This window comes from Parus major, chromosome 7 (assembly GCF_001522545.3).
Source record: "Parus major isolate Abel chromosome 7, Parus_major1.1, whole genome shotgun sequence".
Lineage (NCBI taxonomy): Eukaryota > Metazoa > Chordata > Aves > Passeriformes > Paridae > Parus > Parus major.
Window position 1 is genome coordinate 9,207,291 of NC_031776.1, and position 144,179 is coordinate 9,351,469.

A 144,179-nucleotide genomic window follows, 5' to 3' on the forward strand; every position below is an offset into this window, starting at 1 on the left:
TTAAGAGTAAGGTTCTTTTTCCAGTGAACACTTCATCCTCATGAAATTTTTGCTTGGTGTTCTTCAGTAGCCTTATGAATATTTTAAAGTGTCTTCTACCAGCAGTACTCTGCTCCCATATAATCTCCCCTATGATCTGTTCTCAATTTGGTAACTATCTTGCTCCAAACAACCATGCACTCTGTAATTCAGATAAAAACAGCAAGGGAGAACAGATCTGGCCTGTGCACATGTAGGTTTTTCTCCATGCTTTCTATATTGCCTATGTTCTGAACATGTTTTGTGCTGGGTTGCAAGAGCAGAATAGCACAGGACTTCCTGTGGTGTGAATTTTGTAAGAGTTAGCTACTCCCTGGTGAATGTCAATGTGTGACAATATTATAGATATTCCATTAAGCAAAGGAGTTGTGTGCTGGCTTTTTACTTTCCACCAGAACTCTGTCTCACTCAGTACAGTCAATTCTCATTGTCTATTAACAGTAGTTGTCTCTAACATGTCTTATCAGACCATCTTTCATTGGGGAATCTTATAAGCTGGTTACACTATACAGCAACCAAAAGAGTAGATTCTCACAGGAATCTCCTCAACCATCAAAGAGAAATATTTTCTCTAGGAGAGACACTTCCCAACTACACAAATCAAGGCACAGCAGTATGTATAATGATTTTCCAGCAACATGAAAAGCAAAAATTATATGGTATTGAAGCTGTTACTCTTAAACAAATTTTTTCCAGGTGAATCTCTGAGAATTTTTATGCATTACTTTAAACGTAATAAATTACATCATGTTGTCATTAGACTCATTTTTAACATAGAAACAAGATATTTGAGAACTAAAATCATTAAAAAATTTGTGAAGCCTCCATTTGAATTGAATTTCAACACAGTCCCACATTCATTGTCTGACCCACAGAGGTGGTTATTTTATTACTGTTTGTGTTCTATGCATTTCTGCTATTCGATGCACTTTGTGTACATTTAGACCCATTTTTTAGCTGTGAAAGCACACAATTTCATTTAACCTGTAGGTAGGAAAGAAATTTACCTTTTTTTTCCAGTTCTATGTAGAAACAGCAGCATTAAATTTTTTTTTAAAATAGGGTGAAAGATAGAGGGAGCCTTCAGGCTGGGAGTAGAGGTGGTTTTGTATTTAATGTTAATTTTAATTAAAACATCTGTCAGCTGTAGCTTGCAAGTGAAACACCTGTAACTTGTCACTAATCCTGGACTGGTCATTAATTCCCTTAGGTTTTGATTAACCTGCTCCCTATTTACCATACATATATATGGATATACATATTCATTGCTTATAATTCAGAAATAAATAATTAGGAATCCTTAGTCATTAAAACAAACATTTTGTTAATGTTTTCTTACTCATTGTTTCAGTCCACGATATAAAAATGCGGTTAAAATGCTAGAACTAGCATTTTAAAACAGTTTCATGTTTTGATTTTTTATTTCCAGTGGGGGATTTCTAGTCTTTCTGTAAAGTGTTAAATCTGGGAGGCAGGCAGAAGGTTTTGTTGCTCTGACTTAGTGTCAGGAGAGGCAGTTAGTGATGCCAGCTCAATGCATCCCTTTCCACTGTGAGTGGCAGAAACAAAATGTTCCAATTTCTGCACTGTGTTCATTCAGATAAGGGCTCTGATAGAGAGGGGCTGCTCCCCAGGCCCTGGTCAGTCAGTAAAACCCTCAGGCTCTGATGATTTCAGGTTACTAATTCATGACACAGATACTGAGGGAATGCAGCTGGGAAAGATCAGAGGTGGGAAAAATATCCCTGCCACACTTTGGAGGACAAACAGGATATGGAGCCCTGATCTTTGCTTGGAAGGAACAGCAAAATTTATTTCCATAGATGGGATAATAATGGAGGAGTGGACAGCTGGCCTTAAAGAAGTCTAATGGGGAACTGGAAAAGCACTGGGACTACAGACTGGGAGATAACTGGGAGTAGAGGATAAGTGGGAATCAAGCCTTCTTTCTCTGAGTTCATTTCAATACAGAGTAAAAATAGGATAGAGTCATTTAAATGCATCTTGTGACAGACATTTTAATCCCTAGTGCATTATTTGTTGAACAGCGAGTAGAAGAGTATCTGAGATTTCTGAATGTGTTACAGAAATAAAAAACCTCGAGAAAATATAAAAATAAGTAATATTTTGTAATTCTGATTCACTAGTATTTTGAACTTGGTGCTGTGATCCCTAAGTGGATCCTTAACATTTCCTGAGTAAGCCAATGATAAATTCTATGGACAGAACTCAAGATTACAAGATTCTTTTTAAGCTAGTGAACTGATGCAACTTGCAAATATTTTGGGAAGTATGTTTCATATAGACATAGATCTAAGTTTACTCACATCCTTTAGTCCTAAAATATTTATGCCATGAAGAAACTCATCTGAGAAAAAATGTCATCAAAATCTGATACATTCAAATGACGGCTTCTTAACCAAGTGTTATTTCTGTAAAGAACTACACCAAAACTCAGGCCTAAACATATCTAGTCTTAGTTTAGACCCAGATCTAAATTTCACATTCCTATTCATAGTATATTCTATCCTTAGTGGATGGATGATATTTTAAAGTAAATATTAACCACATACAGTACCCAGTGCTGTTGATTTTGAGAGCCTTTCTTTAAATTTGAATTAAGAAGTCCAATTTTGAAATTCTGTCCTGTGGTCAAACTGCTTCTCTGAGCAATTGTGCTGAAATAATCAATCCATATTCCATTTTTTGAGTTATAAATCATGGCTTTCAAAAGTAATTTTTCCTCAAAAATTACGTAAATCCTTGTACAGTAAATCCAAATCAACTGGAATTTGGTTATATTTGCTTCTCAAATATCTCTTCTTTGTTCTTTGCAGCTAAAATATGAAATACTTATATTTTCTAGTCTGCCAGAATCATCTGGATTTTGTGTCCCATAAGAAGGAACCTGTTTCCAGCACAGGAACCTCTCTCTGGGCATGCAAACAGGAAGATGTGCAATGCTCAGCTCAAGTTACCAGTTCAGCTCGAGGCAGTGGGAGCTGGAATGTCACAGTAGCTGCAAACTCATCTGCTCCATCCCCATTTCCAGCCTGCCTCTCCTGCCAGCCTGGCTTCTCTGTCCCTGGTCCTTGTTCGGATCTCATCCAAGTTCATGACCAGTTCTGTGCTCCTGCAGGACCCTGAGACCAGAGTGCTTCTGCTCCCTTCCACATTGGCTTTGTTGTTTGTCTCTTGGCTCATTGTAGCCCTGGACATCGCAGGCTGAAGCAGGGTCACATCATTTATTTAGAGATGATGTGGCCCTGCAGGTCGCTGCCCCTCAGCACCAGTGCAAGACTCACTCACAGAAAATAGAGCCAAGCTGCCCCAGCCCTTTGCTGAAGGTCAAACCAGCACTTCTCCTGGAAATATCCTGGAAAAGTTCCTGGGTCAGTCATAGGAAGTGCAGCTCAGGATTGGAAATACAGTTCCTTGACATTCAGCTGTTGGAAAGCACTGTGGAATTCTGCCAGAAAGCTATGAAAAGAAATAGTAGGTTTCTCTTGTTAAACCAGGTTATGAAAAGTAGAGAAGATTATTCCAGCTATACAGCAGTGCCTGGATTTAAATTAAACAGCGACAAGCTGCATATATTTCTTAAACTCATTACAATTATTTAACAACATTTGTGCTCTGGTTGGATAAATCATGGAAAGCAATGCTCTGTCACAAAGGTACTCCATTATTAACATTGAATAACTGCTTTACTAAGCACCTCTTGCTACTCCCGATAACAGAAGTAGCTGCTTACTCTCCATTATACAATTATCAGGCTCTAATCCTTTTATAGACTATAATCTAGCTTTCGGCCTTTCCCCATTCATAGCTATGCCTTTAATTGAGTTTACTTAGGAAGTGAATTATGCAGTTGTCAGTAACAAAACTGACAGCCTCATTTTTCTACTTCTCAAACAGCTAGCCATGCAAATAGACGTAGTATCTGGCAGGATCTTGCTATTTGTCAGCTCCACATTTAATCTTCATTGTTTGTCTAAAATACCTTCTCTCTCTAAAATAATTTACAGGTTCCTTGACTTCCTGAAAGCTGTGAGACTAAAAATGCTGTCAATGTGGTGTCCAACCACAGTAACTGATCAGGTTGTTGTATTAGTCTATTTTTTTTTTAAAAAAAAAAGGAAATTTATTACCTAAAGTAGTTTATCCAGAGTCTAATAGAGTTGCTGTTCCACCCAGAAAAGTGGCATACGCCAATGAGAAGACAAGTACTCCTCCCTTTGAAACAATCTTGGACCTGAAAATGGCAATAGAAAACATGATTTTGTCACTGCCTCAGGTTGAAGTAATGCAGAGCTAAAAGGTAGTTCCTGGTCTCAAAGAAGTTTTGAAAGAAATAGTAAGAGGGAAATTTGTTGTTCTACAAAGGGGAGAACTGGGAAAATTCAACCAGCATAGGCTAGCAGAGATTGCTGTGTTTAGTCTGTTCTGGATGGACAGAGAGCTGCACCACAAAGGGATGTGTTCAAAAAGCAGCCATTACAAGAAATTTGGGGGATATTTAAAAATATCCCCCAAATCTTACTTTTAAGATCAGACATAGCAAAAGTCACCTTTCAGATGCAGATACCCCAGTGCATCATCAATGGCATTCTCCAGAACTAAGGATGATTCCACAGTGAAGAAAATCTTTAACAATTCCAAAGGTGACAGACAGGCATGATGTGACATGCAGAATGAGAGGAAGTAGAGGTGATCAGTTTTCCATGTTCTCTCTGAACAAGGTTGCACTCCTGCAGATATGTTTGTCACTATGAAAGGCATTGCTCTTCTTCAGAGTGGAAAGATGTTTTAATTTTCCAGCATTGCCATTTTGGCTTGGTACTACCCAGGTTAAATCACTTGTGTGCCCCAGATGAAAGTTTACAAATAAAGCCCAGTGAAAGCAGGAGTAGGCCCAATTTCCTAGAAAATGCATATGTAATAGACAGGAAATCAGTCTCTGATGTCTTCAAATCCTGAAGTGCTCTCTGTTGCTCTCTGTGTTGCAGTAAAGCTGAGGAGGGAGGATGAGAAGTGCTCAAAGTGGCTGTGTATCACTGGTGCTGGGATGGGAACGTTGTTCCTGAACAGGGGAGCAGCCAAGGTTTCAGTCAGAGCACCTCATGCACTGAGACCAAATAAAGAGTTTGACCCTCATGCTCATGAAAGACAAAAACTTCCTGACAGTGAAAACTTACTTATTGCACTACAGCCTCTGCTCAGCAAAAATCATGTTTCAGCTTGCATCAGCTTCCAGCAGATGTTTATATTTTTTTACTTGTATGGTTTCCAAAAATACAAAGACAATATTAGTTCTGATACTTACTTTCCTGAACAGCACTACAATGCCATTAAATAAACCTATTTTCACCAGTGCTTTATCTTCTCTGAAATTAGTTTCACAATGTTTGATAATTGAGTTTAAAAGCACTTCCAGAAATACAGTATAACACAAAACCTTCATATAATCTCCTGATTTTTTTGTGTGACAGACACTCTTAACACTCACCAGAATAGCAATAACCTCTGTTTTTCAGGACACTTCTAGTCTAAAATGAGAAATCTCAGCTGCTGAAGAGTTTTAGAAACATTTTATTTTCTTAAAACTATTAGAAACAACACATTAAAAAGAGCTAATATTTTCTTATATTGTGTGTGTGTATTTCTGAGTGCTAGTGGCAGTTTATCCAGCTAGCCATGAATGGTAATTAATCACACAGGTATGCTCATCACCATGTCACCTTCTTTCCCCTCTAATTCCAAGCAGCTTTCCCAAGCAAGGAAAATTTACAAATATAAAAATCCCAGAAATTTCAAAGCATAATTGCTCCAGACACTGATTTTTCCAAATTGACTTATTCCTATGACTGTAAATAATAGTAATAGATACAGTGCCATTGAAGTATATTATTTCCTAAATAAAGGTCAGTATATTCTGAAATATTATTTCTGAAATATTATTTCAGAATCAGTACATGAAGTGCTGATTTAATCAGTCAGAGAGTAGCAAAATATTGTGGTTCATTTTACTCAAACAATGCCTCAGCTCATAATTAACATGCATTTGATTTAGACAGCTAAATAGGATTGCCTTCATATGGCTAAAAACAGAATGCAGGCACATACAAAACCAGAAAAAAAGTAAAAGTTTGTTACCTAGGGTATTCCTTGTTTTTTCTTCATGCCACTGAACTATGCAGGCATCCAATACCACTCAAGTGTGACCATTGAATAGTATTGAATATCAGTAACTTAGGAGAATCAGAGAGAAATATGACCTTCAGGGATATAGAAAATTTGCATAAACCAATAGTTTGTACAAGATTTTTTTGTGTTACAGAACACCACCAAGCAGCAAATCTGGGTATGTTTTTACTATGTAACGATCAACATTAAAAATTCCATTATCAGAGCTAATAGCTTTGTGGTGGCTAAGTCATGATCAGAATATGCTGTCTTTATTGTCTGTATTAATGTCATCTTTTCATTTGCTGATAAGACTAAAACCTTCTTTTATTATGAGATTAGGCAGATTTGACTTGGAAGATAAACACACACAGATACATATGACATTGTTGAAGGTGCTTTTTCCTCCTCAAGTTTAAAATGTGTTTTTCCCCAGTAAATTGCCTGTGGTATATATGTTTTTGTTTAAAGCATGTCCCTGCTTTTCTTCTCAGAGGCAAAATTGCTGGGCTTTTTATTTTAATTTCCTTTTGGATAAAACTTTAATCTATATCTCCTAGAGGCACAAGAAGCTCTGAAGTGGGATTACTGGTAAAAACTCTTTTGGAATTACCTTCTTTCCAGAATAAAATTAAAGTTTGAGCATTTTATATGAGAGGAGGCGCCCTGCTGCAGCATATCTTCCTCTTGCTGCTTTACACAAGCATGTCAAAGTAATATTCCTTTAAATTTGTTTACTATATATATAGACTTTCAAGACACACAAAAAGTCAACATAATTTTAAGCTCAGTTTTTCAGCAAGAACAAATACTGCATCATTTTTATTTTGATGTGTCTTGTATCCAACACTATTCACCAGCAGATGAACCACAGACCTTTGTAAGCCAGAGGAAAAAATAAATAGCTCAAATCTTTCATCTTTGATCAGAAATCACTGAGAAATCCAGGTGTTGCCCCCAGCCCTTCACAAAGGAGGTCCAGAGAGATTCAGTTCTTTTCCTTTCTCTAAATCACCTGCATGAAGCTGTTGTTGGAAATGATGCTCTGTAAATGGCAACAGTGCAGGGGCAACAAAGCACAAGGATAGAGTATCATTTCGAAATGCTACTGGCAAACTGAAATTTATTAGAACCCCTTTGAAGAATATGACTGAATGTGAAAAGAAAAAGAAAGCTGGTGGTAGAAAATTAACATAAACTCAGTTAAGTCACTATACCAGAGGCAGTAGCCTCTGTTCACATAAGAAATATGCTCTCTGGAGGTTTTTGCTACATCTTAATATCCTTAGTGGTGGCTGCTAAAATGTCACCTTCTCCCTGCAGCACCAGAAAACTGTCCTTTCTTATCAGACTCTAATTTGGCACCAGCAATGAACACACACGACTTTTAGGCTTGATTATTGCAATCCATTAGAGCCAGGAATGAAGCCATCTGCCTTGAGACAGATCCAGTTGTATCCACCCACTGGCTCAGGAGCCAGAGCTGCCAGTTCCCTGCATCAACTTTGCCCCTATTCTCTGCCCTGGATCCCTGCAGAATCCACAGTCCAATTCCAGGCTCTCATCTTCCCAGTGTGAGTGGGCTCTGTAATCAGAGCCATCCCTGAGGCTGGCACTGACTGGTGCCTGTGCTGGCACCAGCTGCTGGCCACTGGGAAGGAGCTGACCACTCCCTCACAGATGGGCTCTCCCCAGCAGTTTTCCAAGCCAGCTCCTGGACTCTTTGTCTACTCAAATCACCCACTGAAATGAGGGTGATTTGCATGCACTCAGGATGAGCAGATTCCCAACCTCGCTCTTCTGGAGAATAATATTTAGTTAATTAAGGTGCTGAAATAGAATTGAGGCCTTTATAGTTATTATCTAAATTATTATTATATGTCAATAATTTTATCTGAAAAGAGTGTCTTATGATATTTGGGTTCTTAAAAGACTGTGAAAGTGTAGCTTGCCACTGTTACTATACAAACACAGACGCTGTGATCAGAGACTCCTTAGATTGAACTCCTGACAATGGACTAAAAGTCTGATAATAGCTAAAGGCAGATGTCCAGGCAAGAACATTGAAACCAGGTAGGAATACAGGGACTATTTCTGTGATATTTTTTCCCAGTTTGCTTTTCCTTAGGAACTTCCTGAAGGGATTGTCCCTACTTTTGCACTTAGTAGGCTTTTCTTATATACAATTATTTTAGACTAAATGGTTATGAACAAGTAGCCATTCTCCTTGCTCAGCAAACACAGGAGGAGAATAGGTGTAAGCATGGGCCTACATTAGTACTGTAAAACTAACACTGAGGGGTCTCCTGGTCTGCAGCAAGCCAAACAGATCGAAACTGCAATTTATTTTCTTCATGCTGTAGTCTCAGACAGGTTACCTTTCTTAAGGAGTGGGAGCTCTCTGACAATTCTCAAATTCCTTCTTAGGAAAGGACAGCAGTGAATATCTTGATCCTGGTTACACACACAGTTCAGCCAGGCTGATGCCAGAGCAAGAGTCAGGTAAGCATTGGGTACAGACACTCTGAACTCCTATTTTTTAGTAACTAAGCAAGCATTTCCATCATAGTTCTATTACTGTTTTTTATATTACCCATACATAAATATCATCTCTCAATGTGTTGCTTAAAGCAGGAATTCAGCACAGCTGCACTGGATCACGCCAAAGGTACTTTCTCTTCCACCTGTGATGCCAAGGGAAGAATGTAGGAACAGGCAGTTTATGTATATGTACAACTACTATTTCCCAGCATGCAGTCATCTGCACTCCTGGGGCATTTTGAGATTTTTGTTTTGGCAAGCATTTCCCACTTGTAGAGTTCTCTGTTTTGAGATGAAGGCACAAGAAGGTTGCTTCATTCCATTTACCTTTCTGACTGTCACCGAGCAACAAGCTGTCTTTTTCACACAACTGTCACAACACCAAGATTTCTGACTCATGATGTTCAGCTCGGAACTCATCATTCCATGCATGATTGCTGTGCATCGTTTATTTAATTAATTTCTATTCAATTTCACCTGCCATTTTTTATTCTCCCAGTTGCTCCATATTGTAAGTTTTCTGCAATTCTGGCTGTGGTTTTGCAAACAATGCATCTCAGGACAGATAGGAAGTATACATGGAAAGAGAAAATAGGGGGAGAAAGCCACAGTAGAAATGCAATACAATGAAAACATGTGTTTAATTTCATTAAATAAATGGAGATCATGCAAGAACACAAAAAAAAACAAAAAAAACCCCAAAAAACAAAAAAAAACCACAAAACCAGCAACAGATTCTGACTGATTTTGACTATTTATTGATGAATACAGAAGACAATTTATGTAGCATTACAAGAGGAGTAAGTATAAATCCCTGTTTGGCTCAACTTCTTTTTTAAGAAATCGCACTAATAGTTAAGCAAGAATCTGGTAAGAAACACCATATTCTGATCATATTATATGAAGAAACACTGGAAATTTGGTGAATGTCCTGTCCCATTTTACCCACTACACAGCTACTGAGCTTTAAATTGTTTATCCCCAAGCCTTTGGAAATTCTTCTAATTTTTATACCGGTTGTAGAAGAAATAAGCTTTAATATTTTAAACTCAGCCTTTTTATTATTGCAAACAATTGTAGAAAACAAGAAAAGTGTATAAAATGGGATCTTTAGAAAAGATATTACTGATTTTTTACAGGTAGAAGCACACTGTAAATAACTCCTTGGAACTGCAGCCATTAAAGGGAACTCCCTATCACAAAGCTTGGACAGAGTTCCAGGAATATTGCCTGCTTTTCACTGTACAATTGGCATTTCTTGGAGCAAAGATTTTGAATCAGTAATCAAGTAGAAATACTACTTTGACCCAAGCCTCCTCAACTACTTAAATGTAAGTACAGATGCTCAAGTGAAACATGAGCTATCTCTCTTCTTCAGCAGGACAGGAATTACCATACATAAGTAGGTTAAAAGCCTCTTTGGTGTTTGGCCCAATTCTAGGAATTGCTGGGCCAGATCTAGTGCAGCATCCTGGAAAAGTCTTGTGCAGTTTATTCCCAAACCATCCTGTATTGAGGCAGTAATAACACAAGGCTAGGTTAGGCTTCAGCTTGAAGGACAAGACTGCAGCTGTAGAACAACAGCTGTTTCATCGATATCTTCCTCAGTTGCTGACACTAAGAGGGAAAAGGGCATGTGATGCTGAATGCAGAGACATCACTTGAAAACAAAGCTGAAAAGTACCAAGTGTTACCTTGAGCCACTAGAGAAAATCAAAATGCATTTCAAAACATGCACACTTACCTGGTCAGCAGGATTTCCTGCTGAATGCTCTCTAGAGATGCCTGGCCAAAAAATTCCCTGCTTCATTGTAATACCTGGGGTAATTCATTAGGTTTGCCACCTATGTTGTTAATCTGAAAGCAGTGTTTCTTTAAATCCATAAAAGAAATCACAATCCAGAAGGCTTTTCAAGGCTAGAATATGATGTACTTGTAAAGCAAACAGAGCAGCAGCAGCATGAATGACAGCTTTACTAAAACATTAGGCTTCACCTAAGGCCAAAATCATGTGTAAGTGGAATAAAATTGCCACTAATGATCTTGGTCATTAATATTTAATTATGCATTTCATTATGTAAAGTTATTATTGTAAAGGATTTTATTAGTAACAATTAGAATGCCTCACTTCTAATTTATATGCACCTGTTCTTAATTACCATGGTATTGAAATCAATACTGAAAAATGCTTAGATACTTCTTATTCAACATACCGTGCTGTATATAACTAGGATTACAATGCCTTCCATGTTATTAGCTGACAATCAAGGTAACATCTAAAATATGTTCTTTTTGTTCTAAAATGAGGTCAAATCATACTGTCTGTAAAATTCAAGTTCCTTAGCAAAGTTATCAGAATGTGTATGTAATTGATATTTACAACCCATTTAAAAATAATCTTTTTTTGGTTTCTGTTGTTTTTAACTTCTTCATTCAAGTGTGTCACTATTATACACCACAGCTACACATAGTATACATAATGTAACTGCTAAGTCAGCTTTCTCAGCACGTGTTACCATGAGCTATCCTGACAGAAAGAGCTGCTGAGGATAATAACTCTGTGCCAACAGGAGGATTGCAAACCCCAGATGTTTCATGTGAGGTGACACTCTAGAAGCCCATCATCAATTCACTTCTCACACATACTGGTTCAGCTTCCAAATCAATTCTTATTCTTGAAATTTTTCATACATAGCTAGACATTCCAAATGGAAAGCCCAGTTTCTAAAATATTGAAAGGTGTAATGGTGTTTTCTCATGCAATTTATGAAAGTGTTTCTTGATATGTATCAGTAAATATACATAACAAGCAATCCTTCAACAAGTAAACAATACCTCAGCAAAGTATCAGTGAGGTTTTAGAGCTGAGACCTAAAATTCTCAGACACAGCAACAAGCACAGGAGTAGAAGGAGCACTCTCCCACTTTCTCTCTTTCCTCTGGCATTTTGGTTTTGAAACCCTACAGCCCACTGAGATTTCAAACACGTTGTTATTTAAAGCCATTAAAGCTAAAAACAGTTTGTGGTAAATGGAACCCCAAGCACACTGGACACCTGTAGGAGGCCTGGTGTGGCTTTTTAGATTGTATCTGGTTCCTCAGCTGCCTGGCATGCTCCAGGCAAAACCTGGACTAATGTGTCCTCCCAGGTACCAGACTTTCATTTAACCTCAGGTGTACTTGAGTCAGATCAACCATAGCGCCTTTCTTTTCCTCTCTTCCCTGGCCATCCTCCCACTTATTTGAACTGCAGCACTATCAGAACAGCTCTAAGTGATGAATGGTCTTTAAACCACCTAAATCTGATCAGATCCATGTGGTCACTTGTGCTCTAAGCCAAAGCATTTTGACATATGCTCTCTTGCACGTGTCCCATAATTCACAGTATGCTCTTCCCCTCTAAAAGGAAAAACAGGGAAAGTGAGGAAATATCATTGCACCAATGTGGCTGCAGGAAATAGTTTATACAGCCTTTTCAGCACTTACAGGACCCATGATACAGTAATACACAGAATTAACAGAATCAACCTATTTTTCACAGGAACAAAAGTAATAGTCTATTACCTGTTATGACTTACAGGTATGGCATGTCTATAATAAACCATAGTATCTTTTTTACATGAGAATGGACATCTCCAGCACATTCTCTTACCAAAGATTTTCTTCCATGCCTTAAACAATTGCTGGCATTTCAAGACCATGCTAAAAATTTTGCCTGTGAGATTCACAGGGTGATAGAGGGCAAAACTGTCTTCACAGGATGAGTTTAGCAGGAGGAAACTTCAAAGAAAAGCTGACTGATGTGGCAAATACATGAAAAGCACAAGAACAAAGCAATACTCGCAATTGTGGGGAAATTAGGATTTTGATCTGACTACTTCAGACTTAAGTAAACACCAACAAACCAAATTAGCACACAGGCAAACAACAGCTAAGGCTTGCTTCTAGTGCAAATTAAAGGCTCTTTAGCTTTTTTTTCTGAAATATTACTTATAGATGCTCCATTTGCAAGCCATATCTTAATTGCATTACTCTGATGTTCTGGCTTTAATGCATATTTTTAAACATGAAGCTGACAACCCAATGGCATTCCTGTCAAATGTGTATTTAAATTATTGTTTTGCATTCATTTCTTTAATTATTTTATTTAAAATAGACATTCAAATGAACAGTCCTGAAAGATCACTTTGTTCAGAAGGACAATATCAACACTGCAGAAATATCTGCAATATAATTACATTATCAATGTATTTTAAATTTTGCAGGCAATTGCAATTTATCTTCACAGAAAAATAGTCTAGATAAAAATAATTGTCAGATATTATCAGAGAATCTACTTAAGTATCTTGCTCAAATGTGGTAAATGTTTGTTTAGGGCTTGGTTTAGTGCTTGTGAAAGACTAAGGAAGTGAAGCAAGTAAGATCCTTGCACTGGATAAGCATTCCAGCTTTTATCCTCCAGTTCACCAGAGACTGGTTATTTCTATTTCTGGGACTTTCCTGCATAAACTGCAACTTATATTGGATGTGTAGCTCTTTTGTGACATACACAAATTACGTATCCTTCTCCCTTTCCCTTTGTACAGAATCCCAGCTTTGTGATGCAGGTCCAGGCTTTTGTCTGGTTTGGGATCAATCACTGAGACTCTTTTGCTATGAAGTGATTGGAATTATTCATTAATCTTCCAAACCAATAATTTTATCTTTCATGAAGTAAAATTGATTTCCTTATGTGAGCTTGAGAAGAAGTGGGATGTGCACCTTTCTTGATTTATAGCTCAGGATGGACAGTAATGGAGAAGCCTTGAAAGCAGTAGCTTTTAGGACCCCAGAAATGGCAGGTCTTGGTGCAACAGCCTGATATTTACTCGTGGGTGGGCTGCATAATGCACTAGATAGCACTGTGAAAAGAGGATATTTAAATTTGAAGAGAATAAATCCTTCTGGGGCACTAGCTTTTCTACAGATTTGCTTTATTCATTCTCTTCTGGAGAGCTTCACGACAGTTTATAGTGCACAACAAATCTCTTTGGTTGCAAGAGGGGTAGATTTATTCTACCATGTTTGAATCGCCTGGGAGAAATAGAAGCAACTTTGACTTGAATTACTGAGTAATCTATAGCTTCTTTTTCAAGGACCAGCAGACCCAGGAATACCTATTTTCTGGCCAGATGGTAGCAACGAGCATTGGAAATCTGATTAATATCCTGTGGTGGTTTTTACCAGCTCCCTGGTTACTGGCCTTTCAAACACTCCAGACATTTTGAGAGTCTTCTGTTCATAATATTAATACAGTTTTCCTTCATATCCCTTTGAGCACCTACAAAAAGGGGCTAAATCATGGTTCTCCTCTTTGATTTCACTGAACATCTGTGACATGTTCCTATCTAGAAGCTAACATTCCAGGGGCTATATTGTTTCCCATTCCTTTCCAATGCAGTCTGGGAATGACTATGCAGTCCCTACACAGCTACAAACACAGATTCTTGAATCAAAGCCTGAAAAAGAGGGTCTGTGTTACTTTGGATTTAGTCTAGACTTTAACCTTTTATCCACAATCTACACAATCTACTTTGCAGTAAAAATGCAAATCATTTAAGCCTAGAGTATAATTAGAGTTCCAGACCTAGATACCAGTTCCCTATGGCTGCTCTTTGACTAATTTCTAATTTTGTCCATTTTTCTTTCCACTGAGAAGACACTAAAAGTACTGTACTAATGTGCTGCAGACAGAAAAGAAACAGAGATAAACCAGCTTCTTATACCACAGTTATTCCGTGGTCTGCAAAATAATTGCCTTGAAAGCCATTTTTCTTATTGTTTGCTTGTACATTCAGAACTGTCTGCATTAATAACAAGGCTTTGCATTTCAATATTACTATAGCAGGGCATAATCTCTGCTACAGTAAAGTTTACCAGTCACTGTTTGTGCAAAGATCCTTTTTGCAGCTTCGACCCACGTGGTTAGTTAGAAGAAGCCTTAGGGAGTGTAAATGTATGTCTATTGCACCAATAAATAGAGCAGGGAATATGTGCCACTAATGAAAAAGTATCAAACCCTCAAAAGACCAAAAACTTAACACAGACCTTTGATGGTTCTAAATTCTATTCCTCATTTAAATTACGTTGTCCTTTATCCCTTAAAACACTTGTGATTACAGTGAGATAAGCATTTCACAGAGGTCTTGCCCAGCAGGTGGTGTCACAGGCTATACCCAGCAGGTGGTGTCACAGGCTATGAGTGTTTCCAGCAGCTGGAACAAATGTCTGAAATACAAGTCAGACACTGGAAAACTAAAAGCTTCAGAAGTGGGTCCTAACACCGCTTGGAATCGCAGCTCTGGGATCTCTGACCCACAGACATTGCAATTTAGGATCTCCTGACACATGGTTCTTCTGTAATTTCTGGTAGCATCAGCAGGACTTGGCTAAGCATGCAAGGAAGGAGTCTGAAATAAATACCCTCTGTGCTCAGCACAGCTGGAATATGAAGTTCACCTCAAGTAAAGGGAAATCAATGTATGCCAAGAACAAAGGGCATACAACACACAATATAAAATAGTATTATCCCAACCAACAGAGCTGTACACGGTTTACAGTCAACAAATGCTCAGAGAAACAAGAGCAATGGAGTGAAATCCCTCTTATCACAGCTGTTTGGAAAGAAAAGCAACTGGAAACAACTGCACTGTACCAGGGAGAAATCTCAATCTCCTACAAAATGGCTGACAACTGAGTTGTCTTAGACTAGGGCACAGGAGGAGAACCATAAATAGATTAAACTTTTTACAGTCCGTATTTACCTATTTCTTTGATAATTGTTATTTTTCTCAATCTTCTTATTATCATGAAATCTTCTATGTTTAGTTTTTAAAGTTATAAGCTGGTGGCGTGCTAGATGGAGTTTGAAGGATTTGTTAAAACCCCAGTAAATGAAGAAGTCCTGAACAGTATGAGGTTATAATCAGTAGTGCCTTTTTCTGGATTACGTTTTATTTTCATTTATCACATTCTTAACTGACTTCTAAATCGTGGTAGGACTGGCTGCAGACTTGGTCCCTGCAGGACACACAGGGTACACAGTGTATGAGGCATGAACTCATTCAGCTCTGCAGATAGAAGAAGGCTGAAACAACTGTGCCATCCAAAAGGCATTACCCAAATTCCTCTTGGGGGAGAACTGCATGGCTAATGAACCACACTAAGATTTCAGAGTGCTAACTGATTAACTTTACTTTGCTTAAATGCTTCAAAAAATCATGACTTGGTCATCAGTTCTGCAGGATGAGTGAGAAGGGTGCTTTTGGCAGTATTTCTGAACAAAAGAACAAATCAGCTGAGGAAAATACAACTTTGGTACCTCTCAATTGCTTTGTCAGCCTAATGAAATCAAGATAAAATGAAGTATTAAGTATCATTTCTATGGGGCTAAAGTGGAAGGCCTTTGTTGTCCAAATGCCAGCCTTGAAAGTGAAGGGAAATCCAACTAAGAATGCAAGGTAAATTTCTGCACAGAAAACAATCAATGAGCTATGGCAGTTGTCTGAAAACTTTATTAGTTCAATGAATCACATTTATATAGACACTAATAATTATAATGTAAATAAGGCAGTCAGAGTAAAGTAAAATAGCCCATCATATAATACTCAGTATGTTAATGTTATTACCACAGTGTTACAATTACTGAAGTTTAATAGAGAAATATAAGACACACACAGAAAGTAATTGAGATAAAAGAGCACAGTAAATTCGTATAGTACTGCAGAGAGTGATGAGCCACACTTATTAATTTCAGCAATTACGAACCTACAGAGCAAGTTCTACTTCTCTTATTCCAATGAAAGATTGTGTTAAGGTAAATAGTCCACACTCCTAATGGAATTCCCCTGCTTCATAAAACTGGAAGGTTTGTTAAACATGCCACCTGATTTTCTGCAATGCTGTGCTGCTTGTACTTGAGTGTTTCTTCTGCAGCATTATTTGCAGAGCAGGAAATTCCTTGAAGTGCTGTAGAATGTCTCTGCACTTTGAAGTGTCTGTCATGAGTGTGGCAGACATGCCATCAGCCTGCCTCAAAGCTAAGGACCTCCACAGTTTTTTACAGTAAATAAACCAGTTCTTTTTTTGTGTTCCCCTTACTCTAAAAATACCTCTCCTTTTTCATCCCTGAAGTTAGCTCATGTGCTCCTGCCCTTTTGAGTAGCTTCTTCAAAGGGAGGTAAAAAAATTGACTGGCTGTCAAAACAGCATTAAAAAAAGAAGAAAAGAGAAAGAAACAAAAAGAAGGAGAAAATAATCCAGTAAGATACAATAGTGTTCAGACTTCTACATGGCAAGGAGAAAAGGTAGGACAGAGGTTTTGCATAGCCAAAATAATTTTTATTATAAGGAATAAGTCAAATCCAGAGAAATACTAAAATTCTAGCAAGAAATTCAGACTGATGGCACCTTGGCATGATTTACATCAAACATTTCCTGCAGAATTTCCATTGGAGAGGGACAGGGAGAGGCTCTGTGGCTACGGAACAGAGGACTACTTGATCCAGTTGGCTTTGGAAGTCAGCTGGGTGAGATTTTATGATTAGTCAGAAAATGCACAAAATGAAGGGTTATATGGTACGGTATCAAGCAAAAACCTTGCTGAGCTCCTCTTCGCTGAGCTCACACATCCTGGGAGCTCTCCTATTTGTACAGGTGTCTGCAACTTGTCTAACAGCCCCATAAAAACTCTCTGACCCTATTACACTACTGGTTTGTGATTAGTTACCTGGTCCTAAAATAGTATGAAAAATTAGGATGACCTAATTTTCCACACAACCACAACATCCAGCAATTAATTCTTCTTTTCCCAAAACAATATTTCCTCCTGATAGTTGCACAGGTGTTCCTTCTGCAGCTTCTTTTTCACGCCATCTTCTTTAACCCCAAAAGACTGCAGAGAAATCTCAACCTGACTGTTCCACAGAGCAGCAAAAACTCTGAAAATAAAGCATAAGATTTAGTGTCTCAGCTGGAGGCCAAAGGAAAAAATAAATATGCAGATGATTTAAACTGAGATGCTTCAGTGCTTTTGATGAATGAAATTGTGCTGTGAATGAAATGCTTTCAAAGAGAGAAGGAAACCATTTTTTAAATGTTTGCAAGTTCAATTTAGTAATTAATACTTTGCATACATATTACTAAGGGAACAGTTAAAGCTGGGTGAGGCCAAAAATACCTGTTCTGAATTTGAATTTTCACAAGCAATTGGAAGGACAATTAAAAAGGATTATGTGCAAGTGATAACAGCCTGAAAATTCATTAAAGGAGAACCTCAAATCTTTTGATTCTCAGAACCTCTTCAGTATTGCATTTAATGACTTTTGCAGCATTCTTAGGATTAACAGTTTGAAACCTTTAGACTCTGAGAAAGATCAAAGTCTTGTGCCTGTTTAACAGTATCACCTATGAGTCTGAATAGGAGGAAAAAATATGTAAAGCTGGGAGTGGGAATTACTGCTGGGACATATGCATGCATTTTCCTGCCGTTGTAGGAATGTACGGATTATCAGTCTGGGTCACTTTGTCTCTGGAAGAAATTCAAGAATTCACCTAGACACCTTGTTTTTCCAGCTGCTTTTCTTCAAAGGTATCCAAGTGAGCTCTGCCAGCATAAATCTTTCCATGAAAGAGCAGCATCTGCATCCTGGCCCATAATACTCACAGACTTTTACAGGCTGCTTTGTGGGAGATGAGGCACCCTGTCTGACGAGGTGAAAGAGCAGTGTCGGATGTTGTATGGCTCCTCTAAAAATTGTATACAGGATGAGATATTTCAGGAGCACCAGAAGAACTTCTTGCTCTTATGAGAGGTGTCTTTATGTTTCTCTGTGTCAGCTTAACTAGAATGTGATAGCACAAGCTGCTACTGAGAAAGCCAGATCTTCACATGAAAAACTATAAAGCACTACTTCAAATGTATGTTTATATCTCTTTTGATATAGACCAGTTCCTAGGATTTAATAGAGTAAAATAAAAAGTTGAAATATACTTCATACTAAAGCAGAGTCAAAATAAAAAAAAAGGCATTCAAGTTTCTTAAATGAGCTATTTCAAGCTTGAGAGCATTTTCCGAATTGCATTTCACATATTGAAAATCCAAATTTTTTCACACTGGTTCATATCTAAAAGGGATGCAGAAACCTTGAAATGTTTCATATAATGGAAATCCCATTCCCCCACTAGTAATACTTTTCTCTTTTATTCTTCCCCTTGCCCCACCCCACTCCAAAAGAACCAAAAACAATAAAAGGAATCCATTACGTGGGTCATTGAGGTATTCATATAAAAAATTAAAAGGAATCTCAGCTTTTTATAATATAATTATGTATTAATTCCTTTTAAAGTCTGATCCAGTATCTGCTGACTTCAAAGAACAGACCTTTTGGATGAGACTAGTCACTGAAGAGCTTGGATGATATTAGTCACTGAAGTGCAGATTCTGTGTTACCAGACTCTCTGCCTATATTATGAATCTTAGGTGAAGATGCGATTATTATCTTGAGCCCACAACAAGCTTTACAAATTACCACATTATAATGAAGTAACAGTGGTATATTAAGTGTTCAAATCTCTTCAAAATTCTCTCTCTGCTATTATGAATTATATATAAAAATACTGCTAGTTCATAATCAGGCTGCAAAATTTATACAAAAAAGAGCATTTCTCTTTTGAGGAACCTTACCCTAAGTTAAAAAAAAAAAAACACAACAAAAATCTGTCTACCCATAAAATTAACTCATCAAACCTTCAGATTTAAAAGAAAATGTCATAAATGCAGAAACTTATAACATTTACATAGCTCTGACAAGAAATTTCCTGTAATCTATTGCCAGTTTTATCACTATTATGTTAAATGATTCCTTCCTGTATTTGCTTCATTGAGTCCTAATAACATTTGTCTTTCTTTCTGAATTGAAATTATGTTAGCATGACAAACACTAGAAGAGAAATCTGCTAGGAATTATTTCTGAGGAGCTTGGCAGAGCAGCTTTTAACAATATCTAACCCTGGAACCTTAGCCATGATCTTCATTAACCAGAGAAACATTCCCAATTACTAAAAAAGATGAACTTCAAGTGTCAAGTTTTACCTAAAAGCGTGAAAAACAAAAGAAAACAAACACCAAAACTAAAGAAAAGCAGAGCAGAAAAGGAGAGAGGAAATCTATAGGGGAGAAAAACACAAGTTTCGAAACCCAAATAATTCTTGAAGGCCAAATTCAGGACAAAACCCCCAGATGCGACGTGGCGGGCTGTTCCCCAGAGGTCACAGCAGGGACAGTGCTGCTGGTCAGCTGGGTGCCAGCTCAGGAGGCACTCAGTGCCCAGGGATTCTGTCCTGATGGGCAGCTCCAGCGCCCTGTGGAGCACAGGCTCCGAGCTCCCTCATGATGCCTGATGATCCCCTACTGGCCTGTGCTTCCCTGAGGATGTTGGACAGGATGTGCACGGCTGCAATTCCCAAGCAGGCCCTCTCCCTCTCCTTTTGGAGGAGGCTCAGAACAGATGAGGCCAGGGCTGTGTTTCCTTGCCTGTGACAGATTTGCACAGTATCATAAGCTTGCTGTGCTTGGTTGTTTTCCTCCTATCAAAAGAAAGATGTTGCAAAACTGTTTAGAGTACAAATGAATCCATACCCCATATGTTGCTATTTATATTTATATCCACTTAGGACACCCAGCAGACCTGGTTATGGAGCAGGTCCTTGTTTCCAGTTCCTCCTCTGCTCATAAACATTTAAGTGCGAACAACTGGATATCGCCACGTCGGCACTTAAATTGCTCATTGTAATTTCACATCAGCTTCTATTCCATATCAATTTTCTAGGCAGCATGTTAGAGTATCTGCTCATGTTTTTTGTGCAGACTGTGTAGGAAGAAGCTTAATCTAAAACATCTGCGGCAAGATGAGATGATCACATAAACATTATTTCTTGCAGAGGTTTCTGTCTATAAACTGCAATGAAGTATGTTTCCACAGCATCAGCACAATCCTACCTTTGCATTTACCTTTTATCATCAAAATGGAGAATAAAGGAAAATAAAACACAAGAGGAAAAGTCAAATTCCCAGGCACATAAACACTATATTCAGACAGAAAGTGACAAAGCTCTGAAAATTATGTGCCTAATCTGAAACCTGTTCAATAAACTACATTAATTATCACTGCTGAGTATTTGTTTATGTGCCTAAATTCCCAGTAAGCCATATGGAAAATTACTTTCTAACATGGAATCGCCAGAGCTTTTTGATAGTGAAAGCTCCACACACAGACTAAACTGTTGCAGAGTAAGTCAATAATCAGTGAGCTGCAATTTTCAGAGCCTAATGGATTCAATAGACACCTAAGAGATATCTCAGCTTCAGCAGCAGCATTGTGCTCCATCACATTACCCTGCAATAGAAATGACTCACAACACAGACTCTTAAAAGAGGGTATAAATTATCCTCGTAGTTGAGATTTACCCTTGAAGGTCGTTATCCATACCCAAGCAATTTCTCTCAATCCTGTCCTTCAGGCACTTTACCAAAAGATAGGAAAGGTGTTTGGTATCAGGCATGTTTCAGCTCTGAAGGTACCTGCATGCAGTTTCATCTGCACATAAAATACAGTACGGAAGCAGCTTGCCATCAGCACACAAATAGCTTTTGTCAGCAAACATGTTAATTACAAAAATTTGTGTTCCAAGACTTTTCATGTTAGTTCCTTTAAAAAAAAACCTAAGCACATTAGCTGTTTTCTCATTACATCATTTTGAATATGAGAATGAATGCAAGTTCCAACAGCAGTTTCAGGCACTAGAGAAGGGCATATTATGGATTCACCTAATAGCTGAAAAATTTCACAAACAAAAGAATCCTTTTTACACAAGAAAGTGCTTCGAATGGAATATCTGCTTAACACTTAATGCATGTCCCTAGAAGTCAGTGGAGTGTTTGGATCCCCTCTTAGCTTGTAAGATTTTATAAACAAAAATCTAGTAAGTTCCTGGGTTTTGTAGCCTCCTATTTGATCCTTTCAGTCCTTAGTGTTCTTCACCATCCTCATTGTAACATGAGCAGAAGAATTATATATTTGTATTTCTAAATGCAGATGATTGTTTTTCCCTTTATTATGATCCACCAAGCTGGAGTAATATTCAATATATAAACTACTCTTAACTCCAACTGAAGTATGATATTGTAAGTCAGAATACCAGAGTCTGGTATAAATGCAAATGTGTCAAAAGTTGAATGCCTGGTGACAAACAATCCATTGGCTTCTATAATTTTAAGCTATATAAATAAGTTTTTGGGGGGCAATATCGTAATTCCAAGAAGACAATAGGAAGTAAACTACTCTGGCTTCTGCAGCTGAAGTAGCAAAAGGAATAAGAGCAACAGGAAGTAAACTTGGGAGAAGAAGGCTCATTTTCAAACCTCAAAACCTAGTTCTATGTCTCAAAGTAAACTGAGGACACAGTGCTGTCACCCTCTATGAATTCTCTTCTTCCAACTTTAGGAAGCCTGGGGGTTAAATAATGATAAAAGTCCATGGATGATGGGAGCACCTTTGTTCCAGGTGGTTATGCAGGAGGAGGAACACCACCCTGCCATTCTGGGTTCAGTCTCAGCTCAGTGTGATCAACACTCCTGTGCTGGGTGCCCAGGCAGAGCCTCCCTGGCAAGGAGAGGTTCCTGCACACACAGGCACCAACACGTCAGATCAGCACAGGCATAATCACTGCCTCTGCACTGGGGGGAGAAGAAACTGTGAGAACAAAACTTGAGGCCAAAAACTGCCTAGAGCCTAAACACTGGCAATGATTTCACTTTTCTATTTAGGATAGAAAGGAAGGTAGGAAGTCCTAATATGTTCAGGGAAGGAACAAAGTCCTTAAGGCTCATTGGTGAAATCTCTGTATTGAATAGTACTAATTTAACACAAGGGTAGTAAGTGGAATGATGGCATCTCTTCAAATGAATTCATAAATTAAAAGGTATTTTACATTTTTAAGGGAACATTTTTGTTGGTTATAAAGAAATTAAGAAAACCAAAAACCTCTGAGTAAGACATTGTAATTGGATTCACAGGTTATCACTGAATGCTTGTGTTAAACGAGGAGAATAACAGCTACTACAAAGGTTGTGAGCCCAAACCGAAAACTGTAGCAAGTCAGTCTTAGTTTAGCTCTTGGCAACTCTTCTAAGGACATGTTGACTGATCTCTTCCCACATGAAAGAAGAACCTATACTTAGTGCCTTCAATAAATTGAAGCTTTGAATATTCCAAGAAGGTGCAGAGAATATGGGAGAAATGTAGATTCTTAAAAAATGCCAGGTATTTCCTTTTGCACTGGTATTTTCCTTTTACACTGTGCTCCACAGAGTGAACGCTGGATGAGATGCATACTGTATGTGGAAGACAGACTACAAGAGCTCTTCTGACCTTAAAATGGAGATATAACTTAACTACATTTTACAGGACTCAGGAGTACAGGCATCTGGACAAAACAAGTTTTGTGAGAGTATTCTTTTGCATTATAGTTGTGTATTTAATAAGATTTCATGCTTACTCTTACTCTAAATTGCTATCTATATCAAAGTACCAGGCTCTTTCTCATCTGCTTCTTGTTCCTTTTTACTTCATAGTTCTCTTCCTTCATATTCTTTTCTCCAATTGCTTGTCCTTTCCCACTGTAGTATCTCCAGTGACGTTCTTGCAGTCTTTACTTGCATATCACAGTTCATTTTGTTTCCTGTTTCTTTTCACCATCACCATAAAATAGATACCAGTAATGTGGCATTTTGCTGCTCTGCCTGCACTACTAAACTTATTTTATAGCTGATAGAATGGCACAGGTAATAAATAATTTGCTGGTTTACTTGTGCACTTTTAAAGTTTGTCATTAAACCAGAAAAGAGATCTCCTGCCTTACTGAATAAAGCCCTAATTTGAATGATTTTTTCTCTTTTACAAAACTGAAAGGGTATTACAATTGTAAATATAGCATACTCTTGCAGAAATAAACATACCACTTCCTCAGTGAGAGATGTGAGGAACAGTTTTGGGAGGCCTTTCTCTCATTCCCCATCACCAGGTAGAGCTGTCAGATTCTATGCCATGGTTCAAGTTAGTCAGTGAGCACGCTGGCACCACTGCCCCTAAATGGAAGTTCTTTTACAAAACTACACTCCTAAATACACCCCCACCTTTTTCATACAACAGTTGAGTTTAATTTCTGTGGTTTTCTTGTCTGCATTAATTTTTCATGCTATGCCCCAAATTAGACATTGACCTGGCTTCCAGTGCACTCTCTACAGAGGATGCAGAAGACACAGAAGTGTCTCACAGAACTCACTGATCACGCTGTGATTTATTAAGAAATAATGAAGAAACTGATTGGCATTAGTTTCAAAGCTTTGAATCGAGCCCTTTGAGAATGGATGTAATTGGATTGCATGATATTATAAGCTAGCAGATTTAAAGAATTCTTTAACTCTGACTTATATTACAAAATATGCTGAAGATATTTATTAAAAAAAAATAAATCAAGCAGCCATTTCTCCATTTGTGAAGGCAAGAAGAGCAAGTTAACCACTTTACAAAGCTGAACTATGACACCCCTAGCCAGCTTCATCGTTTATTTTGTGAATTAAACTATTGTTTATATATGTGACATATCACTACAAGTTTAAAATCATGTTTATTAATTGTACAGCAATTCAAAGTAGAACCACTGACTGAAAATATGGAGGCCCTAATCAAATCTATATATAGACAATTGGTACTAAAGTAACTTTATCAAGAGTTTTCATCAGTGGGAAAAGGAAATTATCTGAATTATTTATACCACCACATTTTACCAGTTAATCAAATAATAATTAATTTTTTTTTATCTGAAACTTTTATTGCTGAGAATTTAAGTGTGTGGGTCTTGTTTCATAGCAGTCACAGGTTTTGTAGTGCACAAGGAATTGTCATGACTTTAAGCTTTCATGGAATCTAACTTTTCACTTTAGCCAGAAAAGGGTCTTTATTTTTTTTTAATACCTCTATGAAATCACAAAAAGAAAATAATTTAATTTTGTAAATGAGCATTTATTCCTCCTAAAGCAAATGGTTGAGGCTACACCTTGTTCATTACCACAATTACTGACCTAGCCAGAATTAAAAGAACTCTGCATTTAAACTAATATTCTGTAAACAGCAATTAATAAGGGCACCTAAACAGCAACTCAAATGCATCCATTTTGGTGGAATGAGTATTATAAAAGGAAGACTTCATATTAGAAATAATTTCCTGTCCAACTCAGCATTTTTGTATTATCTCCTGCACTTATTTACTTTTCATATCATTACCACCGTGGCTTTGCCAGATCTTTTTTTAAAATGATAACATCAGTTTCTCTCAGCCAAGAATCTTACTTGACATAATTGCTTCTCATATCAGAACTTTTTGGAAATTACCGTCGATTTGGCACATTCCTGAGGTGATGCTGAGGACTTTCTAGACATCCAGAACTAAAAATACACTTCAAGAAGAGGCACTGGTAAGCAGTTCCACCACCAAATGAAGGTTCCTAATTCAGCTGGTGACACTGGCCAACACTAAGTCAGCAAATCCATCCTGGGGACTTCTGAATTCAATGGAGATAGTCAGGTTCTGTTAAACTGGAGACTGGGAATGCTGAGGGTTTCTGCAATAAAAGATGGGGAAAAAGGTTCAGCAAGCATTTAGAAGCCCTCAGAAACAACACCTACTGAATAAAAATATTATTATATTACAGTATTGATATTAAGGGACACCAGAGGGATGTGCACTGATTCATTTTCATGTTCCCTGAACCCACATAGTTCCTCTATAATCATGGCCAAATGTATCCTGTAGGCAAGCCTGAGTATCTGTTGCTGAAACCTACTTGTTTCAGCACAGTTTGAGGGGCACACTGCTCATTGTATAGCCCATATATTCTGTTTTATAACAGCCACTGGCCAGAATCAGGAAATCAAAACATCCCTTCCTGCATTTGCCGCAGGGCAGCTGCAGTTCAGGCTGCTGTTGTACCAATGTGTAGTTAAGGTCGTGAAAAACAGCTGCTCTGCATTAGTATCAAGGCAGGCTCCTGTTTGGGCACTGTAATCAATGAAAATGCATCCTGGGTAGTTCTGAAAATAGCCATGGATGTGTGGGAGTACAGAGACATTAAACCACCCTTCTTAAATTGATGTGTAAATTAGCTAAGATAAATTCAATCAAAATCTGACCTAGAGATTCTCTCTGGGAAGACTTTGCCTATGAATGCATTTCATGTTTAGGTCTGCTGAATCCACTACAGAAATTGCAAAACTTTATTTTGGGAACTTATCATGTGGTCCAAACTTCCTTACAGCTCAGTTGTTGATTCTATAAAGTTATTCATATACTTTAGGCATCTTGATGAGAAGCCCAGAGGTAAAAGTTAATGTTCTTAGGCTTTCTATAAACATTAACAGAGACTGGCGACAGTTATAAGACATGGTTCAGTTGTGACTCTCAAAATTTTATTTAGATGGCACAGTTCAATACTTAGGAAAGACAGAGGCCTTATGTTATCCCTGAACTTTCAGAGATACTCACTCAAAATACAGTAGCACAGGCCTAGAGCCTTTTATAACCAACTGGCTTATGTTGCTTTTGCACAGGTAGAATCCTGACCTGGCCCCTTCAATCTTGACATCTTCCTGAAATTCTTCTGGAGTTGGTGATCTGAAGAGTCCTGAAATATTGCAACATCTTGAGAGTGGTTTGCAGCAGGAACCCCCAGGAGCACAGAGAACCTGGTAGGGAATTTCCAGAGGCCACAAATGATCCTTACTCCCTCAACTAACAAACATTAAGATCCAACCAACTCAGCCACAGAGCAGGTCTGCTGTTCATAATTCAGGGAGCAGGAAAATGCTCCACTGACAGCACTTTATGACCTTTGGAAAGACAAATGTCTATTGGTCCCAGACCTTCTCTGGTCTATTATATAATAGATTCCTTGACAGATTGCTCTGGAAATTTGGTGCTTGGAAAACCAGGGCTCTTGTTTTGGAGAAACCTTTGGGGTATGACAGTGACAATGCTTTTGTAAGCCTCTCATGTCATTTTATCCAGCATTAAGAAAGGGTCTAATATATTTCATGGCACTGTGTGGCATAATTGCGGGTGCCTTTTTTTTCCCTCTGATTCTTTCAAAATGAAGAATGTTTCTCCCATACATCCTCACAGGCTGTGTGCATCATTAATGACCATCCAGGCCACAGCTGCATATTTATTTCCATGCATGGTTTCACCCTGTCTCTCTGAAGTCTTTGCTTTCTAAAGTCATTCAGTCTTCTCTTGAAAATGTGAACAAGAGACCAGGTGATTTGTTCCCAAAAATAATCACATTCTGCAAGAAGTCTCCATGCTGTTTTTTTATACATGACTCTTACCTCTAAGGACAGAAGTACTTTTTAAATTCAAGTGTTAAAGCAAGTCAAAGACAGGAAGGTGAATCAACCACGCACTCACATTAGGATGAGATAACTCAATGCTTTCATACTGCAGGATAGCTATTTCATTATCTTTTGCTTGCAAAGGGAAGCAGCAGTTCTGATTAAACACTATTTTATCTGTGCTCTTTGTAAGCATAACTCAGTGAAGATGATGGTATGATACGGCTGAGTTTTGAAGGCTTGTGTTTAAAAGCCATATATCTTTAAGGCTTGTACCTTACGTGGATTCTCTCCTAATTAAGAACACCTGTAGAGGCCTGACCAGACCCTGTGGTTTGCAGCAAAACTGCCGAAGGGCTCTGAAAAGGCAGAAACTTTGTGTTGTCTTTTAACCTAAATTATAACAGGGTTCAAGCCTGTGCCAAGCAGAGTAAAACTATATAATTTATGAGCTATGAGGGCAGCTCTGGGCCCCTCTGAGGTGATTTTTATCAGTGCAGTAGCATAAACAGTTCTCCTTTACTTGAACATTGGGAACAGGGAGCAGTGGAAGGCCTGCTGTATAAAGGGGATGCAGGCTGTGCCAGGACCTCTGTAGCCCAGGACAGCCAGGTAAGTGTGTTTGCACTGCTCTGCTCTTGGAGCAAAGGCTGAGGAAAAGGTGTGCAGTGTGCTGAGCCTGAGCATGGGCTGTGCTCTGTGGGGCTGCAGGAGCTGCACTCCATGGCCAATGATTTGCTTTTTGCTTGTAGAATTTTAAGCTTGTTACAGAGAATCTACTTTGATTCATTGTCTGCCTCTGTCTTGGAAGGCTCAGTTGTGCCAAACCTCACCAGTGGTGTAATATAACTACCCACAGCATTACAAACTGCGCTGAGCTGTAATGATGGGTCTGGGCCCTTGCTCTCTCTGGGTTTTGAAGTTGTATTCCTATGAACAAGCAGATGTTACTTAAGGACCGGTCCTTGAGTCAGGTGGAAAACTATTAGATATAAGCAGAACATGTAAAGAATTTCTTTTTTTGCTATGTATTAATAATGTAATTATGTATAAAACATAAAAGTTAGTTTGTAACTCAAAATAACAGTATAAAACGGAAGTCAATCTATTCATTTTTTTCTGTCAGGGTTTGAGGGGCTATAGGAGACTTAGCTAATGAGATATCACTGCAGATTCGTGTTCTTTTCAGCAAATAGTACACATTAAGCTAAAAATAACAGTTCACTGGAAACAGAACTAAGGCAATGTCCAGCTGACCCACCTTCAGAAACAACACACAGGCTCCAGGGACTTCTGGCTTCTGGCTTTTGTTTCTGTCTCAGAACATTTGGGTTTTGTGGTGTTGGAGGGGGGTGGGGTGTGTTGTTTGGTTTAAACTGACATTTTGAGTCTAATCTTTAGAGGAAAAGGGACACCTTGAAAATCTTAGTGCTATGTTTCTTTATTGCATATCTCCAGCAAGAATAAAGCCTTTGTTGGTATTGGTTCCTGATGATTAAAACAGCTACAATTGTTGGTGACTTCATTTTATTTTAAAAAAAAAAACAACAACTCTTTGAAGTTGCTCTAATTTTTATTTTCTCTGTAATGTTACATGCAGAGTGCTGCAGAAGGAGAGCTGGGGAAGCAAGTTTCAGTCTCAGCTTGCCAGCTGCAGGAGAAGGGGACTTGTTATTGAAAAGTTTTTTCTTGATGAAAAGCTAGAGCTCTGCCCTCATTAGACATTGTCAGCTGGCACAGCTTTCCTGTGCTGCCCAGTTATGCCCCATAACGTTGGGATAAGAAGCACTTCTTGCTAAAAGATTAAGAGGGACACTTTTAGAAATGTTTTACAACGTTATGTAAGAACTGATTCTGGCTGAGTAGGTTGTCCTTGGACTTGAAAGAACCAGGGTCATAGTTCCAGCCTGAACATGAGCTCAGTGCTCTCATCTTGAAGTTGTTCTAAATTTTAAGCCATTATGGTCTATGACTAACTCTGTAGTTTAGATTGGCACAGTCTCAAAGGAAGGTATTTCCCTGCATCTGAAAAAAAAAGTGGACACAGCCAATGGCCTTTTAAAGCATACTGCAAGAAAACTGCAACAGCTTGAGGCATCATGTGTAGGTTGTTTAATTTCTTCAGCATAATTATCCTTTTAATAGGTACGTGCTAGTATCATAATCCTCCTTACAGGATTCCACTAGAAAACTAAATGCTTGGCTAGTTCAGGCCAATGATTTCTATGGATCCATACTGTTCTTTTTGCAAATTTAATGTCATGGGTTTTTTTCTGTAAACAGAAGATCAAGGTCACTTGTATCTTCATTACAGGAAGATTATTCACTTGTATGACTGAGCATCAAAAAAAGTTAGTAATTTTTGATTAAAAAATTTGCATTATATGAAGTATTTTATGTGATGCTGATAGCATTGCTCATAGTGTGATTGAATAATACTATATCTTTATACAAACAACGTCTTCAATATATACATTATAGACAGAGCCCAGAAGTTTGTGTGTAGGGATTTTGTATAGGTTCTTTGTATAGGTTGCTTTGTATAGGTCTTCATTAACCAGGCAAATCTGCTGGTCAGTTCCCAAGGCTGGTGTGGCTCAGGAATATTTCCTACTCATCCAGTTGTCTAATGTCTTCCTAGACACTGCCTATTTCAGGATTACTGGTATTTTATTCACATCATTTTTGCCCAACGGTTGTGGTGGTCCTAATGTTGAGAAATCTATAAAGGTCTCTAAATAACTTCTTCCCAGCTTATTTTCTGTATTATTTGCATTTAAGACTCAGTGGTGCTCAGAGAATTGAGTTGGAGCTGATCCTAACTCAGATCACTATCTACTGATCTCTACCAAGCTGTTCTGAGGATTTTACACTTCAACAAAGCCTCTTTAAAAGGCTCTTTGTGCCTAAAGTCAGATCACTGTGTGGAGCAGTTCTTGTCATGGGACTGGACACTGGAAGCCAGCTAAAATCGTTCACTTCCTTCAAAAGCTTCTGTTGGGTGTCCTCTGTCTTGACTTGGTGCTGGGGACACTGTGTGTATCTTATTGCTGTGACAACTCTCCAGATCAAACAGAATTAGCAGCTCATCAAACTGAGCAAACAAGCTCTGAAAGCCTATAGGAGACCCCCCACCAGGATATGTGCTATGGAGAACATGCATTCCGTAATGTGAACAGGCTGCACTCAAATGAGAAGATAATGTCTCTCTCAGGTAAGTGCCGTGCGCTGCTGAGGACAGAGATAAGCCCACTCTGGAGCAAAGCAGTGCACGGTGAGGCAGTTGCTGAAAGGCTGCTGGGAGCAGACATCAGGCAGGTATCTTCACACAAGCAAGATCCATGCAAGCAAAAGTAGTGCCATGACCTAAAAGGCCAAGAAGATGTGCTGAAAATAGATGGTCTGTGAATCATCAGTCTGAACCAGCCTACACTCTGAGGCAGGAAGGGCAGCGGGAAACCTGAGAGCTGGGTGCTTTGCACTTTGTCTATAAGGCCTTCAGGGGAGGGGATAACTTTCTGTGATGATGGAAGATCACTCAGTAATAATCACACAGGAAGATTAACAATCCGTTTGAACGCTTCCAGTTGTTGTCCAGCCAGATTCCGGTGGGTTCTAGTGGCATGGCAGGTGGGAACAGTACAGCAGGGAGTTTGGGGAGATCCATGATGAAAGGTCTGATTTACTGAAAGAGAAGCACAGCAAAAATTGTAATCCTTATCTTCACTAACATCACCACCAGCTGCACTCTAGAAAACACCTGGAAAAGGAAAATTGCTCACCCTATAACTTCTGGTGGACTTGGCAGCGTTAGGTTCGTGGCTGAATTCAATCTTAAATGTCTTTTCCAACCTAAGTGATTCTAGAAGATGATCTGGATACTTCTATAAAGATGTTATTCTTATCTAGCCATGCAACTGTCCACAATCACAGCAGATAAGAGTCTGGAACACCAGGAAATGGCAGCATGGTTACCAGAGAAGGCTCAGTGCATCTTCTGTTGGATTTTTGTACCCTGTTTAATCCTTAAAAAATAAGATTAATTACAGCAGTGGTTTATAGCTAAGAGAATTTCTTGGATGGCAGAAGGAAAAGCAGCATTAGGAAGGTGCATGAAATCAGGACAGGCTGCTAGAACAGAGTAATGTCTGCTGTTGATGCTGCTGCTCTCTGAGCCTCTGTAAGGCAAAGTAAAATCTGTAAAATATCAGTGGATGACTGGGATTACATATGTTCCTAGCCTCAAAAGCTGAGGAAAGAAGGCAGAAAATATTTGGGGTTATGGAGGGAGGCAACCCTGTTTTGTACAGGAATGTCATGTTTGAAAAACAAGCCAAAAATGGGTGTTATTAGGTGTGGAATACACAGCACCAGGAGGCATAGATTCATATAGCTTTGCACAGCTTTGGGTTTTCTTCAAAAGAAAACAATAGATAGCTGTCTCCTGGGTAACAGGAGAAGGGAGAATGGTGCCACAAGGGCTAAAAATAATCAAATCTAAAGTATGAATTCTGGCCGGGCCCCTAAATTCTCAATAAGTCAGAAATAAAATACGGCTTAGGTGACAATCTTGTTTAGGGGACCAGGTTTGCTCTCAGAACTGACTTCAAATGCAGCTGGGTGATTGCACTGAAAGGACTAGGAAAACTGAGAAAAGATAATTGTATTCTCTGTAATACTTTTCTGTATTCTTTTCTTACTCTTTCTGTCATAGTCAAGACAAACATTTAAATTTTGAAAAAATCCTACAGATTTTTTTTTCCCCTTCTTTACTTGGGCACTTCTTATATAAAGCTGCTTGAACCCTGTCTCTTTATCAAAGTAGAAGTTTAACCCTGCAAACTTTCTTTACTCACTTTCCCTTTCAGCATAAAATTCCACATGTATGATGTAGCTAGTGTGTTTTATGGGATCAGAGCCCCACCATGCTAATAACTTTAATCTCTCAAACTCTTTGGAACTGTCTTTGGAACACTGGTCTGTGTTCCTTGGATGTTTCCATTAGTGAACGTTGCTTGTTCACACTCAGCTTCAGCACAGTTCAGCTGGAGCTGCTGTCGTTTTTTACCCATTACGCAGCAGAAATATCAGTATGCTTCACTAAATGTTAGTACGGTTTATTATTTCTTTTTATCTGTGCTTCTTTGGGGGATACTTGGCATTAATACATAGCTTGAAAAAGAGTATTAGTGACTCAAATATTGTTGCCAGGTTTCTGTGGTTTACTTCTACTCATACCAAGCATTAAGCAATTAATCTCAAGGTCTTATGTACAGCAAAACAAAACAACCTCTCAGATGTGGCTTACATTTGTTTGAGAAAAACTTTCATTGGAAATGAGGAATTTGAAAGAAAGAACACAACAGTTATAAACAGTAACTATAGTGTAAGAAGAGGCTAAACTTAGCATTTGTAAGACTTTTACCTGTGTTCTGAGTATTATCAAGCACAGGTAAACCATTTAAGAAGTGAAACACAAGATCTCATACAACTTGTCTACAGTCCTTACATGTGTGTTTTTGTAACATCTTTCTGAGAACTTTTTTTTTTTTTTCCATTAAGATACTTTTCTCCATTTGAGAACATTTGATAGACATGCCTCAGGTGAAGAGTTGTCTTTGAAACTGGTGCCAGATATTGTACAGATGAATTGCCTCCAGCAAATGCTGAGCTAACAGGGGCTCTGCAGCCTATGGCTATCCACACTGAAAGTGTCCCTTCAGTGGGTATAGAAAGCCACAGAGCATCTGCAGAGCTGGGAACATTTGATGGGCCATAGCAGTGTGCAGAGCTAAAGCACTGGAATGCTGGGGGTTTTTGTCATGCTGCAAAATGGAACAAACTCACTGGAAAACAATAGAGAAAGAAAATAAGATCATTTGTTGTTGTTGTGGGGTTTGTTTTTTTAGCTCTGTGCCATCTAAATATGTTGTGTATTTATAATTATGTAAGCCAGAATAAACCAGCTACAGAAAAATGTCCAAAATTTTGGATTACTGATTTGCATACCTGGGCCAGGTATCATATCTTACCATGTCTTGGGCTTCCTCCCTTTCTTTGGTGAAATCCCCAAACTTTGCCTGAGACCATGCTGACAGATGAAGTGTGAGTTCTGCAAATCTTCCTGAACCAAATCACATCAACCTCAAGTGGGTTTTTCTAATAGGTCAAGATGACCAAGTGCCCTGTCGAAATGCAGATAGATTGGTCAATGACGAGTGCAAAAAGCCAAGGCTGGGTGCCCACACTGGCAGCTCTGGAAAAGTTTTCCTCTCTGCTTGATGCCATTCCTTGCAGAAAACCAGGATGAACTCTGTGTAACAACATATAGAACAACAGATCACCAAATTACTTGAAGCAAACAAAGGTTTTGGTGATACAGGTTGCTTTAAAAATATATTTGTGCTTTCAATGCAAGTACAGTTCTCACATACCCTCTTTCCATCTGTCTAGGGACATAGTCCAAACTCATAAGGGATTGAATCATTACTCTTTTAGGGGATCAGGTTTCTCTCTGAGAAATTGGTGGGAATTAAGACAGAAAATGCTTGAACAATACCCTTGTTATTACTGGAACATTTCTTAACTGTGATAGTTCAGAGAAATCTTAGCAGAGTGTTATCAGAAGTGTAAAATGAATCCAGGTAAAACAGCTTTTGCAGAGAAGGTACCAAATGTTTTTGGATTTCCTGTCATGGCGCATGCTTTCAAATTTTGTAGGGGAAATGAAAGAGACTGGGAGGAAAGAACCGTCAGCCAAATACTTCTGGTGTTTATAACAGGTGTACAGGAGGTACATAATTTGCTACAGCCTTTGCAAGCTTCATTAGTATACAAAGACAATGACCTAAAATAAGCAATGTTTTTAGAATTATATTGCCTCATTTTTCAAAGCTATGGCGATGTTTAGCGCTTTTAACCAATTTGGCAGGAGAGCTTTTAAATTTAGTAAGTTCCCTGAAGTTTTATGAGAGCCATTGTATGGGCAGGGAAGAGAGTTCCTAGAGTGAGTGATGGAGAAGTTGCCCATGGATATGTTTGGTGTTTCCTGGGCTGATCCTGATGAGGTTTGAGAAAAGCTGCAGGGGCTTTTCCCAAGAAGCACACTGTGCCACAAGAAACATGGGAAAGTAGAGTCGGAGTAGCTAAGGATGTGAGTCTGAGGGCAAGAATATGGCTTCTCTCCTTCCAACAATTGTTCTATGCTGCTAATGAAGTAATCTTTAAACCAGCTTTTTGCAACAGCTCACTAAAGAGCTGTTCTCCTCTCCTAACTACTATTTAACAAAGTGGAAATCTCAATTTTCTTCTTCTGTATGAAGTAATGGACCTGTCTTTCTGTCTGCACCACAGCTTTCTTCTTTAATACACATCACCCAAAGCTCATCTGTGTGGTTCCTCAAAACCCCTTGCCTACCTTCATGCTACCTCTTATCATAATCTCACTTGTTTGAAATGGTTGGTCTCTGTAATTAAATCTTATCTTTATCCCCTTAGGGATTTTATCTGTCCTACACTTGTGGCCCCACTTCCTCTTCTGGTGAGCCCCTGGAGGGCTTTATGCCTTTCCATGGAACTGTTTACAAACTGCTTTTGAGGGCACAGCTGTCACTATAAGACTAAAATTGAGTCCAAAATCAACTAAATATAGCTGCTCCACAGGGAACCATCTTTACTGATAAGGCCAATAAATTACAGGAAAAAATAGAGATCTAGAACATAAGTCCTGTACAGCCAAAACCTGAACAATGGCTAAAAAAAAAAAAAGGTTCAATACAGCCAGGGAAAAAACCCAACAATGTGACAAGCAAAGCAGTGCAGTTCAGGCAGACTTGCCTTTCCTCCTATCTAGGTGAGATGCAGCCTTGGCTTTTCCCTGCAGGAAGGCAGGGTTACTGCTGTGTGCACACTGAGGGTCACAAGGAAGTCAAGGCTAGAGTGAATAATATGCCACACCAAATTCACCACTAGCTGTGCCAATAACAGGCAGACAACAGAGGAAACGCACAACTCCTCTCCTTAATTCTTGATTTAAAACTGAGATCCTGTGATGAAGTAAACTCTACAGTTTCCCCCTGTTTAATGGGATTTGATAGGGGGCATGACAACTGTAAATGAAGAGCCAGCTTTATTTCTATAGCTGCCATTTTCAAACAGTATGGAAATTACAGCCCTGCAATGACTTTGGTGAGTTGTGGAAGGCCAAAGATCAGAAAAGGGATCGTAATAAAGGTTCCAGATAAGCACAACAAGATACAAGTTAACATTAAGCCAACAATTCAAATACTGACTTGGGATAAGAAAAATTGAATTACTATGTTTAACTTTAAAAGTAGGCACTCATTTGCATATTGTTAATATTAGTGTAAGATTTAGAAGATAAAAACCCATTGTGCTGTTCTCTCTTTGTTAACCTGCAGAGTGAGAAGGATGCTGGGGTTGAAAGGTAGATATTATTTTGCATTCATCTTGATGATGGAGAGGTCACACATATATCTTTAAGTCATTAACATCAGGGAAATAAGATTTTACACCCAAAAAAAGGAAAAAAAAATCAAAATAGAAGCAGGGGAGCTTGCAGACTCATTTTATACACAGTTTTGCATGGGACCTAGCTAGTACAAATGTTGTTCCCAAAATCAGAAGTCAAGTACCTTGACTTTCATTTCACTTTATTCCTCTTCAAAATACTTTCTGACCTTCTGTTTTAAAAATCTTTTTCCTCCTCTTCCTGAATGACATAGAATGTTACATAATCATTAGGGCTGGAAAGAACCTTTAAGATCATCAAGTCCAACTATCATAGAAAAATAATATTCCAGAATTTAGGGAAAATGGACAGGCTGCTCCCACATTCAGTGCCTGCCCTGATCCAAAATTAGATCCACTGGGAATGTCCATCTTTTCCACTTTCTAATTTGAAGATCTGTCAATAGAGTCAATAAGTGCAAGGAGCTCTAAGGAAGCTAGGCACAATAAGGAAGTGTAAATCTATACTACAGTCATAAACTTAGATCTTACTTAGGGCTGGAGGTCCAAATAGCATTTATGAGCTTCTATCAAAAGCTTTTAACTTGGGAAAACTTGGATGGATTTTATTTTTTCTCTTGAAATAGCACAGGATTCCTCCTTGACATGTGCTCCTCCCATTCTCTCATTTTGTTTTATACATAAGGTCTGCTCTGTGAGACACAGAAAATTGCTACCATAATTCTTGGTAAATAGCTAGAATTAGCAGAGCTTTAAACACATACTCACACTCATAAAAAAAAAAATCCAAATTCAGCCATGCACTGGGCATGGAATATTTAAGTCCAAATGATAAACAATGATGTGCCTTGTGAGAAAGGAGTGATGAGCAAGTAGATTAATACATTTTAATATTGCAAGCTTTGACATGAACCATTTCAGATTATGCTTCATCTGTTGTGTTCCCTTATCTGTTATGAGACTGGTTAAGTGAGAAAGACAAATGACATTTTATTCTAGGAGGCTTTACATCTTAACATCTGAAATGCAAGATGCTTTTGAAGAGTGTTTAGTACATACTGGAAAACAGTATAAAACACTGTATCTGTTTCTCTGTAACTTCATATCAAATATTATTAATATTGTGAAATAGTAATAATAAGGTTTTCTTTCCTTCATTTTGGTTCATCCTCATTAATAAAATGTATGTAGGTCAAACTAGATTTTCTTTGCCAATTGCATAACCTTACAGACTTGCTAGTGGCTAAAAATAAGTAATTATTCTCCCACACTTTGTTGGGGTTTTTTTGTTGTTTTTTTTAATGAAGACCTAGGAAAAAGCAAGTTTTCAGCTTATTCTTGGCTGGACTTTTAGAGATGAAAAGATAAAACCAGCAAAAACTCCTGTATTAGTAAAGGAAGCTATTCATCTACCAGGCCACAGAATTGATCAAATGAATGAGCTGAATATAAAGGTGAAAGAAAGATGGGTATTTCAGATAGTCTGAAATGTGGTATTGCTATTGATTGGTGCTGCTGGAAACAGCTGCACCAAATGGTGCAAAGGCAGTGGAGATGGTGAATAATTAGACATTACTAAGTTTAATTTCTTTGTGTTTTAGAAGTGATAGCACAGAGGCAAAGGGTAGGAATCAGCTGGAAGTACTTTACTGGGTATATATTTCTGTGTAGGTTAATCAAGAATTGTTTTTCCTAATAAAGTCTCTGGAGGTAATCTTGCTGATCTGCACAACACTCTGTGCATGATAACAGTGAGTCTCAAGAGGGCCAACGCACCCTGTGCCGCTTTCAAGCCTCCAGGTTTTTGTGTTACTCAGAGAACATGGCTTCTTATATAGCCTGGCCAATCATGAGATTACAGAAACTCTCACCATTACTGTTTAGGAAGTGAATTTTCTGCAGAAATGAAAACAGGATGTAAACTAGCACATGTTCTGCAGCACAAAATGTGCTTCCCCTGAAGATCCCCGGTGGGAGTGTACACAGCTTTGGGCCAGAGGGAAGCCTCCTGATAGATGGAGTAGTTAGTTCCCCTTTCTCTTCCCAGTTTCTCTGTAGGAGGGAAAAGATTTGAGGGGTTATCTATCATGGTAAATGCAGTGGGGAGGAAAGAAGATGTGGAAAAGGTGTTTATTGTAAGAACTGAGTGAACATACATATTATCTCTAGCAGTACAGCATCCCATTTCCATGTATTCAAATATTTATTAACATTACAACAGAGCCACAGATGTTCAGTTTAATGTTTGTGTAAGGAAATTAGAAGGCTGGATTCACAATTCACAAGTTTTAGGGAAATAAGGATAGTGGAGAATGAAGACAACATTAGGCTAGTACAAAAGAGAGTATGAAAGTGCACACAAGCAACATTCCAGGAATCTCATGCAGAGCAAGAAATTACCTTGAAGTTCTTGGGGCTCTTTCTGTTCCACTGAAGTAATTGAAACGGACATGGAGAAGTATCTGACCCCCTTGACCTACAGGTGGCTTGAACCTTGCTATTACTTCAGCTAGTGGTGATCTACTGACATGAAGCTCATGAGAGGTGCGGTAACATGGTCATGGTTCAGAAAGAAAAGAGATTTCTGCAATAAGGAAGGGAATTGAGATCTTCAGGGGTGGCACTGATGGTCAAGGGAAGGACAAAGAGCAAATCACGACAGAAAAAGTAGAGAGCACATGTGTAAGTGACCTGATGAAGGTAAAAGCAGGATTCTAGGTTCACATTAGTCTACATAAGTAAACAAGCAGTGAAAGAAAACTTACCAGTGCTCCACAGAAGGAGCAAAAGTCTTAAACAGAGCCTGAAACAACTACAAAAAATGAAACAGTTGAAAGTGATGGGTTGGTGTGTGTGAAATCTTGAATTGTTCCTTCATTTTCCACGCTCATCAGTCAGATTCCGTTCCTTCTGTTTTTGCTTGGGCTCTCTCCCCTTCCCAATAGAATTCCTCTGTGGTCACAAATGATTAGTAAAGTTTCCTTAGTATCAATTCTCTCATGATCTGGTCTTCTTTAGATATTGAAGCTGAGAAATGATAACGTGGTAGGATATCATATGTGTTTCTTTTCATTGTTTGGGGTTTTTTATGGGCTTGGGTTTTTTAGGCAAGGCACATGCAGATTATAATATCTCACATTAGTTCTGCTCGTTCCAAACCAAAATATTCAGTACTAGATAGTGGCCTGAACACTGATGCATACAACTGGCTTTTGATTCAGTGTCAGTGTAACCGAGGAGAACAAACTCCTCTCCAGAGATGTATATTTACATCATTAGCATCTAGACAAGCCAGCTGAGATCAGCTCACTCTTTCCCTAAATATATGCTCTATACACAGCAAGACCATAAAACCTTTGCAATATGAAGATTAAAGACAATCAGCCCTTAATTAACAGTGTGTTAGGGAGCATGCTGCAAGTCGAAAATCTGAAATACAAGAAAGTCTTTATTCACAGAGACTGAACTGTGGTTTCAGCACACAGTAAAATTACAGTCTTTTACAAATAGCTGTCTGCCAAATGAGTCACAGTAATATCTACATTTATACTCTTTATCTGGCTGTGTAGTCAGGTAATGCAGCTTAGACAGAATCTGTGTGAAAAAAACAACATAATGTGTCCTGGAAGAAATCTGCTTCCATGTAGAAACACTGATAGCATCAAGGAAACTGAATTGACAAATCATTTTATTGACTCTTCAATGTAAAACTCAAATGAGAACAGAAAGTCTTAGAGCATTAGGGAAACAAATTCTGGTGTTTTCTCTACTGAAACATGGGACATATTTTGGCAGCACCTCAAGCACAGGCTCTGAAGCTTCCTGAGATACAATATGAATTTTGGGATCAGAAGATGTGTACAGGGAGAACTGAAAGTCATCTTCTAAGCTGAAAACTCCTAACTAGGTGAAGTTCATTTCACTGTTTCTCTGTCCAGTGAACAAGGCACACATCATTTTACACTCCACATTACAAATTTGGGGCCTTTAGAGAAGTGGAGCGTGCAAGGGACTGGGTGGTAAAAATCCGACATGTTTAGCTGGGGAACAGGTGGGCAGAAGCTTGAGTCCAGTCTTTGAAGACTTCCATGCCTGTTTATTTTATGCAGATAAATAATCTTGTTTGCTTCACTGAGTACCTGATATGTTAAACTCTGTAAATCTGTGTGTGCAAGTAAAATGCCTTCTGCTGATCCTGCAGGGACTGTCTGCCCCTGTTGTAGAGCAAAGCTGCCTGCAAGCTTGTGTCACTGCCTTTAATCCTCTGTGTGTATGTGCATTGTTATGTGACAGCACTGCATCCCTGTGAGCATTCCAAAGCATTTATCCACTTTTGAGAACACCTTATTGCTGACCTAATGGTAAGCACAGAGAAATGTGGGAAAATGAGCTGCTGATCTACAGGTTATAAGATTTAATAAATGGGAATTTTCACAGTCAAGTTGCAATAAATATTGTGGATCTTCAGCAACGGCAGATTGATCTCACTCTGGTGTGAAACCTAACTGTAATGTATTTTAAAATATCATGAGGTACTATCAGCAGTAATTCTTGCTAAAGTTGCACTGGAAGAGGTGAATAAAGTTTAGTAATTGGGCCTTTACTCAAAATGTAAACATATGATTTAACAGATTGCTGGAACAGATTATATACATAAATAAACCTGGATTGTGTTACTTCTTTAGAATGTTAGCTGAGGTTAACAAATGCTGCATGGAGGAAAAGAAATTGCCTGGGATTTCACTGTCAGCAGTTTAAAATGCATTCACTGCTAATCTCGTGACAAGCCTACAACCAAGCCCAGCTGGACCTGGGGTTCTCAATTGTGCTGGCATTGTGATTGTTTGAAACTGAATTCCAGGCCCATCTCCCTGCTGCTGCCATGCCATAAAAGGACAATTTTTATATCAAACTTATAAAGCATTTGTCATCCTCTAGATTTTAAAGAATTTTAGCAAGTGACATGTGAGTTTAGAATATCAGGAAAGAAATAAACTTTAGAAATGCCTTCTAGCTTTTTGACTCCAAAGGACTTGAAGCAAGGAAACAACAACAATCACATCCTCTTTTGTCAGTTAGTCATGTGCCAGTGGCCACTACCATTCCTTCAGCCTTTCTGTCCATAATCCCAGCTGTTCTCATCATTAATTAACCCAAACATACTGGCTCTATTTAGAACCTCTGTAGCTATAATTCAGCTCTTAATACCGATAATTAATCATACCTTCTTGAAATTCATCTCTCCACTGGAAACGGCACTGGTAACCAGACCTTGCTTTTCCTTTTTGCTCTTGTCTTTTTCTGTACCTATTATATTTAAATTGTTTTAACTTTTTTTACAAGTAGAAATACTCTATGGATATAGGCTGAAAAGTAAAAGTAAGAGGCAGGCAGAAAAATTTTATTCAAGGAACTGAATTTTCAAACTAAATGAGTGGGGATTGGAAGGGTTTTATGGGGTTTTTGTTGTTCTAAGTATTAAAATTGTCTATAATATTTGGTTCATTTCTCTGTTTCTCAGAAAATGTTTTATCAAGGAAAGTTAAGAGATCAAATAGTTTACAAAAGTTTAATAACCAACTGTGTTTAGAATCACTCATTATCTGTACAAAGTGGGAAACTCAGAAGGGCTAGTTTTTAAATTAACTACCTGAGTCATGTGATCTAGCAAAGCCTCCAAAAAATGAAAAGTATGTTTAATCTGGTAATGACTTTTTTGATCTTTTACTACCAAAGCAACATAATTAGTGGGGTTTTCTGAAAAGTTTCTCTCTGAAATCCACTTAACTTTACTCTCAATAACATACAAAAATTCTCCCTTAGACCTCTACAGCAAAAATTTAAGGCTGAGATTTTTAAATTCAGTAATGCCCAGGTGCCCAATGCCTACTGAAATCTAGTTACAACAAATGGACTTTCCCAAAAGGCCAAGCCCAACATGTTGTTTTCCAGTACTTTGAATTAAAGACACATTTTCAATTTACTGTGGCTGTAACTGCAATGACAGGAAGCTGTGATGTTTAAAACAGAACTCAATAATTTATTTTCAGCATTGAATCTTCCTGATACCTTGATGTTCCTCTTCTCCCCCACCCCTCATCTGCTTCAGCTCTTGAAAAGAGCCAGAAGGATCAATGCAGAGAGTGGCACCTTCAGCCTTTGGCCCATCTCCCAGAAACTGATATATATATATATATAAAATATGGCAGGGAGCAGCTTTCCATATGCAACATCAGAATATCTCCTGTTGTACCACACTTCTATCCAGGCCTGCCGAGGGTTGGGGTTTTTGGGTTGGGATGGGGTTTTTGTACTCAGCTTGGGGGCCAGGGCGTGTTATTGGTACTGCAGAGAATGGATAACCATGGTTAGTCAGTGCTTGAACACCTCAGTCATATCATTAACTCACATCATTAACTTACTTTCCTAGCTGGTGTGGGGCAAAGGTTTCCTTTGTACTCTTAATCCAGTGTCTGTTTTGGAGTTACTGTGTGATGCTGGTGCTGTGATATTGATGTCTTTTACAGCATAACTTATTCTGCCATTCCTAGTTATCCTATGGTGGTGTTTTTTGGGGTTGGTTTCCTTGTTTGTTTTTTTTTATCTTAGTGGAGCTGGCTTGCTCTCAGCTTCATTTATGGCCTGTAATTAGCTGTAGGTTTTCAGTAGCTTTATATGGACCTATAGTTAGCTTGGAGTCTTAGCATCATAATTCAAAGTATTCTATCCTTAGCTCTCCTAATAGCTTCTCATAAATGAGTTCATATATATGTCACTTAATAATTATACATAATATATATTGAGAAAACCTGGCAATATAGCCACTCAGCTTCTCCTAGGCTCTCCAATGAAAAGAGTTTTATTCTCTATAATTTTGGGGGCGTGGTCTGGAGGTTTTGAGTTGGGTTTTTGGTTTCGGTTGTGTTTCAGTTTTGTTTATTTGGATTTTTTTAATGATCCTGCTAATCTGTTGTTGTTAAATCCAGATGATGCTGGTACACGTGACAACCACTGAATGTTAGTGAAGTTATTTCTGTGCTCTTACTTTACTTCATTTCAGTTCAGCATCACTATGAGCTGGTAGTTTTCCCACTTGCAATCACTGCTGCAGAGAGTTAATGCAATACCTCCATATTTTCAATACTGCACTTGGATCCAACTGCCAGGTACTTTCAACACTGGTGGAAATTGCTGCCCAGTTCTAATCTGAATGCTTACCTTCAACTCATCATTTGGGGCAACTGTTTTGAATGGTAAAGCTTCCTGCATCAAAAGAAATCCTGTGCATGTTTGTGTGTGGCCCTCACTTCTTTGCTGTCGAGAAAACACATACATGTGCCATATTACATCAGTTTTTATGTTTAAACAGTCCACATAAAACTCTCACCTAATAATGGTTATGAGCTGCAGAGCTCCAATCCATACCTAAGATCAGCATATCTCATAGCTGAAGGGTTATTCAGATTTTGTTTGGTCCCTTCTCAGAAAAGTCCATGCTAAGGGAAATTTTCCACCTTTTTTCTGCTGCCACTCTCCCAGAGCATTTACAATGTTTGCTTACCTTGGGAGTCAGGAGGGAAGCAGTCTTTCCAGCCAAGCTGCTGTCTTAGCCTTTAATCAGTTGTTGGGAGGAGCCATAGTTAAAACTCTAACTTTTTTCCTAGATTGATGACTTCCTGGCTTTCCTTCATTCTTTGTTTCTTGCTTACAATCCAAAACACGTGCTTTTGGATCCACTGAAAGGTAGACGGCTTTAGCGGCCTATGCAGCAAAGACTAAGGACGCTTCAGCAGACTTCAACTTAGGAGCTAAAGAGAACAGCAAAGGCTAATCAGAAGACTGCTTTTATCAAAATTTTTCTAGCCTGTAGTGGTGAAAGACTAAAACATATAAACTGATCAATAACTTTAAAAGCCTAATGGATTCTCTTTCTTTGAAGCTTTTTCCAAAACAGTCCTTTCCAAAGGCATAGGATAACTTTGGAAACTGCAGACAAACGTCCTAAAGCTCCATCTACTCTGCAGCAGAGCTAGTACTTATTCTGTCTTCTTTCTGTTTTGGGCTAGAAGGAGATTGAGAGCCTAAAGAAGTGGCATTTCTGCAGAACAGTCAGCATAATTTTCTATGCTCCACCAAGGCACTTTTACTGCCTCTGAAACTACCCTCTGGGACCAGGACACTGCTCTAGCATGACAGGCAAGACCTTCTTATTGGCAGATATTTGGCTTAACATAAGAAAATACATATTCCATCAGATAAAGGTGATAATCATAAACTTGGGGAAATATAGCTGGGGGGGGGGGGGATAATAAAAGGTTTCTAAGTAAGTAGAAGAAAATGTCTTTTCCACTGAAAGATATTTTCACTTTTTACCAGAAATTACCTAACTCTTCCCAGTCTTTAACCAGAGTAGCCACAACTCAAATCCATTGCCTGCACCATTGTCTCTGTCCCTTAATCCAGGCACAGCCAAAGGCAATGAGGAACAGCTACTATAATCAGTCCTACAGAGCCACATTTGCTCAGCTGCTCTGCCTTCAGTTCCAGTACTGCCCTCAGGATCTCTGCACCATGTTCCAGTACATAACATAGATAGGCAGAAAATCATCACACTGCCTCAACCTAAAGGGGAGGCTTTTCCAATTTAGGATCATTGACTGCTTCTTGTCCCAAATGTTTGTTTCCCTTGTCCCTTTTTCCCCAACTCAAAAGTTGGAAACATTGTCAGGAATACATTCCTTCAGAAAAGGACAAGATAAGGTCCTTATCTGTAAATCTGTAATCTGTAACTATACAATGCCACTAAATCTAGTGACCTCCATAAACTTAAGAACACAGGCAGCTCACAGGGATGCTTTTTAATTCAGCTGATTAAAGGGCATGTAAACAGTCACATAATGCTTAAACCATGTGTACACATGGGTGTAGATTTTAAGGATGGAAGAGAACCTAAAAAATTCTTAAATTATACAAGTATTTTAACCAGGTTTTACAAACTACTTTCACTTTGGACTTGGGCCCAGTGTAACCATATTATGATTTCTTGGCATGAAACTACAGCTCTGATGGTCTAATTCTTCTGTAAATGACTAACACTTTACCAAAAATTTTTGTTTAAGCACAGAAGAATGGGTGACCTTCAAACAAATCATTTTTCAGTACCTGAGAACCTGGCTAGGAACAGCACAGGAAGCACATGGAGCTGGGCATTGTACCATGAACACCATCCCTTCCTTTTAGCCTGCTCCTCATGCCATCCTCAGCCCCTCTCTGATTGGTGTCACTGCAGGGAAGTATCTCCACCTTATTCTTTGTGAGAACAAAGGGCTTTGCTACGTGTTTGCAAACCAGTTTACTTCTTTCAGCTTTTCAAAGTGGTTCACCAGGTGGTGCTTTTCTTGCCAAAAGGGACTCTAAACTCAGCTCTTGGGTTCCTGTTGACTTCCAGACTCACTGGGAACTGGATGCTGGATGCCCTCAGAGTTCTGAGTAAAGCAAAAAGATGCATCCTTGGTTACTAAATATTTGTTATCTACTATCACCCCTTAGTTGCTCATTGGTAGAATAGGTAAGTAATAGGCAAATGCTTAGGGGAATGCCAAACAGGAAAACAAACATTTCCACATTTATGTGAGTTGTTTCCTTGCTCACAAAAGCCTAGGTTTCAAATACTCTGTTAGCATGGAGTTTTGCTATTCATGCTGGTACTTTCTCAATAGGAGTGAAATAGGCTTTGCACTATAGTGGGGAAGTGTGTCGGTCAGGAGAGGGAGGCAAATATATTGGAATTAACACATACACAATTCAGAAAACACATTTCCTCCAAACCATCAATAGCCTTGCACATTGGCAGCTTCTCTCTCAAAAAATTGACTGATATAGGGACAGCTACTGACTGCCAGTCAGCTCAAACCTATCATGAGCTGCTGGATGAGAGGAGGTGGCATTCTCCACTCCCTGAGAATCTGCTGAAGCTCCAGATTTCAGTGTAGTGCTGCTTCTGCTGGGCATCAGCAGTCTGCTTTGACTCCTCCATATGCAATGAGTTCCTCAGTTACCTTCCTTCAATGCTAATTAGCCAAATTCATATGCAGTGCTGCTGAGTGAAGCAGCTCCAGGTACAGGCTCTGTGGAGATGACTTCGCCCTCAGAAAATAGTCCAGATTTCAATCAGACTGTGTGAGTTAGAGCAACTGTGTGGCTTAGGTGGCCATTGATAGTGACCTTGGTGGGAGACTGTCCTAACAGCTTGGGATCTTGCTCAATGTCACTTCACCTGTTGGGCATCCACATGAAAAAAACGGGATACTTACACAATTGTGTGATCCTTCAATACCAGGCTACCTGGCTGTGAAATGCAGAGGATAGCAAAAGCTGCACTTAGATAATAAGTATATTAACTATTAAATGCATCCCCTGCAGCATGATGTTCTTTCCAATAAAACAGGCGGCAACAAAACCATATTGCTCTGGATAGGGAGTGTTCAACATCCCAAACTGGATTTTGGCAGGATGAACATCACAAACAGCAACAGGCCCCCTCTTGTAAAAAAAAAAAAAAAAAAAAAAGAAAAGGCATTAAATTGTTAATGCCACCATACATATAATCAGAGCTTTGATCTTGATTCCAAGAAAAGAAACCTCAAGCCAGTAGTTGAAATCACTACAGCCAACACAGGCGTTGGTTTAATAAATGCACAGAATAAGCCTCATGGTGCTGTCTGCTGCTAGCTCTCCCACTCTGCTTGGCCTAAGCCTACCTACTCTGATTGACAAGATCTAAAAGCCTTGGACTTTATTGATCATCAAAGACCCTTAGGGATTTTAAATGCATTCTAAAAACAGATGAGAACTTTCCATTCTCCAAGAAAGGATGTCCCATGGCAGACCCTAGCCATCACTCCCCTTGCTTCCCAAGCAAATCTGAAATGATTACAACAAAGTTTGCTTTGGTATCAATTTCCTAAATGGATGGCTCTGTTTGGAGCTCTCATTCTTTCACTGACACGTTACATGTCAAATCCTAAATGTTCCAAATCTTACTTTTATGAAAACAAATTAATTTTCTTGCTACTTCTTGTGTGAGAGCATGTAGAAACTTGTCTAAGCATCCTTCAGACAGTTAAGAAATGGCTTCCAGGACTATACTTTTAGGGTATGTGGGGTTCTGTTAAACAGCCTTTACACCACTCAGCGGCAAGGGCAACTGAGTGACAACAATGAAGGGAAAGATTCAACAAGTCGAGGCATTGAAATGACTGGGATTACAGCAAAAGTTAAGTACTGCATGTCTTCAGTATTCAGGCCTTAAGTAACAGCTTTGCTTTTGCTGTAAATGATTCCTTGCACAGGTTCTGCTCTTCTTTTTGAGCTTCTGGTTTGTGGTGTATTTCAGAAAAAGGGTTCTATCAAAGGAGACCTAAAAAAGTATAAAATCAGGCCACTGATTATATTTATTATGTGAGAGGCAATTTGGGCATTTCTTTGCTCTAATCCACCCTCATTACATAGTGATATTTTCCCAAATTACTTTGGCTGCTTTAGGTGTCTATTTTTATGTTCCCTGCACTCACATCTGTTTCTTTCTTATCAGCAAATATCTATTCATTGGTCCTATCTAACTCTTTTACATCTATCTGAGTTAAAATGTGTGTCACTCATTAACTCAGGGTTTGTACATAAATTAGTCTCCTGTATCTCCTGCAGCAGTCTTATTATTTCTGCTTATTGCATCACCTAAAAATAAAATTACTTTTCATTTATAGCAGATATCTGAATTTGTATCCCTTAACTATTTCTCAGCTCAATCAGTCAATTTTTGCAATTAGACTGTGTTTGAAGTCCTGTGAGTTTGACAGAGTGCTTGTAGTCAGAACGTTCTGTTTCCAAACTTGATGGGTCTGGGGAGTTTCCTGTCTGGAGTTTGTTTGTTTGTTTGTTTGTTTGTTTGTTCTTTGTGCAAGAAGGTTTCTGACTATTTTGTCAGAACTTTGAGAATTATTTAGATAGAAAACTCACAGGTCTACAAGCCTGGATTGTATTACCCTTAACTCTGTCATGGAAATCCAGCATCTAGAAGACAGTTCGTATTTAAATATGATTTTTTTAGTATGCTACTTGTTGTTGTTTCCTGTTCTATAAATGTAGTTGAGAGATAATCTTTAAGCAGTTTTGCTAGCTGCTCTGTAATGATGATTTCTCAGAGTACTAAAATATTCTCTATGTAGGTACATTCACACTGTTTTTTCACACAATTTAAAAATCTTTCCACACATAATAAAATTTTCTGTAATAAAATAAGATGTTCATGGCAAAGCATTATATTATACAGAGAATGCACTATTGCAAAAATGAAAGGTAACCTTGATCATCTAAATTAGGTCTTGAAAATTAATGCTGATCTGCAGTCTTTGCCCAGGAGAAATGTAATAAGTCTTCACAAATGGTTGCATCAGATTTCTAGCATTTTATCTAAGTATGTAACTCTACCCCAATTGAATTATTAAATACTTAGCACTCAAATATGGATTTGCAATGGGGAGCATTTAATTTGTTTCAGTTACCTGTACAAATAATTCTAATCTACAGATCAGTTGCCCTAGTTTGAATAATGTGCATATTTAACACAGCAAAATGCATGTGTCTAAACTTGGCTTGCAGTGTTGAAGCAGCTTATTTAGACAGACAGATATTTGATGGATATTTAGTATCTCAGATGTATTTATTACACTAATTCTATTACATTTATAATACTAATTCTATTTAGTTAAATGTGCAGTTTTTCCAGCAGATACACAAAGAATATTAGTATCATGTCTGAGAAAACTACCTGTAATTAGTTCCTGTGAAAACTGACGTAAAAGTAACAGGAAAGAAATTAACTCTCATAATTCTTTGATAGTTGATGTTCTATTGTCTGATGCAAGAAAAAAAAAAAGGAAATAATTTAGTACTACCATAATCTTATTTCTGTAGCGTAGAAATTGCCTCACAATTACATAACCATGTCCTTTGCACACTTTGGTGCCCTTTGTTTGTATATCATCTCAGGGGAATCCACTAAGCCACTACTGGCAGCCAGAGGCAGGAATTTTACGTAGTTTTCATGATAAGCTTTTTCCCAAAAGTGCCCTGTTTCATGCTCAGTTCCTGGTAGCAGTATCATGTAAACATCCTCCACGTGTTTTAGACCTCCTTCTCCATAAAATGTTGTCCCAGTAGTCTTCTGTGGCACTGCTGTGGATGGAGAGGCTTAGGGAATGCTTTACATTTATTAGAGTAAAATCTCTAGTCTCTTTTCCCTCCCAGTGAAGACAGAGTCCAGTCATCTCCAGGACAGGCAGTAAGTATAGTGGGATATCTTATTTCTTTCTGTTACCCTTGCTGAGCAGACAGAATGTTACCAGACAATGACATGGTGAAACATAATAAACTACTACAGAATTCTTAAGGAAGCTGCAGATGAAGAATGAGTGAGTTTGCTCCAAAATCCTTAACTGTAACGATGTAGGTGTAAACCCAAGGATTAAAAACTGGCTTACTTTATAAATCAGCTTGTTCTGTCCCACAGAATGTGAACTATCAGGGACAGCAAAGAGAGAGAAGTAATCCTTCAGTTGTAATCCTTCAGTTTGTAAAGAGAAGCAATAACTGTAGAAATATAGGCTCACACTTTTAGATTAAAATTTGTTGTGGGCATAAAATACTCTTCCAGGAAATTGGTTCATGAGTGGGAAACATGCTATCAGATCTAATAATGATATATGGAACCATCTCATGTATTAATTCAAAAGTGCTGTAAGTTTTGCAACATCTTCACTTGGGAGGATTGGGTGTTAAAGCTCTAAGCAGAGCTTTATGAAGTGAAAGCATGTCAAACACTAAATGCACTTAGCAGCTGGACGAACAGCACAAGGCTGGCTCCCAATATGTGCCATTTACTTTGCAAATAGGGAGCTTGATAAGTAAAAGCCTGCTGGATGGTTGCAAAAACAAAAAAAAAAGAAAAGAGTAGGCATGTATGGAGTAAGAGAAGAATATAGCTGGATCAGTTGGATCGTATTTGAGCAGTAATGAATGAGAGAAATACGCTGTGTGTGTTCATCACCAGCCTTTAATGACACATAATGACTATTTTCCCATCATTCATGTATAGAGTCTTAATGGCATGTGCTTAGAAGCAGCTCCAAGAGAAACAAGCAAATTACATCACTTCCTCTTGAACTGTTCTCTAGAATTGGTTTAGAAATTAAACAGGTTAGCAGTAATGTGAAAGTGGTAGAGCAGAAGGTTACATAGTTGTCCAAAGGGATTAATCAAACACCTGCATTTAAAAAGGATTATTATAAATTGTTTACATTCTAATGAGGCAATGGATGTTTTTAAGTGTGCATAAAAGTAATATTTTTTCTTCTTTTTTATTTTTTTGTTAGATTAAGAAATGTGTTATATAATTAAAAATTTAATTTGCCAGTGATGCATCATCTGTAGCTAAAATCAAGCAAAAGTAAGGGCTGCCACCTCAACTCAGATACCAAATCTAGGGGTGGCAATATCATAGTGTCCCACAAAAGCAATTTTTGGAGGGAAAGGGTTCAGGGAGAAGAATTGACAGTCTTCAAAAAATGCACTTCTACAAAATGCAGTGTTTGATTTCTTGTAAGGTCTGATCTTGGATAAACTGCAGGTAAGCTGAGTTACTCAATTAAATCAGACTGGCAGGTTGCATACGCACATTAAGTATCAGCTTGCTTGACAAGCTGTGTGAAAACAGCATCAGACTGTGTCTTGAAGTGCTTGAAAAGAAAGGGTGTTTTACCTCACAGCAGGTTTAAATTTTAGTTGGGCCTCTGGAGCACCATTAGCATAATCTGATTACTGTCTAGGCAGGTGAGGTTGCTCCTGGATAGGCCTAAAGGAAATGAACATTTTGAAAGCATAAAGGAGTGCTCAGTGGAAGGGGGGAATTCTTGAATATTACAAAATAATCAATGCTGATAAATCTTATGGAGTGTCTTGCCTGTTCAGATTTCTTAAGTTTTTAAGTACTGCTTAACTTTTCACTCTATCAAACTTGTTCTTATATCCTATCTATATTCTAATATATATCATATTGCCCTTATGATTTCTTACTTGGTCCAAGAGACATATTTGAGGAAGGTGTGGGGATGTGGTATTGGTGGGGGGGAGAGGGGTGCTATGTAGGGTTGGTTGGTTTGGTGTTTTTTTAGTATTTCTGATCATTATCTTCTCTCATATCATTTGGTGTATTCTCATTATTCCCTCTAACTAATTCTATTGATATCCCGTTTTGACACTAATATCTCATTCTAGGTTAAAGAAGTACTGGCTATTAAATTCTTTCAAAGTAAAGCCATGAGTTGTACTCCTTCCTTCTAAAGGAAATTATGACTTACTGGCAAAGAGCCAGGGTGAAACTGACTGTCAAAAACTCTATATTGTGTTTCCAGTTGTGCATCCCTCCTGGTGTTAACTTACTGGGATTTTCTTGTGTTTCTAATTTCAAGCTCCAAGCTTAGGAATTGCAATGTTTGTCTTAATTCTTGCTAGCATAGATTAATTATTTGCATTCATTTACAAGCCTTGTTCCTCAGACCAGTAGAAATTACATTGCTAATTAATTATGTCTAACTGAAACACTAAGTGGGCTTTTAAGCCCATATGGAAAAAAACTACTAAAAAACAAAGACAGTATATTTTTTGAATACCAGATCTATTAAATGGCTTCTAGATTTTACATTTCTCATCATTGGTTTTAAGTCACTTTTAGTCCCTCTGCATAGGGTTTGAATAGCATCAGGAATGACAGTGGCCATTCTTTTTTTTATGTCACAATTTATAATACAGTTAATGTTAAATTGAAACGTCAAGTTAATGCTCAGAACATGATCCTTTAGACATCACTGAAAGAGAGCTCTAGAAGAATATTTTTCCTTTATGTCCCTATCAGTTAAGGCTCATTTTTCCATTCTGATTAAGGTGAAAAGACAACATCTCTGAGGTTTTATGCAGGTTGAAGGGCCTGTCTGCTCAAACCTATGACTTTGCAAGGGGACCCCTTTCCATGTACATCATAAATGTGACACATATAGAACTTCCTGCATGTAAGCTGCAGGAAAATATCACAGATTTCCAGATAAAAGCCAATCCTGCAAGAAAACCCTCGTACAACTGCATGAATCCATAATAACTGCATGTGAGGAGTCTGAAAGCTTTCACTGAGAATCGGACCAATATCCCAAAGCATTCATTCTCTCAAAAAATACTTCTGTCTAGGACCTGAAGGCTCCTGGGGAACATAAAAGTATCACTGGCCAGATCATCTCACACCTGTAGATATTCATGGGGATCTCCATGTATGTCACACTTGAATTTTAAGACTGTTAGAGAGTTTGCAACTGCTGAGGTAATTCTCCATTGCTAAAGGAACCTCTTAGACTTTTCCCCAGACATGTACCAGTGAGACAAATCTAGATCTGGAATCTTAATCTACTCAGAGTGGGAAGTGGGGCTTATGAATGACAAATAGTTAGAACTCCTTTCCAAGAGCTTCAGGGACAGTATTATACAGCCTGGAAATTGCTGAAACTGAAGTTAAAAAAATCTCTCATAACCTGTGTCCCTTGGAAAATTGGTTAAGTATGTCAGAAGAGATACTTTAATGTTCTCAAACACTTCCTTTCAGGCATTCTTCCAGGCCAGCAATGGCTTTTGAATTTTCCCTAAAATATTACTTCAGTGCATCAGCCATCCACCTTTGCAAAGGCAAAGTGGGAGCAGAAAGCTTTTTGACACTGCCAATTCCTTTGGGCACCTGACTCAAGTGGCACTTATATATTGCAGATTAGTTTCCATTTTCCATTTCAGGTCAAACCTTTTATTTTCTTCTATTAAAGCACTGAACATATAATTACGAGCATTTTCTACCTCTCTAATTTTGTCTGAAACTGATTCTGACCCTTTGATTTTTTAATTACCCTGAGATGATCTTGATCTACATTTTAGAACCCTTTGTGAAGCAGACCCATGCTTCTTAATACATCTTATAGTATTGATACATCTTAATAGTATTTTTCAATTTGAAGACTCCTGCTGTCCAGTCTTCAGCTATATTTGAACTGCATCCCCAAACTGAGGTTTGCAGTTAACACACACTCACACCTCCCACCCCCACCAAGCCTTTGTCTAGAGCAGTACCTCCAATTAATCAGAATTCTAGTTCAGATGTGGAGCAGCTGGTAGAGTTATCCCTTTGATCCTCTCAGGAGAGAATTAAGGGCAAGGTAGTGGCATCTGGTTAGGTACATTAGTTGTTCACTTTGTGCCTTTCTTTTATTCTGACTTTTAAAACTGCACCCATCAGTATAAACAGATGGGGCTCAAAAGAGCAATTAGATTAGCAGAATTTCAAAACTCATAGCTATTTATGACTGTATCTGTCTTGCTTTGGCCAAGAAAAATCATTATTATAATTCCATCTGCATAAAAGATGCTTACCACCTCCTCAACAATTTGTTCACTGTTATCTCTATTGGTATGCACCCCCATACCCTTCTGCAATTTCTTATCACTGGTTGCTGACTCTGAGGAAAATAGCAAAAGGCAGGACTAACAGGACTAATGGGGGAGTTAAATTAGTCCCGTTTCACACTTCATCTCCAGTACCTCTGCACTGAATAAAAGCCTTCAGTAACCAGAAAGGACAATAGAAGAAAAACTATAGCTCAAGAGAAGCAAATCTCTGGCTGACTCCTCAGATGAAGGATTTTGCAGGTGCTCCCTGCAATGCTGTTCTAAGTCCATTTCCTCTCACTGTAGACCTAATACTACTCAATCCATATAGCTTTGGCATAATTATTGAATTAACCTTAAACCGTCCTCTCTCACAGAAAAAAGAAAGCACCTTGCCTCTGCACAGATGAGGTGTCAACTCTCCACATCGAAGCACTACTCCTGTTACTGCAAGGAGAAACCTCATGCAGATAGTGGAATTAAGCTGGTCTAAAAATACATCCAGCATCTTCTCTTTAACAGAGAATGACAGATCACTGCTGGGATTAAAAATGCAGCTTTACTGCCTGAAAGGGTTTTTCTTGTTCCTGTATTTCATTCTGTGTCCAAAAATTCACCTGGAAAACTCTAAGCTTAGAGTTGATTCTACGAATAAATGTTCTGAATAAGGAAATAGAAGAAAATATCATCATTAATTTTATCTAACATGAGGAATCCTAAAACAAACCAGTTACTCCCACAACAGATATCACACTCTGGAAAGAACATGGTAATTTATGCTTGACAATTTAAAGCACAATGTGTGTATTTTTCAGATTTATACCAGGTAAATCATGAGCCTGTCATTTATTTTCAATTTATCCTTAAAATCATCTGGTAGAGCCCCAACCTTCTAATAAAAAACAATCTGATCATAAGAGAAGTATCAATCAGTGGAGACAAAGTCTATGAACAGGCTGAGTGCTGCGTACCTAATTAGGTTTGGCTGAGCTATCTGCACTCTGAACATATCCTCCCCTGCTTCAGCTACAAGCCCATCCTCAGGGCACAGCTAGTTTTCTATTCCCACTGTGCTGCTTTAATCTAGTAAACTTCCACCTCTGACCTCAATAAATATTTTATTTTCTTAATAGCAAGATGCTTGCTTCATTCCTCTGCAAGACCCCTGATTCCATCTTTGCATTGAACAGTTTTAGATTTGGGCGTATCTGTGAAAATAGATACACACAGAGAGAGAGAGATATATGTGAACATATGATATATCATATGATTATATCATCTGGACATAAGCAAAAGAAGGTAAATCAAAGCAGCAATGCAGCAAGGCAGACAGTACGTAATTTCTGGAATAGTAATGCTGCAGACTTTTCTGCAACAGCTTCTGGCAGTTGGAAGCAATCAAACACAAACACCTTGCTGCTTACAACAAAATCAGACATTTTCTGTGATGGCTTCAAGAAACTAAAAACCAAAACAATTTTCATGAAGGAGCGAGAGGGAAGGGAATCTTTCCTCCTCTGCAAAGAGTTCTATGTGAAGCAAGCAAGCCATGACTTAATGATAGCTGAGTATTGCTGCTTCATTGTAGATGATAGGTTATCTTTCATATTTTTCTCTGCTATTTTCACCCCCAAAAAAATCTCTATTGAAACTGAACCTTGAGAACTAAAACTGAAGTCGAAGTTTATTTCAGAGCTGACTGAAGTGAGCATATTTATTTTCATAGATTTTGTATCACCTTCTTGATATACTACATTTCTCATCCACCCATGTAGTATTTGCGATAATATTTCTCTGCATACCAGAGGCTCCTAAATGTTCCTATCAATTAGAACACCGTCATCTTGGTCCATACTGAATTGAATGTGTATGAAACCTTTCTTTTAAAAAAGCAGATTTGTTATGTTGTTATAGCGGTTGTTATGGTGTTGCATACCTGGCAGAAATCAAAGTGTTGTTTTGGTTTGGTTTTTTTTTAATGTGTATGCAGTGCACCTAAAGAAATAACATGGCTTTCAAATGCTCGGATTCTAGCATCTAGGATTTTTCTGGAAATGGCAGAATTTGCTAAATATCTAAATGCTTAGTAGTCTCACAGCCAAAAACATTGATCATCCTCCTTCTCCTACCCCACCACTCACACACACCAGTCTGATGTCACGGCATGTTCTACCTTCCAAAACAAATTTGGTGTATGGTCACAACCACATTTTTCAGTAATGACTGCGACATGCAAAGGACATGATTCAGCAGGAGTAAAGCACGTGCCTCGCTACTAGCACATTTACATTCCTATTGATTTGAAAGGAGCTACTAAGCAACTGGCTGAGGTAAATACTTGCCTGTGTAAAGCCAGCAAAACGCTTTAAACTCTAGAATCAGAGCCTGATAAAGGGTAAGTAGCGTATTCCTTTATAAACTTGCTTTATGATCGTTTTCAGGGAAAAAAATTAAACCAAGTGGACTTCCTTTGGGTTCATTAGGTGACTAAGGAAAAAGGTTGTTTCAGGCTAATAGAAACCTTTAGAAATCTTTTTTCCACGTTCTCTTGGAACTTCACCAGCCATAAGCACAATGGGAGGCGGAGGGAGGAAAGTCTTACATCCCATTGTCTCCACAGGACTCCCTGTTCCCTACTGAATACCAGTGTCAATTTTTCCGAGCAGCTTTGTCTTTCTGCCAAAGATAATGTGCATGTCTGGAGTGTGTGGGTAAAGATTAAAACCTTGTCACTCACATATGCCTCACTTGCTTTTTAGGTATTTCAGTAATCATTCTAAATCTTGACCTCAAACATCTCAACAAAGTAGTAGAGCTATTTGATGTATACCATCAAAATGGTGTACATCACTTTTTATATATACTTTCTAAAAAATCAGTGTGGAAATAAATTCTCTAAAAAAGCTCTGTTACCTTTTTTTTTTTTTTTTTTTTTTTTGTGAGACGCTTCTGGTGTGTGGTTGCTCCTCCTAGAATGTGGCAAAGTGATACTAAAGGAAAAAAAATTCTGCCTCCTTTCTGAACTTAACAACATGATTTTTTCCGAAAACAGAAGAGAGTTCAAGACCATAAAAATATTATTGCTAAATTTTAATCCTCTGAAAATAAGGTCAGGCTAAAGCAAACAAAGTCCATTGAGGAGGAGTTGTTTTTATTAAGGCATTAACTTCAGTGGTGCTGTGAAAGTCTGCTCCAGATAAGGTTCACTATGCAAAAGTCAAATGGGAAAGTGTTCTCAAGTTGTCTCTTCCTGCATGGTTATTGAAGGATAAAATTTAATTCTGGGAAGATTACTCCTAAGCAGTATCACAGGACCAAATGCACATATATAGCATTTCTTCTGTGTCACCAAGGCTTGGCTGGCTGAGAAAGACGCTGAGATAGCAGTCAGTGGTGAGGGACTTCAAGGGCCTGCAGTGAGAAGAGTAACTGGGCAGTGAGGAGTAATAGTTACCTGAAGCCTCATATTTGAGCCCTTATCAGCAACAGATTTTTCTTATTCATCCCTCTGTACTGTTAGTATTCAGTTATGATTCCACCTTGGCAAGTGCTGCCACAGAGGAATCATCAGCACTAGTTTAGGAACTGTGTTTCCTGTCCTTCAAAAAACCTTCAAACAACCTTGGCCTTGTTGAACCTCATGAGGTTCACATGGGCCAAGTACTCCAGCCTGTCCAGGTCTCTCTGGATGGCATTCCTTCCCTCCAACGTGTCAAGCACACCACACAGTCGGTGTTGCTGGCAAATTTGCTGAGGGTACACCCAATCTTGCTGTCTGTGTTACTGATGTTAAAAAGTGCCAATCCCAACATCAGCCCCCTGAGGAACATCACTCATCTCTGGTCTCCACCTGGACGTTGAGCTGCTGGCACTGAGTGTGAGCATCTAACCAATCCATCATCCGCCAAGTATCCATCTGCCAAATCCACGTCTTCCCACTTTAGAGACAAGGATGTCATGAGGGACAGAGTCAAGCGCTTTGCACAGCTCCGGGCAGATGATGCCGGTTGCTCTACTCTTACCCATCACCAACTGTAACCCTATCCCAGCCACCACACTCATCAGGCATGACTTGCCCTTAGTAATGCCCTCAGGCTGTCATTGCTCTTCTCCTTATTTTCCATATGCCTTAGCATAGTTCCCAGGAGAATCTGCTCCATGATCTTGCCAGGCACTCAGGTGGGACTGACTGACCAGTAGATTCTGTTCCTTTGAGGAACACACTGTCAGAAAAGTACCTGGAAATACTGCCTCCAGAAGAAACAGAACTGCTGGCTTCATTTCCTACACCTGGAAGCCAGAATGTCCCTCTGGGGCCTCTGCCCAGGTGAGACTGTACACTTACATCACGTTAAGAAAAAGAGGGTCCGTTGCTTTTGCAGATTCTTGAAAATACAAACTGCCTCATAAAGACTGAATCATCTCATGGTTAGTGGTAGTACAAGGCTGATGGTTGGACTGGATGATCTCAAAGGCCTCTCCCAGCCTTGGTGATTCTATGATTCTATCATCTTTGAAAAGCTTTCTGTGGCAATTTTCACTGTATCTGTCACACTTCAGGAAAGCAGATGTTCTGAGGACGTGAGAGCAGAGCTGTGTGTTGTCTTTAGAGGACATTATAACCTATAATCCAAGATGGCTGGGTGACTTCACTGGGGGTTCCAGCCAAAGGGCTAAACACGAGCCCTAAAAGTTCTGGGATATATCAGGAAGACCACAACAGTTATGGTGCAATGAATCGACAGAGATGTCTGGGGGGAAATTCCATCTGCCTCTGCCAAACTCCTGAAGTCCCATTCTCTCCTCCTCACTCAGCTTTCTCAATGATTGCTGACCAGGTTATATTAAAATGAAGAGTGACTCTGTCCTTCGGTCTCAGGAGATCACCGATTCTTGAAACTAATGTGGTTTCTGTGCTGTTTTGCAGTACAACACAAGTGGCATTAAAAAACTGAAAGCTTTGCAATATTGATCCACCCCACCCTCCCCTAAAAAAATACCTTTTTTCTATGTTTCAGGTTACAATTAAACTAGCAGCAATAACCTCTGAAAAACTGTCTATTGCTGCTTGGCTGTTCACAATTTGGGGTTTGTACACTGCAAACCTCTCAGTGCTCAACAGTAACAGGTTTTGTGCAGCAATTTGAAGTGTCCTCTTGGGAAAACAGCAGCTCCAGTTTTATAACTAGAGCACTACCATAATATTGTTTTTACTAGCTCAAGGTTCAATTTCAATACAATAATAAATAACAAAACCTTCTTCAAACAGCTCCTTAAAAATACAGTAGTTTAAAAAAGAAACTGCATAGACAGCAACTCTTCCTGTTTAGGGAAATGACTAAAGGCCATGCAGTCTCTCCCTCCTGTAAATGAGGAAGAGGAGAAAGAGAGAAATGACAAGAATCAGACACTGCTGTTCTGAATGATGGAGCTGGCACTCAACGTCGTGTAAGTGGCCTGATCTGATCTGTAATGTGTGCATGCTGCTCTCAAGAAGGGGATACCTGCAGGACTTTCAGGCACTGACAGCTCATTTTCTGGTTCACTGTTTTTAGAGAATGTATAGCCAGTCTTTTTTTTGTCTAATTAGTGATAGCTGTGATGCTGTTAATATCTTCTGAGATAATGGGGACAAAATCTGGATACTTCTCTGAGGGTAAGAAGAGCACATTACCTTAAAACCAACGTCCCTTGGAAAAACAGAAACAAATTCTTGTCATTCTTAGGCTATTAATTTGACACATCCCATAGTATAAATGTTATCCCAGAATCACACTGTCCAAACTCAGTATTTTTCTGTCATCTGAGATAAACTCAAGTAAAACTCTGTGAGCTGGTTTTGGGTTGAGAATTTCACAGTGAGCCAGCCCAATTCAGGTACATGTGAGCTGGAGACCCCAAAAGCAGTCTCTTTTCAAGTACCTGGCTTAACTAAAATATTCTCATTTCAAGCTTCCTTGCAAATCATTTGTAAGTATTGACTTTAGTTTTAGCTTCTTTTTACCTTGAAGAAGCAATGCCTTGAAGCTGCAGTGTAGCAATTCCTTCTTTCCATTATGTGTATTGATTTGCCAAAGGATACTATGTTGTGCTTTGGAGACTTATTCTCAGAATTTTAGTAAACTGGAAATCAGTTTATATCAAACAGGTTATAGGCTTTCAAATTTCAGATTGCACTTGCAATTAATCCAGTGGATTTCTCTCATACATCGAACCATTAATAAAAAAAATTTGAAAATGTAAATGAAATTATAATGTTTGCCCAGCTGCAAAGATTTGTTCTAAACTGCCTGCAAAAAACAGAGAAAGGTGATTCTCTGAAGTAAGTTCAAAGAAAGGTTCTGATTTTATGAAGCCTTTTAAGGTACTGGGTGTAGGTACTGGTGTAAGTGGCCTGACAGCCAAAAGCTGCTGTGAGTTCAGTGAGAGCCACCACTCACTCACTTTAATGGATGAACAGGGTGAAGCACCTTCATTTATCATTTTTTTTCTTCTGAGAAATAACTAACAAACCTCAGCAGGAGAGCAAAACTCTTTGGAAATCATACAGATACACTCTTCCTATGTTTAAAGGAAGCCACCTGTTGGAAACATTTCCATGAACAGACATAGTTGCTGAGAGATGGCACCACAATTAAATGAAAAAATAAATATTAAGTTCTCTCACGAGTCCTTTATTTTGCTTCTATCTGTCCAAAAGGCAGTAGAATTGGGGGATTTTTTTTCAATTAATTTTTAGCTTTGAATTACATCACTACATGCTTGTGGTGCATTTTGGTATACATTCAATAATGTAAATCTGTTATAATAGATAACAATATAATATAAATATATAGTATAATACAATATCATATTATAGAACAAACTTCATTTTCTGTTCAACATTTTATTTTGAACATTCTTGGGATGCTCTCCTTAACCATGAAAAGGCATGTACTCACATTTTTCTTGGAGAAATGCACAATCATTTAATTAGAGCTACTACAGATGATCATTAAGAGTTTACTCTTTGTGTATATGGCAATGATTTTTTTATTTGTATGTATGTAGAGAGGGGTAAGAAATATAAGGCAGGGTTATATGAGAGGAGTGGGAAGTCACTAACAGTGTGCATGAAATCAAGCATTTTCAAATGCAACTTTTTCTTTCTTTTTTCCTTTTCAATTTCAGTGTTGACAATACAACACTAGCACTGAGTTTTGTCTCAGAGGGATTTTCTTTCCATGAGCTTGCGAGTTAATTTTCTTGGATAACATCCATGTATGGACAGACTGGATGTCACTCAGCATAGTCCAGCCTAATCATTGCATAAATGCTTTATTTTCTCTCTGCTTGTTTATTGGCATTGTCACCCTGGAGTCTTCCTCAGGGCTCTCAATGCTCTAACACATGGCAAATCCATCACCTGATGGCTCAGCAAAGATATCTATCACAAGCAGTCTCCTTAGTCCCATGCTTGAGAAAATGCTTCAAAACTTCTCTTCCTTTCAAAGCAGTAACAGGAAGTATTCATCACTGTGACAGTCTATCCTGCTGCTGCTGTGCTTGCTCTCAGAGGAGTTACTACTGGTTTACAGAAGGAGGTATCAAGTGAGGTTGCTAAGCCATGCAGATCAGAAATAGTTATGTAACAGGCCTCTCCATTTCTCTGTTCTCTTCCCAGTTCTACTGTGCAACCTCCCCATGGTCTGTCTCTCCCTGTAATTCCACAGATACTCATCTCTGGTTTTTACATTTCTTGTCATTTAGACCATATTTAGGTGTCCCCATGATTCATCTTGTTGTGTATCAGCTAAATACTCCCTTTTTCACAGCTCTTCATGCTTAAATTCACACTCCTTCCTGAGTCATTAAAACAAAAAATTATCATCAACTCTGCAAAGGATCTTGGGGGAGCAAGATGGAAAATAAAGCTACAACACCTAAATGTACTGTCAAATGGTTGTACTTAAAGGTTTGGAAATTGGGGTGTTTCCTAATGTCATTCACACTCTTCCTGCTGGCTCCTTATTTAGTTTCTCTAGAAATCATGAAATACAGGTGTAAAAATTACAAATGTAAATATTGGGGGAAAACAATCTAACTTTAGGTGCCTACCAGCATTTCAAATCAAAGGTCATGTAGTTTTAATAGTGCCCTAAAGACCAACATCCTACTGCTCCCTTCAGTTCCCAGTTATGAATTAGCAGGCATGGAAGGATAAACACAGCTGACTGTAAGTTATTTCTTTCCCTAAACTATGGGCCAGTCTTTAATAATTTTGATTTTGAGAGCCTTTCTCTTGATTTTAGATTTTGTTACCGGTACAGTTTATTTAAAGAAAAGCAAACGAAACACACATTTCATAATTTGCTTTATTTCTGCAAACAATATCTTTATTTTCTCTGCCAGTGCATGTTCTTGTCCCACATGTTCTCTGTAGATGTCTCTGAGGTTTTGGATCTACGCTAAAGATGAGATGAGGCTGTACAGCTTCCCTGCCCACTGCCAAAATTTCACAGATGAGCAATATCCCTGAGGTGCCCCAAACAGGCAGCCAGCAGCTTAAGGATGTCTTGGCTTCCTGATTCTTCCTGCTGATAATGGCAGAATTGCGTGAGTTCAAAATTTGTCATTTCCACTTCCAATTGTAACAGAGGTGAAAGAAATGGGGAACTTCACCCCAGCTGCCTACTAAAATCCAGCTTTAGAAGAGCTATGCTTCCATTACTCAGCTAAGTCTAGGTCATATATAAAAAAAATGCCAATTCACCAAATCAGTTGTTAAAATTTGACAGGGACTGATAATAAAAAGATGCTGACCTTTGTTATTTTAATCTCCTCATTGATTTCTTCAAATAATGTCAGGGCCAGTCTCATTATTATTTTTCCACTGTGTTTGAGAAGAGGGTGTAAAACAAATTCCTCAGCTTGTAAAGAGATTACATTAAAGCCAATATTTTCTCTTTGGTCAGGTGGGTCAGTTTTGGAATCAGTCGCTTGCTTTAGTAAGTGAAAGCCTTTAGAGGAATTTCTACCCCACCCAGCCAGCTAGCACAGCTTTGTTTAATGTTTCAAACCCTGCCTGTTTCCAACAGATAATATCCATATTTATTGATACAGAGGTCTTGTGTGAACATGACCAGAAGTTCTTTGTGCTCTGCAATCTCACCCCACTCATGCTGCAGGAAGCAGCTGACTGGCCTTTCCCGCCCACCACATCCTTTGGAAGGAAGATGCTATCTCCCTGCAACCACTGCCTACAGACAAGGTGCCACAAGCAAACAGGTGCTTTCTGCAGGCAGGCAGGAAGAGAGAAAAATAAATAAACCTGAGTCTGCACGGCAGGAAGAAGGCTGTGACACACTTTCTAATAGCTTCCACGTTGAATTTTATCCCAGACCTGTAACCAGCAAATCCTGCCTGTCTCAGATCCAATGAAAGGGCTTTGGACTGCTTTAGAGAGCAGGACTAGACAGTTATGTTTAAAGCAAATAATAGGAAAACAAAGGGAGAGTCATTTAATAAAGTCAAGTTTGCCGGCAAGTCTTCCTGTGGATAAGTATACCAGTGTTTGCTAGCTTTGCAAAACTAGCCAAAGGTCATATTGGCTGTTTCCCAAATTGCAGAGAAACCTCTGAGTGCACCAAAGACTTCAGTTGCTGCTGCAGCATAACACCCTTCTGCTTATGTCCTTTAGTGTTTATGCAACCTTAAGTCTAGAGCCAATGAAGAAGGATTTATATTTTTTCTAAAAATGTCAGCCCATGTTTAAAAACAAAACACAAAAGCCCAGCCCTTCCCCACAAAGAGACCAATTCAAAATCTTTTTAAAACAAAGACCTTTAAAACCTGTATCTTGTTTTGGCATGTTAAAAATAATAAATACAAAAATTCCTAGATTTCTGTTTGAACTGACTTCCCATCAGTACTTACACTGATACCATATTTAAAATTATGCAGATGGTATCATTGATTTTGATAGTTTTGCTTCAAAACCTACACAAATGTTTGGATACTGTCTGAACAGAAGGGTATCTACATGTTGTAAGAGAAAAAGGGTAAGAATGGTTTCTAGAAACAAAACAAAAAAGCTCAGATGGATTTGCCTTTTCTTCCCCATCTTACAACTAAAGTAACTTTCAAACTGTACTTACTAGTTCATGCAAAACTAGCCAGATCTACTTTGATTTACCACTGGAATTCACAGAGTTGAAACCAACCAGAGCTAATTAAAGAAACCTGCCAAGCAAGGCTTAAGGGAGAGCACCCAGTTTGGCAGGAAGGAGAATAAAAAGCATATATAGTCTCTACTAAAAGTACCATTTTTATATATATATGGCTGTGGAATTAAATAAACTTGGGCTTTAAATTCACTGCAAACAAACCAAGCAGTCCTGAGGCAGTGAAATCCCCCAGAGGACATCACTTCCTATTTCCAAGCACAAGCTTTAATCACAGAATCACTACCTGCTTGTTTAAGTTCCCCCTGATGCTTCCACACTTCCCTTCTGTCCTTGCCATAAGCAAAGTCTCTGCTGCTTCAGCACCAATCTCAGTGCCTGGGGATGAGCACAGCTCGAATTGCCAAGCTCTGAAAGTACAAGTCAATCTATAAAACACAGCTAACCAGAGATGGTTAGACAGAAAATACATCAGTATATTCAGAGCAGAAGGGACAGCTGTCAATAGGTCACATTTAAGACACAGAGTAGGAAATTATGATTTCTGTATGATTCCCTGATATTCCACTTCAGAGCTCTTGTCAGTGGACTTGTGTGCAAGCTTCCTGTAGCAAAGCTCTTCCATCCCCGAGGAACTTGGCAAAATCCTGCTTGGCAAGTCTGCACTGACAACAGCTGTGCCCTGTTAGCCATTCTCAAGGTTAATTCTAATACTGAACTTCTCAAGCAAACTGAGCCATACTTGTTGGTCATTGTCATAGAAGAAATGGCATTTCTGACTTTGTTTCAGGCTCCCAGAATGAATGAAAGGCAGGGACAGAAACAGAGCAGCAAAGAAAATATGTGTGTATCATGTGCCACAAACCAAGCCATGTTAGCATTCAGAGTGCCTTAAATTCTGATTAAATCTTGGACAAGATGATTTAAAAGAAAAGGAGGAAGTTGATGTTTCAAGCCACTACCTTGGCTTTTTCATGAGACATCAATATTTCAAAAGCAACAAAATAAAGTTGGGCTCTTCAACCAAAAAAAGCTGAATTTGCCAGAGGGGTACGAAACTTCATTTTGACATCAAGTAGTGACGATTTTCTCCCACTTATATAACAAGATTTGTGTACACCTTCAACTACCAGCTTTCTAAATTAATTTCTCCCAGTCAAAATATTTTTCAGTACTACTGTTCCAATTATCCAAGGAATACTCACAAGACTCTTACTTCTGTTTACAGTCAGAGGATGTAAGAGCTATTTATCAGGATGTAAGAGCTAAATCTGTGCACTGAATTACTGAGAAGCTTTGGGTTTTGTTGGGGTTTTTGTTTTTTGGGTTTTTTTAATAATTTGCCTAAAAAATTACTTATTTTTTTTATATGTATACATGTCAACCTTCTACCCCCTCATCTGCAACTGGGTTGTTGCAAGGGCGGGGACAGGAAATCAGGGTGTGAGATCTGTGTATATATATATATATATATATATATATATATATATTCCCTTACTCTACCCAAAATATGAGTGTGTGCTCTGCAGTGCTACTCAGCAAGGAAGTGCCCTGTGAGAGAAGGGAGGAAAAAAAGCAAACCAGTTCTGTTCTAGAAGTATGGTAACATATTCTTTTTGAAGCTTGAAAAGTCAGTCTGGCTTTGTTGCATACATTTGTGTTTTCTCAAGCTCTCAGCACTCTTGCAGTGCTGGCTGCCCTGCTCTGCTGTTCAGCTTCCCTGCAGCACAGAAAGTTGGGAAACACACTCCTCAGCTTTTCTTCATGGTAAATGCCTGATCTAATAATTTTTGGTTTGGGTTTCTGAACCTATGTTATAGAAAGTCCAACTTTCTTTTCCTCAAATACCGATGTGCAGTTCTTGCACTAAAATGTGTGGTTAAAACTGGTGAGAAGAAGCCTAAATGCAGGATACAGAGTAAAACTATGGGGGAAATATTCTAGATATTCTACAAGCAGGCTTTTCAGTGCATCAGGAGAAAGCCATGAGCATGCTGACAGGAAACATTCTAACTCAAACTACAAATGCAACTCATTTGTTAGCAGGAAATGTTAGCAGAGTGCTGGCAGGCCTGCTAATGGCCCCTTCTGGATTTTAAATGAACAGATACATATTAGAGTGGGTAACAGCTGGAAGGGAGGAGAACCCACTAACAGAGAGCTATTTATTGGTACACCTTGGCTGGGTGAGTTTCTGGAAAGTCAATGTGTAGCATCAGTATTTTGCTTTATTAGAGTTCTTGATTTCTTTTAGGGAGATTTTGTATTACTTGAATTTTACTCCAAAAAGGTAACAAACCCCATATGCTCCATTTATTGCTGAGTACAATTCCCTCTGAATAAACTCTCATGGAAAAAGAAAAGTTAAAGGGTTTTTTTTCCACTCAGTAGATCTATTTCTAGAGCAAACAGCAATACAAATCAGTCACATCTAGTGATCAACTGTTATAAATGCCTAATAACCAACATCATAATCAGATCTGTGCTTTATTTGCTATGCTAAAATTCTGAGAGGTAGGAGACCTGCTTCAAGATAAAAATCATTCAAATCAACATACAAAATGATCTGAAGCAACAGTTTGGTATACTACCTCATAATCACTTTTTAACAGTCCCTAAAACTTGATGTGAGCTACTGACTTTGGACTAGCATGGTTTATATTCTAGTGATGGATTTGGTCAGACATACAGCAAAAAAATGAGAGGGATTGTGTTATTTTTTCCCCAAAAAATAAATACTGAAGAGAGAAAAAGACATTGGAGGAGATATGAAATTATAAATTCTGTCACTGAGATGTGAACCTCATGGGTAAACAGAATAATCAGAAAAGTTCTGAAAAGATTTAGTATCACATAACAAAAAATTGGTGTACTGTAATGCACACAGCTGATGTGATCTTAGGTCATTTGAGAGGTCTATGTGTCTTTGTCTGTTACAGTACCTGCATTCGAATGAACATTTATTGTATCTAGAAAAGTTTACTCTCATTTTCTCTTGCACCATGACTTCAGTTTAATGTTTATGTGGTTTTTGGACTCTTACAGGTAACAATTTTCTTTTGGTTGCTAAACAAACAGAAGTAATCCTTTACACATCACCAAGCAAAAAAAAAAAAAAAATCATGTAACTTTGGGAGGCTTTTGGGGTGGATAACCACGGGATATGCCCTGGACTTCAAACAGGACTAGAACAGGGTAAGATAGGACTCTGTCTCTGCCAGGCCAGACTTAAGGAAGGCAGTGCTGGTCTGAATCATCTGGTTTAACAAAGGAACGTTTCTAGAAATAATTACATTAGTTCCAATTCAGTAATATAAAAAAACCAAACGTGTGCATCCTTAACAAATACAGGGAAGGTCGGTTTACTTCTCGATACATAGCAGACTTCTAGATTGAAGCCTGCAATGGAAACACTTTTTATTTTTGGAATAAAATGTGGAAATTGTATGCAAATTTCTCCAAGAGAAAAATGAAACAGCCTAAAACTTATCTGAAACGTTCCTGTAGCTGCGCTTCAGCCTTTGAACGTTGCTTTCTATAAATAACCATTCCAAAACACGCAGGTCTATTTTAAAATATGGTTTGTTGTGAAAGACTCCATTATGTTGTATGTCTTACGTTATTAACCAAAATGCCCCCTGATCCCCGGTGCTGAGCTAGCGAGGGTTTTGATTTACCGAAGGTTTGCTTCGGTTTGGTTTGGGGGCTTTATTTAGCTCTGTAGCTGTTGTCTAGGAATGAAATGTGTGGTGTGGTGACGAGGGGCTCCACCTCGGCATGGGGAGACGTCCACTGCCTGAGCAGGCTTTGGCGGCATGAGCAAGCCTGGCAGGAGTTTCTGGAGTTAAATAAGCGGGGGTTAGTGCCCACCTCGGCCTCGAAGGTACCTCCATAGGAAGGTACGAAACGCCCCGTTGTTGCTGACGGACCCTCTCCCCAGGCGGCTGCAGAGGCGACAGTTCGGCCCCGGCTCCCCCCGAGCCGCCCAGGCCGGGCTCCCTGGAGCGGAGCAGGGCCGGCGGCCGCGCTCCCCCGGGCCCGCGGGGCTCCCTCCGGCGCTGCCCGGGCCCCGCGGCCACTGCCGGGCCGTGCGCGGAGCCGCCGCAGCGAGGGGCGGGCGGGCGGGCAGGGCCGCTACGCCACTTTCGTAGCGCTGGAGGAAATGGCTGCGCATTGGGCAGCGCGGGCTGCGGGGCCGCGTGTGCAGGGCGAGCGCGGCGTAGCCGGGTCTGTGAATAGCGCCGGCGGAGCGGCAGGAGGAGGAGGAGGAGGCGCCGCGGCGGTTTGGTACCGAGCGGAGAGGGAGATGCACACGGCACTCGAGTGAGGTAGCTATAAAACCCCATTTGTTTACATGCCCTCCCCCACAGCCGCCCGGCGCCGCGGAGCGGGTGGCGGCCGGCCCGGGCCGCGCCGGGGCGGGGGGGCGGCGGTGCGGGCGAGGAGCCGCGGCGGGGACCGAGCGGCGGCAGCGGACAGCGGCTCGCCCGCGATGCGGGGCGGCGAGAGGGGCGCGCGGTGGCGCGGCCGCCTCATCACGTGGCGGCGGGGCGCGGGGCCGCGGGGTGGGCGCGGGGCCGGGGGGCGGGGGGGCCGCGCCCGCGCTGCCCCCGAGGCGGCGGAACACGAGGCGCCGCCGCGGCCCTGGCGCATCCCCCCACCCCCTTTCTTCCTCTGCTCGGGAGGCGACCATGCGGCAGGTAAATCCTCCCCGCCCCCGCGCCCGGAACGGGGGCCCGGGACGTGGCGGCGGGGCCGCGGCTGCCTGGGCTGCTCGGGCGGAGAGAGAAAGGGGGGCGGCGGAGTCGGGGGGCGGCGGGCCCCCTTGGCCGGGCGGGTTCGAGCCGAGCGGAGCTGCCCGGTGCTCGCTCCCCCGCTTCCCTCTGGCAGCCTTCCTGCCGGGAGTGCGGCTCGGGGCGCGCCCCGGCCCTGCCGAGCTCTCTCGCTCGCTCTCCGTGCGGCCACGTGGAGGCCGCGGGTGCGGGGGAAGGTGCCGGCCCTGCCCGCCCGGCTTGGGCGCTGCGGGGCGGGAGCGGCCTGCGGGATCCGCCAAGGACCCCCGCAGGACTTGGCGGTATTTGGGAGGCAGTACCGGGGCGGTGGATGATGAACAAGCCACGCGATTAAATCTTGCAGGGTTTACGGTTGGGACTTAGCGTTAACAGCTGCGGAAAAATCAGCCGGGCTGTAACCTGAACGTAACCTTAAATAAGGGTAAGGGCGGAAGGGTCAGAGGCTTTGTGGCTGTGCTGTACAGACAGAGAAATGATGAGCGAACAACGTTGATTTTCTGTTCTCAACCGTCTCTGCTGTTTGTGCTGCATCCTTTGGAAATCTATACTTAACGTTGAAACTGCGGAATAAAATTGCTCTTTAAAATCTCTATTTATCTTTGTCGTTTTTGGGCCTCTCTGTAGAAGTATTCATGCCGGCTAACTGTTAAAACTCTGAGCAAGAGTTGCCCGAGTAGAAATACCTGGGGTTTCTAGCACTCCTAACACCGTGTGTCTGTAAGTAGCAATCATGATGTGTTTTTTTTATTAAGGTAGGATCTTGTACCGTAACACCAAGGGAGCCTGTGATAACCTCGAGCCTGACACAGAACTGAGAAATGCACACTGGAAGACCTGGTTAGTTTTCAGACGAGCGGAAGGAGTTGTCATCTAGTTAACAAAAGTAATTCCTGGCATGTTCCAGCGGGTATGTCCTTACATCGCTTTGGGTAGTAGTAACTGACACAATGATATAAAAATAGAAAAGTTCCTTTATTAAAAAGGTATGTGATTTTTCTTAAAATTTGACATGAACAGAGAATGCACTCTGATTTCCTTTGCTGAATAACACACTGCTTCAGATGTGCAGGGAAATAGGAATTTGGTCTGAGGCACACTTTGCAACTCCAAAGTGAGAGACTAATGGTTACTTTACAGGTTAATAGTCTGGCATGGTAATGTAAGACAGTAACTGCAAAAACCTCTATGGTCCCCAAGAACATACTATATACATTATACTTTATATACACTATACCAGCTAAATTCTTGTGCTAGATTAATGGTTAAAGTTGGGTTAGTGGTTGTGTGTAACTGCAGCATTTTTATTTTAAACTGCTTCATAAGTCATACTTCAGAGGAAAGTATGGATCCATGCAGTCTATTTCTAAAGGAGAAGAGAGCCTAGATAGATAGACTGAATTAATTGTGTGTATTTGATGAGATTAATGGTGGCAGTTCCATATGGGCATGACATTATGCCCACGGGTCCACGGGTGGGTGTGGAGGGGTTATACACTGTTACCTATCTGGAATTGGCAATATGATTGGAGATTCTGGCTACTTAAAAAAAGTTCTCCAAAACTATGGGCTTTGTTTCGATTAATATTTGTATAGGTCTTTGTTCTTGCCAGGTTGGTTTACATAAAACCCAGCTATTAAGTTTGCAGCATATATCCACATAAAACATGCAATTACAGCAGAGTTATGGTTTAAAGTTACTCAGGTGTGCTCACAGGCTTTGTCTTAATAGATGTTTTTCCCATTGTAAGAAAATAATTAAATTGGATCATCCAGGTAATTCAGACAAGTCCTAGAAAGTGTACTTGCTGTGAAAAAGCACATGCTGACCATCATTACTTTGACTTGCAAAAGTGAGATAAATATGTACATATGGCAAAATTAATACATCCAACATAGCATAGGTTTTCTTCCTGTTCTTCTCTAAGTAAGTCAAGCAACTGTAATTTACTCTTTCTATTCATAATGCATTTTCTGCAAAGCAATGGCTGATTCAAGTCTGAAAAGATTTTTTAAGTAGTGCCCAGATCACATGGACTTCAAGCTTGTATATAGTCCCAAAGGAAGTATGTTTGGACTTGTTTGCCTTGGCTGTCCAATTTCAATGTTGTTTGATCATGATTGTGCCTATTGTAAAGACTTATTCCTGTCTCTGTCACAGTTTTTACAGAAGTGGAAGTTTGTTTTGAATGTGTGATGGGCACTTGATAAATCAGTGATAAAGTAAATCAATTTGAGAACATTCACAAGAACATTTACATGTTTTCATCGGATGGAATTGCTGATTAAAATTACACTAGCTACTTAAAAGCCAAACTGCGTGAAAGTTTTTCTCTAAGTTACTATTTGGTCCTTTACTGTGGTGAAACTTGGTGGAAGGATGGTGACATCTGTACAAACTGTTGGACAGTAGGAGGGATGGACAGACACAACTGCATGTGTCAGCAAGGAAAATGATACCAGCATGGGCAAATCTCTGTTTTCTTCTCAGTTCAATGAGCAATGATCTTGGAACACTTGGTATTTCATAGCATTTTTTAGGATGTTTTCAGAATTGTCAAATGTATCTTGACTTTTTGTAACACATTTTAAAATGTCAGTGGACTTTCAGAGAAGGAAGGTTTAATGGCAGGTTTGTTCCTTGGGCAGGCATGCTTTTCACAGGTTTGAGCTTTAGGTGCAGGGTGAGTTCTGTGAATACTGAGAATTTATGCCTTTTGGGAGGCAATTTCTATTCTAATGTGAAGAAAATCTATATAACTTCCTGGTTTACTGTGGGAGTCCAACTTAATTTAGATAGCAATTATTTAAAACAATTTTATCATCTGAAAAGTATTATCTTTGGGGGAAGTTATCTTAAATGAAACGAGTAATTTTATCTTGCTGATAAAGGCCTGAAGTAACACTTAATGCAGAAAGAATTAAGACTTCTCTTACATCACACTTTAATTACAGCTGAGATATTACTTGAAATATACCTAATAAGCTCTGGTAAGGAAATGTGTACCAATTAGGCAAAGCTAATAAAACCATTTTTTTTATAATTTTCAAAAACTGATTGAAATGCTGGAAACCATGTCCTGCCACGGTGTAACCTCCTAAAGGAGAGAAAGGTATGTGCTGCGTCAGTACCCCTGTTCATAGTATTTTAGTGCTATTGAATCAGTGCCATTGCTCCAGGCTTTATGGATGTAATAAAAATCTGAGGAGTAAAGAAGTTAAAAAATACTTGTTTGAAGTCACTTTCATTATCTCTTGTTGTGATAGTGCAAAGTCTGTACAGGTTTTAATATCCAGAAAGCTGGAAAGCAGCATAAAATACTTGGAAGATGATGGTTTGCTGGTGTCAGTCTCAAAAGCTACTGAGAAGGGGATGTTGGAATTACTTGTAGGGTGTTGTTCCCATGCTGGGGGACATGATTCATTAGACTGGAAATGTTCTCCTGTCACATTGTGCTGCCTCATCTCTCTTTCCATTTCCTGGCTGCTTTTCCCATTGCGGCAGAGGAGTGACTCAGCTGTTGTCCTTTCTCTCTCAGTGACCCAGGAGCTTCATTCTCATCTGGCTGTCACCTTCTCTGTAGCCTCATGAAGTTTGTCAGAGAAACATCTCCTCTTTTTGTTCTGTGTTGACATCACAAGTCAGTATCAAACAAAGTGGCCTGTCTGTACAAAATGTGGAATATTAACAGAGGACTTAAAACTCTAGAGAATTTCTCTGGACTGTTAGGAGATACAGAAAATTGCATCAGTGTTCAATTTGGTGCTTAAGTTTTGAATAAGTGTGAATAGGTCTGAATAATACCTTAAGTGGTAAAGGCACAGTTCTGAAGTCACTGAGGTAGCTAAACCAATCTAGATTTGGGAGAAAGTCTTTGTAATACTGGAAGTTGATATATAACTGATCATGTCTGAAAGTCATTAATCTGCATCGTGGTTGGTTAGGTAAGATAAAATGCATATGTGAAATAAAATGCTCTTCACATTAAGAATGTACGAAAGAAATTTTATGCAGAATTTGCATGAAATTGTAAATACAATAAACAGAGACTTTGTGCAGTGTTTCTGCACGTAAGTTATAAATGCTTTAGAAATGGTTACCAGTCACAGGTCTTAGTAAGGACCACTATAATCCAACAGGAATTCCAGGCAGGTGTTGTCATACAATTTATATATAAAGATACAGATCTCTAGATTACCTGACTTGCACCACATGCATAAAGAGCTCTTTAGGGTGTTGTTTATTAATGATTTTATAAGTTTTGGTTCATCTGCATATTTGGGTTAATTGTCCAACTGCATCTTAGATTATGAAGTCTGGTCCTTCTTTTTTTCTCTCCAGTCCACCGTTGTTGATGCTTTTGGGCCTGAAACTTGTAATGATTGTCCTTGCTATCAAACCAGAAGAGGAATTGTTTTGTCTACCTACTCTGTGAAGAGAGCTCACTAACACTTAGTATGAAGCTCGAAACTACACCTAGACAGCACAGAATCCAAAAAATATGAAAGCTAAAACTTAAAGCGTCAATATTAACAGGGTCCACTTGCTCCCAGACCATACATTCAGTAAATACATACACAGTAGCTGCAGCAGGATGTGTATACAAAATTTTGCTTTTCATCGTAGTGTGCCCATAACTAGTCATTTTTTTGTTGAGCTGCTGTCTTTGTAGTCCAAATAAGAGACTGAGTTTTTAAAAGTGTGTAGTCTAAACTTATGTGTCTGTGTCTTGCAGAGTGTGATACACCCAGAAGTTCATTTTTGGTGGCTTTAGGCAAAAATTCTTATGCTGGCTTCTGCTAGCTATGTATGTTCAGTAGTAGGGAGAGGAATGTGAGGGGTTAATGCTGACTCATAAAAGGCTAGGTGAAAATGAGATATTTTAATAACAATGCAGCAAGTATAGCAAATTACTATTGTTTCCCTTCTATCAAGCTTTGTGATTCAAATTAATTGCAGTAAACAGTTACATTGAACGATGTAAAATGCTTTCCCAGTCTTTGAAGATGATACTTTGCCTTGTATTTCTTGAGTTCTTAAAACAGGAATAAAGTTGATAGTGGCAAATTGCCACTTATTTGTGGAAAATCCTGAGAGTTTCTATAAATAAAGTAATTTACTGGAATTTTCTCCATTACTGTAGCTTAATTGTTAACAGTAAATCAGCAAAGACAAAGGATTAATTATATCTGGTAAACAAAATATTCTCAATGTGAAACACCTAGAGGAGTACATTGTTCTACACATAAAAGGAATGTATATCAACAATGGGAAAACCCTACATTTTTTTGCTGAATTCTGGCCATATCCTATGAAAAATGTCATACAGGAGTTCCTTGTATTCAATCAAGCATGACTGAATAATAGTGAAATACCAAAATGATGCCTCACTTGCTCTACAATTTTTTATTCTGGACATGCACTTATGGTTTGTTTCAGCTTTACTTCCCTTGACACTAAGCAATGCCAAACCCCTAACATTTCTGCCTCACATGATACCAGTAATACAGTGCTTCCTTGCCCCTCTTGTGTCTCTGATCTTGCACTGAGTAATACTGGATATTAAATAACTCCATTCTCATTATATCACCTTAAACTTGTGTCTCTTCCAAGTTAATGCCTTGCTCAGAAAGGTTTATAGTTCATGGTGAGTGTTGTTTGAAGCCATTTGTATGAGTTTGAATGGTTGCCTCTATCATCACACAAACCTGTAATGAGTAGCCAGGTAGATCTTTCAGAATTATCTTGGTTAAAATAAGTGATGGCTGGAAAATGGCATGGATTCTGATGAGGTCTCACCTGGAATGTGGTGAAAATTACACTAATTGGTTCAGCTGGACATTTTCTTGGTGGATTTGCCTGTGGAAATATGTACAACTATTTTATGTCCTGTCAGACTGGTTAAATGTTACTTCTGAATCTGCCAAGACATCTTCACAAACTCCTTTGTCCCCCACAATTATTGAACAGAGACAAGTTTGGGAGCTCACTGACTCAGGATGTCATTGGTTCCAGTAGCTGTGTGCTGTCTAAGAGTAGAACTTCTCCTGGTTTGTTCTTGACTAAGTTTGCTAAGAAGAATTTGAGCACCTTATAAAAGTCTGTAATGTTGGTTCATGAACTAAATCTCTTATTTAAAAATGCAGATTTGATTCTGTGGTGTATCATCTGCAATCATTCTAGGAATGGCCTTCACAATCGGGCACTAATTTGGCATAGCACATGTAGGAGAAGTATGCTTTAGTTTCATGTTTAAGTGGACTTCCATAATTGACAGCTTTTCTAAATTTATTTTCCTGTTTTTTTCAAGTGAGAGAAGTCATTGACTTAGCAGTAGGCATGCATAATTCCTTTTTGGATTGTAGCAGTGATGGAGAGAGGTTTATTATAATGATATAGGTATTAAACACTCATCAAAGACATGCCTTTGATGCCTTCTGACATACCATGAATACTACAGTGTGTAGTGCAAGGATGAATAGTGGTGTAAGTTGTAAGAACAATAAAAGTACTGCAACTGGTTTTAACACTTTATTAGAAATATTGTTATATTCTGTTTTGAGGAGAAAGTTGGAGAAATTATTCTCAAATGGCTTTCAGTAGGAAACATGTTTTAATGTTATTTGAGTGCATTGTGAGGTGGCCAGTTGTTTTATTTGTGCTCTGTCAGAATATTCTGTTAGACAGCAGATCAACCAGATCAGTTACTGGTGTTCCCACCTAAAGCTGGGTGGCTCTTTTTTTGTGTGGACTGTGGTGTTTGTGCAGCTGCACAGTGAGCCAGATAGGAAAAGTAACCTGTCATGAAAATAATTTTTTTTTTTTCCCTTTTTCTGGGCTGATTCTGATTTTTCAGCACAATCTAGTTGTACAGCTGCTGTGAACAGATCAGCAAACAAATGTGCTGGCATCCAAAAATGATTCTGTGGGAATGGGAACGAGAGTGAAGCAGTGGGGGAGGGCAGCACTGCTGCTTTAAGTGCAGCACCATCTGAAAATATTAGTTGAACTTCAGCCTTGATGCTAACCAAAACAATTTGCTTGCTTTCAGAAGAAAAATGAAATATTAAAATGCAGCTGTAACTGGTCCATCTTTTCAAGTATTTCAATCTTGTAAGCACTGGTTGGTATCTTAATAGGATCTAATTGAATAATATATTCAATACAGAATATTGGCACAAAAGCTAAAACACTGTTATAAATTCTGTGCATTGATAGGTGTTTCATGGACTACATCCAGTTTATATATGAAAGACTGCAAATTAATTATTAGTGAGCAGAACTAGTACTTACCGAACTTCCAAGTATTCTGAAGTTTTTATATTCTTTTGAGTTCTGAGAAGGATCCTGTATTCGGCAATTCCTTACAAATAACTGACCCTTTGAAGAAGGCTGTCCAGTTTTTTATGTTCAGAATAAATGTTCTTTGTGGATACCTGAGCCAGTAGATTGCTACTGTATTAGTTCAAGATCATTTTGTTATGCTTGGGACTTGGCTTTTCAAATACTTCACAGTTGAGATTTTAAGTATTCATGGTGTGTTCAGTTATGCATAAATGCTTTCTGTACTCTTTAAGTCTTATCTGGTATTAACTTAGCAAATAGGGTTTGGATCAATTAGTTAATGGTCTGTTCTTACAAAGTGCCCCTCCTACTGGGCTACAGGTTTTCAAATGAATGAGTTCTACTGAAATCCACAAACCTGTTTCACTGAAATTGAAGAAGGAAGAAAATACAGGAGATGGGTGAGAACTAAAGTTAGAAATGGTTAATTTTAACTTCATTGATCTGTAGCATGCTTTCCTGTTTTCCTTAGCAGAGGCTAATGTCAGCTAATGACTGATTAAAACAGGTTGTTTTTATTTAGTTAAAATGGGTTTATGGCTTTCTTAAAATGTCTTTCAGTGACAACAATATATTAATTTCACGTTTCTTTTTTAAAAAATCGTTTATCTTAAAGATGTGTGCTGGATTAATAATGGCTTTTTATTCTAGTATTTGTTTAAAAAGTTACATTTTAAAAATGTAGAGTAGGTTCATTTGGATTTTCAGATTCTGGCCTTGTTTTTGAACCAAATATTTGTGTGAAGTATTGCACAGTTCAGGGTGGGGGGGAAGCTGCATATATCTCTCCTGCATGTACATTGGAGCCAATACCTGCAATGTAGAAAAGAAGTTCAATTTTAGGAATTGTAAGAAAAACTTACATGTCTTTATGTAGTCAGTAATTCATTTCAAGAAATATTTCTCTTTTTAAGAAATTGGCATTTCTCATAGAGCTGAGAATTTAATAGACATGAATGACAACAAGTGCTGAACTTGTACAGCCTCACAGCAAGAATGCTTTCGTTTGGTAAGAACATTGCTTTGTCCTTATTTTCAGCACCCCTTGTCTCTCTGGGCTCTCTTGCCTTAGCTGCAGCACGTGTTGGGTGTGGAGCTCGTAGCTGCCCATGAAATCATGCTAAGGCACTTTACTCTCTGTGGCATCCAAGCTGAGTAACTTAGAGGAGTCAAAGATGTTTTTCATAGATGAGCAGAACATTCTTCAGAGAAAAACTGGGATAAGAAAGTTGAACAACAAGGGAGTGAAACTGAAATTACTTGGGAAGGAGCGTGGGAAGGGAAGAAATCATTGCATTTGTATTACAAATATTTCAGGTTATTAAAATTGCTGGGAGTAGACAAGAAAAAGGGTTAGGGGGAAGAAAGTTGGGCATTTAAAATATTCTAGTCAGCATTGTACACTGAAAAAATGCTGTATTATGTGGGCTGCAACTGCTGGAATAACAGATGTGGCTTTCATTTGAGTTTGAATTTTCTATGACCACGTTATTTGAATCCAAGTTTGTTGTTTTAAGTGCAGCCTAAGTCTTGAACTAGTTTTCTAGTCTCAGTGAAACAGTTGGTAAACAAAGATGTCCCCACAATCATGTTCATATTCCAGGCTTTAAAGCAGAAAGTGCTATATAAGAACAGTTGAAATAGTAAGCACTGTGGATAAATTTCAGAAATCCAAGGGAAGTGGAATGAAAAAAAGCTTTTAAAAAGAAACAAAACCAAACGCAGCTCTGATCACAGGTGCCTTTGCTTAAGTAGCTGAAACACCTTAGGCAGACAGTGTTTTGCAGAGAGATGTGCTGGGTTTCCCATGCAGAGAAGGCAAATGCTCATGCAGTGCCCAAGGTGCTTTCACACCTGTGTGTGTGTGTATGTTCAATCAGTTCTCCATTTGCTGGGAATGATCTCTTGCACTGCTGTGTGGGGAGGGGATGAGGTGCCTTTCTGAAATGCCCTCTGGTGGGACACGCTTCTGCAAATGTGTACACGTTCTAATTTTGGAGCTTGGCTTGGGGTGGGCTTGTCCCGCTGCCTGAGGTGTCGGGAAGGACTCTGTTCTTGTTGCAGCTCAGGGAAGTGCAGCAGGTGCTGGTGTTTCAGCTGTGCCCTTTATGGGTGCTGCAGTTCATTACTGACCCATGCCTTGGAGTTGTTGTCACTCCCGTCTGCCCGGGATGAGATGTGTATAAGAGACAGTTACTGACCCATGCCTTGGAGTTGTTGTCACTCCCGTCTGCCCGGGATGGCATCCCTGCCCCTCAGGAGTCGAGGAGGGGAGGCAGCAGGGTGAGTGAACAGAATTAGGCAAAGGCTGACAGCAGTAATAGGCAGAATCTTTTTCAACTTTGGTGTAGCCTTGTCCTCAGGCTGCCCTTGCATATTCTCTTGAGGGGATTTGAGAGTCTTAATGTTCCTATAATGAGATCAGCTATATACAATTTTGTGCCACTGAAGTGTATAGAACTTGGACTTCAACTTTCCAGTGTTATACACATATGAGTACTTCCTAACAGGTTAAACTTGACAGCTATTTCCAGTTGCCTAGAGAATAATGAAGCTCATTTTAAAAGAAAGAATTAATTCTTTCTGGTCGTTCTTTTGGAAACTTTTTATTATTGGCACATTTGGTTTTTAAGTATCTGTTCTGTAACAAGATTTGCAATGGAAGGTACAGAATATTTTACAATAGAAGATCAGAAATAGTGTGCTAGGGTTATTACTGTTTTAACTGAAAACAGACAAGTAATTGATGAAACCAGTAACTGGTTTGATACTGCTCTGCTCTTGTTTTTCAGCAATGAATCGCTGTCATAGGTTACAAGCTATTTTAACTACTGGGGCATAGAGAAAAGGTACCATTCAAAGCTAAACTCCACAATTAGGGATGCATGACTAAAGTTTCCAAGTAATGTATTAGTAGTATTGTATGAGACAGTCACATGGAAAAGATCATGAGGTTGTGAAAAGGATTATGAGCATGCTTTGGTCATGAATTTCCTGGTAGAGATATTTCAGTCTGGATCATGCTTGTTTGAATAATTTAACTTTTCTTGTTCTGATTGTATTACCATTATGTGGCAACGGGGGAGAAAAGGTGTCTTATCTACAAAAGTACTATTACTTAATATATATATGTATATTAATATATGAAAATAATATTTCAGTAAGTTGGGGGATGAACTTACACTGAGCTACTTGAAAAAGTTTGATCACAGCCCTGAAATCAGTAACTGGAATGTAGGGGGTTGAACTGGAGATAAACTGTAGTTATTCCAGACTGATGATTGAACAGTTGCTTATAAAAATAAACCACTAATGTACAAGAAGTAGCCATTGACCTATCTGAAATCCATGGAATCAGTTTTGATGCAGATGTCTCCATTTGACAGATAGTCATTGTTCTGGGCTTATATTTTTAAGTGGGACAGCATTGCAAAAGAGAATTTTGGTTTTTTAAAATTTTTTTTAAAGTTTTTGAAGTTCCAATGAAAAATGAATTTTCATATTTTGGATTTGTAGAGGTTAACAGGAGAAAGGTTTTTCCCCAATCTTCTATGTTGACACACTTATTTGCCATAAAAAGTCTTTGGAAGGCAGTTCTTTTCTCTGCCAGCCTGTTACTAGTATTGGAGCTTCCAATAGATTTTGAGTGTGTGTGTTTGCAGTAATGTGGTTACAAGTGTTTAATCACGAAAGAGCAGGCTGGTATTTTGGGAAAGTAATAAGGACTTCAAATGTTTTGTGGTTTGCTGCAGAGCACTCTCCTGGCTGGTTTTACAAAGCACATTTTAGCGAGCAGCTGAGGGGGACTTGGGAAGGACAACCCAGTTTCTCCTGTCTCAATGTGAGTCAGGGGCACTTTAGGATGTGCTGGGCCAGTCAGTCTGTCTGGGACTGTAGGGCCAGCAGCACTCGAGTCACAGTACACATCAGGAACTAAAACCACTGTTAAGAGCTTGAAGCACAGCTGGTCTCTTGCCCGTCCCCTCACATCCTTGAATTTACCGCAGTGTAAAATGGTGAATTGTTTTCAATTCTGAACACAAGATGAGCTTTGGCAGTGTCTCCTCCATAACCTGGTGTTGAATTGTAAGTTTTTTACATGTAAGGCTAAATTAAAATCCACATTGTCTTGATATCATTTCTAAAAATCAGCACTAACTGCTTTCAGTTTGACAGTTGTCAGCATTAACAGTATTTTTTGAGTTGAATAGGCAGGTGTTTTCCATATAACCCTGGTTAAAAATGGATGTCCATGTAGATCATCAACATAAGTGAAAAGAACTAAAAATATGAGCATTTAAGCAATTCATTGAAGTTGGTTAATGACAACTTATTTTTACATTGGTAATGGGCAATTTCAAAATAGGGAATTGTATGTTCATGTAAGTGTATGTTCAGTGGAGGCACTTTAGCAGCAAAAAAGAGAACAAATGGTGTGTGGGTTTTCAGCTGTATTACCTGCCTGTCACCCCTGTGAACAGGAAAATACAGCACTGTTATTTTAAAATAATTTTCATTCTTTCATAGCTTGTGTTTTAGCAAGATTTTCAATATTATAGGTTATCATAAGTATAGATCTTTCTGAAAATATGCACAAAAATATTCTGATACGACTGACTATAAATGTTGTTAATCTTTTTCTTACCATTGCCTCCTGTAAGTATGGTTTGTAAAACCTCATCTCTCAAATACACAGAATCTTTCTTGCTGTTGGATAAGAAAAGTACATTAATATGATTTCTGCAGTAAAAGTACTGCAATTGCTATTTTACTGCCAGTATCTAAAAAGTTGTGTGAGTGATTCAGTTGGCATAAGTACCAAACTGATATGCCAAATAAATTGACATTGGGATTGCTTTTACAGCTAAGTGCTTCCTTTTGTGTTTCTTGTAGGAAACAGAGATGAAGGTACACATGCACACAAAATTTTGCATCATTTGTTTGCTGACATTTATTTTTCATCAGTGCAATCATTGCCATGGAGATGGACATAACAGTGGTCCCAAAAAGGATCGTGTACACGACCATAATGACTATCAGATCTCGAATGAATCATACTTCCAGAATGGAGGAACAGAATCTATGCCCAGTAAATTTTCAACGTTGGAAGCAGAAAATGAACAAAAATACTACATTGAAAAGATTTTTGATCGCTACGGTGAAAATGGAAGATTATCCTTTTTTGGCCTGGAAAAACTGTTAATAAGCCTTGGTTTGGGAGAGGTAAAAGTAGTGCTGATAAATCATGATGACATTGGCCATGATCATGTTTCTCACTTGTATGCTTTGGAAGTACAGGAGGGAAAGCATTTTCATCCTCATAACCATGCTCACAGCCACTCAGATTCAGAAAACCAGACCACAGTTGGTGTGTCTGCAAAGAGAAATCACAGATGTGACGCTGAGAGAGACACGGCGGTGCCCTCGGTGAAGGAGGATGGCAAACACGTTCATAACCAAAGCCGCCGTCACCACCACCACCACCACTCGCGCCCGCACCGGCACGAGCACAACGGCACGCGCCACTCGCGCAACGATTCCGTCGGTCACGGTGACCACGCGGAGCAGAGCCACGAGCCTTCCACAGAGACAAACACCACGCAGGATCAGCCGGAACGGAAACAGCGGAAGCAGAAGAAGAAGCAGAAGAAAATCAGCGAGACGTCGGGCGACACTACGTGGGATTACGCCCCGGAGCACGATCCCGGTGACCAGTACGAGCACAATCGGGTTCACAAACACGACCACGTCCATGACACCTCTCACTTGCACGTGCACCACCACGACCACAGCGGTGAGCGCTCTGCCGGCCACGGGCACCAGGATGGCGGTGTGGGCAGTGCCGCCGGACACCGCCACACCAGCAAGCGAGAGGCCTCGCACAAGCAGATCAGCGTGAGGAAACACGCTCTTCCTGCAACACGTGGTCACAAGGATCATAGCGAAGACGAGCACAAGCATGAAGAGGTGAGTATGAAATGGAGAGCTGGTAAGTTGACTCTCAGTGCTGTCACATCGTAATTGAAGGTGCATACCCACAAGTAACGAGGATCGTGTTTTGGACCATAGTGCAATACAGGTAAGCAGAGTGACAGTGCTAGAGGTCACTGCCACAGTTCTGAGCTGATGAGTTGACATTTCTGTGTGCCCATCACTTATCTTTTCCAGAGACCTATTGTCATGCTTATTTATCTGTATACAGTTGATCCATAAAGCTTTCTGAGATACCCTGCTTACAGGTGAGGTTCTTCCCAATATTCTGGAATAATGCTACCACACACTCCTCATTTGGACTTCTTTCTGAATCTGAGGTCATTAACATTTTTGAAAACTGCACAGACACTCTTTCCTAAAATACCTGCATCTTTTCTGCATACTTCTGATACCTTTGTCCTAAGAGATTTAAGAAGCAATTGCAGGTGTAGCTTCAGTAGCACTGTGCTCAGTGGAAGCTCTTTTATCCTTCAGCATCCATTATTTCTGTCAGCACTATAAATCCCTTCCTCTTACAGTTAACTACAGATGCAGGACCTTGTCATAATTTTAAACTGGAAGGATGGAGAGAATGCTGAGTTCAAGGTTTCAAACTGTGTTAAAAAGAAACTCAAAACACAGAAGGTTGGTAGGTAAACAGAAGTGTTGAAAAACCTATTTTGAATTTACAGTTTTCCACTCTTCACCTGTTGCTTTTTCTTCATTGCTTGTACTGTGTAAAGAATACGGAGACTGCTTTTCATTGACATTTATCAGAAGTTATGTAGGTGTTGGGAGACTCGAGTTGTGGTGCAGATATTTTTACTGTTTCTTTCTTTCATAAACCACTTAGATCAGTTTAAAAAAAGTTTCAGCACTGGTGGAATATTTGGTCCAATGTTTCTGCTTTGTTTGTGTTCTCAGATAATACCCTGCATTTTCCATAAGTGAAAATAGATGCTTTTATATTTGATTTGTTTGTACAATTTGCTTGCAGTGCTTAAACGCCACACAGCTGCTACGGTACTATGGTTTGGAAGCCAGCTCTCTAATATCTCCTGAGCTCTTCGTGTACATGTGCCCTGCTTTGCTCTACCAGATTGAGAGAAGGCTTTGTATTGTACATTATGATGACCTGGAAGATTTTACAAGAAATAAAAATGCATCAATTGAGAATAAAGATAAAACAGGTGCATCAGGTAGGTGTCTTTTTTTCTTAGTGGCACTGAGCTGGTCCATATGTTTGTCTCAAAGTTGGAAAGTTGCAGTGTTACTTTGGCACTAAATTTCTTAATAAATTTGACCTGGACCTATTAATTCAGGAATAGAGAACAACACTTCCATCACAGTTCTTTCACTGGAAAATAAGATTTTAGGTCTTACTATTTTTATGTTTTAGCAGTGATACAGGTCTGCAGAATTGACATGCCAAATTTTTGATGAACTTAAAAAAAGAGAAAGTACTAGAACATTTTAATTCCCATTTCTGACACTTCCCTTTTCTTACTATTTCCCTCTAAGCACATGAGAAGTGTTCCATCAAAGTCCTCTGTTTCCAGTTTTGATTTTTTTTCTGTGTGTGTGTGTGCCTTGAATAAAACTGAATAAACTTCCTCCCATCACCATAGTTTTATGTTAAAATATCTTTACTACAGTTAAAGCAGTTACTTTAAAGGTAGAATCCATTGTTGTAATTTCGTAACTGAAATCACTTTTTAAATATGTTTGCCACAGCTATCTTTCATAAATTATAATGGAACTGTTGATGTTTAGTTGCATTAAAATATAAAAATAAAAAAAATCTTGGTTATAATGTCTGTATTTTGAAAATAAAAGTATTGGTAATGTGAATATGGATTAGGACATAGGTGCATATTAGCATCATTAGAAATAAAGTTTGAAATAACTGCATTCTCATAGATGTTAATAACTGTTGGGAAGAATGCATTGCTGCTAATCTTTCTTAACAATTGCAGAGTCATTAGAAAAATTGACTTATAGATAAATCTCCTCTAGTGACACATCTGCTGTCTTATTAGCTGTTCAGAGATTGCTGTAAAGCAGATACAGTGGGTGTTTTGTACAACAGCAATTGCTTTGTGGTGTGGTCTCAGTGTAGGAAGAGCTGACCCCTGCCTTATTACCAAGAGCATTGCTAGAGCAGCTGTAAGCATTTTCTGCCAATTAAAATGTTGAAACCCTATACAAAACTGTCATGTTGCACTTGCTTTGAACCAGTTTAATTAGGAAGCTTCTACAGATGAGTGCTTCTTTTTAAAAGATTGCACTTTATTTCTCTGTAATGAGAAAGGGAGTTCATTAATAACTCAGCTTTAAGACCTTTAACTTTTTAAGAGACTTAATTTGCAAAATTAGTGAAGCTTATTGTGAACATTTAACATGTTTTATGGCATCTGATACCTTGAGTATAAATAACACCTTTGCCAGTTAGCTGTAAAAATTTGGGTTCTAACTCATTGATTTGGCTTTCAAACAGTAACCTGCAGAATAGGTCAGCTTGATTATATTATGATAAATCATTCTTCATAACAATTTCCTGTATTCTCTTGTATTAATTACAGCAAGATTTCAGTTGATGTACTAATAATTGTTCCTTCTTATGTAAGGAAGTGAACCAAAAAATATCAAATCCTAACTGGAATATGGGGATTGTGGGAGGTGTAGGGCAAATGTCAGTCACAGAGCAACTTAATCTGTAGGTTGTAGGACTGTACTGAAATGAAAGCATGTGCCCACCTGAGCTAATACAAACATTTTTAGATAGAAGTATTCACCAAAATTAGGAGGATGCAGTGACTTTTAAACATGAGCTTTCTGTGGTTTACTTTAGTTTTAGTTGAAGCTTTCAAACAATCTTAACAGGCCAGTGTTGCTTCTGTTCATTGATACCAAGCCTGTGAGGTTTCCATTACCTCTGCTACTGTGGTTTTCTAAAGAAAAATAATTTCATTTACAGCCAAACACTAATGAAGCCATGTTGGGTTTTCTTCCTGTAATTCACAGATAGTTCTGTTACATCTTCTAATGGAGGATTCTCAAGGGCTTCCCCATAGAACTGAGCTTTCACAGTGTACCTGCTGGAAGAGGGGGCTTTGTCATCACTGGGGCCCCTAAACAGCTGAAAAGGAAAGGCACACCCTGCTATGAATGAAGCCAATAGAAGTCACACAAGTAAACAGGGAGTGTTTTGTTTAAAGATGGAGATCACTTAGAGCTGTTGATTAGAAGTGCCTCAGATCAGGCACAAGTTGTAATTCTGCCTGTGCAGATGCCAGTGTTCCCTGGAGCTCGATCCAAGAGAGGCGCAGATTCCATATTCTAATCTCATGTGCCTTATCTTAATCATGATGCCGTGTTTAGGTCCTGTATCATCCATAGGAGTATTCCAACCCCTCAGAGGTGTATCTGCCAAACCTCCTGTGATAGGTGAAACTTTAGCCTTTCCATTTTTCTCCATGTAAGGCAGTTGATCATCTAACCTGGCACTTAACACCGGAGTGTCCAGCTTGGGGGCAGTGTCCTGCCCAGTGGCTGTGTCATTTTTATCTGGGCTGCTTGTGCCTGCGTGCTTGGTTGGGCATTGAGGGACAGCTCCACATATGCTGGATTTTCAGCACAGCCTGTCAGTCCAGGGTACGTGGCTAAAGCGCTCTGGGGATCAGTCAAGGCTGTGGCAGTATTTTAGTCATTGGGGTCCTGCCTCAACTTCAGACCTACTTTTGTATTCCTGTTTTCCAACCCCAGTTCTTCAGTTCCTCATCTGAGTGCACTCTTTGCCTTATCACCAGTTCCCTTTTGCTCTGGTCTCAGTACTCACGTCTGTCAGTGCACGCCTCATACTGTCTAAAGCTTTTTCCAGTCGTCATCTCCCAGTGGATGTGGTCTTGCACCCCTTGCATTTCAGTTGGATTGTTTGCTTTTATGCAATGTTGTGTAATGACAGCCACAGACTTAGTAAGAATAGATATCCCAAAATAAAATTTAAAGCAGCAGATGTTGTGACCTTTGGTGTTGAACCAGATGGAGCCTACAGCAGCCACACTTCAGTTAGCAAAGTCATCTAAATCTGCTCCATAGTGGGTTTGGCACAGAGTTCTTGGGGTGTTTCACCCTGATGTTGACGCTGAGCAGCTACAACATATTTGTTCCTCTTTTCTTCTCCTCTCACCCATACTTTACCCCATTTCCCAAGATGTTTTCTCCTACTTGTGGACCCTCACAGATGCAAGGAAAGTCACATTGTGCTCTGAATGTGGAAGTGTTAGTGATTCTGAGTCAGGAGTTGTAAGTTACATTAAAGTTGGCAAATTGTGGTAGACATTTTTGATTAAAAGCTGAGCTAGGAAAAACCCTGTGGAAGAAAATCAAAGCCTTTGTGCTAAAACTCAAAGAAAATATTTTATTACAGTGAGATGCTGACTGAAAGAGCTCTGTCTCTTTGTTTATAGGATCTGTTTCTTCTGTAATTCCTTCTTTCCCATGTCATGTAGAAATTTTCACATCTTCCCTCATTAACAGGAATATGTTGGGTGTACCACATCCCATTATCACTTCTTCTTCTAATGGCAACAGTAGAGATTCTCAGAAAAAATAAATGTTGCTATTTGGTGGTAGTAAGTTGCTTTCAGCTTTTCGAGCTCTTATGGTAGCATTTGATTTTAGAGTTCCTCTGCCAAAGGTTGAGTCTTCTCATGAATAAGTGTATGTTTCAAAGCACAAGGTGAAATAAATAGTGCCAAACTAAACATGTGACTCCAAATGGGGAGAAATAAAGAATCCAGAAAAATTTTGCATCAGAACCATATAAAAAGCAACTGTTACATACACAATAGTGCTTGTAGAGCCCTAGTAGGTTAAGTAGCAGAGATGGTTTTGTTCCAGTATGGAACTTTTTGCTTTTTGTTTCATGAAGGGCTACAAAGCTAAGCCTGGAACTAACAGGAAGAATTGCTGGGCTCTTTTGAGCTAATTGTCTTCTGATGTCTCAATATATTATACTGTGCTGTGAATAAACCTGTGTATTTTTGGTTTTGCTGTGGACTTCAGTACTGCCTTTATATTTTTCAACAGCTTTTGAATGAACAATCACACATATTAGGTTAAACGAAAGTCATCTTCTTAAGAGATAGTTGAAAGTCATTAATCAGCCTTAAAAAGCTTTCCAGGTGTTGTTCTGATAACCTTTCTGTGTTCATTTCTTCCCACAGCCTGGTTTTGTGGTATCATCTCTATCACCGTCATTAGCCTGCTTTCCTTGCTAGGTGTGATCTTGGTTCCCATCATTAACCAATGGTGCTTCAAATTTCTTCTAACTTTCTTGGTAGCTCTGGCTGTAGGAACAATGAGTGGAGATGCACTGCTCCATCTCTTGCCACATGTAAGTATGGTTTCCTTACCTTTTATTCTTAATTGTAAATAAGTCCAGAATTTTCAAGGAATTGTTTGATAGTGTCAATAAAGAAATGTTCTGACACACCTTTAGATTGACTTGACTGTGAGGGACACCAGCACTGTTGAAGACTTTCTGCTGACAGAAAGGAAGGAAATGTGTTTTTCTAAAAAAAAAAAGGAGGGGAAAAGTAGTTATGTATTCATTGTTGAACTGATGTCACACTATTGTAAAACACTCGTGAGCCCAACAAGAGTATTTTAAAATTAGCAGTATTGCTGTCTCTTGTTTACTGATAGTTGTGTATCAGTCCCACCTAAAAGTGTTTCCTGGGGATTAACCTGCCTGGTTACTAGATTTGAGAGAGAAATTAACCTCTAATGTACTGAATCAAGCAATTGCCCAGGGAAGGTAAGCAGCTTTTTATTTATGATGGTGTACTGTAATTCTTGAAAGGGGAAATGTTTTCTAAACGTTTGTTGCCTCAGTTGTTTAGCACAAAGACTAATATTTACATATTCTTTGTGTAAACGTGTAATTCTAATACACATTTTTGGTCATGGTTTTAGGGTTTTTTTAAGTTCATATTTTAGATCAGAATTTAGGCTGTAATTGACTGTAATAGTTAGAAAGGTCATAAGGCTTGGTTGCTCATGAGAGGGTAAGAATGGTAATTCCTTGTGACATTTCTAAGTGTTAGTCTCATCTCCAGCATCGTGAGGGAAAAGCTGAAGCTACATTATCTACCCCCTCAAAAAAAAAAAAAATTCACAGAGGAATTTTTTTTACTGATTAGGGTAATGAATAGTCTATTGAAAAACTTATGTGGCAAAATATGTTAGTGTGAAGAAAAACCAAGAAACAGTGGGGGTTCATGTTATTTTTTCTGGCCCAGTGCCATTTCAGTGTCCTGGTTGCCCCAGTGGTGTCACTGTTGTCTCTCCTGCCAGTCCCACGGAGGCCACAACCACAGCCACCACCATGGCCAAGGCCACGTGCACGAGCACAGGCGCTCCCACCGGCACGGCCACGCGCACGCCGCGCACGCTGAGGGCTTTCTGGAGGAAAACGACCCCGTGCTCAAAGGGCTCTTGGCACTTGGAGGCATTTATGTTCTCTTCATCATTGAGCATTGTATAAGAATGTACAAACATTACAATAAACAAAAGGTAGGTATTGAAATGGTTTGCTGTTTAAAAATACGTTACCTAAAGCTGTTTTGTGAGCACTGAGGAATTGTGTTTACTCCGTGCTGCTGCTGCTGCTGCTCTGTATTCTGTCTGATGATGTGTGAGGGATCCATTTCCTAAAGAAGTTGCTTTTCTCAACAAGGTAACTTGGGGAAAATGGTGTAGGAACATGATGGAGGAAGCTGCAGCTTTCTGGCCACTACATTTGGAGGCAGATCTAAGTAAAAGAGTTTGCAGCTCTTCCTCTAAACCTCCCTGGCTTTTTTTTCAAAAGCAGGAGAAAGCATTGTAATATATAAGAAAGGTCTGGTCATAGACCCAGCAATTGTCAGACAGTTGACAAGAAATTTAGCAGTATGCTTTTACTTAACAATCCAGTGTAACAGAAGTATCCAGGTTCTCCACAACAGAAAAATGTTAAAATTTTCAGACATCCTGCTTTATGTAAATTGCCAGTCAAATTTTAACTTGTTTCTCAAAAAATGACTGTATTTTTAGTGTTGGGGCATTCTGTATTTATGATAGGGGTATAAAAGGAGAGCAGATACCCTGGGGAGTGTGAGTGTGCATGGAAATTCAGTTTTAGCCTTTGCCTTTGTCATTCAACTTCGGGGAGAAAATTATTTGGGTAAAACTCCAACTTGCTTCTCCCAAAATGACTGTGAAAGCTTTTCAGCTTCTCTGTTTTCATGTTAGACTTGCTGTCTGAGCTGGACATGCAGGCAGCAAAAGATTTTCTGTATTGGAGGAGGCGTTTCTTAGATCTTCTCATAAAAGGACAAAAACTGTTACATCGGGCATGTCTTCCTTGAGATTAATTAAATAATTAAATCTCCTAGGCTGCTTTTGCAAATCTTTGGTGTCTGCTGTATGAGCTATAGAAAAGCTTGCTGCTTTCTTAAAGGGAAATTCAAGGAAGTTATAGGAATGAAAACAAAAAAACAAAGTTGAACAAATTAGAGGAGCTGTTCTTGCTGCATGCTTGCTTTCTTGAACAAGTCTAATAGCTGCACAGAAGTATTCCTGGGCTGTGAGAGCAATCCTTGTCAGAATATCCCCTCTTACTAAAGTGAAATATATCTCTGTGTATGTGTTTGGGAGTGAGATTCCATGGTAAGTAGCTATCCCACTGGGATAGGGATTGTTGCTGAGCTTTATAAAGATCAATATTCTGAAGTAACATATCTCTGTCATACATGATAAGAGAGAAGAGATTTAGAAGAGATTTTTGGACAGCATTTCAGTTCCTGTTATTTCCATCAGTGTCCTTTTATAAACCAGAAGTTACCTCTTTTCTGTTGCAGAGTAAGCAGAAATGGTGCAAAAAAAACCAGACTGAAGAATCACCAATTGGAAGGAAACTTTCTGATCACAAATTAAATAACAGACCAGACGCTGACTGGCTTCAGCTGAAACCCCTTGCAGGTAGGCAATTGCTGTCAGAATTGTCTCTGACTGGGAGATCCAGAGTAGGAGCAGTTTACTGGGGCACGGTGTGTAGCATGTAACCTCTTGTACAGGTTTGCTGCTATTATGCAAATCATTGTTAATAAAACTTAATAGGCTTTCCCTATTAAATCTTACTTTTATTTTGTTTTCCTTAGATCTGAGGGCACTCTGAACATTTCCTAATATGCCATAGAGATGGTTCTCAGACTTCTGAAGCAGTTGTGTTTTGGGTGGCTGTGGGTCTTCAGGAGTTTGTTTATTTGTTTGTTTGTTTGTTTTCAGGGTGTGTTTTGGTTAAGCTGACTAGTTTAGCCCTGGCAAAAATTAGATCAAAAATGAACACCCACACAATGAATGGGGTTATCTGTTCCACTTTGAAGATTCCAGCATCTGACCAGTTACAGATAAACAAAATCTGTTTCTTTCCATAAATACAACCAAGTATCCTGAATATTCCTCAAGTATCCCAAACAACTTTTACACGACAGCCTGTGAATCCTCATGCTGTGTGTACCCAGAAGAAATGGTCTATCCCCCTTCTCACAGGGGGAGAGAAGGGCAAGGGCTTTGCTTCATAACCTTCCAGTTCTGTTGCCTGCGTGGCTGCAGAATTAATTTGTTGATGAAAAACCTATACAAATTAGTATTTGTACAAATTAGGTTTATTTCATTTTTTTTGTAGAAGGGGGTGTTAGGGCTGCAGCCTTCTCCACTCAAACAGTCTCAGATGGGATTTGGGGCACTGACATAGATCATGGCAAGTCTTTCAGCAGTGCAGGGGTTGGAACATACATTTGAAGTGTCCACATGACAGTGAAGGCTGAGCTGTGACCTGTATGGGCATGTGCAGGCAGAGCCAGATAGGGTTCCTGAGCCATTCAGATCCCATCTGCAGCTCTAAGACATTATCATCATTCTGGCAACTCTTCTTTGCCAGTCTTGAACCATAAACTTTGTCAGTAGCAAAATTACAGGCTCGAGCGTAGGCTGGGTTAAAACTGGCTTTGAGTGCTGTGGATGCAGTGCTGCTGCCTTGTGGTGGAGACTTTTATATGTTGTACATGCAAATTTGTGACAGAATCTCTCAGTGACAGACTTAGTTTTTGGATTGAATGCTGACAAGAATGTTACTAGACTGGGATATGTTACAATACTTGTTTTGCTTTCCCAGAGCAGTTAACCTTAGTTCAGGGGTGCAGTGGTTGCTGCTTAAACAGGAATTTACTCAGTGTCTCTGCCAACTGGTTCGATGCAGGAGCAGACGACTCAGTTTTGTCTGAAGATCGACTGAATGAAACTGAACTCACTGACTTGGATGGGCAGCTGGAGCCCCCTGCCAAAAACTACCTGTCTGTAGAAGAGGAGAACAACCTGCACCACTCTCACAACGACGTCTCCCACGCCGCCCAAGAGCACGAGCTGCACGATTCCGAGTATGACAGCCATGGCGAAGATAAAATGATAGCTAGAAAACACAGTCACCACTGGCATCACAAACATTCCCATCATTCCCATGGCCACTGTCATTCTGGAAAAGACCTGAAAGATACTGGGATAGCTAATATTGCTTGGATGGTAATTATGGGAGATGGCATTCACAACTTTAGTGATGGCTTAGCAATCGGTAAGCAAAAGCACTGAGTATTTCTCAACAGTTTCTCCTTACCTTTAGTAACTCTGCTAGTATTTGACTTATCAGTGATCACAGGTAAGGCTTCCAGTTAGCACCTGTGGTTACTGCCATTGTTCAGTCTCCTGCAGAGCAGATATTAAAAGGCTGCCAATTGTATGTTTCCCTTTTATTAATATTTGTGATATTTCCACTAAAATTATTGTATCAGTAGCAGTGACAGTCACAATCTCTGCCAAGGAGAGATTGGTGCAGACAAACCTTGGGATTTATGGAGCACAGTAACCTGTTTCTTGTTTGGGTCTCAGTTGCCTTAGAATTATAAATAAATGTCTTTCAGTCTTATTTAGTGTGATATTTACTAACAATAATAGTAATACTATTTTTATTATTGTTAATAATACATAGAATTACACAGTACTTGCAAATAAAAATATACTGTGAGTCAGGTTACAGAAATAATATTTTAATGTAGGATAATGTAATTTTTGTTTAAGCAAAGTAGTATTTTGGCTCATGGTCAGTATAGATTTATTTCTACTAAGTACAGAAGAAATTGAAGTACCAAACAGATTTTATTAGATTTATTAAATCAACTTGGAGTCACACAATGCTCTAAATGTGATTTGAATTGTAAAGTGTATTAATTTGGATATACAAATCAGTATGATGGTGAGAGGACTGAAGTGTATGCTTTTGATTTTTGCTAAGGTAGCTGCTTGAGAGTAAGGGCACTCAGGGTTCTGAACTAATGGCAGAAGGGACACACCCATTTTGAAGGATGGGGGATAAGCATTTGCTGGGGTCACTAATTGACAGTGCAATCTGCTGCAGTTTCTCCATTTTTTTATGACAACTTCTAAAGAAACCCAAACTCTTTAAAAATTAACTTGTTGCTTCATTTTCACATTAAACAGGTAAGACATTTAGACAATGGCTTCTAAGGCCAAAAACAATTTCCACGCCTTCTGTTGAGAACTTCACAGTATTGAAACTCCATTTCTAAATGTTCCTGGGTCAAGCCCAAACAGCTGAATTTGTGGTAAAATGTAGATTTTAGAAAAGCATGCTCATCTTTTTAATATATCAAGCTATGAGGAATCCAGAGGAAAGTTAAATTTCCCCTCTCTTCAGATTGTGTCTTCTCTTTCTGCTTTATGCTGCCTGTTTTGACTGCTTACTGCAGGCTCTTTTTGTGCTTTTCTCTGCTACAGTACAGAAATTTAATACCAGTTTTCTCATCTCAGAATTATTTAAGGTATGAACTTAAAGTTGATTGAATTCAATTAGCTTATGCAAAAGTACTGAAATGTATTTTTGGCAATGTTTTTATCCTTATTATTTTCCAGGTCTGGCCTACTAATATTGCTGATATGTACTCTAAAAATAAGTAGAAAGGAGTTAGAGAGGTTATGGGTTAAATATTAGTTTGGATTTCCAAGTTGGAAAGGAGAGAGCCAGACTCTTAATCATGTGCATTCCTAGCTGCCCTCATGTAATTCAAAGTTCCTAAAAGTGTAAAAGTGGTGCTGTTTATTAGCTGGTTGCCTTTGTGTCTCATTTTTGGCCCAGCTGTGTTGTCCTCTCCAGAGTTTGTCTTTCAGATAAATGAGTAATAAAGCCTGCAGTGGTAATGCACATCCAGGGTGCTTCCAGTATTTCCCATTTATGTGCAGACAGGACACAGACATACTGAAAAAAATCAGTGTGCATTCTAACAGAAGGGTGTCAGCTCTGCAAAGTCAATTGATTTTCTGACCTGAAAATAGTGAAATAACATTTTAATTTTTTTTTTTTTTTTTTTTTTTTCTAGGAGCAGCTTTTAGTGCTGGACTGACAGGGGGAATTAGTACATCTATAGCAGTATTTTGTCACGAGCTTCCCCATGAATTAGGTAACTAAGTGTAGAAACTCTGTGCTCCATCTGGTCAAAATACTTATCTAAAAGCTGTTGTGATCCTGTGATAAGCACAATGCAGTGCAGAAGTTGCAGAGGTGACCAGAACTTCAGAGGGTGAGGGAGAAATACTGCTACAGGATTATATTGGTAGTGTCTAGTTGCAGCACTTCTGTGAAGCTTTTTGATCATGTTTTAAAAATGTTCTTAGGAGCATACATTTTACACAGCTCTGCATTTTAGAGCATTTCACACTACTCTGTGTGGCATTGTTGTACACAGACTTAAGTCACATAAGTAAACACAGGTTTACATAAGTAAAATTCCATGTGGGGATCTTCAGAAGAGGCTTTGTTCCAATTGTGGCCAAGTTCAGCAGGTGTAGCCATTTAGGGTAAAGGCTGCAGGCACTGTTGCCAATGCCATCGATTCTTCCCCCTAATTAAAGCATTTCTTCTGGAGGTAGCTAACCATGATGAAACCTGTTTCCATATTGCATGAAAATTAACTGGACCCTGAGAGTTTAAAAAGAACAGACAGAGAGAGGAGGAATCTTCTGTTGAGGGAAAGCATTTTATATAGGCAGCTCCTGAGCTTATAGGTAAATCATGGGCACAGGTGGGAAATAATAGAGCAGATGTTTGTGGTTTGACACATGTGCTATACAGTTATTAGTGAGGTGAAGCTGCTGCAGTACATAAAGGATTGCAGTGTATACAGGGCTTAGAACTTGACAGCATAGCATGATGAAATTAACCTTGTATAAGGGGTGAGTAGTTTATACCTATTTTTTTATTTTTTAAAAATTTTCATGTTTTGATTCTAATTTTTGATTCTAGATTAGGCAAATAATTTCAAGCATGTATTACATAAGAATATTACATTAATTGCCCTTACATCTGTACACCATCTTACACTTCTCACGATCACAAGAATTCAGTTTCAATGGAGTAACACTGTTAGAGCTGATTACAAGACTGAAGTCTAGATTTTTGTAGAATATCTACTTTTAGCACCTAATTTAGCAGAGCTGTCCTGAACTCAGAATAAAACACATTAACCTGGCATGTCTTCAACCAGAAAACCGATTCAGCGTGGATGGGAGTTCTTTGTGAATGTACCTCTTCCTAGTGCTCAAATTCAAATTCATTGTCACCTTCTGTGGGGACAGATGCCTCATTATTATCTTCCTGGATTTGCATAATGAGATGTGTATAGCTAAGAGGAATTTTCACAGGTATTGATCCAAACTAAGCCTCTGGTTTTATGTGCCATGAAGAACCTCTGAAATAAAGGTGTGTGTGCCACAAAGGCATATTCTCTGTGGGAAGAGCAGCCCTGGACTCTTCCATTCACCCTTCACAGTTAATCACTGCTACCTTTCTGACAGTCAGCACGATGAACAGGCACCTTTAAATCATATTTTAATCAAGGGATCTCTGTGCATAAGTACAGTTCTTGCTGTGGCTCGCTCTGCCTCCGGGCCCCTGCAGCAGCACTCTTTGCCGAGGTGGGTTTCTCTGGTTGCTGGAGCAGCGCTGATGCCGAGCCCTGTTGTCCCCCCCAGGTGACTTTGCAGTGCTGCTGAAGGCAGGGATGACGGTGAAGCAGGCCATCGTGTACAACCTGCTGTCAGCCATGATGGCCTACATTGGCATGCTCATCGGCACGGCCGTGGGGCAGTACGCCAACAACATCACCCTCTGGATCTTCGCCGTCACCGCCGGCATGTTCCTCTACGTGGCCCTGGTCGACATGGTACGGCTGGCTGGGGCTTTGGGGTCTGCTGGGAGGGAAACCTGGCACTTCTCTGGGTGCTGCACTTCAGTCTGGTGTTCAGGTTTATTCTTCACTGAGATTTCATCGTCATATATTCAGTTCTGGAAAGTTTAGTCTAAACTTTTACTATGAGCAGCTGGTAATCCAGAGCTGTTGTGGTGAGTAGCTTTTGAAAAAAGTACCTGGTGTAAAAATGCTGCTGCTTCAAGAGCTCACAGGTGTGTTATCCTTAGTGTATGTACTCTATGGATCAGACACTTCAGGCAGCAGTACTGCTGTGTACATGTTCCCAACCCATATTCAGTCCTGATTTCTCTCCTTTAAGCTTCTTCAGAGCCTCATTTAAATAAGGTCATTTTCTCACTTCTTGTCTTTCCTGGCCCAAAGGTGATGAGATTATTTTTAACTTCTGGGGTTCTTTGTAATTCTCTCCACTTCATTACAGAGACTTTAATTTGTAAATACACTGTTGTTATAAAGTCACTCTAATCTATTAATAGGTGAATAAGTCCTTTTCAGGGCCTGCTGAATTGTTAAATAGAGTGTCTGACTTAAGATAAGGTTCAGGTGGGACTATTGTCTGATTATCTCAGGCCTAAGGAGAAGTAAACAAAGCTGGAGAGAAGGGAGCTCTGCAGCTCTGCTGAGAATGAGCTCTGGCTGGTCCCAGCAGGGGCCAGCCTCCAGACAGGAGCACCAGGCAGGACTCAAAGGAAGAGAGAGACTGGGATGGGACTAATTAGCATTGGAAGTGAGGGAGTCATTTAACCAGCAGAGTAAGAGAACTGCATAGCCAGTGAGCATCGAGCCTTTGTCTGCTGAAATGTGTAAATGGTGAGAACTTTGGAGTGACTTCAGGACTCCCACCCTGGGGAAGCCAGGGTGAAGAGGACCAGGGGGACACAGCTGGATCCACGGGTGGTGACTATCTTCTGCTTCATCTTTGTCTCACACTCCTTCTTTCTCCTCTCCCTCCTCTCTCTTTCGTTTTTCTTTCTTTCGCTGCCTCATGTTTGCTGTTAAATAAAATCCTGACTCTTGACTTTAGCATACGGTCTCACATCTTAATTCAGGCAGAAGCATCTCTCAGTAACCAGATCTTAACATTTACCTCCTGCTTGCTTGAATTAATTTCCCTTGTAAATATTTTACTTCAGTTCTATGTGGATGGCTTTGTAAAACACAGAACTTACTTTTGCATTTCCAAGAGCACTACAATTAGTTGATTTTGACAGTACTCTGACTTTTCCTCATAGGTGGCCAATATAGATCATGTCCAGGACTTTCATAAGTTTTTACATCTGCACATAAAATTTCTCTTGAATTGTTTGTAGCTATCATTCCCATATTCTAAAGGGATGTGTATGTGAATATGTGTTAGCTTCTCACATGACAAATGAATGCCTAAGTTAATCAAAGTCATACATTTATTTCAGCATGACTTGAATTCTTTTAAAATTAGCAGAACTCGAAGAATATTGGGCTGTACCCTGTCTTGAGGAACTTAATGCTCACTTACATGGATGATTGGGTGAAAGTTCAAGGAAAGGCATTTTTAGTTTGTTTCGTAAATACATCATGTGATCATGTTTTTATTGAATGTAGTTGTTCAGTAGAGTTTAAGCTGTCTCTTATTATATTGGTTTTATATCTGAACCCTGGTGTGTTTATCCTTGACAATACCAAGTTGTAAACTTGTCCATGTATAAATGGAGTAGATGTGAAATAACTTCCTTAATTGTTTTGTATCTTTTAGCTTCCAGAAATGCTTCATGGAGATGGAGATAATGAAGAGCATGGTTATTGTCCTGTGGGGCAGTTTATTCTTCAGAACCTAGGCCTGCTTCTTGGATTTGCCATCATGCTGGTGATTGCCCTCTATGAAGACAAAATTGTGCTTGACATCCAGTTTTGACCTGATGCTGGTAATCACTGTGGTTCCAATCTGTTGCTGTCTGGCTTTGAGTCTGCACTGTGTGGCTGTGTGCACACTGCTCAGAGGACACGTGGTGCTTGCACTGCTTACACAAGGACAGGAGATTCCTTTCTGCCTAGAGTAGCTTCTGCTTTTCTATAATCCCATCAGATGACCCAACACAACTCCTAAACTCGAGTAAGCGACGTTTAGGAAACCCTAAATCTGAGAAATAAGGGCCAAGGTGCTGTATAGAGAGCACTGATTGCTTAAGGAAGAAAAAATACGGGGAAATATCTTTTCATATGGGAAGATACCATTCTATTAGTGCACTTGGACAGAACCCAGAAGATGTTACAGCTGAAACTCACACCTGTGCAAGGAACCCAGGGAAACTTCTAGTGCCACATGAGTCTCGAGTAGCGCATAGCTGTCTCTTATGTATATGCATATATATTATGTATAGATCTATATAGATATAGGCAGAGGTGCACACATATACATGTGTGTGTGCTCCTCTGTATATATATATATTTATCCTGTGCTGATTTTTCTGCATAGTGGTGACTTGAAGTATTCAATCTTACAGCAGGACATGACTGGAAACCACTGTGCTGGCTTAAATTTTTAAAAAGAAACCCCAAGCCTAAACACTGTTTAAATTCTTCCAAGCTGTGTTAAGCTGCACTCCATCATTGCCAAGCTCCTGTGTAAGAAGGCAGGCTGTTGCCATGTACTCTGCAAAATGTAACTTCTGTCAAGGGTCAGATTGATGTTTTTCCCCAGCTGAGATTTATTTGATGTTTGTTCCTTGATATTAGTAGGAAAACGCCAAATGCAGTAGAATTAGTGTTAGCTTGGGGAAAGTCCCTGTCCTTGGAGTTATTGAGCTGTTTCTGGTTCTTTCTTACAGACGCTAAACATGTATTGTGTGCCACTTGCAGCATAAACTACTGAAGAATTGTGGCTGTGAATTTGTGCAAACACTTTTAACAAGAGAATCCATGTGGGAATTTCTCCATTTTTTTAAATGATTATTTTGGACTGTTTTCTTCTCTTCATGTTAAACCAAGGTGCAAGATGCTAGTTCCTGAAGCTGGACACAAGGGTTAAATTATGATCTGTGTATGTTGTACTGGTAGGGTATTTACGATACTGTAACAGCGCATCAAATCTGTTCCTACAATGCCTTGATATCAGACATTGTGACACCAGCCATTTCTGGCAGTAAAGAATATGTAAGAAGATTTCTACTTCCAGTATAAAGGAGTTCATTTCTATGATATTTTTTTACAATTTTGGTATTTAAATTAGATTATTAAAAAGCAGATGTGGTAGAACCATGGTATGTGTCATTTAGAAGAATAGACTGAAAATTTGGGCCTTAACTTGCTGGGACCAGCTGTCCTAGATCAGATTGTGCTGACAGGCATATATTGCCAGACATGAGTTAGTTCTTCTTGTACCCATCTCCTTAAAAAAAATAAATTGTGAGTTTGTGGGGAGTGCAAGTTGATTCTGTAGTACCGGTCCTAAGCATGGTAGTAGCCTTTTTTTAAAACATCCAGTTTGTCTCTCCTCTGTGTATGCCAGGTAAAAGCTGTACTTTGACTATGTGCCGTAAGTTCTAAAGTCCCGGTCTGCTTGGTGCCAGTGTAGCTGCTAAAAACACTAATCCTAACGCCTTTAATGAGAGCCAGTGGGTATCTGCATTCCATTTCAAGTTCCTGTGTTTCCTGTGGCCCTTTACTTCAGAAGCTTCGTTGGTCAGTTTAGCTTTTACTGAGAGCAGCTCATGTATTTTAAAGGTATCAGTTGGTTGCCAGTATTTCTTCCTAATGCAGTATCAGGAAACAGTATTAAGGGTCCATTTCAAAGAAGGGTGCAGTTTCTTCAGTGAAGAAGCCAAAAGCCCAGAGTTCAGGCACAGAGCCATTCGATGTTCTGAACTCAGGTTTTCTTTTTTCCTCTTTAAACATGTTTGCTGTAGAACCCTAATTAGCAAACACAATGTTGTTAGCTTCAGATTGCTTAATTTCTGCAGCGTAAAACTCCTGGGTGATGTTTTTACATAGTACCCATGTTAGGTCAATGAGACAAAACTTCCTGGATACCTTCTGAGGATCTGAGTTTAAACAATCTGTTTCTTTTGTATTAAGTCAGTTGGTTTAAGTTTTTTCTTTTTTTTTAATTCTGAACTATAAGGGGGTCATTATGCAGCTGAACTGATGTTTTGTCAAATAATTTTTAAGGTTTATTTCTCTTCATTCTCTTCAAATGAAGATTTCTTTATTTCCAGTACTATATTTACTGTTGTATTAGTTGGAATGTGGTTATAGCACAATACACTGCCTCTGTAGGAAAATAGTTAACTTCCTTCCAAGACCATCTTCAGACAAGGGAAAAACATGGTCGTTGAAGGTAGGTACTATATTTTTCATGGAATATAGATTGTTTACTTTTATTTTCTAGTATTTATTGCAAATATAACAGAGCAGTGTAGCAGCTGTGACTTCTCTATGTTTCCACCAGTATTGAATTCCAGATGATTCTAATGTACACTTTTGAGTCATGTTACAGACAATCTGAATTCCACTACATTTCTACTTGGCTTCAACATTCCATTTTGCTTGAATCCAGAGTCTCATTTAACTTGTATTCGTTGGAGGGCGTAAATGTTACTTGTATATTACAATGCTGTCACTGTGTGACATCCCATGTGAACTCTGATGTAAATCACATTGCACTCAATCCGCTGTGATTATGCTTAGAAAATGTTGTAGTTGCTAGATGCAGTGTGATTATTTTTTTCTTTTTTTATTTTTTTCTTTCCTCTCCCCATTAACAGTTGAGTCTATGGTTTAAAATGTGATAATGGTCCAATAAGATAACTTGCTGAGCTATTGTTTTTTTTTTTGTTATAACTAAATCATTTTTTAAAAATTTTATAAAGCTGGAAATTATCAAATGCTGTTTTGTTCATTGTCAACAGTGTTGTGTTCATTTTATGTATGTTCCTTATACATAAGGAGCCTTCAAAAAATAAAAAAAAATTATTCAAGGAGCAGATATTTTTGTTGAGTTCTTTAAGGGTTGATTAATTTTGTGTTTCAGTATTCCTTTTAGTTCAGCAGACATCAAGCTCTTAAAAAAAATTCTGACAGGGTTGTTTAACAATTGAAAACCAACATAAATGCTCTGTCCAACTGAAGATGTTACAAACTTCTAGGTTGTCAGGTAGGAACAACACTGAAGACAAGAATAGTGGATTGGGTGATTCCATGGAAAGTTACTGTGATCTTCTGCCTGATCCTGTAGTCATTGGACTGCTCAGGGAAAGGGTTCATAGCCTCTTCTGGAGAGAGCTGCCCACCCTAGGAAATTCTCATTCCTCTGCTTCAGAAACATGATCTGCCCAGAGCACTTCTGAGTTTTACTAACTGTAAAACCATCCTCACTATTCTTTTTTCACATTGGTGGCATTGCTGCATGTGCTTTCTCTAAAGCAGCAGAATCCCCTCTATTACTGCAGTAAAAGTTACTAGCTTAGACCTAACAAAATCCAGTTGCCTACAGATGTCTTTTTTTCTTTCTCCTGAACCATGGTAACACCAGACTGTACCTGGCTTACAAACTGGACTAGAACTGGCCAGGGAGTTGAAAATTGTTAAAAGCTGGAGGAAGTGGGAGATACATAAACTGACTACAGTCACAAAACATTTCGTTCAAGAAGACAGAAAAAATACAAACCCAGAAGAAAGCCTTGAAATACTCTTAAGTGGAAAAGTAATTTCACCAGAGTGGAGGTACAACTCCATTGAAGTACAGTAAAAACTCAGGAGGGAATGTGAACATACAAACATGGATATCCAGTAGAAGGTTAGGGTAAGGTGGTGTGTCGCTTTGTGTAAGAATGCTGTCAAATAGCAGTTGTGTTCCTGACTGATCCTTGGTACTAACAGCATTTTCAGTCATGCCAAAGACCTCTGGGAAAGGATTCTGTGCAAGTGTCTTTGTATATTCAGAACAGCTTTGGTATGGAGAAAGGGTGGGGGAAAAATAATACCTCTAGACTGGAAAGAAGATGCAGAAGCAGCCAAGTAGCTCACAAGAGGCCACAAGCTGTACTTCAAAACCACTACAGGCTTTCCTAGAGTGATGAATAAAGTGTGTGAACTAAGATATAAATTTCTGAAAAAATCTGGGAGCTGACAAAAATTCTGTTAAAATTAGATACCAAGTGCAAGGGGCTGTGGCCCCCCACCAAGCCCACTGCCTGCCAAGTGCCTGAAGGTGTTTTGCTGTGACTGATACAACTCCTGTGTGATAAATTAAGCTGATTATTGTGGCCTTTCTGCCTCCAGAAGATATAATAGATAATTTCTCGTATGCCTATTTTAAAATGCCTTTAACTTCACTAGGTTGTGTTTCTCACTTGCTGTCCCCCGAGTGCTGACTCACACAGAGCAGAGTCAATTTAATGACAGTAATTGGGTGGTGTTTACATAATGTCCCTTTCTCAGAAGTCACTGAAACAAGGCCTGATAGAAGCTGAGATTAAGCCACCAAAGCAAACAGTGACTGAGTAAACACTGAGACACATCAGTTTCAGTAAAGATACATCTATTAAAAAAAAAATAAAAATAGCTCTAGGTAGTTCTGTTGTTCTGAAATACTTACATCTCCCTGAGGAGAGGCAAAATAAACATCACTTGGATCAAGTATATAATTGACATTTGTAACTATTTCCGAGGAAAATAACATCTTCAGAACACTTTCAGAGCCAATCCCAGTTCTCAGTGCCTCTGGCACCATAACTGCATTCCCCAGTGGCAGTGAGGAGCATCAGCTGGCAGTTCCTGCAGGAAAACAAGACAGTGATCTGAGCAGCAGCCCAGCACTTCCCTGGGCAGCCCTATCAGTATCACTGTAATTCACTTGGAAGGCAGCCAGAATTCTCACTGGAAAGTTTAAAAGCTGTTAATTACTTCTGCTAGTTCATGCTTGAACCATTTCATCTCCAGCCCTTCAAATACTTATTAATAATCATCCCACAAGTCAGCCAGCCATTGCTGCTTTTGAAGAATAATAGCCCCAAAAATTTCCATAGTACTGCAGCTGAAACTCCCTGGATACAAGTTTATGGAAAACTTTTTACCAAATTATCTCTTACTTGTTTGGCATCTTTCTAAAATAAAAGTATGCTATCACAAGGCCATAGCTGTCCTCATCATTTTTTTTATTTCTTTATATTTTTAGAAAATAAAGCTTGCTTAAATTCTTGTGGTTGGGAGAAGCTGGACTCCTCTGAGGTGCATAAGAAGAAAAAAATGAGTGATAGCAGAAAATTATTTGCAGGAAGGCAAGAATGGGTGATGTACTGAGAACTGGAATGAAGCAAAACAGTCCAAAAAAGTACCAAGAAATGTTTGCTACATCCAAATCATTATCCTTTAGGACAAAAACTGGTTCACTCCCTGCCAGGAACTGTATTTGTTATTTGTTCAGAACCTTTAGTCATGTAGTAGGAAGACATCCCCCTCACAGGCCCCCCCACTCTCTTTCACGAAAGAAACACCTCCATGGAGTTGCTTGAATCTCTTGCCTGTCAATAAATCATGTTGTTGTTTGAATTTGCACATTAACCACATTAATAACCAAAATCACTCCAGGCTGACAGTGATAGTAGCACCCCTGTTCCTGCCCATCCATAACTTGAACAGACTTTGGCCTTGCTGGGCTGCTTAGGAAGCTGGAACAAGAAAAATAGTAAAAAACAGTAGTGCTGGCAAACTCCTGAGAGGCTTCTGTGGGAAACAGCTCCTCAGCTGGATCCCGGCTGGATGCACCCTGCAGCAGCCCAGGGGCTGGCCTTGTCCCTGGCACTGAGCAAATCCCAGGCAGCCCTCAGGGGTGGCAGTAGGATGCTTTACACCCTGCAGGAACAGCTCAGAGCTGAGCCTCTCAGCCCAGCTTCCACCTGCTAGCTTTGTGAGTCAGGGGAAACCTTCTCTTGACAAACCAAGGCCTTCAGCAGGAGGTCTTCAAATGGTCATGAGCATCAGCTCCAAACAGTCCCTTAAAACCTCAAAGCAATTTTATTTTTTAAAGTTATTTGTGAACATCTAATTAATATACATTACATACAACTCTATGTATGAGACCATGCACATATACATTTAACACCTCTGTATTATAAAATATTGTTCATACAATCCAAGTTCTATTTCTGGCCTTTACACAAAGACATCAGGTAGAAATGTTTGATTTGGTTTTTAACCGAGACCTTTTGGCTAAATATATAAACTCATTTAGATAATCTACATTAATTATAGAAAAATAATGTAAAATGTGATTGCAAACACACATCAAATTATTAAAACAGGATGTTTTCTCAGTCTTACCTTTTTTTTGAAAAAAAAAAAACCTGAAAAAGAGCTGTATTATTAATGCCATAGCAACAAGTTTCAATTGATGAAATATGAGACAAGCAATAAAATAAAAAATCCATTTACTCCACTATTGGCAGTAATTGAAATTACTTTCCTTGCAGTGGAAGACAACTATTTCATTTCTGAGGCTTTCTCCCCCCAGATCATAGATACACATTCATCAAAGTCTGCTTTAACTGATTTACAAAGTTGCAATGTTACTCACAGGTTTTCTGCACTTACTGTAAAATTCAGGATCAGATAGTGGATATCAGATATTTAATATACTGTATAGTTTAAAATACAGTTTTCTTTCATGTCATGCCACCTCTTACGTATTTTCCAGTGAAAATCTCCAACCACCAATCCATTTAATCTGGACCTATGAAATTCTGACAGTTTCAGAACACTTCTGCAAACAGTATTCTCCTGAAGGATGTAGACAACCTACTATAAAATGCAGGATACATTTGCAGCTTGGTGGCTGGAGACTTGAAATGGAACTGTCATTCTCTACAGCACAGAATTCTGACAGAATTACAGGCAGGAAATGCAGGAAATACAGCTTAGAATGTGCTATTACATGTATAATCTTACTTTCCAGTATTCTAGCAGTACTTTTCTACATTAGAACTGATTTGGGCTGTTGGGAATTTTTTGTTTGTTTGTTTTATGTGCCATAAATACAGTCAAAGGAAAAAAACAAATAAAAATCCATATTTCAATTCTGATGTATAAATGTCACCCAGGACTCCAAGGTCCCATATTACTGTGGTGTTTTTGATTAAATAATGTGTTACACAATAATGCGTGTTTGAAAAATACACCATTTTCAGATAAGACTGCTTACAAGAAACATTTAAACCATTATGGTATTGTTCCATTTTTGCATTGTCCATTTTTGCATTTTCCATTCCATTTGAAATGGCACAAACTAATTAGTTAAATAGATCATGACATCACAAGATGATAAAATATGCCAAAATATTTAACCTACAGTTTCTTTTAAACAACAGACAAATTATTAATACCTGAAAGCAATCCATTTACATGAATTAGTGCCTTCTATTAAAGATAAGCATGACATCAATTTTACCACATTTTTGGGCAGTTAAAAACCAGTTTTGGGTTTAGTTTGGCATTTCAACTTTTAAATATACGAAGTTCCTTGCTTCATACAAATACACTTACACATGCACACACATACTCACACAAACATCAACTACAGTAAAAAAGAGATTAAAATACCTGATCATCAACAAACTTAAGAAGGGCTGCCATGAAGTCAGCACCAGGAGAAACTATAAATATCAGTGCTTGGAGGGCCCAGTAGATGAATGATAATTTCCTACATCTTGGTATTATCTAGAAAAAGAAAAGGGAAAAAAAGGAATTAAAGAGTCCTATTTTCATGTAATACTTGTTACTCTAAATATCTGAATATAAATTTCAAGGACAGTATTCCTGCACATAAAAATAGACACCAGTACAGTCCCAGAGGAATCAGTGATGTAGCATTTGTAAATCTAAGCAAAAACAATTCTCTATGAGCTGACATTGGAAATCCTATACAGATGTTCTTTAATCTCATTTCTGTCACCACATCTGGACAGAATAATGTACTGGATTATTTTCTGCACTTACTCCATCTCTATTTCAGAGAAAATTTAAATTTTCAAGTCTCACAATGCAACATCTTTCAGAAGTGGTAAGATCTTGGCTTAGAGAGCTTTTGCATGCAGCAATCTTGAGGACACTGATGTTTAAACTTCAAGTGAATTTAACTGGACTCTGTACCAAAATAAGAGACAGTTTATAAAATGACAGCTTAATGCTTTGATACTGTTAACCCTTATAAACATACACCTTTAAAATAATATACATCATCTGGCCATGCTCTATAATATTTTAAAATAGAATAGAAATATTATAATATTATAAAATAACCACCTCCTCTTTAAAGCAGCGCAACAGTATTTGCAAAGACAATCCTAAGAATTAATCTCTGAACATGAAATTCAGGAAACACTGAAGGATTCAAATAGCAATGTTAATTCAAACACTTTGGTTGCACTCGGGACAGCATTTTTTAAAACTTTACATGCAAAATTTCCATATTTGTAACTAGAATTTTTAATGTACAGTTTCTGACATTTCAACTGTAAAATCTGCAATTACTATAGGTGCTTTAAGTTTAAAAAATATATGACCTAAGACACAAGGGGAAGAGATTCCAGCAGCTATTTCCCTTGGTTGTCCTGCTCATAGACTCAGCTGTGTTAGGAAGTCACAGAGCCTCCTTTAGGCCCTCCCCTGCTCTGCAGGTGCAATTGTGTCACCAATTAGCAAAGGCCTTAAATGGGAGAACAGGAGGGAGGCTGTGCCCTACACTGACTGCAGGCTTCCCTGATGGAGACCCTCCTGCAAGAGCTTAGCTCAGCTTCCAAGCTCTTAACTGATTTTAAGGAGATGTATGAATATGAGAGGCGTTTAAAAACCTTCACCAAGTGGCCCTTCCAGGAGAACTGCAAGTGCACTCCAGAGAATGTAAGTCTGAAAATGGTTATTTTGCCTCTGCCTTAATTTGTATGTACTATGACTGAATGTGAAGTCATTGTTAAGTAAATTCAGGTTTAAGAGAAGTCTACTAAGCCTGAAGATAAAAAGTTAAATGTTCAGCTTTCCTCTGTTCCCTGCTCAGAAATCCTGTAGTGGGATTTACTGGTTATTCTGTGTTAGTCCTCTAGTCTGCCTACAGATTTTAATAGTTACTGGTCTTATTCAATTTTTTTGTTGTTATTCCTGTCATTTAAAAAATAATTTATTGTATTACATAGTCTTTCTAATTGCAAATTTCTATTCATGACAAAGCAGCCTACATTAAATAAGTATATCTCCAACAGGAGGGATAAAGCAGTGAGTAAACTAGTAGGCTAAAGATCAGTACTTCAAATTCAGAAATGGAAATTATTTAAATTAAAAATCCACCTGACTTCTCCCTTGGCACACACATGATACTGCCAGCCTGAATCTCAGAGGAGTCATACTGCAAGAATTACATGAGAAGGTGTTTGGTTACTGAAACAAAATTAATCTTTGGTGTCCTGACTAGACATCATAAAGTGGCAGGAAATATGAGTAGTGTGTGGGATAAGGCTCTAAACTTCTAAACTGTCCCCTGCAGATGGCAAAGGCTGGCTTCATCCATTGTCCAGGTGAAAATGAACCAGATGTGGCAAAATGTTTCTTTTGCTTGTTAGAACTGGCGGACTGGGAACCAAATGATGACCCGTGGTAAGCACAGATGTAACAATGCTCTTGAGGTACCTCTCCAAATTTCTTTAGTAATTTTACAATGAGTCCCTTCTGTTTTCCATAACAGGTCACAAAACTGGAAGTCCATCTTGCCCACTTGTCATAAAATTGTTCAACTAGTTTTATCTGAGATCCACTAAAATCTATTTCATCTTTTCTGTATGATACTGTTTCTGCTGATAGACAGCACAAGTGCTGAAGAGACCTCCTGTACAGATCTCTTCATCTCCTGAAGTGAAACTTCCATGGGTTTAAGATCTGTTCCGATTCTGGGTTTATATTGCAGGGAGGAGCACATCAAACGTCACCCCTGTGACTTTTTATCCCTTCCCAAGCACTTTGATGAGCTGACAATGGAGGAGTACTACATGCTGGAGATGACTCGACTGAGGACCTTCATTGTAAGTGTTAAACACGTAATCTGAAATTCAAAGCTAGACTATAAACAAGAACTTCTCTCGCTAAGACTTCCAAACATCAACCAGGAATGATTGTCTAAGGCTAGAACATGACTTATTCTGAAGTAATGATTTATGTATATTATTGGCAAAGAAATCTGCACCTAGGCACTTGTCAGTATAGTTTGGCTGGCTTTTGAATACAGACCTGTTTCATTCAGAAGTGTTTTTCCAACAACTCATTACAGCAGAAATATATATATATATATGGTGTGATAATCAGTGCAGAAAACTCAACATGAGCAGCACTATCATTCTCAGGAGGGGGATGAACAATGTACATGAAAAGACAAAATCTGACCAGGTAATTGCTTCTCATGTCAAATTTTACATATAAATCTACCTAATTAAACTTTAAAGGACATTTCAAATACTTTACTCCTCCTCAGTTCTGGGACTTCATGCCATAGTGTGGACATGTAAAAAAAGCACACAACTGAGCTGCTCTGTTGATCAAGATCAGCTGATATGAGCCCTAATCCTATGTGATAGTAAGAATCAAGTGAACTAAGTTCCCTGATAAGGCACAGTAAAAGGTTCTGCATATTACTTGTTGGTGGGTTTGCACAAATAAGATCTTTGCCTTGCTAATAATGTTATCAAATATATACCTGATGACAGTCAAGGATAAGCATTTAAGATCACTGTGCAACAGATTAAAGTACAAAAAAAATAGGATCACGTGGCACAGTGATATTTTAGAAGGTGGATTAAGAGTGAGGTGGTGGTGTTACCTAACTTGAACTGTGAACGATTTAGAGCAACGTTTCACAGTACACAAGGGGTCTTGGCCATAATATGACTTTATTTCTAAGTCCAGTATATAAAAAATCAGAAGCAGCAGCTTCAGGTGGAACACTTAGCCCCAAGGATACCGTCACCGATAGCTGGGAGGGCTGTGAGCCAGGCTGAGCAGGGTACGATCGCTATAGTGGAGCGCTGATACCCTAACGCAGCCTGAGCGGGGGGTTGGAATTTGGCTGAGCTACAAAATTAAACTGCTCAGCTAAAAGGCTCAATCTCTTGCTTTGATTCAAGTGCAAAGTTGGCAGGTGCACAATAAACTCTTTTCAAGAAGAAGTCGCGGCAACGAGGCAGAGGCTCGTGGATTACTTTGGCTCCAAACCCCCGCTCCCGGCACCGCCGCCTCCCGGGGATGAGGCAGCAGCCCAGCAGCCGGGAGGCTCAGCTGCTGGCCAAAAGGAGCCCAGGACGAGTGGGCTGGGAAGTCTGACTCTAAAAGTCTCGTAATTTGGTGCAAACGTTCCTCGCTTTACCTGCTTGCAAATCTAAAGCTGAACAGGTGGGTGAGGGAGTGTTTGTGGAGAATTGCTCTCGGCCTCCCTGCATCAGAGGAGGGAGTAGACAGGTATGGCCTGACTTTCACGGTGTGCTTTTTTTGGTATGGCTGGGTGGGCATCTAAGAGTAGTCCCACTACCCTGCCACTGTATTAAAAATGTTTAAGCAAATATTTTTATTCTGTTTTTCGCAAGCTGGCTCTTTTTTGGAATAAAGATTCACAACTGTGAGTGCTTTCTGTGATCTCTGTTAAAACCTTCCACCTAGGCAGGCTCAAATCAGAACAGCTCTGCTTCAAAACACTTTCCAGCAAACAAAATGGGTCTGTGCAACAATTGCTTTAAGCACCTGCATTATCTACACTCCTGCTTACCAGTAAGTTGTCTTTCTAGATCAGACAAGATTGACACAGATAATGACATCCAGCACAAATAGCATTTGTACTGAATAAGGGTAGACACAAGGTATGTAAGACGGTCACAAGGAAGAGCTCTGGGGCTTCTGGGTGTGCAACTGAAACAACAAAAGCTAAAGCCCACTATTCTGTTTTTAAAAGTTTTTCATTACATTTCAAACTCACTGGAGTTCTTTTAAAATGTTACTAATTCCTATTTTCCTTTAGGAAAGACTATTGGAGAATAAAAATGCATGCTTGCAAATATTTTTGGTTTTTAAGATGCAGACAGACCTTTCTCAATACTTTGTCAGGTCTTAGTCAGTGAATGAACAGCAGGCTTTTCCCCTGACTTGCCTTTCCACTCTGCAGGAAAATCCTCATGCTGAGGATTCTAGAAACATGTATTTCAACATTCTTTGAAGCATTTATGAATTCCTTATCTTGACAGTAAGTTATCCCTTAACTTGACACATCAATCCATGAAGAAATTTTTATTAAGTTACAGAAATGAGATTGACATACTTAAAGCTTTTTTTAAAAAACCCTTTAACCGTTACTCTAAGAAGCTTCTTGTATAGCATAGCATTAGTGTCTTAGAAAGATTTAGAGTAATTTTTAAGTTCAAGTTCTTCACTCGAAAGTGAAGAAATTATGTGTGGGGGAAAGTGGGCATCCATTTTAGCTCCCTTTTTCTATTCTAATGCCAGTCTTGAATGTTAAAATGATAACATGTCATCAATGACAATCACACTACAGTATTGCTAGGTAACTATGAGTTAGGCAGCAGCTGAATGAGAAAAACAAGAATGAGAAAATTAAAGTCAAGCAAAGCACCAGAGAGCTCAGCTGTAAGGGGCCTGTGCCCAATCCAGCTGTTATGCTGCTACTGCAGCAGTTGGTGTGGGGTGTTTGTATTAGCCTGACCACAGACTATTTGTGAGTATTAGAGCTACATGGGTGATAAAAGATGCTTTCACCCAACAAGTAAAAGGTGCAGCACCTCTTTGCATCAGGACAGTGGCAGATATTGCCATTCCTTTTGATCTGCCAGGCAAGGGTCAGTAATGCTCTTGGCTTTGGTGTTACTGTTTGAGAGTCTTCAGCAGTAAACAGATGATAGAGAGTCTATAGATCTCATTTTACTGAACACTGCTTACCTGAAGGACTTTCTCTTGTTTGGATGTGTGAATGCACACAGAGCTGTCTCACACCTCTTGGATCTTTACTGCTGAATGTCAGCACCTTGTGCTTATTTTAGCTATAGACTAAAAAAAGCTTTAATCCCAGTATGTATAATGAAGTAGTCCCCTCCCTCAGTCTCTTTTTCCAATGTCCTCATTTCTCTGTTCATTTTTCAGGTGACAATTTCCCAAAGAATTAAAGTCCTCAACTTGATATATTCACAACAGGTGAATACATCCTAGTATTCAGCTACACCTTAGTGCAGGCAGCCCAAGCCAAACAGTGCTATGTGAATTATTAATTCACAGAATTTTCTGTGGGGTTGCCTACCTTTGCCTTCACTGGGTAAAATCATCAAAAGGGGCTTACACCAAACATTCCCTGGGGATGATTGCTGTACTTCACGCTGGCAGCTGGGATTTGGGTTTTTTATCTTGATATTTTTCCTGACAGGAAGGTTTGGAATCAAAGTGAGGTAATTTTACTTATTGCTTACTTTAATTTAGGCACACAGGGATACAGGGGATGTTTTGAGATGTAAAATAGTAAGACTTAAAGTCAAGGAGCTAGATTTATAGAACAGGGACTGCCTTGGTGGTAAAGGTTACCTCAAAGGTAAATTCAAATATGATCTCAAAATATTAAGCTCTAAAATGATTACTAGCAATATCTTTAACAGTTCTGCTAACCTTAGGCTGCCCAGACTGTTCCCTGTCCTACAGATAGAAAAACCTGATGTAGCTTCTGCATGTGAGGTGATTATTGCATTGAGGCCTGTAAATATTTTTATTAAAAAGGTGACCAATGAGCAGCAGGAGATCCAGACTGGAAAAGGTGATGAAAGCAATTAATTAAATAAATTCCTGACTGGGTGAAAGAATGTCAGTATTGCAAGGTGAAGTATTAGATGTGAGAGATGTCAACACTTATAAGGTGATACCAGTCACTCAGCAGTGTAAAAAAAAAAAAGTTGGCAGGGGAGGAGGAATAAATAAATGTCAGGAATTCTTCCCAGGTTTTAGCCAAGAAGTTGCACATTTATCTTCAAACTACTCATCTTAATTGATTTTCCAGCAAGATAATGCATAGAAACATTATTGTAAGAGGGGAAAATAAAGAAATAGCAATATTCATAAAGCAATTAAATATATAAATTAAACTGATTATTACATTGTGCTAAGAAGTATCTTATTATGGTTCTAAGTATAACTTGGAGTGAGGGCTTCAATAGTATTTATTTGATTCAAAGCAAGGGGGAAAAACAAATCTATTTTCCTTAACTATGAGAACACTTGGTAGTCAGTACTTACATTTTTTAGCTAATTGTGCCCCCTCCAGGTCCTTCTGTAATTTACACTTTCATTAGTCAACCTTCCAGCATTGCCAAATTGAATGCACTTTTCTAGTGTTGTAATAAACTGAGGGTCAGTGAGTTTGATTATATGCAAATTATTGGCTTTTTCTGTGTTCTTTATTCATTTGGTTTTTTTTGATAGCTCCCTAAGGAGCCATCATCAGAGGCCATCTTCTTGCATTACTGAAGGGGAAAATACAAACTTTCAAAACTGGAATATAAGCTCTTCAAATGTTTACCTCAAAGTGTTTCTTAAGGCACTTTATTCCCTTTTGTCATTACAGCAAAAACACATCTGTATGCAATCATAGCAGGAACATACTCAGTATAATCCTTGATGAATTTAAGAGGAGATATTTTCCTCTTTGAAAGAATGTATTTAGAATAAGAGTTCTTACATACTAGAAAATTTTATCAGATTTAGTTTTATATTTAATTCAAAATAATAATATCTCTCTGAAATTTTGAACAGCTTTAATACAGTTACATGCATAAGCATTTTTAAGTGAAACCAAAAGGAATTTTCCACTAATGAAAATGGATATTGTGGAAGAAGGCACAAATTTAAGAGAGGAAGTTTTGCTGGAGGAATGTACCACCTGAATATCTGTCAGATGAGGCAGTAGCATCAGCAGTGGTAGAAAGAGAATCTCACAGCACATAGCAGTGGTCAGCAGTGGGTCAAAAATGTACTGGAAGAATTGCTAAGCTCCCTCATTTCTACATGGCTCAGTCATGTCTGAGGGCTCAAAGGGAGACCCAAGAGAGATGGAGCCAGGTTACCTTTTCAACATAAGAGGATTCCAGCAATTGCAGACTGTAAACTGAACACAGGAAACCTGCACATTAAGCAGAGTCTGGACCAGAAATATTTATGTAATTTGTTCATAATAATTTTTCTAGTTCTTATTTTAAAACGGGAATTTAGCAGTTGGGTAAAACTCAGCTAAAAACTGCATTATATCTTTCCCTACCTCAAAGTGTCAGTCACATATTATTTTCAGCATATCCCACTTCAGACTCTTTGAATAATTAAAGAATAGTTCTCTAATACCAGCCAAACACACAGAGCTTTCATCATCTATAAAATCCTTCTTCATTGATGGGAATGCATAAGCAGTCACTGTGTATGTTTGCAAATTCTCCTTGGATTGCTTGCAAATTCTGCTTTTTAAAAAATTTGTTGTTACAAAAAAAAAAGCCTGAGTTGAATTTTATATGGTTCCCGTGGTCCTAATATCCAGCCATAAACTCATAACTACTGTCTTAATATGTACCATCAGTTTGAGGTAGATTCTATCTCACCTTTCAGAATTAAAAGCTATCATTATTTAGTTTTAAAATGCTAATCATCTTTCCATTAGTTCAAAAAGAACTTTGATCAAAGCTGTGTAAAAGTGAAATGGAGGATGAACTGTACAAGTGTTGAATTCATTAACATTTGTCAACTGTTTAGCCTGAGTGATTGAATTATTAATACAGTAATTACTTTAAAAAAATTACATATACAATCAGAATCCCAGCATCCATCCTCTAATTTCAACAAGTAGTTTTGCTTCCAGAAGTACAATCAATGCCCTGGATCTGTAGTATTTCTAGTGTCAATGTAAGTGCATTGAAGGAGAAGGGGAAAGAGGGATAATATTCAAATTCTATCTTCAAATGACAGACATTGATTTTCTCATTTCTTAATTTTTAGTAATTTTCATTAACCTGGACATGATTTTCAAAATAAGTAGATTTTAAGTTCTTCAGCTGAATTCAGTGGCAGGTTTTGGTGTTCAGAAACATACAAAGTTAGGTTAATCTTGACACCCAAAGGTTCTTACAGATAAAAATTATCTGCCATGTCAATCTTTTTCTGTATTCTGAATTTCTGTTTATTTCACTAAGTTATAGGTACAAATCACAGAATCAAAGAATGGTCTGGACTGGAAAGGACCTTAAAGATCACCCAGTTCTAAGGCCTTGCCATGGGCCCCAGATCACTCAGAGCCCCATCCAACCTGACCTTGGACACTTCTAGGGATGGAGCAATAACACAATATCTGCAATGATGGAGCATCTGCTGTTCTGGATCTACTGTTGCTTTAGAGAAGAAAATTAACCAAGGGAATCCATGTTTTACACAGTAAAAAGTACCCTACAGTAGAGGAAATAAAGAATATTCCACAGGACTTTTTATAAACAAAACTCAAAAGCCTACAGCAACACAGTTTCGGTTCCACTTATTTTAAAATGTAATTTTAAAAAGTATTTATATTAGAAAAATTAATGAAATTTAGATTATTTAAAAAACAGGGGGACAAAATCACTGTACATATCACTTGCCTCTAGCTGAATGTAAAGGCTGCTAGGTAAGCTGCAATGCCTGATGGAAGGAGTGTATTCCAGTCGAGCTGATGTCCTGCATTCCCAGCTCCAAAGCAGTCTCATGCCAGAGTGTTTTCTCACCCTCAAGGCCACCATTAAATTGTTCTGCCTGCTGCAGATTTTTTTGCTGCATAATTCAATGTCAGAATAGAAAAAATTCCTGATTATATTACAAGATCATTTTAGAGATTTTTTACAAACATTTAAAACATTCACAGGTTATTTTCCTACACAAATGTTTTCTTAAGCAATTTCAACAAATAGAAAGAAAACACCTTATTCTAATGGAAATTTTTAAAGAACAAAAACTACTATCAGGACCAGCACACCAAAGTCTATTCAGTTACATTTTCACTCAAATAAAGGAAGATCAGTATAAAATATGTAATTTGAAATAGTTCTGTGTGAGATACAGGAAATATTAACAAGTGAAGGTAATAATCTAAACAAGAACAAAAACCCCTTAAAGAGATCACTATCTCATAAAAGTAGGTACATTCTTTTCTGCAAAAAAAGCTCCTTATAAATCCATAATTGGCATTCATGTTGTCAGATTCTAACTAAGCCATCTTTCCAGGCATGTTTATAACCTACCAAAAAATAGGCTTTAGCAGGAATTCAACCCTTCTTTTTTAGAATGCTTAACTATCTAGTACAGACACATTTCAGACATGGGATATTTGGAAGATGATGCAATTCTTGCTGCAGTTCCCATCCTCTCTGTCCTGGTAACCATAGCAGCTGGTTTACACCACAGGAACAAACTGCTTGTGTAGTTTTGCCCTCCCCTCTACTTCCAAACCATACCAGAGTGCACAGAAACACACAGAGAGCTGACTTTAACTACAGACAAGACTTAAAGAGTCCATTTTAAATTCATTTTCTATTTTTCTGAAAGAAGCTCAAGATGATACACCATAATTCTTAAAAAAATCATCTTCTAAATGTTGCCTATTTTTTGCCCATATAATCAGCAACAGGATTTACCCAAAACAGACTTAAAACTGCATTAGCACAGAAGGCAGAAATAAACTTGAAATTTTTTAATGTACTAATTTGTAAGTTAAGAGATTAATCTGAACTCTTGGTAAAATCATTGGAAGTTTATCTCCTCACAAGAAAGCAGATATGAGTGAGGATGTAGGAGAGGCATGCCACAAATAAGAAGCCTGCCATGACTCAGCTTTCAAGGGCCACACTGACCTTCGTGCCCAGAGCAGATTTACTGCTCCATCATCAGCTCCAGATGTTCCAAATTAGAAACAGCATCCAAAAAAAAGCACACTTCTTCAATGCATCAAAGGCAATGCATGCCAAAAAATACCCTGTGGGCTTGATGGGAGTACCAGAAACCTCCAAGGACATTTCAAGAACACCCCAGTTTTGTGCAACACTCTCAGAGGATGTTAACTTTGTTGTTGCTGTCTGAAGAGAATGTTGCTTCCATGCCTTCTTAGAAAAACTCACAGCTGAAAATCAGGCTCTACACCTTATCAGGTATCTTACATGATTTGATCTGTATTATTGTTTTTTTGCATAAGTATCCAACCAGCAATTTCACTTCTCTTTTGGTGTTAAATTACACTGATAGACTGATCTCTTTAGTGAAATTTAACTATTTTTTTTTATACATACTTACATATAAAACTCCATGGTTGGTTATGACCCATTTAAAGAAAAACAAAAAGAACACAGTATTTTTTGGCTCAATGCTGTTAGAAACAACTGCATGGCTGCTGAGATATTCATTTCAATGCAACCCAAATAAAGAAAAAATTACCAATTAATAAATAATAAAGTATAAAAAAAACCCCTACTGGTTTTAAAACTAAACATTACCTAAAATAAGATCCTACTAAGAGTACTGCAGAGTAAAACTGTCATGTCCAGCTATTGAAGTAGTTAATAGACTTTATAAAAGATAAACAGAAGCAATCATGACTAATAATTGTAGTTATGGTTAATGCACAACCCCTACATTTTTTTAAAAATTATTTTATATTTCACAGAAAATGTCTCTTGTATTACAGGTGATCTTGTCCTGATTAATGTAAAACATTGTATCCTACCACTATCCAGTAAAATAATTAATATTTTTCCAGTAAGCATTGTCAATATTATTTTTGTGTAAGTAAAGTACATATTACATTATTTAATTAACTTAATTACTTATTACATTTAGTAAGTAAATTAAAATCTTTAACTGAAATTGTCATCCCTATAACATTCTTTTTCCTGCAGTATCACAAAACAAAAATACAGTCTGTAACATTCCCTGCAAATTCAGCAAATGCACTGAGAGTCAGCAGAGATGAAGCAAGTAATTTTAATTAAAAACTGTTTACGTCTGGCTACCAGCCATTCTAGTTAGCAAACCATAAAATGATTGTTCCAGGTATTATCTTATCAGCAGAAATTCTCACTGTAGTGTAACCATTCCCTGTGTGAGTAAGCAAGCAGAAATTGAAAAACTGTGAACAGAAATTACCTTCTAATAGGATTGAGAGGTATCACTCACGTCCCAGTAGCACCTAAGCTGACTTAACCATTCAAAGTCACTCTCATCTTTGCCTTTTTTGCTTACTAGAGATGAAAGAACATCCTCAGCATGAACATCAAGCTCAACAAGTGCTCCTAGAGTCACTCGATTCTGCTTAGACAGCTTTCCTCACACCAAGGTGAAAATGTCCTCAGTCTGTCTATTATCCTGGCCCAGAAATCCCCTGGTGCCTGCAAAAAATGTAAAAGTTAGGAAGTTGAATGTCTGGTCTTAAGCATGATTATGTTTGCTTCTATTTCTTATGTATTTCTTTTTTTTTACTATATTACTTTTATATCTCTCTATTAAATTGTTTCTTCTCACTATGATACCAGTACAATGTCTTTCATTCACCAGTAGCTCAACAGGGGTTTGAGATGGTTTTTTTTTTTTACAAACCCAAATATAAAACATCAATGGCACATACCTGCAAACAAATAGCATACACAACTTAATTCCTGCAACACAGGAAATACCCATGTCCTTTTAATGTTTCATTTTATTCTGTCCAATACTACCTATGATATAATTATATATCCAATACATAATTATGAAAAACATCTGAACAATTTACTTAAAAGACCATTTAAAGTTAGATTTAAAAAAAGTTTATCCACAGCAATAATTCTTGTGTACTAGCCCCTGCAATTCTTGTGTACTATGTCCCACTGTATTAACTGAAGATCAGTTTAAAGATGTAAAAATTTACCTACAGTATCTGTAACATATAAACTGATAAGGATAAACAAAAATTCTCTCTTCAACAGCTAATCCACCTCCAGTGCATAAAAAGTTATTATTTATACCTTCCTAGCAATAGAAAACATTAAGGAAATTGAGTAGAACAACCAGGTACAATCTTTACACAATAGTTTTCCATGATAAAAAAACCAAACAAACAACACCTTTAAGAGTTTTTTCCTCACAAGATTTCTCTGCACTGTAGGGATGTTTCTCTGGGACTGAACTAGCATTTCAGTTTTCATTTTTGTTCTTGTTTTGGCTGACTTTGCACTGCATTCACTGCACACTGTCAAGTCTGTGTATGGGGACCCAAACCCAGTTCCTCTCCTTATAGCAGAGGTTATAATACTTAATAAGGTCCCTATTAAATACTTCCATACCAAGTAAGGTCTTTAGCCTTTGAAAAAACCTCAAGAATTTCCTAATTGGATAAAAAAATGAATCTGTGGAAAAACAGATGCTTTTTCTCTAAGTATTCATTAAGTCCCTTGAGAATTATTTCCAGAAATTCATTGCACTTCCTCAGTTTTTCCAGCCTCTTGTCTGTTGTTACTACTGTCAGCACATGTCTGTTCTGGAAAAGAAATTATTCCAGATAAAAATATTATTGCCTTTTCAAGTGAATCACCACACAGCACTGCAGAAAGTATTAATCAAAATGAACCTCTATATCACATTCTGCTTTATTCAAAAACATTGTCAGTTTTATAATTTACTGACCTTGCTCGTTGCCAGAGTTCACAGGAGTAGTTAGGCAGCTTGTATGAAATTATTCAAAACATGAGAACTATTATTTCTGAATATAATTTCAAAACAGGGTCAATTGATCAACTCCCATTGTTCTCTTGGAGCAACATCAATTCACACCAACTATTCAACTGCATTGTGTGATTGAGCAACATGAGCAATTCAAACATTTTGATGGATTTTTTTAAAGTGTACTTTTATGACAACAACAAAGGCACATATTTTAACCAGTAATCAGTATCAGAATTCAATGCAAGGAATAATCCTTCTTTCCATTTAATATATATAAATATATACACAAGATATAAGTATTAATTTGGCAAAGCTGTACACAGGCAACACTGACACTTCAGCACCAACACTAACTAGCAATGTGATCTAAAAAAAATTATTCCCTGATCCTGAGACATTTCCTAACTAAATACATTTTAAAAATTTTGTACTCAAAACAAAATTCTACTTGTTTCAAGAAGACAAGAAATTGTATTTTTATTTCTTTTCACAACAGCACCTGAACAACACCGGTCAAGACACATTGTTGAATAAATACTGTGTTTCCTGTATTTGTACACGGTACAGATGACAAAATATACATCAAGACATAGAGTGCTTTCCAAATTCTTTCTGGTGCTTTCCAAATTGATCTCTCAAATTAAATTAATGTAAATCATTAGAAAAGCTACTGCATAAGATGAAAGTTATCAAAAAAGGTTTTGAAAAGGCTCTTTAAAGAATACAGTTGTCTGAACATCAGGTTCTGACATTTAACTTGCCTTATGAACCATTTATAGCCTAATCATCATTACAGCTTTTAATCTTGCTCACCAGGTATGGGGCTGGGGAGCAAAGACACACTGAAATGTAGGAAATTATGCAGATTTACAGTGAAGAAATCAAACCAAACAAATGTTTCTACTCAGTTCCAGTATGGGCTTGAATTGAAACCATGACTGAATTTATTCTAGTTCAGTTCCATGCCAGGACATCGTGAACTGATCCAAACCCCTCACGTTGCAATACAAAATGTTCTGTCAGGGCAAAGTCCTGGCAAGGAAGCGGGGACTGATGAATCCCAATCCCCTGCTGCACTTCCCAAAGCCTGGGACACAGGTTCTGCCAAGGCATCTCCTCTGCCACCTAAACCAGTGTGCCCAGAACCTCAGTGGTGCTGGGACAGCCAGAGGTGAGATGGAAAAAGAGGTAACCAGAAATCCCAGCAGACTCGGAGGTCCCTCTGCTGTGCCCAGTGCCTGCCCCTGAACACACACAGCCAGGAGCACACATCCAGGATGAAAACAAAACACACAACTGTATCCATCATAAAAAACTCTAGAGATTTACAGGAAAATTTCAGCCTGATCAATACTCACAAGAACTGCTGACAGTGACAACAACGACGGACACCAGAGGACAAAGATGTGCTCATCTTTGAGCACAGAGTTTTGTCAGAGCCCATCACATCCCGTGTCAGGGAAGGCCCTGAGGGAGGCAGAACAAGCTCACAGAGCACCAGCTGGGGCCACTAGAGGGACAAGGACACCTGAGGACAGAGGCTGCACTGCTGCTCACAGCCGGGATGAAAAACACATCCCGAGAACAAACTCCTCACAGGGAGCCAAGGCAGACTGGACACACAACTCCTTCTCAGCTTCAGTTTGGAGAATTAACAGTAAATTCCAAGTTCCATATCAGCCCAAAGCTCTGAATGTTTGATGCACATTTGCAATATGCATTCAGTTTTGCTTTAATCCCCTGCTGGTGTTACACAAATCCCTCCCACCTAGTGCCAAACCCAGAGCTGTGTGCTGATCTAAGGGATCGTGATGGGGTGCAGCTCCCTAATGCAATAATCACAGCCTGGTTTTGTGCAGGAAACACATTCACCTCGTGCCTCCTGCCTCACATCACACCCAACCACAGCCAGCTGCAGAAACTTCACCTACACATAGACAACCAAGATGTCAGCAGGCCAGCACAGCTCATAATTGGGTTTATAAAACAGCTTTTAATGCACACAATTGTATAACTACACATTGTCAAGAGAAAAGTGGGTTTTGTTCCCTTTCTTAGTATATTTATCAACAGCAAATAGAATAATTGCAGCTGGTAAAGCAAATCAAAGCAGTGCTGCCAGTTTTATAAATGGGATTCTTTCTGCTTGGTTTTTTTCTTTCATATGAGAAAAAACTAGGGAAAAAATAATTTATGCTTCAACATAGTTTCCTATTTACAACTAAGGTATGAAATAAAAAAGGGAATGGCATCATTCCCAGTCATTCAAAACATCAGTGTAATTTATTTTGTCAATGACACTGCCAGTGTCAACTGCAGGGGAAAAAAGTATCAAGAGAAGCACATAAATTAAGTGTACAAAAATAGTCTGAGTAGCCTGTTAAAAGACCATCAGTAATCTAGTTTCTAAATATAACTTTTAATATATCACAGATCACAGTCTGAGATTATTTTTTTTACATTTGGGGTATTTTCTTGCCTTTTTTCTCTCTTCTGTTTTGTTCTCTGGGAAGACAGAAAAACTTCTGTACCCAAGATTTTCTTAAAACTCATGGGAAGTGGAAATTAAACCACCAAGTAATTTAAACATCATCAACACATTTGTTTAAATTAGATATTTAATAATGAAGGAATAATGTATGATTATTCAAATTTGCAATGAAAAACTAAGCCAATAAAGCAATTTTATTACATAATGTCATACAAATGCAAAAAACAAATCAGCCTGAAGAGACTCAAATTAGCTTTAGGCTTTAAGAAGTGCCGTTCATACAGTCTGGAGAAGAGCAGCCTTTTAAGCCATGAACCTCAGACACTGCATTTGTGGAAGGACAGTGCCACCTTTTGGAAACTGATGCCTGCTTGTTTAGCCAAAATCAACCTGACACTGTTGAACTTCTTTTCTGGCATTTACATACTCCTGCACAAAACATGATTTATTTTTTTCCCCTGCCAGTGATAGCAGATAGTACATTCCAAAAAAATACTTTGTAATTGAGTAGCACTGAATATCTGAATTAGATGATTTTATCAAAATGGATCATTCAGAACAAAATATTCAGAAATACCCAGCAAACTTCTCAATTTCTTGCCTTTTTTTGGATAGTTTAGTGAGTCCACTTACAGATACATTAAAAATGCAACATCCTACTAGAAACTCCTTGATATTAGCGAAGATCTTCAGAATGCAGACAGGTTTTTGAATCATTATTAGAATAATATAATAGGATTACCAGAATCACAAGGTAGCTGGTAATTCCCTGAGGATAAGAATCTGCAGAGCATGCATGAGAGGAGTTTTGGAGAGCTGGACTTGTTCAGTTTGGTGAAGTGGAAATTAAGGTGGAATTTAACTGTAGCCTGTAACAGGTACACATCTTTGCTTGGGAGATTCAGCTTGGACAGCAGGAAAAAATTATTCCCTAGGAGCCCTGAAGCCTCTGGAGGTAATCTGCAAGAAATCTGTGTTCATGGAGATTTCTGAATTTAAATACACAAAGCTGTAGCTGACTTGATGCAGTGGTGCCAAAAGTTTCTGCTTTTTGAAAGGAGCCAGATTAACTGAACTCCAGAGGCTCCTCCCAACCAATGTTTCTCTGATTCTGTCTGAACCAGTGATTTTTTTAAAGAACCTAAGTAAGGAAGCCAAGATGAAACAGAAAATAGATAATCAGAAGCAATTTTATTGGTACATACTAGAAATTCACTCTATACTCAAGACAGCAGTATGTACCTGAAGAACTGATTTCATCAAGTCTTTTAGTTAAGTATTGAATTATGCACTTTCCTTCAGGCATCTGAGCCATGATGTCAGAACTGAAAATTGGCTCCAAATAAAGCCAAGTAGCCTGAACCTTCAGCCTTTCATCCAGAATCTCCTGTATGAAAAACAGCTTTCCTTTGCATTCCCAGTAGAGGGACATTAATCAGATGCATTAACTGGTGCTTTCAGCAAAGCATTTTCAGTAGACTGCTGAGACCTTTAGGGCAGTTTGCATATTCAGCAGCAGATTTCAGCTGATTTCACCTCATATGATTTCCTGCAATAACAAATGCCATGTTATTTTCTGCAACTGGATCATTTGAAAAGCTGGTGGCAGGAGTTCCCAAATGAAGTGAATCCAAGAAACAAACAGTACCAGGGAATAAATGCAGAACATGTTTTAGCATGTAATAGTATTTGTGGACTAATTCACTTTAACAGAATATGGAATCTGGCTTCTGACAAACACCCAAGCCCAGACCACTATTTCATTTGCTAGGACAGGTTGAGATTGCAGAAGACAGGAAAGCAACCTAAACTACTGAACCAAAACTAAGCAGGCCTTGTTCTGCATACAGGACAACAAAAAGACATGTGGTTTTAATTAAAAGATTTCAAGTAGTAAATAGCCCAATACTTAAGTCATATTTTATATAACCCTATAACAAATACCTATATTCTTCTTTCCCATATAGAAACATACTAATCACATACTACTGGGTAGCAGAGATGGAATTATTACCATAAGTGCATTCTGTTAAAATAGAAATTGTGTATTTGTACAGTAAACTCATTTGTTATACAAATATACAATTCATTCAACATCACCAGAACCATAGCAGTAATTGTCTCAACAGCACACCCATACATGGTGGCTGCAGCAAGTCCTGTCAAATTAAACATGTGAAAACTTAATTAACTTCTTCCTTTATTCACTGCCACAGGTTCTAAACAACAGACCATTGTTGGTACCCAACATGAACCATTTCCTCTAAGCAAAGTCCCTCTCTCATCTTTTAGCTTCTGGGACCTCAGCCCTGGTGACCTTGCTTCTACCAAGAGCTAGAGGAAAATGCAGTTTCCAAGAGGAAGGTTAGTAAATTTGCTTACACCAAAATGAAGACAAGGAATCTGGAATTCTCTTCAGCATCAATCCAGAATTCTCCATGCTTTGTTAGGTTGCTGAGAGAACAACAACTGTGTAATTGCCTGAATCTCAAAGACTGAAGCAACTGTCTTGTGTAATTGAAGTAATACCTTGCATTATCACAGTCAGTCATCAAAACACTCTGCAAGCTGAAATGATGAAATTCCCATGGCAAGTTTACTCTTTTTAAATAGGCTAACCCAACTATTTTACATTAACGAGGAAGGAGCTTCTATACTGTGGTATTGTAGCAATTACAGAATAAATACTTATTGGAACGCACATGTAGGGATATGTACATATGTATTCATGTTTACTGAATATGTAATGAAATCTGAAATAGCATTTCTGCAAGTCCGTGGGAGTTTTGAGGTATCCATGTTTGCTAGATATTTATAGCCAAGCTTTCTAGGAAAGGCTTCTAGGTTTTCAAAATATGGCTATGTTTTAAGGGCAATTTAAAAAGTATTTCATTGAGAAAAGAGACAAAACCAGCTCAAATATGGAAGTACAGAGCTTTGAACACTATGCTTAATGTTAGAATTTAATTTTCTGCTTTGGAAAAAAACTATAGATCTTTCACCACATTCCCAAAATTTGTCTTGTCTTTAGTTTCATCTCCTTTCCATAAGCCCTAACATTTTTAATTGTTAAAGACCTAAATAATTCAGTAGCTTTATACTTTAAGTAGAAAGTTTAGACAATATTCTCTTAGTCTCCAACCTTTCCATCTCTACCTTCAGATATATTTTTGCTGGTAAAACGAAGGTATTTATATAATACATCTGCTGCCTTAAGTACCAGAGTTACTGTTAAAAGTATTTAGGAACATATCCAATGCATTATCACTCCCACATCATTAATTAAGAGTAAAAATCAGCTTGAAGGGATTAAATAGTATGTGGCTGACAAGGGACAAAAGCTTTATCGCTTTAAAACAAGATTAATTCACTGCTTAAAGAGGATAAACAAAAGCATTTGAAGTCTCCATGCTTTAGATTACGCAGAAGAGATTTCTTGTTTGGTTACAATAGTTGGTGATGTATTAGAGAAAACAACCTATTTCTCTTTCATAATGTTTAATGAAAGGAAATCCTCTCAACAGTCTGAATTTCGACAATGTGGTCTGGATACCATCTACAGATGGCAAAATATGGGCTCCTGTTTCTCTATAGTCAATAACCCTATTCCCTTTGGAATTCCTTTCCATTAAAGCTTCCTCAATTGAATACTCTTTGCCAGCTGTTTCACTGACAGGCTCAAAACTTTTCTAGGAATGGTTCAAAATGCAAGTTAATGTATGCCAAATCATTTAAGTCTTCAGAAGAATACAGTGGTAAACCCACAATTTTGGACATCTTTCCCAGTGTCTTTCTTGCAAACCAGGATTGTGAATCACCTGGATTAGAAGAACATGTCATCTCAATTCTCCTACTTTGAATTTAACTTGTTACTGCTAATGCATGTGGAGAAATGTGGAAGGCTTTGACAAGTTTATACAGCCCATGCCAGTAGTTTTCTACATCACTTCTACTTCATCTGGGTTCACTTCTCCATCCAGTCTATTTTCTGTTGTATTCCACAATCACATCATTGAGATGCCATATCAGCTCAGGATCATATAGGAGCAAATTACCATGCTCAGTAAACTTGCAGTTTAAATCTCAGAAGCGGTTTCATGCCACTATAATATTACACACTACCCATGATGAAATGCAATTTGTTCATTTCCCAGCACAAAATTATACCATAAAACATATGCATCTTAAAGGCACCATATTCTCAGAGGGAAAACATTTTATTTCCTCCTTGAAAAAATTGCTGCAACTACACCTGATATTAAACTTCACTGTGGCAAAAGTTCAAGTCACTCAGACACAAATTCAGCTAAACACTGAGGCACCCACCTGTATTCCCAACATTTAACACCAGGCACATGCATCAGAACTTAGCTGAACAGCAAGTGACTAAAGACAAGTTACATTTCAAGGGTGAACATAAGTGCTTTGCTGAACTGAAACGTAAATACATCAAAGAAACAGCAGGGGGTTGATTACTGAAGTGATACTTGTGAAGAGAGGAGATGGGATTTTACAGTTCCCAAACTGCAAACTCTACATCTGCTAAATTTTAAATGATCATTCAACAGAGGTTGTAAAGGCAAAATGACTTCATACAACTTGCCAGTGAGTGCTTTTTAAAGTTTTCCTGTGAAGAAGTAAATGCATATTCAAGTTCTCTACACCTCAGGTTTCAGGTCTTTGATTAATTTAGTGTATTGGGAATGGATATCGAGTCTTACACAGCTAATTCGATTGCTTGAATTTAATTCAGGAAAACCAAGAGATATTCATTGACTACACTGCCTGCTCAGAAGCCTGCAGAATATGCAATTTAATTCTCCTGGCATGTTACCCACACTACAGAAATTACTTATGTAATGTTATCTGCTGCTTACACTGGCTAGATGGGCTTAGAAATGAGCCCCAAGCCATCTTACACAAACACAGTGCTTTCTGGAAAACAGCTTTGAGATGTCCAGGTAATGCCCATTATCACTAAATAAATACCTGTATTGCTCTCTAAATACCTACATGGCTAACCAACCACACTGCTTGCTACTATACTCCTCTACATATGTGACCTCCAAACTTTCTTGACCACATGTCCTTATCAGCATGAAAGTTTTGAGCACACCCCCATAATATATGTATATTTATTTACAGGTTGTACACACAAGATACTATGTGCACATATTATATACATATCATTATCTATACAATAATGTACATATTATAATTTATATTACAAATTATATATATACAATATACCATACACAAAAGTTGGACATTAAAACCAGAATAAAGATTAAATTAACAATATTATAATTAATTTTTATTAACTTCATTAACTTTTTATTAACTCATATCAATAATCTTTTTCTTTTACTAATAGTACTAGTATTACTACTATTTTAAGTGAGAACAATTGTGTGATTGAATACGCCTCATTAATCTTGGTTCAATACTTTGAGATTCAAAGGTCTAAGTTCAGTTTATTTCAACACTGTTTTAATGGCTGTCATAGCTGAAAAATAAAGTCTGATGACAGATTCAAATGGAAGAACTACATCATTGGCTGGGCTTAGTAAATCATGATCCTACTCACAATTTTTGCAAAGATTTTTGTTTAAATTCATATCGTTTATTTTCACCTTCCCTGGTGTCACTTTATTGCTCTCGCAAATTGCCTGCAAGATCATGCATTTTTGAATTTTTAAAAATTCACAAATATTTTTTGAAAGAGATTTCACAGAGCCTTGTCCAGCAGAGACTTGAAGCTCTCCAAAGCCACTGCCTCCGCAGGCAAACTTCTCCCCTGCTTCATCATTCACTGCAAAGAATGTCATCCCTAAGCCAGGTAGGAATTCCTCTCTCTTCAAACTGAGGGCACTGCCCCTCCTGCTGCTTCAGCAAAGCACCAAGAGGAATCTGGCATCGTTTTCTCTGTAGACTGTAACTACATCCCCACACCACGTTATTTTCCCAACACACACAGTTCCCCCAAGACTCTTTTCACACACCAAGTGCTACAGCCCCATAACCAGCCCATAGTGATCTGATGGACTCGAGTTTATCAGCAGCTTTACAGCTGACGTGGGTAAGATCACCTGAATCAATCAGGTGACTCTGAACTTTGAACATGCTCTTTGTTCTCCACATCTTTCATAATGAAACTGAAATATAAAGCACGAGTGACCTTGATTTGGGTAAGCACTACCTAGCAACAACCAAAATATCAGCCTGTTATCAATGTAATTGTCAAACTGAGTCCAAAACACAGCACTGTGCCAGCTACTGAGAAGAAATTGAACTCTAGTCCAGCTGAAACCAAGACAATGACATAATATTTTGTACTTTGCACCAAGCTGAAGACTTAGTACGCAAATTAATTTCTGTGGTTTCTAAAGGGGTGCAGTAGGAGAGAGTCACTCTCTCTGGAAACATGGCACGAACAGCAGCCCAAACCAAAAGCATCTGTTTAAATTTGCACTGCTAAACCAATTAAAGGAGATCTGGGCAGCTTTAAGGAGGACTGTGTTGCTTTTAAGCCCCTGTTTTGCAGAGTTCGCAGCACAGACAGCGCTGTTTGATTGTTGGGTACCAGTGCCCTGCGCTTCAGCGGGACCGGGCGCCGCGGCCTCTGCGCCCCTCAGGCCCCGCTCACACCGAGTGAGGGCTGGGCTGGCAGCGGTAAAACCCGGCATGGCAGAAGGTTAACTCATAAAAGGGAGTTAAGTTGAAATAAGTAAAAACATAGATAAATAACTAAGCAAACCCCAAACCAAACGCACCTTCAGCTCAGAAAGCCCGCTCCGGCAGCCCGGTGTCCCTCAGCCGCCGCCCCGAGGCCCCGCGCTCGGCCGCTGCCGGAGCTCCGCAGCGGGACACGGCACAGAGCAGCACCACAGAGCTGCTTCCCGGCTCCCACCCCTCATCCCAGCCAGGAAACCTGCGGGAGCCTAATCCCGGCCGCGGTGCTGAGCACCTCACACCTGAGGGGATGAATTAAACTTCCACAAAGTATCTGCAGCTGTGCCAGGCCGGAGCTCAGCTGCACCGAGAGCCTGCCAGCAGAAAAAGCTGCTGTGCCTGCCAGTTTCAAATAAGGATGGTGAAGGTGGCTTTGAGCAGTGTGTGCCATTCTCTGCTGCCTAGGCAGGTGTCCCCCTTACCTTTATAAATAACCCACTTGGATCAGTAAGTGAGTGCAGGTGCTCATCTCTAGGCAAAGCAGGGGGCAGGTGTGTCTGCTAAACGTGCAAAGGAGCTCAGCTGTGTCAGCAAAATGATTCCTGCTAAAATAGAATGGTCTTGGGTGGCTGACCCACCACAGCAACCAAAGGTTTTCCAGGTGCCTCATTACGCATCAGCCCAACTTGTGCACAATGTCTTAGGATTTAAACAACCTGCCCCTATGCTCCTGGAAAATTACAGAATACAAGAAAATATAAAGAAAAATCTCACTCAGTTTCATTGGTAGTCAGTGGGTGTTTCCTTCACTGAATCCAATGCCAATCTAAATCAACTACTGGCATGGTTGGGATGATTTCTAACACTCTGCTGTGGCCAGGTTTGGATTTCTATGGGATATGAAATAGCTTTTGCCATGTTGAATACTTTGTGAATTTCAAATAAGCTTTCTATATGTTTTCACAGAAATATATAAAAGGTAGCACTACATTTTACAGAGTGAACATGCTGAAAAAAATCCCTATAAATAAGCTCCAATTCAGGCCTGTAACCAATCTTGTGAACTGCAACACAGAACATTATGAGTCTAGATAGGAAGTTTTAAACATAAAAGCCCCTTTATTAGAACAGCACAGGCAAAGAACCACTAGGGTATTTCTGCTTTGTCCAGCTGCAGAAAGTTCAACATCACCTGGAATTCCCAGCACATTTTCTAAATCCAGCACCAAAGCCTGGTTTTGATTTTGAAGTGAGAAATACCCTCATATTCAACCTATCATGGGGAGATTGAAGCAAGCTCTACTCTGTACTGGCTATGATATGGACCAGTCCAGCTGGAAACCATGCAAAGGGAGTTCCTTGATCTATTTCAACTATCAGAACTACACCTACAGCAAGTAGTGGCACACTCAGCACACACTGCCAGCTGCCAGCTGCTGCTGGGCATGGGAGCCCTTTTGCTAGAATGTGACATTTTGGGGTTTATTGTCTGATTAGGAAACTGGAAATAGCTTACCTGCTTGTACTCATCAGAGTAAGAAAGAGACAGAATGCTAATATGAGAAACGTTATAAAGAACAGCCTTATACATGTAGAATTTTTCGTTATCAAAAGTTCTTCTAAAAAACAAGAATAATACCTACCTTGATGCTCATTCACTACATGGGCTACCAGATAATAACTTTCATGTCACAATTGCTGCACCTGCTTTTAGTTATTAAACAGTTTTCCTTATACTTTCATAGCACATTACTCACTGGTAGAGGACTTGCCAATTCAGCCCTGTAATATTACCAGTAAATTTGGTAGACTTCCTACACTCTGATTCATTCTGTATCTTGCTCATTTCTGCAGTTCTGAGTGGACCAAGCAGTATTTTCAAGCCTGTCAACTTCCAGGTTCTTAATGCCCAGGATGAGTAGTATCTGAAACAAACACAGTAATTGCACACTCATGTTCTGCCCCAATTTTACAAAACATTTTTTCAAACTCAACTTGCTTCACATGGCAAGAGTACAAGCACAGCTGTCCTGGTAAGAAGAGGGTCAGTTCTCATCATATAATGGTTTGGGTTGGGAGGGACCTTACAGACCGTCCAGTTCCAGCCCTCTGCCATGGGCAGGGACACCTTCCATTAGATCAGGTTGCTCAGAGCTCCATCCAACACGGCCTTGAACACTTCTAGAGATGGAGCATCCACAGCTTTTTTGAGCAACCCGTTCCAGTGCCTCATGACCCCCACTGTCAAGAATTTCTTCCCATTATCTAACCTAACTCTACTCTCAGTTTAAAGCCACTGTGATGCATTTCTCAAAGACGTCTAATTCCTGAGGACTTTTGAAAAGGTAGAAATTTCAAATTGTCTCAAGCCACCACTAAACAGAATAGTTTGTTTTCTTGATGTGTAAAAAAAAATAGGCATCATTCCTGATAGGAGCTTTCAGTGCAATAAATGTAAATATTCGGATAATTTCTGAACTTAACACTGCAACACCAAAGCAACAACATGAATACACTGTTTTCTTTCATGAAAAAGAAAGCCCATTTGTGCATTTCAAACAATGGAAAAGCTTTGTCAATGAAACTGGCCTTTGGAAGAAACATACATAACATAACACCAGGAGTTAACCCCCTGTTTTGAGTGCAACTCCCTTTCTAAAGAACACTTGTTTTGGGTTTTGCTGCTTTTTATTTCAGTCATCTACTTGAAAATGAAACAAATGTACCATTGGTGCCCTAGGAAGTTAATATGTATAACAAAGACTCTATTTAAGTTGTCTTACACGGCCATTCTGAAAGAGCATTATAATTCAACATAAAAAGTATCAGCTCCTTCTGCAAGAGCGAGATATAACTGGATCATTACAAATAGGAACACTAACATTTTCTACATAAACCCCAGACACGTGGAAAACAGCTCCGGGAAGTGAGCTGCAAAGTTCATGATTCACTGGTTGTAGTCAGCATGGATTCAGCAAGGGGAAGTCAGACTTGAGCAACCCTCTGCACTGAAATGACTGCCAGGAGCTGAAGGGAGAGCAGCAGATGCTGCCTGCCGAGACCTGAGCGAGGCCTCTGACATTCCCCCAAAAGATCCTGGTTAATGATGATGGGCAGAGCATGCCCTCAGCAAGGCTGCAGGTGACACAAAACTGGGAGTGGCTGATACACCTGTGGGTCTTGCTGCCATCCATAGGGATCTCTGCAGGCTGGGGAAATGAGCTGTGGAGGAACAGTCCCATACACTGATACATACACTGGTAACACCCTGGGACCATCCAGATGGAATAACCCCCTTGTAGAGAAGGCTCTGGGATCCTGGAGTTGAACAGGAGCCAGCAGTGTGCCCCAGACCAGGTTGATGGCGGGGGCAGCACGAGCAGGATGACAGAGGTGATCCTTCCCGTTACTCACACAGGAGCAGTGCCCAGTTCTGGGCATCCCAGCACCCAGTGTGAGACACACAGACATAGCTGGCAGTCCAACTAAAGGCCACAAAGGCATTCAGGGACTGCAGCACCTCTCTTACAAGGACAGGATGAAGCAGCAGGAACTGTTTAGCCAGAAGAAAGCTCAGGGAGACTCTTATGAACACTTATCATCATCTGAAGTGGGGGTGCAAAGATGGAGCCAGGCTCTTGTCAGTGATGCCCAGTGACAGGACAAGAGGGAGTGGGCACACACTGGAACCCACAAGGTTCCATCTGAGCACAAGAACATACTTTTACTGTGAGGCTGACTGAGAACTGCAGCAGGTGGCCCAGGGAGACAGTGTCCTTCCTTGGAGATCCAAAACCATCTGGACATTGTTCTGGCCAACAAGACCTAGACAGGATGGCTGGAGCAGGGGGCTTGGACAACGTGACTTCCAGAGGTCCCTCTCAACCTCAACCAGCCTCTGAGTCTGTGAATAAACAAATACACAGAAGTTTTGGAAAAATGGCAAATTTATTTTTTTTTAAATATAAAAAGATCATGAACTGCATAGAAGTATGACTTCAGTCTTCTGAAAATGTTACTCAGCATTCATTCACACTTGGAAAGTCCCAGTAATATGGCACGACACAAAACAGACTAACAGTTGCCTACAATGTATGCATTTACATTCAATTGGAGTTAATTTGCATAACAATATTTTAAAATAAATCAAATGCACTTATCCAAACAAAGTCTAATTCAAAGTAAATTTTAAGTACATATAAAATACAAATAAAGTCTTCAAAACTTTAATTCTTTGGATAAAACAATTTTTCAATTATTTAAAGATAAGTTACCTCTATAGTAGTAAGAAATGTAAACATCAGATACCATGATAAAAATCATAAGGAATAACAGCTTTGTCATAAAGTGCTGGAATAAGCTATCAGCTTTATTTTCCAGATGCTAAAAAATAATTGTAATTTCCATTCAGGAATATTTAGGAATAATTTTAAATTATAACAATTTTTTTAAACATTCTTCTTTACCTTTATCTACACAGCTTTTTAGCATTTTCTTCTTTATCTCAAGTAAACTTTAACTTCTACATATATATCAAAAAATCTGTGGTTTTAACTTACCCAGTTCAAACTGGAATCCATGATGGTGGAAAAAAATCAAAAGGTCAGTAAGACTCAACTGGGAAAAGCCAAGGACTTTGGAAAGTAAGGGAGTAAAGTACCTGAGCACAATCCAACAGCTGCCTCCTCCTGCAAAGTAATTCTGTAATTATATATACAATCAGTACCACTGAAAAAAGCTCCATGAGAATTCATACACAGGGGAGACTGTGTGGTTCCCTCACACCCGGCTATCAGGGCTTTGTCTCTGCTGAACAAACCCATTACTTCATTTCACATGAAATTAAGGCTTGAAGAACTTTTCCTACTGACAAACACAAGCTGAAAAGTTTTACATGCCTTACACCTCTGCTTTCCACTTGTCCACGTGAGCATTCCCCCAAACCAAGATATCAGTCCTGAATCGCCCCATATGTTAAGGTGACACCTTATATTGAAATCTGTTTGGGAAAAACCTGCTCTTTCCTTGTGTGAAGAAAGATAAAACACAACCTTTTACCACCCATCAGGTTCACCTCTCAATCATATTCCAAAATGCCAATCTGCCTGACTACTGAAAAATCCACAGGCACACTTGAAAAGGATTATCAGATTGTGGTATTTTATTACAGAAAACAAATCCAATTTAAAGACAATTAAATTTAAGCTTTGAAGAGTGGAAAATCCCAAAATATTTCAAAGTGGCATTTGCTTTCAAAATATCTATGTGAGTTTTAATAAATTCACTGCCCAAAAGGCTCCCAGCATCTGATATGATTAAGGGGCTTATTTTATGAATATTAGTTTCAGGCTGTTAAGGCACAACTGGCATTTGCTCTAAGACAAAACTTGACACAGGCATTATTACCTTAGAGCCAGAAACAAGTGGAAGTGGAAGGCACAGAACTTTAAAAAAATACCACTAACCAAACCAATTTTAAAGGCTTAAAACAATTATTAGGTAGTTTGGCTTTAAATACTAACACACTGCAGTCCATTTCTCAGAGCAGGCATGAAGCTGAGTAATTATGGGCAACACTAATTGACAGCAAGATGCACTTCTACATTAGAGGGGCACAGAGAAAAGTTGTTCATTGCAGTTTCACTGGCAAAAATGGTTATTTTCAGTTTACTCAGTTTTCACTGCTTTTAGCTAGAGGCTTTGTGTTTTGGGGCTTGTTTGTGTGGGGTTTTTGAGGGGGGATTGTTTTGGTTTGTTTTTTTTTTTAACATAAGGAAAAATCAGTACAGATAGATTATACTATTTCAAAAGTTTGATAAAAACAAACCACCAAGTTCAAATATTCACATCAGCATAGGAACCTCATCTTCAAACGTAATCTATGGTAAGAAGCCAAGACCCACAAGCACTGACAATATACCTGTTTTCTCTACCAAGTGTTGCAGGGATGCAACACAGCATAACCACATAGAATATGCACAATAATGCCCAAGTAGACCAGATCTATAAGGCAGAACTACTAGTGATGCTAGAGGGAAAACAGGTTTCCAAATGCCCCAACAGATGTACCATAGTTCCAAATCATACCAAATTTAGCCTCTATTTAAAGTGGTGAGAATGGTAGCAAGCAACTCCAATAAACCAGCAAGATTCAGCCTCCCTTCTTCCCTTCCCAATTTCTTACTAAGGGTAGTCCTAAAAGCATGCATGTGTTCAACCACTGTTTGGCAAAGACTACATTTAACTCACTTGCAGGTTTCAGTTTGTTTGCTCTAGCATCATCTTTTGACTAGAACTTGAAAAGTGCAAAAATATTTAATTATATCTTCTTAAAAAAAATAATTCATTTTATTGGCACAACTCCAATTCCTCAGGAGTTAAATCCACTGCCAGCAATGGATAGAAAAGGAGGCACCAGTATAAAAGAATCAAAGTGCATTTCCAGTTTGCCAATGCTGCATGAATTGGCAAGCCAGAACCTTTCTTTCACCACTGGAACAGACTATGCTGAATGCATTTCATGAAAAGTCTGTATCACACATTAACACACAAAGTCTGTCACGAAGTCTTGGGGATACTGCAAAGAATCATCGAAGCGGAAGCGTTTGGAGAGCGTACTGCTGTCCTCTGGAATGTTCTCCTTGTCCTCCTTGTCGCTGCAGCTACCACTGCAGCAGGATTTTACACTCCGCTCTTCTGAGCACTTTGTGGTGTGTCCTGGCAGCTGAGAGGAGCAGCAAGTTTCTTCAGGGCTGCACAGGAGCGTGAGCTCCCCTTGCTGCAACCACGAATGGGAGAGACAGTCCGCTGCAGTGGGCCTGTCCCTTCGGGAGGAGAAAGGGAAAGGTGCTCAAGTTAATTTCACCAGTACTAAAAATCTAAAATAGTTCTGATTCTAAAAATCCCAAGCAAAATTGACACTGAAGAGTCAATATTGGTGTGTTTTCACTCCTACCTCAGCTGCTACAAGTATTGGGTACACGCACCTAAACTTAGTTGATGGATTACCCTAAAGCTGGTAAGCTTTCACCAGAACAAGGAATAAAATTCCTGGGAATGTTTTCAACACAGTCCCTTGGAATGTTTTCAACATGGTACACATAAATGGGCACTTGTTTTTGCTTTTAAAGTCATATGTTTTATACAGACCATAAATAGTGAGCCTCATGAATATTCAGTCATTACACTTTTAAGGATAGCCAAGTTAACAGGATGTCATCAACTCTGACATTTTCTATTGTTTTACTCTTGCAGTTCATCTAGCATAAACCCTTCAAATTGTAGATCCTACAAAACAAACCAGACTTAGAAAATTGCTCCTCTGGATAACCTAGTACAGTGCTACTACAAGTTTTAATTGTGTTCTGCATTGTTAACTTCCACAGAACTTGGCAGAAAACTGGCTCCAATGCAATAGAGCCCACTACTTGTCCTTAACTCTGCCGGAACATGGGAATATTTTTCACTCAGAAAAGTGTAACTTTACAGCGTTAAACTCTGTTTAAGAGTTTTCCTCTTAAAATTCAAGGAGGTGTAGTCATCAAGAGTTGGAATGGGGAGAAAAAAAAAAAAAGGCAGCTTATTGAGTATATAATGAAGATTATCTAGATGCCCAGAAGAAAGTGAGTAGTAATGGTGACAGAATGTCAAATTCCCCACAGGTGCACACTAAGAGTTATCAAAGCAGGTTCTTCATCATTGATTCCTTTTTTCTAGGTGCTCCACAAATATGAAAGATAAGATTCCCTCATGATACTGGTGTTTTGTGAATCATTTCAGATCCTGACAAACCATGCATGTGAGATGTTAAGACAGGAAGGACTCTTCAGACATGCTTTATATGGAGTCCTTATTGCCTCAGAGCAGCCACTTCCCAGGAATCACCTCCTATCCAAGAGCCTCTCTCAGCCAGGCAGGCTCACTTCTGCCTGCTGGAGGCTCTCTGAAGCTGACAAGGATTACTGTCTCACCCCACAGGTGACAATATCTAGCACTGCAATCAATAATACCTGACCAGCTCACTTCTCAAAGTCCAGCTGCTTTGCAAGGTCTTGATTAGAGTCTGAACTGAAGAATGCAGAGTTAAGGGAGCCTTAACTCTTCTTAACTCTTCATTTTTCTTAACTCGGCTTTGTGCCTTACAAACAAAAAAATTTCACTTTGGATTGAGAACATTTTTAGAAGACTGAACAAGGCAAAGCACTGCCAAGTATAAGTATATAATAAGAGATGCATTTAAGTAAAAAGATAAAGGTAAGTCAGGAAACAAGAAAGCACTGCAAAGAGCACTGCCTTTCCAAACTACAATAATTACAGAAAAGAATGTGACTTTTCTAGAGTATGCTTTAATAAAATCTTTAAAAATCTGTCATCTGAATGAAAACATAAATAAACTCAAACTAAAAAAACTCAAAGAACAAGCCTGACTAACAATAATGTTGTCTGTAACAATAACAAAAATAATATCTGACAATTTTAGCCAGCCATTGAATCCAAGATTCACACTTTATGGAAAAGCATGAACCTGCACTTTTAAATATCCAGTTGAAAATACCAATGCATTGTGAAGTATCCAGCTGATCTTATCAGTGACATGAAGCACAAACTAACCTTTTCTAGGTGCTCCACAAATTTAGGGTTCTTGCCGGGAGGAGTTTGCTACTTACTCTGGATTTTTTATGAGAAGTTTTTGAATGAAGTCTTTTGCAGGCTGTGAAACTGATGAAAATGTTTCTTCTGAATAATCCACGTTAACTTGAGATATATTAAGGTAAGTTTCTTGAACATCAGCTCCCACAAATGGAGATTCTTGTGTCAGCAGCATGTATGAGATGACACCGATGTTCCTGAGATAAGAACACAATGTATAAACCTACTAGAGAACTTAAACAATACATCTTGCATATGTTTACTGTGCTACAGATCAAACTTCCTGACATATCCCACACTCAGAATTACAGCAAACATGCTACACCTCAATTTTATGTGATTCAAGCATGACTGCACACACAAGGAAAGGTATGTGTGTGTATGTATCTCAATGAAAGAATTATCGAAAATTGTTTAGTTTCAATATACCCTTTTCTTCCTACTGAGATTGTTAGGAAAAGGAAATACCATTTTTACACAGCCCACTCTTGGGCAATTCTGGATAACAGAGCTGCAGAAAAGACACTTTAATCTGCATGCAAATAAAACCCATCCTTCACTGTAATTCTGGATGACAGAGCAAAGACTTTTAATTAACCTCTGTGTACATTTGACACCTGAGCTGTGTTACAATCTCTTCTAGATGAGATGTTTCTCCCAAGAACATGAGCACCACATCATGCAATCTATTATAAATCTTAAGACGGTTTCTTGATGCATAATAAAAACATATCTGTGGTCTATCTGATAGATCAGAATTTAGCACTCATTGCAGTGTGGAAATAAGCAGCTGCTGGGTTTGTCATTGTGAGCAGAGTGTCAGTAGGGTTTTTTTATGTTTTTCCACAATAGCAGGCAAATAATACATGATTAAAAAAACATTAATGAACAGATTTAGTTACTATTATGAGTTGAGGATTTCAAAGGAGCAATTAGCAATTTTCAACAGTGAATTTTAATTAAGATGCTGAAGAGTTCATGTTTTAAAGGAAACATTTCAAAAACTAGTCTTTAATATAGTTCATAAAATTAAAAAGCCATAAAAAGTTGTGGGTCAGTTCAAGGTACTTGTCATTTTTTATGATTCATTCTGCAAATATTTCTCTAAAAATAAAAAGTAGGAAGTTTGCATCCTTCTTATAATTTGTATAAAAAAATATTTAATGATGTAGAAGTGGGGAGGGAAGTATCCTAGAGTAGCTAATACCTGAAGCATGTCATCCAGGAGTAAGTAATACCTAAAGTATGTTATCCAGCCACTGTTACTCCCTCAGAACAAACACCTATTCTCTACAGGCTCAGAAGCCACCTGCATTCCCCACTAAGTGTGCAACAGACCCATAAACTCCTGCAAGCCCCAAGTTATATCCTGAGGCCGCCTTCTCCTCCCCTCCTTCCCTCCCTCTTTCAGCCAGCCCACCAACAGAAGAGGATTCTCGGAAGCCAGATGAAATTGAATCAGGCCCTTAGATTGTTAAGGGGTAAGTAAAATGAAGCTAAAACCTACCACATGTCTGTAGCTGTGGTAATGGGATCATAGTTCAGGATTTCTGGAGCTAAGGAGATGGAAAGAAGAAAAATGCTTTAATAAATATGTTATTCAAATGGCCTTGAATCATACATTACATTTCTGGCATTCTTTTGCCAACCATTATTGAGATACTCAACATGTAGTTTCAGTAATTAGGTTTATTATTTCCAAGCCATAAGGGTGGCAAACAAGTTGTTTCCATTTGCCTAGACACGGATGTTTACTTGGTTCACACCAAAGTGGCTCTACACGGCCTGAAGTTTATCCAGGTTCCAAAATGGGTTCCAATCAGATGCATGCACGTCAATTTTTCTCCTAAGAGGTTTTGAATTATACAGCTTTTTAAGGGGAAGGCATAAACCCTTCAGCATGTTAAAACTGCAAAACAAGATGACCAAGCCAGTGTTAAGATCAGTGGCTGTTAGCATAGGCTAGGTCGCAAGTTACTCACTGCAGAACGAAGTGCTCTTAACATTGAGTGTTGGCAAATCATGAAGGAAACTTGTCCCTCAGAGAAGGGTAAGTGTTAACAGCAATCTTTCCCTTTCCAAGGAGTATTTTAATCTCATTAAATCATCATATTGAATAACACTGAAGATGTTACATTAATTCAAAGAACATTTTTTTTGTGCATGCTAATGTTGTATTTCAATTCTAATTGGAACAATTTAACAGCCGGTATCCCAGCAAATACTACGGTATAAAATCGAGAGGTGCACTTATTGATAGAATTTGGGATTTTTTGGTGCAAATATTTGTTGACTGCTCTTAAAAAAGAACAGTTCAAAACATGTTGTCCTGTCCTGTGACCTTCTTTATCAGATATTAAGCTGCTAAGTGTGCTATGTGAACTGTTCCTGTTTCTTCAAAAGCCCACACAGATGTTGTGAAGTTGCCTTCCCCTACCGAGATACTCTGTTGTTCCCATGATCTGCCGCAGTTCATTGGAATTCTCAAGTTTCCGGGACATCCCAAAATCTACAATTTTTACATCACCAAGAGGATTGAGACTGCTCAGCAAAATATTTTGAGGCTAGAATAGAAAATATTGCATTTGTAATTAATAAAATACAATCTGAAAAAAAAGGCTAATGTACTAAATAACATTTCAGCTTCTAATATGCAATCATTATTGCTAAATATTTATTATACTTTAAAAATATTTAATCTCTATCCTTTTAATCTCATTTTAATATAATTTAATCTCCTTTTTTTGTCATCTTTTTATGTATTAACCAAATGACTTCAATGAGTACAATAAATTGAAAATAAAATGCTAACACAAAGCTTGCTGCAGCCTCACCTTCAAATCAAGATGAACAATATTGTTTTCATGCAAGCAGCAAAGTCCTTCAAGTATTTGCCTGATAAGCCTTACAATATCCCTTTCACCAATTCTGTCATCCAGATCTGGGACACACAAGTCAAATATTTCTCCTCCAGCAGCACTGAAACACATTAAAGAACACCTATGTATTAAGTTTATATTTTGAAGCTTAAGTGAGGAAAAATATTTTCAACAGCACATATTCATCTAACATATATCTGTAATATCAGAGAGGCCAGGAATAATTTTTTTTTACACATTTACACTAAAACACTTAATATAAACACTTAGAAAAGGGAAAAAAAAATCTGATTATGATTTTTCTTTCCTTATAGCCTCTAAAAGCAGTTGAGACAGCAAAAAGCTCCTTTGACTGGTACCCTCATAATTCTCTGGTTGGTCCCCTCAAGCAAGTTGGAAGATGCCTTCCAGAAGCTGAGTTCTATCATCAGTCCCTAATCAAAGAAGCCTTTCTTTTCAAGTCAAATCTAAAATTTCTTCCATGAGACCAGTTCATAAATAATGCAGAGCAGTGTAAAGCAGCATGGAAATATCTGTGTTCCTGTGGTTTATGAGTTATTCCTACACTTGGCTGCAGTGTCAGCTGTCTCCTTTCAGGCTGGGTTTGAGATCATTACTCAGCCTGCTCTGAGTGCCTGAAGTTTCTCTCAAAGATGAAAGGCTTCCTCAAAACTACAGATTGCTGAGGCTAAACTTCATTGCTAACAAAATAAGAGTCTATTAAGAAGTCAGACAACGGACAAAAGGAATGAACACAGCCACAAACCCGCTGAGGTTACGGGAGGTGGCAGTAATGCCCCACCCAGGTGACTTTGTGGCAACGTGGACATGAGGGGATGGGCAGAGGACACCATGAATTTCAGCTCTCACAAGGTTGTCAGCTCCCACAGTATTCCTGTGCTCAAGCTGTATTACACCCATATTTGATGGTGAGCACCCAGATGGGCAAAGAGCTGAAAGCTCTGCACTAAAGGATTTGCACAAAAAGCCTTAGAACAGCAAATAATATGTTAGGGGTCATCTAGTTCCAGGGGAAAAAGGCTTTTTAACATGAAATCTAGCTAAATGCCTTCAAGTTTTCCAAATATATATATCATGATGTATGGAGACCACCATTTACAGCACTTCAAATACTTTGTACACAAAACTTAAAGCTTAGAAAGAATTCATTTCACAGGCTGTATTTTTCTTCCTTACATTCCACACAAAAAATTTACACATACAACAAGTATGATACATGATTCAAATTCAATTCCCAAATTAAACTATTTTTTTCAGGGCTAATAAGGTTTGGGGACATGTGTAAAAAATATGGGAATCTTTTAGGAAACTGCTCCAAAAGTCAGTTTTAAAATAACAAAACTACTAAATTCAGGAGTTTAAAACAAACTAACTAACTGTAAGCCTTCAGTCACCAAAAGTGTTAACTTGAAGTTCACAGGCATGGATATGCTCAACCTCTTTGAAATCTGTGTACTTGGTATCAGTGACTTTTTTTTTTGGTGATTTAAGTTGCATCAAAGCACTCAGGACCTTCTATGGTAATCCAATAACATTTCCAGTCACCTTGCCTGAAACATTCTTAAAGGAAAAAAATACTATATATATATATACTATATATAGTATATAGTATACTATAACGAAAGATTAGCATAATGTATATAGGGTACTGTTGCAATTCTTCTTGGCATTCAGGCAATTCATGCAAAAAAATTAATACATTGAAAGATTTTTTTTTTCCTACAGACATGGAATATGTGATGAAGACATACTTACTATTCCAACACTAAGATGATCTCATTTGCTGTTTCATAGACTTCATGGAGATTAACTATGCGAGGATTGGATTTCATTAACTCAAGGACAGCAATTTCATGCAGAATCTCTGCTTTGCAGTCTTGACCTCGTCTTCTTTTCTTTAAGAATTTAGCTGCATACTCTTGGCCTGTGGATTTAGCTACACATTTTCTCACCACAGCACATCTTCCTCTACAAAATAAAATGGAAAGCACTGAGATGCAGGAAATCACAAGTGTATAAATTAATATCAGAAATAAGAAGACAGAAAATAATTGGAAACAAACAAAAAAATGTATTGGGAAATGCCATGCTTGGCCTGCTCTTGCACTGTTTCCTGAACATTCACTTGCAGGCACTGTAGAAGGATACTAAGCTAGACGAAGCTCTGGTGCAACCCAGTAAAATTCCCTTTACACAGCCTAGCTAAACATTAAATCAGAGTATCAAGTTACAGGGACATTCTCACTGTCAGGTCACAGAATAATTCAGTTGGAAAGGATTTCTGGAGGTCTTTAAAAACCTCCTGCTTAAAGCAGGGCCAGCCATGAGGTCTTACCAGGCTGCCCAGAGCTCTGTTCAGGTTGGCAAGATATTAGAACACCCTCAACCTCATTACAACACCTACAGGACAAAAACAAACAAAGCAAACCCCTGTGAAATGCAGAGAATGAACAGAGAAAACAAAGCACATTTAAATGTATGGGTGGGGCAGGAGGTTTTCAGTGAAAAAAAAAAAAATAAAATGTAGTCATAAAGAGAATTTCCTTCCACAAACCATGTACTACTGCTACAAAAATCCCAGGTATCTACAAAATGTTTCAAAACATCTTAATAGGAAAGCACCCACTAGTTAGCATTCTCTTCCTCAATTACACTTAGACAAAGTGCGGTGCTTTATTTCCTAGCCAGCTGTTTAGGTATGGAAACAAAACCATATTTTGGCAAAGAAATGTTTTTAGAAGAAAACCACATACTGTAGTTAAAATATCAAGCTGATCTTTTAAAAAATTTGGAGGAAAAAATGCACTTTTTTTAAAGCCAAGTTATAAACTCCTGAAAAAAACAATTTCATAACCGCTAATATGGCATTCCCAGAAATGCCTGTTTGCATACATGCAATGTGTTCTCAAATGGTACAAGAAGCCTTATTTACAAAAAACAACTTGAAAGGCTGCAATAAACTGTGAGTAAAGTTCTAAAAACAGCATCAAGCTATGTACAAAGTGCACAATCTACATTTATCTCTTAAAAAAAACCCTGTCTATTTTTTGTTACCACAGCATACTAAGAACAAACACAATGCAACAGGTCAGAACGAGCTGTGCTCTTTAACTAACTCTTTAGCTATCTGAGCTGTGCTCTTTAAACTAAATTAGCTTCTTTAGTAGAAAACACCACATTGCCTTTCAGGCTTTCCTTTTTTTCTGGTGCAAAAATCCCAGTGCTGAAAAGGAACATTTCTTGGAAAAAAAAAAAATATATTTTTTGAAAAATATCTAGATTTCAGTATTTAATCAAAACAGGGATGAGCATCTCATGCAAAAAATCGATTTTCATTTGCAAATAATTGTACAAAGGTGCCTAAATTATTAAATAGTTAAAGATGACTTTGAATCATAGTGCTATAACTTAAAAATAAATTCAACAAAACAGGCCTTCTGTCATCATTTATTTCAACATCAATTAGTTGTAGATTTTCTCGATCCTCTTTTGAAAAGCAGTAAACTTTAGAGGTGAAAGTTACTTAGTCTGATACATGCACACTTCACCTTAGCAACTACCTGTAAGCCTGAAACGGCCACGTCCTTTCCCAATTGTTAACCCAGCTCATTACTGCAGAGCATTTGTAGTTACTGAGCTCAATTTCATAATGTACCCAAGCTGAAAACACTCTCCCCTCCAGCTCACATTCTCTTTTTAGCATCACGTCAACCCTGCCAGCCATGAAAGTGTCTCTAAAATTAACAAAGGGGAACCAGTTTAGTTTCATGAGAACTGCAAGATCTTCCCCAGCAGTTTTGGCACATCTTCCTTGTGGCTGCTGTGCGTTTAACAACTTTGAAGGGTTAGTGATATCTCCAGATTTGAGATGTAAGAATTTCCTTCCACTCATTTATTAGCAGTGTTCCAATTAAGGCAAAAATTATGGCAAAAAATAAGACAAAAATGTGTTTTAGAGCTGTGAAAATTGCTCCAGAAACACAAGAAAGTCAGCTCGGAAGTGCTGCACTGACGCAAGTGGAGCAGTTCCCACTCCTTGCCTGTGCAACCATCCCCCTTCACAACCCAGCTCTGCAAGAAAAACTGATTTCAGGATGTTTTCATATCTCAGCTCAGAAACCACAGAAATTTAACTACTTCAAAAGAAGCCAAGCCACGCACACACCAGGGACAGAAGTACTTAAGCCACTAAACAGAACCTAACCTGCCAGCTTCATGAGTCAGTGTCTTAAATACCAAAGGACCCAACAGATAAGGGTGTGGGAGAAAGAAATGGGGCTTGGGAAGCTTAAGCAGAGAACAAGAGAACTATTTACTACATAATCTCAAGAGGAAAAAGAAAATTGCAAGTGAAAATTAAAGCATACTGAACCATTGAGAGAGATTACAAAGAAAAGAGGGATTTTACATCACTTAAAAAGCATTTATACACTTAAAAACATGAAAAAATACACAAGCAGTTAGTCCAGGAGAAATCACAAATATGTTTGTAAAACAGAGCTCTGCTTCTGTTTTCTTTGCATTTTGGCATTTATTTTGTTATGCCTGGTTTTGCATGCACAGAAAAAATAAAAAACTCTGTTCTGGAATTCACACAAAATCTACACTTTTGTTTGCTTTAGACATCATCTCACAAGTATGTAGAGTCTGAAAATCCAGCGTTGGAACAATACCTGAGTTCTAGAGGGTGCTGCATATAAACTGCTTCTGTAGAGCTTAGAATTCAAAAGCAGAGCTGACAAAAGTTAAGAAAAGAAGAAAAGTTATGGGCTGTAATCTGCACTTGTATAAAAGTGTACCAGATAAAGCACATGCTAGGAAAAAAAAATAAAAATAAAAAGAGAACAATGAAGGCTGAAGAGCTCACAAACCACATGCAGAAGAGCATCTCTGCTGACAAAAAGAGCTGTGGGGCAAAGGATCCTTATGCAGCACAGCAAGGCACAGCTGTGAGACTGACCCGGCCCACTTCTTCAGGGAGCTGGGAAACACGATCACAGCATCATGTTTGCATGGTTTCACACCCAATTCACTGAGTATTTTCAAGGCATGAACTAACCCAGTGATTTCAATACACATATTCACCTATATGTCTGAAACAGCATCATAAATACCAAGAGTTTGGGTGCTTTGATATTTTATTTCCTATTTTACTGTTACAAACTAGAGCAAGGGAAGCAGGCTGCAAAACTGCTCTGAAACAGCAGCTTGTTTGAAACTCAGTTTAACTGCCTGAGGTTGGAAAAGGGAGAGAAAAGGTCCTTGTTTTCTCAGAAAACTCACCCAAACACCTGGAACAACCAACTCAAAATCCTCATTCTTTGTTTTACAGTGTCATCTCTTGTTTAGGCCACGCCCCTGGAATCTATGTGGGTTAGGCAGGGAAACAAAGATAATCCCAAATCTACATGCCTATGAAAACCCTCCAGATCTCTCTGACATAGAAAATGCTGGCAACTTATGCCTTGCTGTCCCTTTTCCTTTTCCCTAAAGAACCCACTGTGAAACAAAGAAGGGGACAGGAAAGGAGAGGTGCATACTTCCTTCTTCATCTCTTACCATAAAGGTTTGCTTCATTTTACAGAGAATTTTCTTGCAGCAGAAATTCCTCTTGCTCAAATAAAATAAATAGGAATAATCTTACCTTCCTAGCTCTTTTGATTCAAGCATATAAAAATTGTGGAAGTTTTCTGTCTTGAATGGTGTGTGCAGAGATGTGGCCAACAAGCCAGAAAGGCTTTTATTCTCCAGCTTTCTCCTCGACATTGTCAGGAGCTCTTCTACAAGCCACCTGCTGAAGC

At 38.8% G+C, this 144,179-nt stretch overlaps 3 protein-coding genes and 2 long non-coding RNA genes across 17 annotated transcripts in view; 2 read left to right on the forward strand and 3 right to left on the reverse strand.

Annotated features, from left to right (window-relative positions):
* Window positions 1-16,316: 16,316 nt before the first annotated feature.
* Window positions 16,317-67,496, reverse strand: LOC107207753. 2 transcript variants are annotated; one of them, XR_001522917.3, is made up of 8 exons: window positions 67,307-67,496; window positions 43,303-43,549; window positions 42,960-43,055; window positions 33,284-33,564; window positions 31,034-31,195; window positions 28,513-30,936; window positions 25,257-25,486; window positions 16,317-17,744 (listed from the first exon to the last, which is right to left on the reverse strand). It is a non-coding gene; the product is annotated as an uncharacterized LOC107207753 (long non-coding RNA). The 2 variants fall into 2 exon arrangements; XR_004498301.1 differs by having other exon boundaries at window positions 31,034-31,276.
* A 162-nt stretch (window positions 67,497-67,658) lies between these two features.
* On the forward strand, window positions 67,659-99,883 carry SLC39A10 (solute carrier family 39 member 10). 6 transcript variants are annotated; one of them, XM_015634355.2, is made up of 12 exons: window positions 67,663-67,764; window positions 68,982-69,136; window positions 80,465-81,538; window positions 82,542-82,743; window positions 86,773-86,942; window positions 87,905-88,123; window positions 89,449-89,569; window positions 90,849-91,217; window positions 93,037-93,117; window positions 94,688-94,878; window positions 96,656-96,824; window positions 97,728-99,883. In XM_015634355.2, exons 2-11 carry the CDS (start codon window positions 69,125-69,127, stop codon window positions 96,812-96,814), a joined length of 2,598 nt encoding a protein of 865 aa, XP_015489841.1. In that variant the 5' UTR covers window positions 67,663-67,764; window positions 68,982-69,124; the 3' UTR covers window positions 96,815-96,824; window positions 97,728-99,883. The 6 variants fall into 6 exon arrangements, with proteins under 6 accessions (XP_015489844.1, XP_018862918.1, XP_015489841.1 ...); XM_019007373.2 differs by having other exon boundaries at window positions 67,662-67,764; window positions 86,890-86,942; window positions 96,656-99,883; XM_015634357.2 differs by having other exon boundaries at window positions 68,982-69,066; window positions 96,656-99,883.
* LOC117244697 lies at window positions 99,675-105,430 on the reverse strand. Of its 2 annotated transcripts, none has more exons than XR_004498241.1 (3): window positions 104,932-105,430; window positions 104,494-104,610; window positions 99,675-101,673 (listed from the first exon to the last, which is right to left on the reverse strand). It is a non-coding gene; the product is annotated as an uncharacterized LOC117244697 (long non-coding RNA). The 2 variants fall into 2 exon arrangements; XR_004498240.1 differs by lacking the exon at window positions 104,932-105,430 and adding an exon at window positions 104,890-104,907.
* Window positions 105,431-105,639: 209 nt separating this feature from the next.
* Window positions 105,640-108,548, forward strand: LOC107207386 (baculoviral IAP repeat-containing protein 5.1-like). The gene is made up of 4 exons (XM_015634359.3): window positions 105,640-105,792; window positions 106,430-106,539; window positions 106,847-106,961; window positions 108,057-108,548. The coding sequence occupies exons 1-4, from the start codon at window positions 105,655-105,657 to the stop codon at window positions 108,267-108,269; spliced, it is 576 nt and encodes a 191-aa protein (XP_015489845.1). The 5' UTR covers window positions 105,640-105,654; the 3' UTR covers window positions 108,270-108,548.
* Window positions 108,549-130,758: 22,210 nt separating this feature from the next.
* Window positions 130,759-144,179, reverse strand: part of HECW2 (HECT, C2 and WW domain containing E3 ubiquitin protein ligase 2) — a 167,102-nt gene continuing 153,681 nt past the window's right edge. For 4 of the 6 annotated variants that reach the window (XM_015634347.1, XM_033515891.1, XM_015634348.3 and 1 more), the window contains 7 exons: window positions 144,023-144,169; window positions 140,134-140,346; window positions 138,313-138,457; window positions 137,916-138,042; window positions 136,986-137,034; window positions 135,496-135,675; window positions 130,759-133,653 (listed from right to left, as the gene is read on the reverse strand). In XM_015634347.1, the coding sequence (XP_015489833.1) occupies window positions 133,371-133,653; window positions 135,496-135,675; window positions 136,986-137,034; window positions 137,916-138,042; window positions 138,313-138,457; window positions 140,134-140,346; window positions 144,023-144,169 (1,144 nt within the window). In that variant the 3' untranslated portion in view covers window positions 130,759-133,370. Of the gene's footprint in view, window positions 133,654-135,495; window positions 135,676-136,985; window positions 137,035-137,915; window positions 138,043-138,312; window positions 138,458-140,133; window positions 140,347-143,051; window positions 143,114-144,022; window positions 144,173-144,179 lie in introns of those variants that run through there. The other 2 variants (XM_015634352.2, XM_015634349.1) reach the window with 2 other exon arrangements.

What these genes read in the sequence shown, in the direction of transcription:
- SLC39A10 (XM_015634355.2), top strand. An exon ending in AACATTACAATAAACAAAAG is followed by an intron (nt 88,124 to 89,448) that starts GTAGGTATTGAA and finishes TTTCTGTTGCAG; the next exon opens with AGTAAGCAGAAATGGTGCAA. An exon ending in ACGTGGCCCTGGTCGACATG is followed by an intron (nt 94,879 to 96,655) that starts GTACGGCTGGCT and finishes TGTATCTTTTAG; the next exon opens with CTTCCAGAAATGCTTCATGG.
- LOC107207386 (XM_015634359.3), top strand. Translation starts at nt 105,655, where the DNA reads ATGGAGACCCTCCTGCAAGAGCTTAGCTCAGCTTCCAAGCTCTTAACT. An exon ending in GAACCAAATGATGACCCGTG is followed by an intron (nt 106,540 to 106,846) that starts GTAAGCACAGAT and finishes TTTATATTGCAG; the next exon opens with GGAGGAGCACATCAAACGTC. An exon ending in CTCGACTGAGGACCTTCATT is followed by an intron (nt 106,962 to 108,056) that starts GTAAGTGTTAAA and finishes CTTTGATTCAAG; the next exon opens with TGCAAAGTTGGCAGGTGCAC.